Source organism: Papio anubis, unplaced genomic scaffold (assembly GCF_008728515.1).
Source record: "Papio anubis isolate 15944 unplaced genomic scaffold, Panubis1.0 scaffold44, whole genome shotgun sequence".
NCBI lineage: Eukaryota > Metazoa > Chordata > Mammalia > Primates > Cercopithecidae > Papio > Papio anubis.
Window position 1 is genome coordinate 46,538 of NW_022164575.1, and position 144,179 is coordinate 190,716.

At 44.2% G+C, this 144,179-nt stretch overlaps 1 protein-coding gene and 1 long non-coding RNA gene across 4 annotated transcripts; one reads left to right on the forward strand and one right to left on the reverse strand.

Moving 5' to 3' along the window:
- Nucleotides 1-5,393: 5,393 nt before the first annotated feature.
- LOC116273178 lies at nt 5,394-25,107 on the reverse strand. Of its 2 annotated transcripts, none has more exons than XR_004181635.1 (5): nt 24,986-25,107; nt 20,418-20,493; nt 12,104-12,398; nt 7,784-10,007; nt 5,394-6,225 (listed from the first exon to the last, which is right to left on the reverse strand). It is a non-coding gene; the product is annotated as an uncharacterized LOC116273178 (long non-coding RNA). The 2 variants fall into 2 exon arrangements; XR_004181634.1 differs by having other exon boundaries at nt 5,394-6,314.
- A 96-nt stretch (nt 25,108-25,203) lies between these two features.
- On the forward strand, nt 25,204-116,893 carry LOC100997810 (aromatase). Of its 2 annotated transcripts, XM_017960617.2 has the most exons (10): nt 25,204-26,184; nt 83,610-83,792; nt 89,531-89,681; nt 98,973-99,127; nt 104,295-104,471; nt 107,775-107,889; nt 110,612-110,726; nt 111,194-111,356; nt 113,858-114,099; nt 115,342-116,215. In XM_017960617.2, exons 2-10 carry the CDS (start codon nt 83,648-83,650, stop codon nt 115,588-115,590), a joined length of 1,512 nt encoding a protein of 503 aa, XP_017816106.1. In that variant the 5' UTR covers nt 25,204-26,184; nt 83,610-83,647; the 3' UTR covers nt 115,591-116,215. The 2 variants fall into 2 exon arrangements, with proteins under 2 accessions (XP_017816106.1, XP_003900982.1); XM_003900933.4 differs by lacking the exon at nt 25,204-26,184 and having other exon boundaries at nt 115,342-116,893.
- The last annotated feature ends 27,286 nt before the right edge of the window (nt 116,894-144,179 follow it).

Genomic DNA, 144,179 nt, shown 5'->3' on the forward strand with positions numbered 1-144,179 from the left:
CTTTCTCCACTTCTCTGTTCTGCCCACTTGCTGCACCTTAACTTTTTTTTCATAAGTTCATTTCTTATGTTCTCAAAATGACTGTAAACTCCTTGAGGGAGGAAATGGATGTGTTCTGTGTCCTAAGGCATTCATTAAGAATGTCAAATGGGCCGGGCATGGCAGCTCACATCTGTAATCCCAGCACTTTGGGAGGCCTAGGTGGGTGGATCACTTGAGGCAAGGAGTTTGAGACTAGCCTGGCCAACATGGTGAAACACCATCTCTACTAAAAATACAAAAATTAGCTGGGTGTGGTGTGTGCCTCAGGAGGCTGAGGCAGAAGAATCGCTTGAACCCCAGAGGCAGAGGTTGCAGTGAGCTGAGATCATGCCACTGCATGACAGAGCAAGATTCTGTCTCAAAGGGAAAAAAAAAAAGAAAAAAGAAAGAAAGAAAAAAAAGAATGTCAAATGAATTAGTGAATGGATGGATGAATGAATGCATGCATGCATGATTTGGGGGATGAGAACATTAGATGGCACTACTAATTTAATCCCAGTGTCTGTGGAAATCAAACACAGGAAACTGCTCTGTGCTTTCTACCAGCCAGCTCACCAACTGAGCCCCTAATGGTGCCTTAGGCTTTACTCAGGAGTTTAATTAAGCCCTGGCGCTTGATTCTGAAAGAAATGGAGAACAGTGATGAACACAGACAGGAGAGATCTGGGCAGTAACCAGCCTGGCATATGGCGCCGTGGATCACCCACTGGCCTTAGGGCTGGACTAAGTCCTAGGTAACTTTACTTCTAAATGTTACTCGTGTTTATTCTTTCAAGATGCTAGACGATTAAGACCTTTTCTTGACTACCCAAAACCAAAAAATACGGGCTGCATTTGGATCATTACTGGTGTATGCAGAGTCATTGGAGATGTAGTGGGAGTAGGGAAAACAGTTCTGGGTTTGGATGCAAAAGACTGAGCTTGACCCCAGACTTTCCCCACAACTAGAGGTATGGCTATGGGCAAGCTAGTTCATATTTCCAGGTTTAAACCTATGGTTCAATGAAATGCAGTAAACAACGATTCAGAGGAATTACACAGTGATGTGTTTATAGTAGATACAACATGAAGTTAAAAATACTTGTACTTTCAAGGCCTCTCATTGCCCTGGCCCCTTCCAAAGCCCTGTGTCGCATTTTGTTAGACGGTATCACTATCCTAAACCTGGGTCTCATATTAATTTCTTCCAGGTTCAAAATTCTATGTTTCTGGCCAATGAATTTGAAAAAGAACATTTTCTGTTATACAACTGCATTCTATTCCATAACTTGTCATTTTTTATTTTCAAGGACACCGCTGTGTCATATATACATTGTTCCTTTCTTTAGGTACTTAGCATGATTTTGGACAAATCTGATACAGAAAATTGGAAGTCTAGATCCCTGGGATTTACTAGTATAATGCTTAAAGTTGAGCCACATTCTCAACTTTGTCGTAGTTGAAAATTCTACAGCAAGAATTCTTTAACTGTAAGGTCTATGTTGGGTTACTATGAGTTTTGTTCTAGTCTCATTTCCATTGTTCAGGAGTTCTGGACATCTGATGCTGCCCATGCAATTCTCTTCCTTTCTTTTTCTAGAAGAGCTTCGCCTCTGGCCACTTGGAAGCTGGGCCGTGGGAGGTCCAGGGGTAAACTATGCATTGAGCTGACAGTGCTCAGTAAGACAAATCTTTACTCTGTGACAATCTGGTTTGGACACCTACCCTAATCAAACTGGGAACATCTGGGGAGGACTCAGGAGTTATCTTAATTATAGACACCTCTGACTTATAGTGATTCAACTTGTGATTTTTCAATTTTATAATGCTGTGACGTTCACTTTTAGTAGAAACTGTACTTCGAGTACCCATACAACCATTCTGTTTCTCACTTTCCGTACAATATTCAATAAATTATATGAGCTATTCAACACTTTATTATAAAATGGGCTTTGTGTTAAATGATTTTGCCTAATTGTGCACTAATGTAAGTGTTCTGAGCACATTTAAGGTAGGCTGGGCTAAGCTATGATGTTTGGTAGGTTAGGTGGACTCAATGCAACCCCCCCCCCTTTTTTTGAGAGGGAGTCTGGCTCTGTCACTAGGCTGGAGTGCAGTGGCGCCGTCTCGGTTCACTGCAACCTCTGACTCCTGGGTTCAAGCTATCCTCCTGCCTCAGGCTCCCAAGTAGCTGGGATTACAGGCATGCGCCACCACGCCTGGCTAATTTTTGTATTTTTAGTAAAGATGGGGTTTCACCATGTTGGCCAGGATGGTCTTGATCTCCTGACCTCGTGCTCCACCTGCCTCAGCCTCCGAAAGTGCTGAGATTACAGGCATGAGCCATGGCGCCCAGCCTGCACTTTCAATTTACAATATTTCCAACGTACAATGGACACATAGGGATGAGCACAGTGGTAAGTTGAGGGGCACCTGTACTTGTTGGATAACTATGAGGCTCAATCCCCATGGTTAGTGTTGTACTCTGCTAGCCCAAGAGGCTAGAACAGAGAAAGTGGATGGCAGGGGAGGCGAATATCTATGGACTGCAAGTCCTTACAATGGGCTCTTTCTTCCCAGACTTCTCTGTCCTCACCACCCCTACACCCTGCCAGCAAAGAACACTCACAGGACATCTGTCTTCAGCTTGCTGTTCAGATCCACTATAAGGGCTTCACCCTGTAGCAACTTGGCTTGGACACTAACCCTAGGCAAACAGGCAATGTTTTTTGAGATAGGGTCTCTTGCTTGTTGTCCAAGCTGGCCTCAGCCTCCAGGGCTCAAGTAATCCTCTGGCCTCCCAAGCAGCTGGGACTGCAGGCACATAACTGTGTGCCCTAAACTTGTAAATTTTGTCTGGTTCAGGAATTCTCTTAATTATTTTGTTTTTCTTGTAACTGGTATTTTGTTCCCTTTGTGAGGAGGGGAAAGGAAGTGTTTTCTTTATTTATCCTGTTTTGTCATTTTCACCAAAAATGAGGTTACAAATCTACTTCTGACTTTAATTTGTAACAAACCCCAGAATTTTGTTATTGTTTTGCCTCTGACTTTTGTTTTCCCAACGACTTTTGTTTTCCCAACATAAAATCACTTCCACCTCAGATTTATAACCCCTAGGGTCCCTAGAACTCTAAAAATTCCAGATCAGTGGACAGCTTAAAGGGTTTCCTGTTAACATTTACTCTACCTGTCTGAAATTTGCATCTTCCATTGCTCTTTCTCACTTAATTTTAATTTGTATGTGTGTGTTTGTTAGTTGGACTTAAATAGACATTTCATTTTTAACCAGTTTTAAAGTTGCCTTTTATTTTTGGCTCATAATTATGTTTTAGTTTATATTATTTTATTGCCATTTCATTCTCAACCAGCCAGGAGCTGGCCTGGATTAGAAGAACTGGGTTCTAACCTACCCCTCATTGGTCTGTTACATTGTCACACAGGGTGCATTACTTAATTCATCAGACTGGGGCTCAGTCAATGTGATGGCCCCTCTCTTTACGATGTTCTAGTAGCCTATAAATTGGCTTTGTTTTATTCACTCTGATTTCTATGTTAGCATCTTTGGAAAAATTCCTAAACTTATTTGGGAACAAATTTTTACTATGTGAGGCTAATGGTAACTAGAAATAACTATAATAATTCCCAAGAAGTTACGACTTTATAAAATATTCATCTTTGGCAATGACCAGAAATGTCTACCTTTACATAAATAAGTGTGTCCACTCTTTTTGGGGCTGGCGGGGAGTCTTCTGACTGGCCTTCATGTGTGGGAATAGCCCCATTCCAAGTGCTGCTTGATTGTAAAATTGGACCAAGCCTGTCGTCACACTGCCCAGTCTTTGGGTGGGGGGAGCTGAGAGATTCTGTGAATATTGTCAGAAGGGACACGTTTTTGGATAGGGGGAAAAAGAAGCAAGATCCCCAGGTCCCCTGATTTTAGCCGTGACGTAGAAAAGCTCCACACAGACCCTCCTCCCTTCCGCCCTGGCACAGAGTCCCGTTGTCCTTTCATAGGCGGTGTCAGAAACCCTGTGGTGAAATTCAGCTTGTGGATTCCAGAAATTTGGAGTGTTCTTGGGGGGAAAAATCCACACACACAAAGCAACATTTGGAAATCCCTGTGGTGAGTTGGGAGGTGGGGACGGGATGCAGTGTGGGAAGGCTGGAAGGGAAAGCGCCGGTGTACATCCCTCCCTCTTCTCTCCAGGGCTCTGAGTGTCAGGGCTGAGATGAAGATGACACCCTGGCAGAGGAGGAGGCAGGGTACTGGGGGCGGGGCATGGACATTGAGGTCTGTGCTGAGCTTTACAGTTTGCAAGCACTTTCACGTTATCTTGTGGGGGTAGATCAGTGGCTCCATAGCCATTTTATAGGCATAGACATAGAATTTTACGGTGGTTAAATAAATTTCCTAAGACCACATGGTTGAAAAAAGAAAAAGTAGAGACACACCCAAATCCAAAAATTTTGTGCTGGAAGGTTTTCATGCCATAAAACATTTCCATCTCCGTTTATCATTGATCCCACAAGTTCTACTACTTAACTTTAATTTCTTCGGAAGCTTAATTGACTTTTTCCTTCTATAGGACATCTGCAGTTAAATTCTTCAGAAAGTATTATGCCTGAGTGTGGCTACTCCCTACCTGAGAGCAGCTTCCTATAAGGAGGAGCTTCTCAGCAGGCAAGGAGAGAGACAGCTGGAGAAAGGCCAGGCATGGCGAGCAATTGTGGGCCACCCAAGGGCCTGGACTCTCAGGGTGTGATAACATGGTGGTAGGGGTTTGGGAAGAGGCCCAGAGACAGCGGCCCTGGAGGCCACTGCAAGGGAAAACAGGAAGGTCAAGTTCCTTCTTCAAACCAAACCAACTAAGCCCTGTCCAGGGCCCTTCCTCTGGCTCCAGCATTCATTTGGTGCAGAAGAAAACACTGAATTCCTTGGAGCCATTATTGAGGCTTGAAAGTTTGGAAGCTCTATGTTAAGCAGCATTTTAGGGACAGTTCAGCCAGAAGTGGATGTATTCCCTACAGACATAAAATTCTAGAAACTGCATTGTTTCCTAATGGGATCACTGGTTATGGACTCATGGAGCTGAAAAAGTCTCCACAGTGGGAGAGAAACTGAGAGGTGCTGAATCCGGCTGGTGAGACCCAGCACAGTAGGGGCTGGCTCAGCGCCACCAGTGAGTTAGTGTCCCCTAAGGTTGTTACAGTCAAATGCACTTGCAAAGTCATAGTGGGGAAGCGGGGAGTGGGGGTGATGCAAGGATAGAGAGCATTTTGTCAAGCATCAGATTATGACAAGGGCTCTTCCTAAAAATTAAGAATGTGATGACTGAAAGGGGCCTAGGATATATTTGGAGGTGGTACTGGCATTTGAGTATTTCTAGTTTGCTTTTATTATCTGGGTGATGAACAGTAACAGCAGCATCAGCAACAAACTCTTACATAAAATTTATCTCTAAATGCCAAAGCAGTTTGTTTCTCTAAATATAGCATACAAAAAGAGAGAGGCATTTACATAAAGTGACTCACTATTAATTGTCACTTGCGCTTCCCAATCAGGTAAGGGTTGCACGGTTCAAGCGAAAGCCTCCGCTGGCTGCTTGTTCTCTGCTCAGCTCTTGGGCACAGACACCTGCCCTGCCTTGTGATGAGGACGCCTTCCTCTGACAAAGGCAGAAATCTCCATACTCACTGAAAGCTCCTTTCCATGTACAGGGAGGCAGGCAGGGGCGCGCAGGTTTCCACTCAGCCTATTTCAAGCCCAGCCTAAGCAGCCCCTTTGCCTGTGGAACCAGGTCTGACCCCTGGCCCGTGGCGGGAAGGCCACACCAGATGCAGATGTGGGACGGGAGCTGTAGCTCCATCTTTTCATTCTCTTGCAGAAGGGGATGAGTGTGGTGCTCCCTGGCTTAGCAGCTGCTCTCAGGAATTTTATTTATCATGTTTTTTTTTTCCTAAACAGCATTTCTTTCCATTTAGTTCACAGGATGTTGATGGGTTTCTCTTCCTTTTGGGGCCCCTCCCTGTCGATGAGAGTCCAGGCCTCCCCCTTCCCAGCGTAGTCCAGCCTGCCTGGATATTCTTTCATGGGCCTCTGGGGCCAGAGGATGAGTCCCTAGTGCTGTCCATCTGCTCTGTGAATGTCTGTTCAGTTCAGTACACGTTCACTGAAGAGCCGCCCTGGGAGGATCCAGATTAGGCCTGGAGAATATAGCAATGGAAATGTTTGATACCTGACTTCATGGAGCCTGTAGACCAATGAGGGACACAAGTGGGACCTTAAAAATCACCTACAAGACAGAGAGAGATATGATCAAGTTAGAAGGTCTTTTCTTAAAGAACTCAGAGATAATCTACCCCTAGATATGCAGACGAAATTAGAGCCAAAGGGGGTGGATGAACTGGTTTGAGGACTCTAAGGATGGCACAAGTGATTTCAAATCGAAAGATGGGGAAGGAGCTCCTGGAGAAGGTGGCAACTGGGCAGGGCATCATGAGGGAAATTGGATTGTGGCAGAGGGAGAAGAGTGAGCAGAGGCTGGGAAGGAAAGTGTGGTGGGCTCCCTCTGCCAACGGTAGGCAGTCATGGGGGGTCTAGGGGCATGGTGAGTGGATGGGGAAAGGTGCTCACAGGGTCCATCAGTGATGATTGTGAAGAGCCTGAATTCCATGTGCAATGGAGAGGCACTGGTGGGTCACAGATGACTTCTATGGGGATCTTGGCCAGCAGTGTGCAGGGTGGTTGGGAAGAACAGGTCTAGTTCAAAGGCTATAGCTTGGATGTGGGCAAGAGACAGCAAGGTCCTGGAGTAAGCTGGCTGGAGTAGGGAGACAGGAATGGGTTGAAGGCACAGGGAAGAGAGAACGCACCCATTGGGTTCCAGCTGCACTGTACAGGCCACGAGCCGCAGGTGGCTCTCGAGCACTGGAGTGTGGCTGGTCTGAATTGAGATGTGCTCTAAGGATAAGACACACACTAGGTTTTGAAGGCTTGATGTGAAGAATGTACAATTCTCAATCATTTTAAAAATATTGATTACATGATGAAATAATTTCATTAGAATATACTGGGTTGAATTAAATATATTATTAAGATTAATTTCACCTGTTTCTCTTTTTAATCTGTGTGTTACACAATCTAAGATTACTTACATGGCTTACATTCTATCTCCATGGACAGCACTGGGTTAGAGGGGAAGATAATAAGGCAAAGTTTTGGGGACAGGAGGAACAGGGCTGAGAGGAGGACCTGAGAAGTGGGGTTAAGGAAAGAGGAGAGATGATGCAGATTTGGTATCTTCCCAGATTGAGGCAGCTTTTGGGCCTCTTGGGGCCACAGGAGCTTAAGAAGTTGCCGGTGTCTTTACATGGAGCACCTGGAATGTCCCTGTGGCCTCCCCAGTCACCTGGCACCTAACCATGTGCTGTTTTTTTTTTTTTTTTTTGAGACAGAGTCTCACTCTGTTGCCCAGGCTGGAGTGCAGTGGCGCGATCTTGGCTCACTGCAATCTCTGCCTCCCAGGTTCATGCCATTCTACTGCCTCAGTCTCCCAAGCAGCTGGGACTATGGGCACCCGCCACCACGCCTGGCTAATTTTTTGTATTTTTAGTAGAGATGGGGTTTCACCGTGTTAGCCAGGATGGTCTCGATCTCTTGACCTCGGGATTCACCCGCCTCAGCCTCCCAAAGTGCTGGGATTACAGGTGTGAGCCACTGCGCCCAGCCCCATGTGCTGTTTTGTGCTTGACTGTTGCTTACCTGTGTCTCTGAGTCCTTGCCTCAGCCAGATGAAAAGCCTTCTCAGGGCAATGCCATTGTATCCTGTCTGTTCTATCCAGTGCTTACTTCACCCAGGCCTGGGGGTAGCAGGAGCTCCCTGGAACTTGGCAAACATCCTTATATTGGGAGGAGCTTGGCTGGTTTTCCTTGATCTCCCTCTTCCCAGTGTGTGGCTCTTGACAACTGATTGGACCCCAGATTTAAGGTAAGACTGTATGATGTGATGCTCACAGTATGCACATGATGCAGCTGTGAGCAGGGATGGGAGCCAAGGATGGTGCCTGGGCACAGAGGGGAAGAGCATTGGATGGGGAGATCTGAGCTGGAAGGTCAGCTCCTCAAGGGTCTACTCATTGGAGTCTCCACATCTGTGAAAAGAGGGGATGATATCTACCTCCTAGTGTTGTAGGAACTAAGAGTTAATGTACGTTAACAAAGGATGGCTGGCATTCAAGTGTTGCTCTGTAACCCACAAAAGGTGTTCACATCCATGAGCTCATCTGAACTTCACAGTAGGGCAGGCATTATTATAATTTCCACGGACAGACAAGAAACCTGAGGTTCAGAGAATACAAATGACCTGATAGAGATCACCTGACTATTAAGGTAGAGCTGGGTCTGGAGCCCAGCCTGACTTCTGCCACTGTCTTTTGTTGTCCACTTAAAAGAGCAGCTTGCACACGTGCAGGGTTACATAGGGTTCAAAGGCCTGTCATGCCCATTAACTGCTTATTCTTCCTAGAAGGATGCATAAGCCCAAAGTTTTGCTATATATGAAGACATGATTTTCATGAGATTCCTGCAGCCAATGAAGAAGCAAGCCTTCAGTAATCATGTGGATCCAATGGTTTAACTGTCACCTGTGGGTGACGGGTGATGGATTATGAGGATTAGATAAGAGCTATTTGTAAGAATGTCTACAAGGTACAGTGACAGGCTCTGGTCAGATATTTTCATCATGCTACAGTGCATGAAAGTGTTTGTAAGAATTTCATCATGCTACAGTGCATCTGTATCTAACAGGATCTGCTTATATCTTCAGAAAACTTTGTCATAAATTTAAATTACTTAAAGTGTCTGATCTTCAGATACTTTAGTGCATTTGAGAATGGGAATGTTGATTACAGTATGTATAGGGAAATAGATGAATATTCCATTAATAACTATTAAAATCTGCTAAAGCTTAGGTCAAGCTGAATATATTTAGTTATAATAAAATTGGGTGAACACATTCCAACTTCAGCCTGATTTAGGGAAAGGGTGTAGGGGTGAGACACTTAGGCGGAGCCTGAAAAGGAATGGTGAGAGTTTGGCCAATGGGAAGGGAGGCTGTGCCAGACAGGAATCATGTGGGCTGATGGCAACTGAGGGCAAACTGCTTGTCCCCTCATAGTTGTGCAATGAATGCAGAGGGGCTGAGGTTCATCTGTCGCCTTCAGCTCTGCAGGCTACATCTCAGGGTGTTTCCTGTGAAAGTTCCAGAAGAAAGCTGTATGGTCAGCTTGGGGAAATATGTGGTTCATGCTGGAACGCTGGACATACCACATTATTGGAAAGATGCACATTGAATGACTGACAAAATGAAACTCAACTTTCCAAATGCTGGTAATGAGAGAAGATTCTGTTCTAACGACCAGTTGTTTCCTGAAAGAATGTCAGCTCGATTCATAATTAATGCATTCTAACCATGACAGCCACAGTCAGGACACACAAAACAAAGTGTCCTTGATCCCAGGAAACAGCCCTCTGGAATCTGTGAACTCTAGAAACTAGATTGGGAAAACTCTGACACCCCTGCCCCATGACCAACCAAGACTAAGAGTCCCAGGAAGATTGAGGTCACAGAAGGCGGGGGCCTGCCCCCTGTCCAGGAGATCCCTGATCCATGTGGGGTCATGGGCAGGGCATGAGTGATGTGATTGCTGGAGGGGAAACTGGCTCCTGGCTCCAGGTAGAACGTGACCAGCTGGAACCTGACAGGAGGTCCCTGGCACTGGTCAGCCCATCAAATCAGGTAAGTTCTTGGAGTCTGAGTAGGGACAGTTCTATGCTTTGGCAGGGATCAGGAAGATGTTAGAATGTGGTTGATGGAACTTGTCTTTGGAGTTGAACAAACATGGCTTTGCATCTCCACTTTGCTATCAACTGAGTGGCTTTGAGTAGGTGGCTTCATTTCTTAGATATTCAGTTTCTGCATCTTCACCTATAAAATAAATATATTTTTAATTTTTTTAGACTGCTGAGGGCAGTAAATTAGACTATGTACATAAAGCACCCAGCACTGTGCTAGACACATTGATACTTATTCCATAGTGGGATAGCACCACAGCTGTGATAGCCTTGTGAGGGGAGCTACACAGGAGGCCCATGGAGTGGGCTCTGAGTTAAGGATAGGTCCAGATCCTAGACTTGTAGCAACCCCCAAAACCCCCTCTTGAACCTGTTGGGGTGTGATGGGGGTGGGGAGATATAGTTCTGTTCTCTGGCTGTGTCAAAGTGTGACACCTTTATTCCTACTCTGTCTGCCCCAGATTCTCTCAAAGAGCACAAAATTGAAGGATAGCACTGGACCAAGGGTCAGGAGAATTGAGATGGGCTCTGCCACTCCCTGGCTGGGTGACCTTGGACAAGTCCTTCAACCTATTGAGGTCTGGGCTTCTTCATTTGTACATTGGAACAAGATTATCTGCTCTGTCACAGGATGAACTCCAGCCTCATTAGCCTGGCATTCAAGAGCCTTCCATCATACTCCCTCACCACATCTCTTCATGCCCACATTGTTCTGCCATATCAAACTCTTCTGGGCACTTCTTTCACCCCTACACAGAATGTTCTTGCATTCTGTGTAGGGGTGAATGCTCTTGCCCAAGTCTCTGTGTATCTAAAGCCCATATACATTTGCATCCCCTGCAGCATCTAGCACAGGGGCTTGCATAAAGCAGATCATTGTTTTCTCAGTTAGGATTAGGTTTGGGACAGGAAAACAAACACAATAGTTATTTAGCAAGTTAGAAGTGATTTTTCTCTTGCCAGGTGCGGTGGCTTATGCCTGTAATCCCAGCACTTTGGGAGGCTGAGGCGGGCGGATCACGTGGTCAGGAGATCGAGACCATCCTGGCTAACATGGTGAAGCCCCGTCTCTACTAAAAATACAAAAAAAAAAAAAAATTAGCCGGGCGTGGTGGCAGGCACCTGTAGTCCCAGCTACTCGGGAGGCTGAGGCAGGAGAATGTCATGAACCCAGGAGGCAGAGCTTGCAGCGAGCTGAGATCGTGCCACTGCAATCCAGCCTGGGTGACAGAGCGAGACTCTGTCTCAAAAAAAAAAAAAAAAAAGAAAAGAAAAGAAAAAGTGATTATGCCAAAGGATCCTAAAAGGAGGATAGCCCAGGACTGGGAAGGTTGCTCCTTTTGTTGGGGACCCATGCTCCCTCTGTCTTGCCACACCAGCACTCTTGGCACCTTACCCCATAGTCCCATATGGCTGCCTGGGTTTCAGACATCTTATTCTCATTCAGCCAGCAGAAGATGAAGAGGGCAAAGCATGTATTCTCTTCCTTGAGGGAGGCTTCCTAAATGCTGCACATGACACTTCTGCTTATAACTTTTTGGCTACAATTTAGTCACATGGTCATATCTAGCTGCAAGAGAGGCTGGGGAATATAGTTTTTAACTGCACATATTGCCCTTCCTTCCTTCTTTCTCTCTTTTTCTTTTTTTTGAGACAGGGGTCTCCCTATGTTGCCCAGGCTGCTCTCCAACTCCTGGGCTCAGGCAATGTACCCACCTTTGGCCTTCCAAAGAGTTGGGATTACAGGGGTGAGCCACCATGCCTGGCCATATTGCCATTTCTAATAAAATTGATAGGGGTGGCTGGGAGAACAGATATTGGCAACCCATACAGTTGCCTCTGCCGCAGTTACTGAAAGCATAAAAAATATAAAAACTCACTAAGAAGTTTAAAGTCTTATCTAATACATGAGATTATTATTACAAAACACTTCACTCATTTTAGGTAAGTTAATTGTCCTGACTTTTAGGTTGAAAACAGCCCAATTTTTCTTCACCTCTAGTAGAAATATGGTGACATATTTTTTCTTTTTTCTTTTTTGTAGAGGCAGAGTCTCGCTATGTTGCCCAGGCTGGTCTTAAACGCCTGGCTCAAGCAATTCTCCTTAGACTCCCAAAGTGCTGGGATTACAGACATGAGCCACCGTGCTCAGCCAACATACTTTTTTCATAGAATAATAACTCAGAGTTGTAAGTGAAGATAAATTATTGGTTCTTCCCCTTGCCTTACCACATTTTGCTACTGAGGAAACTGAACTCCAGTGAGGCTAAGTGATGTGCCTATGATGGCACAGCTGAATGGCGAAGGAACCAGAACTGGAACTTGAGTTCCTGGACTCCATCAGGGCTGTTTCCTCGATGAGCAGCCCATTCGGGTTCTGCTAACTGTCACTCGGAGGCCTTGAATTCCATGCATCTCCTAACCCTGCATGAGGGCCCTGCTCTGCCAGCACCCCTGGAGGCAGATCCAGGTCACCGTGTTGTCAGCCACATTCCTGCCAGTACGTAGTTCAAAAACTTTCCATCTGAAGAGAGGGAAACATGAAGAAATAGAGGAGCATGCTATTAAAATAACAAGGCTTTTTTGCTAAGAACAAACAATCACTTCCTTTCCTTGGCACCCAGAATCTGCAGGGCCCTGAATTAGGCACTGAAGGGAGATCTAGGGAAGCAAGAGGAATGGTCACTGCTCTTGAGGGCCTGGATGTATAGGTTCATTCTACTTTTCATCCATTTATTCAAGAATTATTTATTGAGCCTCTACTAGCAGCAGACACTGAGCCTGGCACTGGGTTTAGAGCAAGAACCATGTAACTGGGTATACAACAGTAAACTGTGCAGATATGGTTCTTGCTCTAAAATTGCTTGTAGTCTAGTGAGGGATAGAGGCAAGTAAACAGGCAACTACAAAATGGAATGAAGATTGCTGTGATGGGAAGATTGCAGTGATGGAATGAAGATTGCAGTGATGCAATTACAAAATGGAATGAAGATTGCAGTGATTACTTTGGGTGTAGACTGGGATGGCGTGGCAAGTCCGAGTGGGTGAGATATCATTACAGTGGAGACCTGAAGACTGAGTATGTGTAAGCTAAGCATGCGCCGAGAGGGGTGTGGCAAGTGGGAAGGAAGTGTATTCCCCGTGGAGAGAATGTGCAGGAGCACGCATAACCTTCTGACCAGACTGCGGCAGGCCTGGGTGATGGTGGTGGTAAAGGTGGGGAATGTTGAGAAACACCAGAAAGGTAGGCAGGGGCCCGTAAGTGAAGGACTTTGAAAGCCTGTTGGAGAGTTTCTGTGTTATCTCAAGGCCAGTGAGATAAAGGACTTGAAGCAGCAGATTTGTATGTTAGAGTCCTCTGGCCTCAGGATATAGAGTAGATGAAAGCAAGCAGGACTGGATTCAGAGAGGTCAATTAGGAGCTGTTGCTGGGATGGTGGCTTGAACCAGGAAACAGCCCAGAGAGGTGCAGAGAGGTTGAGGAATTTGAGACTACTTTAAGAGCTACAACCAACAGGTTTGGTGACTGGGTTGGAAGTAGGAAATGAGGAAAATGGAGGAAACCAACATTTATGAAGAAACAAAGACAGAGGATAACAAACAAAAACAATAGCCTTACTCCGGGAAGAAAATGGCGGCATGACCATGTATTTTGAGCAAGGAAAAATCGCTGTGGGCTACAGAGGTTTTGAAGGACTTTCTGGAAGAGTTAGAATTGGAGCTGGTCTCAGATATGGGTAGGATTTTGGTGGGTAGAGAGGACATTCCAGGCTAAACAATGATGCAAGTTAGAGTTCTAAGGCAGAACAGTGTGTGATTTGTTTAGCATGACTTGGTCATGGTTTTCTTGGGAGACTCCCAAAGAGCTGATTCTCCAGGGGGTGCTACTAAAACTCTTATTGAAAGGAGGGATTACAGAGACGAATTTCATCACTCTCCCAGAATGGCACAGAGCTCTTCATGGACCCCCGGGCCACCTGTGTAGGAACCTTAAGGGGTCAGTGGATCACTAAACAGCCCAGCCTGCCTGAGACCCTCATAGACAGTGGCTTCCACCACGACAAAGACAAAAAGTCCCTCTTTCTCAAAATCAATACTTTCATTCTCATAGGCCTCCTGCTGTGGTCCAGTCCCCATATTGAGAGCTGCCATCCCAGGGTGTTGCTTCACTACTTCTAGGCTCCGGCAGAGTCCTGCCTCGCAGGCTGCACTGGTGAGTGAGGCCTGCAAACCCATCAGGGAGACTACGTGAATCCAAGGCCATGGAAGACTTAGGTTTGGTACTCCCGCTGCTCCTTCCTGGCTGTGTAACCCTAGAATAATTTATTCAACCTCTCAAAACCGAGACTCAGAGAAGTTGGGTATTCTAGGGTCACACAGCCAGGAAGCAGCAGAGGGAGTACCCAAACCTAAGTCTGTCTGACAGCAAAGCCTGTTCTTTCCATCTGTCCAGGTTCCTAAGCCAGGTGAGGGTTGAACCTCCTTTCTTGAATCAAGGTTCCAATTCCTAGGTAGGAAAGCACAGTGAGTCAGGGAAATATTTATACTGAGACCACACACCACAGCCCTTTCCCAACCTGCTCTTGTGTGATCCTTTTGAGGTTTTTCGTTTGTTTGTTTTGAGATAGAGTCTCACTCTGTCGCCCAGGCTGGAGTGCAGTGGTATGATGTTGGCTCACTGCAACCTCTGCCTCCTGGGTTCAAGTGATTCTCCTGCCTCAGTCTCCTGAGTAACTGGGATTATAGGTACCCGCCACCATGCCTAGCTAATTTTTGTATTTTTAGTAGAGACAGGATTTCACCATGTTGGCCAGGCTGGTCTTGAACTCCTGACCTCAAGTGATCACCCCGCCTCAGCCTCCCAAAGTGCTGGGATTACAGGCGTGAGCCACTGTGCCTGGCCTTGAGTTTTTTATAGACGGGAAAACTGAGGTCCAGACATGAGCAAGGGCTCCACATGCTACCTCTCTATTTTCTCAGCCCCTTCTGCAGGCTCCATGCCATAAGAACATGGCTCCTAAGGTTCAGGCCTATGGCCCCAGTTTAAGTGGTGCCTCCACTCTGCTCCCCCCAACCCCAGCCTCCTATTTGAAGGCCAAGACTACTCAGCTTTGATTCAGGTTAAATGAGTCATCAAGGGTAAAACAAAGAAGAGAAGAAAACAAAGAAGAAAATAAAACAAAGAAGAGAAGGCCTATTCCCTTGCAGATGAAATGAACCCACCCACCTTTTGACATCTTTTTGTTCTGGAATGATGACAGCATGCAATGACTCAGAATCATCACACTCACAGAGACTACTTTGTATTTTTTCTTGAAAATGAAGAGACAATATGCCAAAAAATGAGCTGAAAATGGCTCATGAAGGGAGGGGAGAATGACCTCCAGCACACCAGGGCAGAGTGGGGGCCACATGAAGGTGCAAGAGTGGGAGGGAATCGCAACGCCTTGGCAGAGAGGAGAGCAAGTGGGGGCCAAGCCGCAAAGCTCTTCAAGGCCAATCAATGGTGAAACCTGAAGGAGTCCCATCCATCCCCAAGTCTGCTTGAGTTAAAGCCCTGCACCTTCACAAGCAGCTGGAGGGAGGGGAGGAAAGATATTTTCAAAAGAGCCATCGTATGTGGGGTGTGGGAATGAAAAACTTGCTGTGTCTAACACCAGAGAGCCTCTCCAAGCCAAGCCATCTGCCTCAGGGCAAAGGAGGGAATGGAAGCGGGACAGAAGAGTTTTGGAGCCAGCTCTCAGCACTGTACTTCTGTCTGGAGAAATGAGCTGAGAAGATCTGAATCTTCTCCAGCCTGTTCTGCAAATGTGAGACAATCAGCCCCTGGCCCAATGACTGGTGCTCACAGCATGGCTCGGGCATTACCCAGGACTCTGGTTCTTGGTGATGGGAAAGAGGACAAATTTGGAAGCCAGACAAGCTAGGGCTGGATGGTCTGCAGGAAAACGTCCACTTCTCTCAAACTGTTTCTTCTGAGGAAACAGATGATTGCAACCTCAGAGGCTGGGAGGATGAAATGATGTAAGGCATGGGAGCTGCTCTGTAAACTGTAAAATGCTATGCAAACGGTGCTTGTTAACGTGTTTACACATGTGGGTGAGTTAACAGTCTGACAGACTGGATGCCAAACTCAGAGTCCAAGGCAATAGGGGCATTATATTCTGTGCCTTAGCATCTGGAAAACATGATGAAATTGGAAATGCATTTATTGAAATTGAAAAGTTTTCTACAGAGCTTCCTGTCCTTTCCAATGCATTCCAGGCTTCCCATGGTGCTTGCAGGGCTCCGCCGGAAGCTGCTGGGAAAGCTGACTTCCATTCCGGTTGCTATGAAACTCCATTTTTGGTTCTGTTTTGTAACCATCTTCATTTCAGTCACTTGCACCATTATAAGGATTGAAAGACTCTTGGAAGAAAAGTAGTTTTTTGTTTCATAGCATTAGGGTTTGATACATAATATCATTTTTGAACAGAAAAAGTTCACATAGGAGTTGATAAAGGGTGGTATTTTAGAGCTGAAGGGACTTAGAAGACTGTCTAGTTCAACCCTGAGATTTTTTTCAGGTGAGGAACTGAGGCCCAGGCAGAAGGACTGGTTTTCTCCAGCTCTCACACATGTCAGTGAGCCAGGGTTAAAATCACCAGAGGTCTGACTCCTATTCATGTGCCCCTTCCCTTACCTCAGGGTCAAAAGCTCAGATGCTTTCAGAGTCCAGATAAGTGAGGAGGAGGGCACTGGCGAGTAGGAAGGTAAGGAGTTGTGAGATGTTCAGTTCTGTTTACGTTGATCCTGTTAAAGGTTTAAGGAGCTGCTTGAATCTTAAATTTATGTCAGTTGTCAAATCTGGGAAGTTTTCAGCCATTGTTTTTTCAAACTTTTTTTCTGTAACCATCTCTTTCTCCTTGCCTTTAAGGATTCCAATGACATGAACATTAGACCATCTGGTATTGTCCCACAGATCCCTGAAGCTTTATTCATTATTTTCCAAACACTTTCCTATCTTTCAGATTGGATCATTTCTGTTGATCTACCTTCTAGTCTACTGATACTGCCTCTGTCATTTGCATTCTGCTATTGGGCTCATCTCATCCAGTGAATTTCAGATATTGTGATTCTCAGTTCTAATATTGCCATTTGGTGCTTCTTTTATATAGTTTCTATTGCTTGACTGAGAATTTCTATGTTTCCATTCATTGTAAGAGCATTCACCTTTATGTCACATAGGATGATTATAATAGATGCTTTGGAGTTTTTTTTGTTTTTTTTTTCTCTAATTCCAATATTGTCTTATCTTTTCCCTCGAGAACTGGTCATGTTTTCCTGGTCCTTATCACATTGGGTAGTTTTAAATTGTATCCTGGACATTTCATGTAGTACATTATGAGACTCTGGGTCCTGTTAAAATCATAAAACATGTTGAGTTTTGTTTTGTTTTAGCAGGCAATCAACCCCGTTAAGTTCAACAGCAAGTTCTGTCTCATTACTCCTGTAGGCAGTGGTCTCAATGTCAGCTCACTTTTCAAAGCCTTTGTTAAGCTGTTTGTGTTCCACACGTGCACGTCTTGGGGGTGAGCTCAGGACTTGTGTTGGCTCCTACATGAAGTCCCTTTCTCCCGCTCTTTCCTCTGCAAGATTTCTCTCTTGCAGGAAAAGGACCAGTTCCTTTTCCTGGTCCTCTAGCTAGAAGGATAGATTTCTCTCAGAGCTGGAGCCGCTGATGATACCACAAACTTTCATTCAACTTGGCCAGACCTTAGAGCAAAGTGCAAGAGTAAAAAAGTGAGGACTCTCCCGACACTCTTGATATTAACGGGGACCCCTTTTCTGAATTTCTCTACCCAGAGGGACAGGTTTTCTCTCGAGATTTTAGTGCTCAAGCTGCTGCCAAGGTGGTGGCGGTGCAGTTTGGGGGCTGCATCTGACTGTGGGGCTGAGCTGAGAGAGAAAAAAAGACAAAGATTTTCCCCACGCTTTCTGTCTGGCAGGGGCCCCTTTTCTAGATTATCTATCCAGAAAGATGGGCCATTTCTTGGCATTGTTGCTGTCCATGACTGCTGGGAGGTCTCATGTTTCAGCTCACCCTTGGGTCAAAGCCAGGAGAAAACAAATTCCAGGAAATTCACCATATTGGTCATTCAGCAAATTTTGCCTTCTTTTTGCAATCTTGCTGCTTTTAGAGGACTTTTCAGAGACCTCGGTTCATTTTTTTTTTTGTATTTTGTTAAGAGTGTTTGGTTGTAATCATGAGGGAGATAGTGTGCAATGCATGCCTTCCATTTGGTTGGAACTAGAAGTTGAGCAACACACTTGGAATTCATCTTTTTTGGTTAGTGCATCCCCAGGACTTTCAAGGACGGAATCCGAAAATAGAACCTGTATTTGGGAATCCTATATTCCCTGGCCTGGTGGTGGCAGGTCCCAGGAGTCTATGGCTCCAAGTTTTCTACCTGATTTGGGTAGACACGTGAAACAATGCTCATTCAACAAAGAAGTAGTGGGTGCCCACCATATGCTATATCCTGGAGACACAAAAATCACGAAGACATAGTGCCCACCCTCAATGAGCTCATGGGCCAGTGGAATAAAGGGATTTGCAGTAAAAATTTAGGATCCAAGCTTGAAAGCTTCTTTCCCAAGACATCTTGTGGGTCCCAGAACCACAAAATATTGTCAGAGAGCAATTTCTAGCCTGATTCTGGAGCTTTGCCTTTCTAGAAACTTCTATCATTACTTCTCTCCTCTGAGGGGAACCAATAGCAAAGCACTGTATATTAAAAAACAGTATATAAAAATGCTCCTTTTGTTTTGTGAACTCTACAAATGCCTAGATTACCTGTTTGTAACAGTCTTCTTGCCTACTAAACATAGACTTGGAGAACACAGTCTGGTTTAGGGCTCCAGAACTCAAAAGGGAAGTGAAGACAATAGAGAGTGTTCAGTTAGCACCTTTAGTAGGTTGAATCTGATATTTAAAAATAAAGAGTGGGGGAGATGGGGGCCATCTGCCAAGGAGATAATCCTTCATAAAGCAGATTAACCATATCTTTGTCTTAGTTCAAATCACTATAACAAATTACCATAGACTGGGTAGCTTAACCAACAAACATTTATTTCTCATCGTTCTGGAGGCTAGAAATCTGAGATCAGGGTGCTAGCAGAGACAGGTTCTGGCGAGGGTCTCTGCCAACTTTTGCTGTATTCTCACATAGTGGAAAGAGAGCTAAAAAGTCGTCTGGTACCTCTTCTTATAGAGGCACCAATCCAATTCATGGATTCAAGGTGATTCATGACCTAATCACCTCAAAAGGCCCCACCACCTAATACCATCACACTGGGGATTTGATTTCAATATGTGAACTGTGGGGGAACACACTCAGTCCATAACACTCCCCCAGCCCACCTCTGCTGCCTTTTCTCTTTGAAAGCACTTACCTTCTCTTTCTGCATTGATGTAATGCCAGAGCATTGGATCTGGGAAAGGAGGTAAAGGTGGGAGGGAAGCATCGGGCTTCAGCCATTTAGGTAGCACAAGTAGATGCCATGCACCAACAAGGGTACCCTGTGCATGAGTTATCTTACCACCCTTACAGCAATCCAGCAGGTCTGTGTGATAAGTGTGTTTCCTGTGTGGTATACGAGGAGACCGAGACTCTGAAGTGTTGTGATTTTTCTCAAGCTATTAGCTGGCAAACTGTAGACTAGAATCCAGGTCTCCTGAGTGTGGGTTCTGTTTATCTAGTTTACCTACTGCACCAGCCTCTTTAAGACTTTGGGGTCTGAATATGTACCTCTTCATACCACTAGAGCCCCAGCAGTCTTCTAAGTGACATGTGAGCCATACTGGGAAGGAGTGTGGGGAAAGGAGACCTTACCACCGACAGCAGAGTCTGGGGGCTCACGAGAGAGGAAGATGCCCACTTGGAAGCCAGATCCCAGATTCTTTAGACCTATATCTCCCTGGAGTATAATTCAATCTAGTGCTTTTTCCCTTCTTTAAAAAAAGCTAAAATGGTGCAGAAACTAATTATGAAACAAAGGAAGAAAAAACAAGGGAAGGCAGGGATTATTTCCCAGGACATTTTCCTCTGACCAGGAGGGTAAGTTGGGTACAGAGGACAGACTTGGTGGGGATCAGAGGCAGCCCAGGGGAGAAGAGTCATCCCTTCTACTCTCCCACCTGTCCTCATTGCTGGCTGTGACCCAGACGAGAGCTGGGGGCATTGACATGGGAGGCTTCTCTCCTTCCTGAGTGGTCAGTGAGGGGCAGCTTCTCCTCCTACTCCAGGAGGGTTGGGGGAACCTGCATGTTGCATCTCAGAGCCGCCAGGGCTTCTTCTTGCCAGTCTCCTACCTTCCCTTTCTGGCTCCTTTCCTCCCACCTCCTCATGCCCTCTTTCTCATTTAATAGCATGGAGAAAGGAAATGAAACTTGATGGAGCCCAACTGTGCCAGGCACTGTTCCAAGAACTTTGTGTTCGTTTGTTTCTAGAAAAAAGAGGGCTTGGTATACTGTAGATGCTCAATAAATGTTAGCTCTTACCTTTAGTGTCTCCATGTTCTTCATTTTACTGATCTCCAGGCACAAGGCAGCAGTTGATGGCTCAGTTTCACAACTGCTGCAGAGAGGAGGCAAGAACAATGTCAAGTGGTTGGGTGGGGGAAGATGAGACTGGCATTAGGGCTAATCACACACATTTCTCAGGGTGCTCCTGTTTTGAGGCCCTATTTCTATGAGAAGGAAATTGAGGCAAACCCAGAAGCTGACAGCTTAGCTGGGAACCAAAGATGATGATATATGGAAGCCCATGGAATCTCAGGGCTCGAGCAGCACCTTTTGGCACCCACCTGCACCCAAAGAGCATCTTTAAAAGTTGTCTCATACTTGCTCCAGGCAGCTCTTTCACACCATTACCATGCTCTGTGCCAGACATGACTAATTTTTTAAATCTCTGACACTCTTAATTAGTCATGAGCTAATTCTGTAAGAATGTTAGAGTAAGCACACCAAAATTATATTCTTCTGCAAAGAGAAAGAAGATTGCCTGAGACCACTTATCCCCCCTCAAAGAAGCAAGGTCCCAGCCCAAACCTTTGAAGCTTTGTGACATCAATAGATTTTCTCGAGTGGCATCATGTCCTTTTGATTTTTCTATATATTGTATTTTGAATGCCACCTTCTCCTCTCCTTTCCACTGCCACTGCCCTGGCTGGGTCCTCATCAGTGCCATAAACTCTCACCAGGTTCTCTGCCACCAATCCAAACAAAACCAAACACTACTAACCATGGATCTTCATGGCACATTTGCTTTTGTTGGCTCCAAAAGCCTTCAGTGGTTTCCATTGCAGATTGGAAAGGTCTAGACTCAGCGATCAAAACTTCCACCATTGATTGCTTTTCCAAACATCTCCCCTACTTCCTGTTGCGAATACCACCTGGTTTACTTATTATCTCTGGTTTACTATTATCTGGTTTACTTATTATTGGTGCATCAATATGTCTAGACCCTTCTGATCTTCCCAGCTTTACCCGTGCCTTTTGAGTTCTCTTCTTCTCATTTCTCACCACTGATGGACAGTCATCCTTCCTTCCAAGAAGGGCTTAAGTCTGGTTGCCTTGACTCTAGATAATTTCCCTCCTCCTTAGCAATTCCACTTTTGATTGTCTGGACTCCTCGTGCCAGGTACAATTATCCTGTATTGTTAATTGTCTTTCTATGTCTGTAATTTGCTTCTGTGTTGTAGACATCATCATGGCACACTGCCATGCTTTTCTTACAGAATAGGTACTTAATATTCTATTATTCAATTTGCTAGAACTTTGCAATTTCATAAAGATAACTCTGTCATTAAAAATGTCTCCAGTGGGGATTTAGGGCCCTTGAGATGGTGCAAGAAAAGGAGATAAAGGGTTTTTTTTAAAGCTATTTGTTCTTCCTGTGCAAATTATATAACTTCCAATTATTTCCAACATTAAAGAAATAGTCCCTCTGAACCCTTTTAAATTATTCAAACATTAAAATGATTCACCAGTTTTTTTTTTTTTAAACTGCTGTGACCCTTCCAAAAATGTAAAAAAGAAGAAAGAAAACCCAAATATTGGCTCTTTTGGAGGAAAAATAAACTGTGCTTTTTTTCTCCAATATTCTGAAAGAACTGGGAATGCACAACAAAATGGCAGCGCTTGTGTGCACCTGAGTGTGTACACCTCACCTCTGTCTTGATTCCACTCTCCCTACCAAGCTTTCCTTGGGTAGCAGTCATGGAGCCATAGCCGGAACCAGTCACCTGAGCACTTCTCTCGCAAAGGAGACTTTGGTTTTCATCCCTGCCAGGGGGATTCAAGTGCTGCTCTCCTAAGGAGGAGAGCAGGTTTTCTTCGCTTGACTGTATTTCAACACCTTTGGTGGAATGACTCCAGCCAGCCACGATGCTTTTTTGCTTCCCAGCTTCTCCTAGAACCCTAGATGTAGCATCCTTTCGGTCCTCAACATTTACTTCCCTCTTCACTCACTGTATTAGTTTTCTGTTGCTATGTCATTACCAAAGCTTATTAATTTAAAGCAATACAAGGTGGGGCGCAGTGGCTCATGCTTGTAATCCCAGCACTTTGGGAGGGCAAGGTGGGCAGATCACCTGAGGTCAGGAGTTCGAGACCAGCCTGGCCAACATAGTGAAACCCCATCTCTACTAAAAATACAAAAATTAGCCCAGTGTGGTGATGCATGCCTGTAGTCCCAGCTACTCGGGAGGCTGAGGCAGGAGAATTGCTTGAACACAAGAGGCAGAGTTTGCAGTGAGCCGAGATCTCACCATCATACTTCATCCTGGACGACAAAGCAAGACTCCGTCTCAAAACAAACAAAAACACACACGCAAATTTATTATCTCATGGTACCAGCTGGCTTCTCTGCTCAGGGTCTCACTAGGCCCAAAGCTCTGTGTCTCTGTCTGTCACTGCCATCATCCCACAACCCTGTCTCTGTGGCACCTTGTGCTTCACAGCTCAAGGTCATATTATCTGCATTTGGTTTTGAGACAATCATAACCTTATGAGCACTTTCTCCATTCTTCTCTGCTAGCTGAGTTTCTCCAAGGCCTAAGACATAGGCCATGCCCTCACAATTCTATACTCAGGCACTTTCCAAAATCACACATTCCTTAATGCAGTGAAGAATTGATGCTCATGAGTGACATCCTACATTGAAAGGAAGAGACACGGCCGGGTACAATGGATCATGCCTGTGATCCCAGCACTTTGGGAGGCCGAGGTGGGCGGATCACTTGATGTCAGGAGTTTGAGACTAGCCTGGCCAATATGGTGAAACCCTGTTTCTACTAAAAATACAAAAATTAGCTGGGCGTGGTGGCAGGTGCCTGTAATCCCAGATGCCCAGGAGGCTGAGGCAGGAGAATCGCTTGAACCTGGGAGGCAGAGGTTGCAGTGAGCCGAGATCGCGCCACTGCACTCCAGCCTGGGTGACAAGAGTGAAACCCTGTCTCAAAAAAAAAAAAAAAAAAAAAAAAGGAAGAGACACAGTTACTTGGGGGATGGATGGCAAATGTTCTATTTAGAAATGCATTTCTAAAGCTCACCTTGTGGAGTTTCTTGTCATGCATCTTTTAAAAAACTAAATTAAAAACCTTGCATATTAGACTGAGGATTTTCTCTTGAAAGAGACACAGAGACAGGGTCAAGTCACTGGGAATTTCATGCTTTGGAGGATTTTCTCAGAAGACTTTCTAAGAATAACTTCAATAAACTCCAGTAATCTGCAACCTACTTTTCTTTCTTTAAAACAAAGTTAGCTATGGAATTAATATTTGGAAAATGCAGAAAGCTTAAAGGAAATAAACATTTCCCATGATCTTACCATCCACTGAAAACCATAGTTAACTTGACATGGGAGTGGGCTTGGGTTGGAAAAAAATAGGGAGAGAGCTTTATCTCTGGAAAGCATTGCGGGCTCCCTTATTATATAATAAGTGAGATAATAACACTCACTTATTATCTTAGTGACACTGTAGGGGGAAGCACAAGCTATGTAAAGAGGACTTAATTTGGCAAGATCTACTGACTAGCGAGGGGCTAAAAAGAGATGAGTGGGGTGGAAGCAATGGTTTCCACAACAGCTCCAAGATAAGGGGCACCACTTGTGCAAATTTAGCACCAGGGAGTGGGGCCAGGACAGAACTTCAACTCAATATTTGTCAAGCCCTCAGTACACCTCCCAACCTAGAAAAACGATAAAAATGTTAATTTTTGAAATCACTAGCAAAATACTAAATACAATGTCAATATTTTAAACGAAATTGCCCTGAGAGCACAGTTGTTTCTAATGACTTCCTCCTGCCTGATCCTCCATTTTTCTCTGTGGTCTTATCTTTCTGAACTTTTTTGCTGCAATTGGTGAGCATGGAAAGGCTGAAACCACTATTATCACCACTATTACTGCCCTCCCCTCTGCATTTGAACACCCCGCTGCATCCTGCACCTTGCCTCTTGCTTTATACTTGTTGCTCTGGATGAGGTCCCATGTATCATCCTCAGCCTGGGATTTTCAGGCTCCTAGAAGACATTTCCTCTTACTGACACATGGACACGTGCAATTGCAGCCAAAGGTGAATTGGTTGTCAAGTGTCCCCTCAGCTTGGCTCCTCTCTGCCCTCTCACTGCCTCCTGACATCTCATCAGCTCTTATCCGCCCCTTAGAGGGACCATCATTTCAGTTATTAGCTATTCTTGTGTATACCTGCTGGTTTTCACTTCCTTGTATTTGCTCAGACATTTTTTTCCACCAAGAAGGCAGATGCTTCAAAACCCCGATGGACACTGCCTTTCAGAAGCTCTGCCTAAAAAAAACCCACCTACATCTCCTACTTGGCATCCTCCAAGCACTCGTGTGTTTAGGCTGGGCTATGTATATTTTCACATTTTCTGTTGTTTTCATTCTTTATAGTGATGACAATACTACTTACTACTTATTTAAGGACTAGCACATGCCTGGACATCTCTCTCTCTCTTTTTTTTTATAGGCAGAAGGAGAGGAAAAGCAGCTCAGAGTACTAAGGGGCTATGATTGGAAGGGTGTCAAGAACCAGCTCTCTCACCCTCAAAAGGCCTTCCTGGCCCAGCCGGTCCTGCCTAAATTCTCTCATCAGAGTGCAGGTCACTGGGGAGTAAAGATGCTCACCCTCACCTCTTTCACCCCTCCACACCTGCCCACCCCATCTCCACTGTTCAGTGCAAAGGTTCCTGGGAACAGCAACATTCTAAACTGTTAACAGCTGAAGCCTTCCAAAGGATTCTGTCCCCCAGTGACAGTTGGCTGAGGACCGTGAAAGAGAGAGGTCCTTCAGGGTTGGGAGTGAGACCAAGAGGGAAGGGAAATTACCAGCCTCAGGAAGAAGCAGACTCCCGGGCTGAGCTCCTCACAGCCTACTCCTCCCCAAACCATGCCTGCAAACCTCCTTGAGGGTTTATGGGGCATTGCTCTGCAAGGGACTCAGAGATGAATCAGACATGGATCCTGCCCTTGAGGAGCTTACTGTCTACTGGCAAAAAGTGCCGAGTACAATTTCAACCCAGGGCAATTTCAAGGGTTGTAGGACTTCAGAAGAGAGAAAGATACGGGCTGGACATCAAAGAAGGCCTGCTAGAGGAGGTCGCATTTGAGCTGGACCTCGAAAGATGGCAGGGGACTTTCCACAGGCAGAGCCTGGAGGTGGTGCTAGTTACAGAGCAGACACCTTCAGTCTGAGGCTGTGATCTGTGAGGGCGGTGGAGAGGGGGGAAAGCCAGGGAAGGGTAAAAGGCCAAGGAGACCCTGACCACCTTCCCTAGTAAGAGGACACCAAGGATCACGCTTTGCCTGCTTTAACATCTTGCCTACCATTGCCCTGATGAAAATAGGCCGCTGTTTTGAATTAGCTAAAAGTTGAGAACTCAGACTTGGATTTGACAAGTGCCCTCTGAGGGCAGTTAAACCAACTCTCAGCCCTATGATTCTATGAGTCTGTGATTCCCAGGTGGAGCCAATGACACACCTTTGGAACTAGGCAAGTCCTCTTGGTCAGCGAATTCCCTCAGGGGAATAATGCTCCTTCACAGGAGAATAGCAGATGGAGAAACCCCCAAAAGTGAATATGTCCAGGACTGCTCAGTTGAATTTGCAATAGTTCCAGATTATTGACTAGCTCATGCCTGTCAGCAGAGTGAGAATGGACACATACTTTGAAGAGTATGAGGGCAGGTAGAGGTGAAGAAAAAGACTGAAGGTGGCATTAGATGGCAAGAACATGACAGTGAGGTACTTGATGAGAACCTCCCAAAAATGATCAAGAAGGGGTAACTGGGTGATAAAGGGGTAGGTTAAGAAGCCTATACTTTATTGTACCTGGTTTTTTCCCCCCACTGTTGCTATTTTAGAATTGCAGCTCTACATTTTGTGGAGGTTACAGAGGGAATCTTGTGAATTTTTTTTCTCTGACAGGGAAATAATTACCAAAATCTTAACTTTTATAATATTTGTGCAAATTTCAAAAGTAAGTTTTGTTTTATCTTTGGTGGCACCACATGCTTTGGACTTTTGTTTTTAAATCCCAGCATAACCAGTGTTTTCCCAGGATTCTAATCATTCCCAGTGGGCTGAATTTAGCCAGCAATAAACCTAGCCTTGCAAAGACAAAGCAACCAGTGATATTTGTTAAAATAGAAGCTGACAGATAAATCAGGTCTAGTCAATCAAAGGATGAAGAGCAGAAGACTTAGGCCAGAGAGAGCACTAGCATGTGTTGGATGGCCAGAAAAAGAAGGGAAGGAAGGCATGCAGGGGGTCAGCCCAAATAGGGGTCAGTATGCAGGGCTCTGGCCTCCAATCCTAAGACCCCTTGGGAGGGGAAGAGCATTCATTTTCTACTTCACTTTTTATGTACCTGCCTTGGCGGAAGAAGCCTTGGTCTTGGAGGTGTAGCCCCTGCATCCAAAATGAGATGAAGCCTGCCTCTGTCAAGTCAGGACCAGAAAGGCTAAGTTGATCTAACTTGGAAAGGAAGCTTTGTGCTATCTCAGTTTTATGCTGAGTGTCTGCCTTTGAGGGGCAAGAACAGCCACAGAGAACAAAGAATCTCAGGATATCAGAGAGAGGAGGCAACATAGCCAAGTCCAGTATGAGAAACCTGCCTTCTGGAGATTTCTTCATATAGCTGTTCTTTCAGCTGGTCTCTCCAGCTTCTGTCTGCCCCCAGTAGGTTGCCTCAAAGGCCCTTTTCCTATGATCATTCCAAGCCCCAGCGAAATACCTGTTTAATGCTCAATGTGGCAGTCCCCTTTGGATCTGACTTCCCTTCTGACAGCTTCCCCACCACCCTGTGAACTGGTTCCATTGTCTTCCCTGGAAAGGTAGTTCCCTTTCTTAGCCTCCTATTCACTTCTGTTCACCTCTTTTTCCTTCCTGCTGTTTCTCCAAAAACACTTTGCTGGCCTCCAATAATATTGGTGTCCAAATTCAGTTTGGGGCCTACCACTGTTTTATGCCTCTGTGGGTTACAATTTTCTTTGAGGAATGTCCTCATAACCATATATTTTTAAACTAAATAGTTTGCATGAATAGGGATCCCCAAGCATTTGATACAATAAGAAAGGCATAGAACGGGGGTGTAATTTGGGGGCAAGCGTGTTTGCTGTAGGAGGCAAAGGCAGCAGGAGCTGCTGGTTCCCAGTATAGGGTTGGAGGAGGAGCTGCTGGTGGTACTGCTCACATGCTGCATTCAGGCTGCTGGCACAGGGGGTTCCGGAGCTCCAGGCCTGGCAGGCATGGTGGGAGGAGCAGGCCCTTTGTGGTCTTTTTGAAACTCTAGGCCTTGCCAACTGATTGGGGAACAAGGGGTCAGTTTCACTCAATTCTCCTACAGGTGACTCAAACCTCTATCACACCCAACCATCTGCCCCAGAGATGATCTCTCCTATGAAAGCCGTTGAAATGCACCAAAGTGATTTATTGAGAGTCTTATCTCTCAATGAGAAGCTCATAGGCTACGTGCAGCCCTCTTGTTAGTTGTAGCTTAGGTCATAAGCGTAGAACCCAGTAAAACTGTGTAGAAAAATGTTGAAAGACTCCACAGAGCCTAGACAAGAAATTGAGATCATGGATTTGCCTTCTCTTTTAAAGACTCCTTAGGAGTCACTTCCTCCTCAAAATCCTTTTAATGGATTTCTATGAAGAAAATCATCTAAATAAGAGTTTTACTCAAACTGGGGTCAGTACTCCCTGGTGGCTCAGGACTCTGAGGGGAGCTGATAGACACGCTGCAGAAGCATACTGACAATGGTTTGGTCCTGCCTACCGGTTGCCGTTTCACTCTTCCTGTTGCTCAGATTGGCTGTGCATTCTCTTGCTTTCAAACAAATGTAACTGCATGAATGACAGTACTCCCATCCCCATTTCTGCCCAGCGAAATCCTACCTCTCCTCTTGGCTCAGCTCAAATGTCACCTCCTCTGTAGAACCTTCAATGAGTGTCCAGTGGGAGGTCAATATTCCCTCCTCTGGACTCAACCACCATTTGGTTGGGTGCTCCCCTACACTCTAAAAATGAGGGTGTTAGCAAAGGTCTTATCTCCCCTGCTGGGCTGTCAACAAGTGAGTAGAAGATTGCTGAGCATCGAAGCTAGGATAAGCCAGAAAGGTGGCACTTGTTTTTTCAGATGCCATTAAATTCCTGTAAAGGAACTTCTCGCTGAGGGTGCTCATTCTGTGTGGGGGGAACTGCATGAAAACACTCCTCATGGCCTTTTCTTTGCAAAGGCACAGTTAGGTCTGCAAACGCAGAATTTGAGCAGCTGTGGCAAAGCAGCCCTGATCACATGGCCCATCTTTTCCATTCTCTAGCTGTCCTGACCAAAGGCCACAGTGGAAACAGTTCTAAGAGCCACAAGAGCTGTGGAGGCAGAAGTAGAGGAGGAAAGACAAATGTCAAAATTCTTGGATGATCCTGGGTAGGAACTGGCCAATGGGGGATGAGAATGGGTAACAGAGCCTTTCACCTTTGGGGTCAGCAGCATGTCTGGATTCAGGACCAGAAGGCCAAAACATCTGTCAGCTGGGCAGCAGCTCCTGTGAATGAATCGCCTTTGTCTTGTTGGAGGCAGGATGAGTGTGAGTTTTTTTGCTCAACAGAAAGCCATGTAAACCAGGGATCAGATGGAAGCCCTGGTGGTGGCAAGAAGCCCAGCAGCCCTTCAGACAGAAGATGCCCATCAACAATGGAGAGGAGTACACAGGACCTCCAAAGGAAAGGTCCTCTGTCTTGGCGGAAGGCCCCTCACCTCTTCGTGAAGCCCTCTGGGGCAGAAAAAGGCCTTGCCGGTTCCAGCAAACCTTCGTGGAGCATGGGGGTGGCAGATAGGGTGCCTGGTCCCAGCCACTCCTCTCCCAACTTCCCACTAGCCACGTGGGCAAACTCACATTAGCAATGACCTCAGGCCTCCTTTGCTCATTTAAGGAAAAGCAGTGATCCCATTATCCCAGGGGTGATTCTTTGCCCCAGACGCAGCTTCTTTTCTCTAACTTCCTTCAGCCCTGCTGGCTTCTCCTCAGCAGTAGCTAACGTGGGATGATGATCAGCAGCAGTTGAGCTATTTTTAAGTTAACAAACTACCAATGCTAAGAGTTCCTGAGAAAGCCGGGGAATTTGGAGCCTCAGAAGCAAATGCTAAACGTGATTGATGGGCATGGAAGGGAATGTTCTGGACTGCTGTTCAAAAAAGGAATCCCTTGAATTTAATCTTAAAAATGGCCAAGCTGGAAGAGTCCTTAGAAACCATCTAGTCTGCTTTCTCCCTCCCTAGAAAATTTCTACAGATGAGAAAGTGAAGTGGATGATGGTTTAGGGCTGAGGCACTCAGCTGATGTAGAGCTGGAAGCCAGCTCTTCCTGATTCCTATGTGAATATTCTTTCCATAAAGATCAGTAGAATGTTTTTGGATTTCTTTATTTCAATGAGTTTCAATTATCACACTTTTATTTTTTGTAGCATGGGCTCCATAAAACTAAATTATTGTACAAACTAAGTTAATTAAACAAACCCCAGACACAGAGTAACTTAAATGACATTGGGGTACTAAATCTCAGTTTATAGTCAATGGACAGATAACTCTGAAATATCAGCTGGTGGCATATCCAGATCAGTAAGGAAGGACCACCTGAACAGTGGCGGCATTCCAGCTGGTATGTCTTCCTGGGCTCTTGCTGCAGTACTTCCTTTCAGCTCCTGCTTTGCTCTCTGGGGTTAATTCAATATCCAGGGGCAGGGAGCCACACTCGGAAGGTCCTCTCCCTGCATCTAACTCCTGCTTCAACACCCAGCTCCAATGTCTTCTCTGTGAAGCCTTCCTGCATCTTTCCCCATTCCTCAGAGTAGCCTAAATCCTCTCCTAATGCCCCCTCTCTTTATAATACCCCTACAGTCACATTGTAACGTTACTGTGTTAGGCCCCCACCAGGCCTAGGGTTTTTTTTGTTTTGGTTTGGTTTTTGTCTCTTTGTCATTCCTACAGTGAATCTCTCCAGAAACACCAATGAACAGGTTTGACTGTACAAAGAGACTACAATGAGAATTTTAGTGCCAATATAGGAGATTTGGGACCCACACTAGGTAGAGTTTACTAGAAACAAGATACCCCTAACTGCGGTAGACATTGAACAGGGAGGGAGATACGGGAGGGAGAAGAGCAGTGGGGGTGTCTGCAGGAAAGCCTTGTTAAAATCATGGAGGCTGAGGTAGCTTATGGGAGCCTGGGTCTTAGAACTGACCCCTGGGTCATTGAAAGAGAAGCCCCTCTTGGAGGGGAATGAGAGGCTGCAGCAAGCAGCTCTGAGTCACACAATCAGGAAGACATTGAACGCTTGAGGCAAACAGCCATTATGACAAAGGAGAAAATGCGCTGTACTCCATGGGACTCTGTCTCCCCCCGTGGACCTAGCATGCTGGGCAAAGGCAGCTGTCGCTTGGCTTGAGGCTTATCTGTTAAAGAGGAGGCTGGTGTAAACCTAAACCGGGGGGCATGTGGAGATGAGGGAGAGGGCTGGCCGGGGTGTTTGGAGTCTGGGCCTGTCTCAGCTCTGCCACCAGTTGGTTGCATGGCCTTGAGTCAATCTGCTCCATCAGAATAATGTGGGCAAGATAAATTCTAAAGTTCTTCCAGGTCTAAAGGTCTGGGATCCTAGGGCTGCGTGAACCTGTTCCTACCTCAAACCTGTTCATTGGTGTCTCTGGAGAGAGATGGACACAAAAGTCGTCACTTGGCTCTTTTGGAAACAGTTGAGTCAAAAAAGTCTTGGCCTCCTGGTCATTTTTAACCAGGGCCTCACAGAAAACAGTTTGCAGTCCAACTGGTACACTGGCATGAGGCTGTACATCCTAACTGGGAGAGCAAACCGGAAACTTCTCCCCTTGGCTGTTCAAAAATACTTCATTTTTTAAAAATGGTCTTTTTAAAACTGTAAAGGTGTATAAAAACATTAGTTTTAGAACAATTGCTCCCCAATAATTTATTTTACGAACAGGAATATGAAAAATAAATGGTGGTGGGAGGAAGGATCCACTAAGAACACCTTTTTTAAATTTTGCTAAGTAAGGACGTTGAGGAAAAACACTCAAACTCCAATCTACCATCATTGTTTAATGTCCAGCAAACATGAAGCATTTTAATACCAAAAAGTGAGGAGAATATAATCTCAGCTTAAAGGAACAACCTTTTAAGCTGAATTTAGCACTATGGAAAATGTGCCTCATTGTCCATACTTTTAGCGAGTTTCCCACAGACGTACACCGGCCCCATGGATTGGCGCGCTGAGGATCACCAGTTTAGGGGTGCCAGTGCCTTCTGACAAAGGCCTGTGGATCCCCATGACTGCCTGTCTGTTCTTTTTAGAGACCTGCCCACACTGCAGAGAAGTGATTGTGAAGGTCTCCAACCCTGTCATGCCCCCACGTGCCATCTTGACTTGGGAGAGGGACACTCACAAAACCATGTCAAATCGACATCCATTTCTTTCTCTTTCCCTCAGGTCTCAGGGGAAGAACACACTTTTCCTCTGCTCCTCGGATTCTTTCTCTCAAGGCCTCTTCTACAAAAATCCCTGCCCAGAGGGTTACTGCTAAAATAAAGCGCCCATGTCTGTCCCCTTTCCTGGCTCCCAACTGACTTGCCTGCCTCTCCTTGCTGCTGTCCCCGCCTGTTCCCCTTCATGCTGGTTCTAGAAAGATGTGGTCTTTTTCTCAGACCCCAGCCCCTCTGGCCTCCCTGCCATCCAGCTTCTAGCCTCCCCTCTCTGGAATCTATGGAAGAATCATCAAGTAGATTCTGGAAATCCAGGAGTCTGTCCTTGGTCATGGTCATCCTCAACCTGTGTTCTTGAGAACGTTCGTGTGCTCCCAGAAACATTCTTTCGCCTGCCTTTCCTGGTCTGGCCACATTTGACTGTGTCACTCCTCTTTTCTCACTCTTCTCTGCCCTCCATAGACCTCTGTGCTGCCAGGGCTTCCTAACGGAAGGGTTTGGCTAGCTCCCCAAAGCCATCCAGAACTGGACCCAAAGGACCCAGCTGAACTTGAACGTCCTTTTATCTGCCCAGGAGATGGGAAGATGCCAAGACCATGCTTCAGTGCTGTCCCGCATCTGTCTTTCTGAGTTTGGACTTGGTTTTTCCACTATATTCCATTCAATAGAATTTTCCATTATATTCCACAGTGTCTTACCTAACTCTAGCTTTCTATACTCAACAGCAATGCCTCCTGAGAGGCTTCTGAGTGTTAAGTACTCTGTTGTGTGCTTTTGAGGACCAGGGTGTTAGTAAGGCACAGTCTTTGCCTTTGCAGGGCTCACAGATTCATAGGGAAAATAGATGTTCCAGCTACAGTGACGCAAGGCAATCTGGCAGTAACTCCAGAGAGATGAATGATAGGCTGGGCCTAGGGATGGAGGGGAGCGGGTAATAGAGGATCCTAAGGAAACTGAGAGAAGAGGGGCTGGAGTGGGGCTGGTCTGCGCTCCTGTGTAATGCCTTGGCTAACATTTTACTTGTCCTTCTGAATCACCCTGGCATTGTCAACAAAGAATAATGTATGATCCTTCTTGGAGTAAGGAGACCTCAGCAGTGCTTCACAAAAAATTCTATTGTAAATTTTGTGTCCTACCTCAAATTAATTTAAAAAAATTAAAAAAAAACCATGTTGTTAATTTGCCCCAAGCCTACTCAGCTGCTGAAGAATTTTGAGTATTCAGCTAGAGATCTTTGTAACGAACAAGTAGCTCAATTATTCTGCTTTCATTATACAATGTATCAGACATTCTTTGGCATCAAGGCATTAAAGCACATTTTCTCTGGCAAATGGCAAGAATATCTGATTTGAAGACATACCCTACACAACTGGTTCTTTACTAAATGAAGTTCCATTTAAAAATAAGAGTTTTCATGTGATTTAACCTCTTGTAGTCTGGTCTCAGCTGGCTCATTCCAGGGAGTTCTTAGCTCACACTTGCTAGTATTTTTTTTACAATTGTGCGAATTCTACAGTTGGCAATATTGTTCACCAGGCATTGAACTCTTTTACTTATTATTATTTTAATAGGTTTTTGGGGAACAGGTGGTGTTTGGTTACATGAACAAGTTCTTTAGTGGTGATTTGATATTTTGGCACACCTATCACCCAAGCAGTGTACACCATACCCAATGTGTTTTATTTTGTCCCTCACCCCCTCCCACCCTTTCCCCCAAATCCCCAAAGTCCTTTATAAGGCACTGAACTCTTAAGCCTTGTTCCTTGTTCCCACGGCTCAGCCAGTTGTGTTGGTCCTTTCCTCTGCTTTATTTAGTTGCTTCCTCTGGAGGCTGGCCTTTTCTACCCAAGACACTATGGGCAGTGGAGCACTCCATCCATATTCTCCCAGACATGCTCCTCAATGCCAAGCAGAGAATCAGAGCACCTGGTGTTTGGGGACCAGGCCTGTGTTCACTAAAGGGCCCCAGTCAAAGGAAATGGCTTCTCTTGTTAAAAAAAAAAAAGTACTTTCTGCCCATGAAGAAGGACCCCGACCTTCCCCCAGTGTAAATGCATAGGCAGGACCCCCACTACCGTCTGCTCCTTTGTGCAGTTGAGGAAAAGGTGTCCCATCTGGATGGATACAAAGCTTGGCAGGAAAGAAGGGGCAGGATTTCAGTTCCCTTGCCCCCGTGCAAGTGAAGGAAGCTTTAACCTGAGGTTTATTTAACGCTGTTTTCCCCACACAGCTGCCTTCCCAATTCAAAGGCTCAAGAACATTGAAAGGCGTATGCCAAGGGACAGACTAAACCTGTGACAGAGATGATTGCCAGTTTATGAAAATGCTGAAAGCTTTCCATAAATTTGGGATGCACAAGGCACCTTGCCGTCACATGCTGGGTCAATCCCATTGCAGCAGGGATGACGTTCAGGAGCCTAGCATTTTGTTGAAATACATTATTCTGCAGGCTGGTGGTGGTTATAAACTCACTACCAGCAAGCAGTTGGGGATGAAAGGAGAAACACTATAAAACGGTTGCCACTAAAGTGTAGTCTGTTCAGGGCCAATAATTAACCCTAGTTGGGGATGATTTCTCTCTTTGACCATCACCAGGGTTGAGAGCCGAGGGACTATGCCTGTCCAATTTGATTGTTAGGCTAGTCCAAAGGAGAGTTCCTCCACCTTCATCCATCGTTACTGGGTCTCTCCTCTTTCTTTTACTGCCAAATTTCTTGAAAGAAGGGTCCACACTTGCTGTCTCAATAGCTTCTCTGCCTTGCATCTGACTGACTGAGTGACTGACTGACGAGAGGTCACAATATCTTGGACTGCTGAAGTAGCCAGTCTTTTCTTGTTTTCCCACCCTATTTGTCAGTGTAAAGTGTTCTAAGCTGATGGCTTCTCTTTCCTTTTTTTCTACTTTCTTCCTTGGACTCCAGTTAAATGACCCTCTCCAAGTTACCTCTACCCTCGTGGCTGCTTTTCTGCTTCTTCATTAGTGCCTAAGCCGAGTGTATTGCTCAAGGTTCTAGCCTGAGCTTTTTCCCTGATTATCTTCTGTGTTGGAGGTTTGGCCCACTCGTGGGGTTTCCGTGATAACAACTCTGCGACAGACTCCCAGAGTCATCTCAGCCGGTCTCATCTATGTCCAGTCCTCAATGCCCACAATTCAACATGTTCAAGACTGTCATCTCCCCTCTCTATGTTGGTCCTGCTGCGGCTTCTTTAGAGAAATCATCAAGACTTTGGAGTCATACACCTAGGTTGGAATCCTAGTTGTACACTTTTCTGTGTGGCCTTTGAAATGAAGTCCTTTTTTCTCATGTTCTGTGAATGCTACCAATGCTCATTATACAATAAGCACTTGTCAAATGCTGGTCTCCTTCCCCATTCTTTATTAGCATGAACATTTCCCCTCTATAGTGGGCTTGGAATCATCTAGTTTTTCATTGTAATAATGTACTTTCTCCTCCCCTGCACCTCTGCAAGCCCATTTCTCTGGAAACAACTCTCACGTTGGTCCTCTCCTTTCAATGTTAAGGGACGTCATCTGGGCCCATGCAACCAGTCTCTCTGCCTTTAGGCTCTGCCCACCCAATCCTCTCTGCCCGCCACTACTGCCTGAAGCATGTTTCAGATCACATTCCCACCCAAAAACTGCCAGTGCCCCCACTCTCAGTTCCATACCTTTACTTTCAAGGTTTTTAATGATCTGCCTCAAACCTAGTTTTCTGCCAAACTTAGGATGGCTCAATCACATGGCATGCTGGGACTTCAGTGACAGAATCCAAGGGGGTAGGGTAACCAGGGTAGCCAGTGTTTATCCCAAAGCCTCCAATCTGGAGGTTGGGGCAATGCTTTAGGGCCCTAATGATGCTCAACGTGAAATAGGGCTTCACCTATACCTGGGCGCTGGGCTCTGGTCCTCAGGGCAAAGATCCTAGGCAAGAAGATCAATGACTGGGTCCCAGCCAAGCTGCTTAAAAGCCAGGGCAGCACTAGAGGACCAGTTGGAAGTCCCGAGTCTTGGGAAAAGGAGGCAAAATCTCAACCCCTATGTATAGAGCAACATGACGCTGGGAGGGAAAGAAGAAGGCAATGCAGTGGTCCTGGGCTTCTAGGTTAATTCTGAGGGTCGCCCCGCAACTGTTCATCTTTCTCTTCCCTGGCTTTAGGCATGTATCTTGCAAATAGTGCTTGCTTAATTGGTCTGACACAACTCCCTACACTTACCCCTTCTTTCCATATAAAGTGCCAGGTCCTCTGAAAGCCCCCTATATCACCTGGCCAATTGGAATTTTCACAGCCAGGATAGAAAACAGGCGAGGTTTGGGTTGTAAATCTCCATCTTAGGCATTGAATAGGATGTGTAGCCAGTTCATGGAAGACATTTTTCACTCTTCTGAAGACTTAGGAATAAAAAACGGCCCTTACTGTTATCATTTGGTCAGAAGCCATTCTTTTTCCACTTTAAAGAACCAAAACTTCCTCCAGTTCAGAAACAGTAAATGAATGGTCCACCATGTGCTGAGAACTTTGCTGTTCACCATCATGGCTGCTCCTAGCAGCATCTATGCAAGCACCCCATGGATGCTATCCAGGGTTTCTTCTTTTTATTATTAATAGCTAACATTTACTGAGTGCTTACTATATGCCAGGCACTGTGCAAAGGGAAACACAATGCCTCAGTCCCAGGTAGTTCCTGGGAAACTGAACAGAACCTTAAATAGAAACTGAGGAGTTAGGGGAGTGAGGGCTCACTGGGGCTGTGACCCCAGGGGAGACGATACTCAACAGATGGTTTTGCAACTCAACCTCAGATTCAGGCCTGCTATATCACTTTCACTCACTCAGTAGTAGGCTTGGCATTTAGTGAGGGACAGGGGCATGGTGGGAGGTTTGGGGTGCTGTTCAGGCTTGGCCCTCACCAGCCTCTGCTGGGAATGGTGGCATGACTGTTGTGTAGGGTGTTGGGGAGCTGGAAGAAGACTCTTCCTCAGCCTCTCCCACTCTATCCCAGCCCCCTCTCATCTCCCCACACCCTTCAAGGTTAAATATTAAAAATTCCCTTCACAGGGTGAGCTTTCAGTCCTTGATTCACTCCAAACAGGCTTCAAATGCAAATAGCTCTAGAGAAGGTTAACAAGGTTGCCTCAAATTATTTGGCAAGGGTTGGGGAGAGGATGCCCAGGAACCCTGGCTGGCTGGAGAGTGGGGAGAAAAGGGGGCACAATGGGAAGCTGTAGGCAAACACCTGCCATCATAGCATTGCAGAAGGCCCCAAAGGACCCAGCCAATGTGACACAGGTTGGTGTAAAAGCCTCTCATGGGAAGAAACCCTGAATGATGACAAGCAGAGCCAAGTTCACGTCCCTGTGGATGAGAGTGTGGCTCTGGGAATGTGAAGCCTGGAGCAGGAGTCAGGGGCAGGGGGGCTCTAGGAGAGCTGCTCCGTGCCCAGAATTGTGCTGGGAATGGCATAAGCAGTGGCCCGGTCAACTTGCTCATCCTAGGCCCCCTCTTCCCAAATTTAAGATTTGAAAATGAATTATTTTAAAATGTCTCTGGAATCTTGTGTACAGTCTAACAAGGCATTCGAAATGTAAAGATTTGTGTATTTAGGAAAGCATGAGGTAAATTACCCTTCATTGAAATACATATATATATGCCAGTGCCCCCACTCTCAGTTCCATACATTTACTTTCAAGGTTTTTAATGATCTGCCTCAAACCTAGTTTTCTGCCAAACTTAGGATGGCTCTACATATATATATGTAATACCATAGGGAGTAGAATTGTCTCAAACAATTCAGCATGTCGGCTTGTCAGGGACCTGTACCCACCATCCTGTTCTTCAACAAAGAATATAACTAACCAAAAACGCTGGTTCTGTAGCAATGACCGCATTTGAGAACAACCCCACTTCCTGCACTTAGTTCACTCATCATTTCCCTTGGCACTGCAAGAAGGAGGTCAGAATGCAGTTGTGTGGGGGGGAGGTCACTGCCACATTGCAGATCTTTTGCTCATGATGAAGCTTGGCAAGTTAGGCTGGGAGATGACAGGGCTCTCTCATCGGTGTTGGTTTAGCCGCTACGGGTGGGGCTGGCTGGGAGGGCAAAGGGCACAGCCATCCTTCATGCAATTCCATAATGGACAGTAGGATATGGGGGAAGGGTGTCTCACCAGAGGAGCAAGGCAGAGCCCAGATCACGGCTGTCATGCCTGAGAACAGTCTGCATTTAACAAGGAGCAGGCTTGTGGGGCCAGAAGGTCAGATCTGGGCTCTGATTTTCAGGAAAAAGCAAGGATGGGAGAGTAAGTGGGGACAAGAACAAAGGAGGAGGCTAAGAGGACAGTTTCCCTGTAGTGGGCCGCAGGAGCATGCCAAAGGGTGAGAGGATGGAGCACATACCAGACTGCTTATCTGAAATGAGGAGGCTCCCTTAGATAAAGCAAGAACACGGTGGTGAACCCTGAGGTGCAAGACTTCAGGTTTCAGCAACCCCCAAGGGGTGTGGGATGGTGGAGAAGCTGTGACTCAAGTAGCAGCTGTGGAACACTAGTGGCCAACCCAAGGGTGGACTATGGGGGGTGGGCGGTGAGTTGCTGCCACACTTTGGACAGTGGGCAGAGCAGTGGCAGCTTGAACAAGAATTCCTGTCTCCAGATTGGGCTGGGAGTATGGCAGGATTGAGCACACAGATAACTCAGCTGTCAGGACCTGAGGAGGGCCAGGGATGGTAGGGGCTGGGGACAAAAGCAAAGGGTAAGCAGTTTCATTCATTGAAAAATCACTGCACAACTGCTGAGCGCTCCCAACACCAGCAGGCCGGGGATAGGAAGATGAGTAAGACATGGTCCTTACTCTTGAGAGGTTTGTGATTGCTGTAGGAGAGCTAGACTGGGGAAAATAGAGACTCCAGTGCCTTAAGATACTTAAGTCAAACTCATGGTGCTTTGAAAGTATTATACAAAAGCAGCTCTCTATTACTCATATTTTACTCCACTAATACTCTTTAGCTTATGCATATCAAATTTATTTGCCCATGGATTATTCCACTGAGGCATTGAGCTTTTGAACATTCTACCTTCAACTCAGCTCTAAGATGCACATAGACTTTAGTTGCCAATAAAATTGGCTGGCAACCTGGGACTGCTTCAGGTCAGACACCAAGGTGGTGGCGCTTCTGTTTCATTTTATAGTGTTAGCCCCAGACCATTGAAGAAAACTAGGACTCAGTTGAATAATTACTTTGGGGGTCTTAACTGAACAACTGGTTGGAGGGTATGAAGGAAGGTGAGGGCATCTGAGGGTAGGATGGAGACCTGGCCAGGGCAGAGTGAGGTGGAAAGGTGTTTGGGCCCAGGAGACAAAGCCTGCACGGGAGAGGCTGCCTTCTGTACAGCAGCGATACCAATGTCTGAGCTGTGGCTGCCCAGGAGTGCCGACAAGGCCCACACAGCTTCAGGGAAGTGGGACTTGTAGCATGTGAGACAGCCTGGTGTGAAGAAGCCCCAAATTCAAGTGGGCTCTGTTTCCTGGCCGATTCCAAACAGACCTGCCTGATTTGCCAGAGAACACAGTTACCAAGGTTCGTGTTGTGTTAGCAATGCCTGTGGGAGACGATAGGGTGAACACTGCAGCAATGTTTAGTTTTCTTCTCTCTTGCCTGAGAAGCCTCGGTTGTTTCTTCTTAAAGGATATATTTACCACTATTTTGATTGGATTTGCCCAGGGGTACTGGGAAGAACAAGATAGGCAAGAAGGGAAGGACTAATAAATTTTCTTGCTTGTTCCTAAGTCCTATTTTTAGATTAGATTTTTAGATCTTGAGCTCATCACTATGTGCATTAGTTGTCATTGGATAAGTCATGTCCAGATGGGACACGTGGTGGCAGCTCCACTCTTGCCAACCCTGCCCTCCATTGATGCCACCCACCTCACAGATGAATGTGCTGGGTAGGTTCAGCCAAAAGCTCTTTCTTTTAGAATCAGCCTCAGCAAGACTAGAGTGACCTCCTGTCCCCTCTAGAGGCCATCTAGAGATATGTTCTGAATCTGCCGTGGCTCACTTCTCTCAAGATCTCCTGGGTCAGGGGTCAACTTCTCACCTATCCTTCAGCCAGTGTATCCTCCTATGCATGGGTCCCTGCCTTTTATTTCCTTCTGGGTGATTTTCATCTGATTGCCTTGCTGCACAGGTACAAAGCAACAGGTCTGCAAAATGAAAACAGCTGGGGAACTCTGAGTGTGGTGACAGTGAATGGAGGAGGTGGTGGTATCTTCTTAAGGGGGTACTCACAGTGGGAGGGTCTTCGTTTTTCTTGGGGAGGATTCCCTTTTCGCTGTCCAAGGAGGCTTCCTTACACCATGGGCTTTGGACACGCTTGGTAGTCAGGGCACACTTGGCTTTGAAATGCAACGTGCTAAGTGGAATAAGCACTTTCTACTCTGCTAGCTGACTGGTACACCATCCTGTGGGTCAGATAGGAATTAACCTTCCAGGGGAAAAGAACAAACAAACAAAACAGACAAACAAGTGCCTGAAGACAGAAGTTTAATTGAGTGCTTCCTGGCCTTTATTTTAACCCCCCTTATCTAAAGATGTGCATCTGTCCCAGATTTGAGCTATGATGTGTGGAGAGGTAGAAGAGAGAATATTTATACGCAAATAAGAGGTGTTGACCAGAACTCTGGGGATTTGGGTGAGGAGGGAAGCCAGGTTTTCTGTGGCAGGGGTGAAAGGGAGAGCAAGGCAGAGAAGGGGCGATCCAGCAGGAGAGACGGGTAGAGTTATTATGGATGACTTCTCCTGGAGAGTTGGATCAGGCCCGTTGTGGGTGAGAGGGCAAATCTTTCCCAAGAACCCAAGTGGTAGAATAGGTCTGGCCTTCCCTTTAGGTGGTTATTGGAGAACTGGTGGGTGTGCATGTGGAGATGCGGATGCCTGACAAAGCCGTTGCAGTCTGGATTGGGGCAAGTAAGGTAGTTAGAGGTCTTTCTAAGGAGTGAGACTGTGGTGACAGGTGCCCAGAAAAAAGAATGTTGATCAGACCCAACACCAGATCTTGGGGGTGACAAAGTCTGGCAGAGTCAAAGGAATGAGAAAAGACAGTTTGAGAGAGAAAATGGGTCCAGTGGGCTAACACGAGTATGGAGGCTGTGAAGGCCCTGAGCTCTGGAAGCCCAGACTATATTTATTGGTGATCAAAGAAACAGGTGGTGAGAATGTGGGGGTCAAAAGGGCAAGCGCATGATCTACAGCTGTGATGGTTTAGCATTTCCTTTGAAGCATATGGAACATATTCTGCTACTTGAGATAATGGGGAGCATGTTCTTCCAGTTGAAGCTAGAAGCAAGGAGCCAGCAAGTCTAGACTCATCCCAGAGGCCACGAGGGGTTTTATGCCCTGAGCCCTGGACATTATGTCAGACATGCAAGCCCTGCCTCAGCATTTTTCCCAACACTCAGCTTTTTCCCAACATGTCCCCCTTCTCTTTTTTGTAAAACTGCGACAGCTATCATTATTACTAGCATAAAAGGTGGCCTCTTTTTGTTTTTAAATTAATTGAGCAAGGCAATTGCAGGCTGTGCAGCCCTTAATTGCTGGTTGGTGATCCAACTTCATTTTTCTTAGCCTTTATTCCAAATGGAGTCACTCTGGTTTGAATGCTTCCCACGTATCTCCCCTTTCCCTTTGACAAGAGGACCTTTCATCCTAGGGGTTGCAGGATGAAGGTCCATCTTCTGTAACTTCTTCATGCTGAATAGGGGCGATGATACTCCTGCCTAACTATTAGGGTCTCTTGTATTCAGGGTAGAGAGGCACTCAGTCAGAAAGCATTGGTCCGTTAAGCATCTATAGGTAAAACCCTGGCACTCCAGCAGTTTCTCAGCTTCCTGTGCGGTTTTCTTGATCTGTCCCCACGTTATGGGGATTGCACCCACACGGTTCCGTTCATCTCCATGAGGTAAAATTTTCCACTGATAATGAGAAACAGGCCCCTTCTAACAGAAGGCACAGAGAAAGCAAATCAAGACTTCTCAAACCTTCAATTTGCACTGTACAGGTGGGTCCACTAGATGCTGTGGCTCATGCTAGATTTTCAGATGTTTGGTGAGCACCCACGCAGGCACCTGATTGTCACCTGGAGAGACACAAGCAAATCCTCTTCCCCATATAATTATCTTTGCTTTTTCCCAGTTCTTTGCATGTGCATCCCTCCACCATATATCTTGTCCAGCCTTTTTATTTTCCTTTTATCCTGTCAGGTGTTGTTCCACTGCAGTTATGGGTTGATCTTTTTGTAAATTTAAAAAATTTAATGTTAATAAAGCTAAATGCAATTGCATATGCAGTGTCTTATATTCCTGGTCCTTCTCCCAGGCGATATCCCATATTTCTCATCATTTGTCTACTATTATTACTATATTGATCCATAGGAATAGGTATTTCAGCATCCCACTGTTGCAATAAGTCTCTACCCCATAAATTGACAGGAATAGGTATAATAATAAACTGAATTTTCCCTTCCTGGCCATCCAGTCCTTGACATGGTAAAATCAAGGAACTTTGAAAAACCTCCGAGGCTGTTCCTATTCTCATGATACCCATGGAAGCCTTTTGTTTGGCCCAGTGTCAGGGCCATTGATTTAGAGCAATAATAGAGACATCAGCTCAGCTCCAGTATCTACTAGTCCTTCAAAATCCTTTCCCTGAATAGTCACTGTGCAAATAGGTCTTTTGTTAGACACTGGATTAACCCAATATACAGCCTTTCCTGCAGGATTAGTACTACCAAAGCCTCCTTTCTTTTCACTGTGGTGCTTCCTAGTTTTATGTAGGGTAGCAGCAGCAACTGAGCAATTCTTTCTCCTGGGGAGGCAGACCACAGAGTCGAGCAACTAATAAGTAATTGAATTTCTCTGGTATAATCAGAGTCAGTTATTCCCATATACACAGTGAGACCTTTCAGATTTAGACTAGACCTTCCAAGTAATAGACCAACTGTTCCTGAGGGTAAGGGTCCTCTAACTCCCGTAGGGAATGTTTTTGGCAGCTCCCCTGGAAGTAGGGAGATGGGAATTGTGCTGAAAAGGTCTATGGCAACACTGCCTGCTGTGGTGGGGGACAACTGTTGTATGCTTGTAAGGGCACTGGTTGTGCTGGTATGCCTGTTTGTTGAGGGGCCTGAGGCAGGCCACTCTTCCCATTTCCCGAAAGAGGTTGTCCATCTTTACTAAATTTAGAGTGACACTGATTTGCCCAGTGAGTGCCTTTTTTACAATGGGGGCATACACCAGGGCTTTTCTGTTGATTGATGGTAGTAGTTCTTGCCTTTTGATTTCCTTTTCTACCCTCCTTTATTGTGTGTCCAAATTGCCCACAATTGAAGCAAGAGCCTGAGAAACAGGGCATATTCTTTCCTACTCTTAATCTAGCCATAGCCTGAGCTAAAAGAGCAGCCTTATGTAAGTTACCTCCAATGCCATTGTAAGCCTTAACATATTCAGAGTAATAGCTTTCTTGAATTCCCTTCCTCCTTGCTGGATTATAGTAATGGGAAATTGCCATGCTTCAAGGTCTCCCTCGGCTCTAACTTTTTGAATAGAATTTTGTACAGCACCAATTGCTCCAGGTTTTAATGTTGCAACTACAGGAGCAGTAAGTTTTTCAGCTAATTCCTTTTCTTGCCCATTAAGGGGAGAGAGAGGAGGTGGCCATTCACTTAATTCAGCAGGTGGAGCTGATGAGCTAGTAAAACATACTTTTTTCAATTTCCCTTTCTTTTCTTTAATTTCCTCTGGTTTCTGTTCTTCACATTCAGAATCTGAAGTTAGTTCTTTACACTCGTCCTCTTCTTCATCTGAATCTGCCTCATCATCTGTTTGAAATGGCTCAAGAGCTGCCTTTATTAGCACCCACACTGACCAAACAAAAACTGGAATTTTTGCTCTATCTTTATGTGCCTTTTTAAAATCTCTGCCAATTCTCTCCCATTCATCCAACCCCATAGTCCCTTGTTCGAGGAACCATGGGCAAAACTCCTTCACTGTATTAAAGAGTGACAACAAATTCTGGGTCCTAACTTTCACTCCCCCTTTGTAATAAATGCCTTAAGAAATTTAAATAAGCAGAATGTTTGCTTTCACTTTGTCCCACTGTTACCCTGGTTCTTCAGAGTGCTCAGCTTTCCCACTGAGCTTCCTTTAGTCATCCTCGGGTGTCCTTTGACGATGCATCCTCTGCTTTCACATGCTCTAGCGTTCCTTCACCGGGGTCTTTGTTGCCCCACATTGGGCAGCCAGGAATGTTGGGGTGATCAGACCCAACTCCAGGCATTGGGGGCGACAAAGTCTGGTGGAGTCAGAGGAATGAGAAGACAGTTTGAGAGAGAAAGTGGGTCCAGGGGGACAACACGAGTATGGTGGCTGTGAAGGCCCGAAGCGCTGGAAGCCCAGACTATTTATTGGTGATCAAACAAAGAAACAGGTGGTGAGAATGTGGGGGTGAAAGGGCAAGCACATGATCTACAGCTGTGACGGTTTAGCATTTCCTTTGAAGCATATGGAACATATTCTGCTACTTCTGATAATGAGGAGCATGTTCTTCCAGTTTAAGCTAGGAGCAAGGAGCCAGCAAGTCTAGACTCATCCCAGAGGCCACGAGGGGTTTTATGCCCTGAGCCCTGGACATTGTGTCAGACTTGCAAGCCCTGCCTCAGCTTTCTTCCCAACACTCAGGTTTTTCCCAACAAGAAGATGAAGTGTCATGTCTTAGGAGCTCCATCTACAAGGATGAAGTGAGACCAGAGAAAGGGATGAAATCAGCGAGGGTGGCTATCGCCATGTGTCTTGAGGTCTGCTGCTCCTCGACTCCAGCCTCTCTGTCTCAGTTCTTCTCATTCCAGAGGTCCCTGTGGACTGTGACAAAGATTTTTCAGAATTCAGAGAGGCAACCAACACAGGGGCAAGCTTGGTTTATTTATCCTTATTTGGTTTATTCTCATTATTATTTCTCTTGCCTTTTCCATCTCTAATTCCTTCTTAGCCCTTCCCTTTCTACTTCCATTTCTATCCCAAAATATAAGCCACAAAGAGAAATTTGGGGAATTAGAAGGAAGAGACTTTTAGAGAAAATGTATATGTCATTGGTATATGTGTCAGTTTTCACTCATAACTTGGGGTGGGGGAAGTCAGTGTTTCCTTTCCTTTTGCTGAGGAAATTTCTTCTGAGCCTTAGCCACATCCCACTTGCACAGGGCATCATTCTTCTCTTTTTTCTCTGGCATATATCTCTACTTCAAATTCAAACTTGGCCAGTACCTCCAGCCAGCCAAGCAGCTGTCCCCTGGGAGAGAGGCCAACACTCCTGCCCCTCACCACCTGCTTCCCAAGGCTGCCCTAGGGCTCAGCTGAAGGAGGCGGTTGTGCTTTGCTGCCCTCTGTTGCTCAAGTCCTGCTCTTCCATAGGAGCTGCTGGGCTGGATGTCTGGATGTGACTTCTCCAGGCAGGTCCTCCTCTCCTGCCTGCAGTGCTCTGGCTCCTCAGAGTAGGTTTCTGACCAGCACATGGACCCCGAAAGGGCTTGGAAAAAATCCCCCTGCGTGGTACTGGCTGAGCTTCTCCTTGCTGCCCTAGGAACCTCCAGAGAGTGCCCCAAACACCTGCTATAGCCTTTATTCTTACCTAGTCAGTCATGTTTCTCTTCAGGCCTCTTCTAATAACAGTTTCCTGGAGAAATAGAATAGAGTTGTGGTCACTACACTGGAGTCTTCCTGGGATAGAAGTGGGTCCTTTCTAAAGTAGAAGGGGCTGTGTAGCAAGGGGGCTGTGTGAGCATTTCTAGAAATGGTGTCTGCTGAATTTTCCACTGGTAAAGGGCAAGTCCTGGTGGAGTTAGCAGCAGCTGGGCAGTAAGCAATAGATAGCACCAGGGTCTCTGGATGCTCAGTGGGGGTGGCATCAGGGAACACTTGTTTCCCCAGTAAGAGGCGACTGGGCCTGCAGTGGCAGTCACTTCCACAGAGGATGCCCCGGAGCTTGGCATCTTTTACTGTGCTGTCTTCTTGGTCTGGAGGCAGGCAGCCGCTGTTCTGACTTCCCATTCCTGAGACTGGAAGATGGAGCTCATGTGGGCTGGACAGCTTCCCAGCAATGGTGGGTCAGGATGTGAGAGCACTGTGGTCCAGGTACCTGTGGACAAGTGGCCTGCCACACTGCAAGACCCAAAATGACACTGGACTACATTCCTTGACACAGTTAACAGCTGTACCAAAAATTGTTTTCCAAGCTTCAAGTTGGAACATTTGTAAGCCAAGCTCTCATGGGTCCAAGCCTGTTTTCTTTACCACACCACACTGAGTGAGGGCAATGGCTCATTACAGACCACGGTATCTCCCTACCTCCACCCAGGCAGATGAGAACCTGGAGCCTGCCAAGGACTAGTGTCCAGAATGGTGTCCGAGTCACCTCCTGAGAGGTAGGAAGTGGCCAAAACGAGGTGTAGGACCTCATGTCCTAGAGGTCAAAGTTAAGAGTCCAAGGCAAATGGCCACAAGGCAGAAAGAGCCAAAGCAGAGCCCCCCCAAAATGGCAAGACCAGGATGGATAGATAAGAAGGGCAGGCTTTGGCCAGGCGCGGTGGCTCATGCCTGTAATCCCAGCACTTTGGGAGGATGAGGTGGGCAGATCATGAGGTCAGGAGATCGAGACCATCCTGGCTAAGACTGTGAAACCCTGTCTCTACTAAAAATACAAAAAATTAGCGGGGCGTGGTGGCGGGCGCCTGTAGTCCCAGCTACTCAGGAGGCTGAGGCAGGAGAATGGTGTGAACCCAGGAGGCGGATCTTGCAGTGAGCAGAGATCGCACCACTGCACTCCAGCCTGCGTGACAGAGAGAGACTCCATCTAAAAAAAAAGAAGAAGAAGAAGAAGGGCAGGCTTTTAGTTTTAGATAAGTCCAAAGTACAAATGTGAACAGAGTGGGCCCTTATGGCGGGAGCCGGTCACATGGGGTCTAGGACAAAGTAACAGTTCAACGCCCTTAGACCCATCCTTTCTCTCTCTGTTTCTCCTTTGACTTCAAAGTTAACAAAAATATTTAATCGCATTCTAAATGCAAAAGCCCCGTGCAAACACTTGGAATTGGGAAAAGAGGAGAATATGACAGTTTCTGCCCTCAAGGAATATAAAGTCGAGTTCACAGCCTCTTTCTCTTTCAGCCTCCTCTTCTCTCTCTTATTCCTTCACCTAGCAGGTCCTAGGCAGCAACTGTGTACCCAGACATTATTATTTCTCTTGCCTTTTCCACCTCTAATTCCTTCTTAGCCCTTTCTTCTTCCATTTCTATTCCAAAATATAAGCCACAAAGAGAAATTTGGGGAATTAGAAGGAAGAGACTTCAAGGGAAAAAGTATCTGTCATTGGCCTATGTATCAGTTTTCACTCAGCTTGGTTTGGGGGAAGTCAGTGTTTTTTTCCTCTTGCTGAGGAAATTTCTTCTGGGCCTTAGCCACATCCCACTTGCCCAGGGCATCATTCTTTTCTTTTTTTCTGGCATATATCTCTACTTCACATTCGGGTTGGTTGTAGGTCTTCCACCTACTTTGTAGATGGAGGTGTGGGGGTTGATGCCAATCTGACAGTGACCAGCACTACAGAGGGGAATGGGAACCTTCTCTACCTCCTGCTGGGCTCCCACCCCAGGCCCCAGGCCCCACCTTACCCTCTCCTGTGTGGTAGGGTTCATTCCCGGATGCCCTCCCAATCAAGCTGAGGGCATGAAGGCTTCTAGAATGGCAAGTACTTTGGAGGCTAGGAAGGGAACAAATCTTTAAGACGCTAGGTACTCTTTTTACTTCTTATCTTGCTTTTAATCCAAGTCTTTTGTCTCTTACTTGCTTGGTTTCTTCTCACCCAGGACAGAATCACAGAGACCTTGAAGAATGGGGGAGGTAGAAAAAGGAGAAATGCAGGAAGGAGATGTGTTGTGGAATTATCCAGTGGAGGCTCACATCCCGCTTTATTTTGCCCCCAAAGATCTTGCGTCCTACCTCTTAAGAAGCTTGGAATGCCACTATTCCATTAAATCCTAAAGGAACTCGAGTCCTTCACTTAAAAATATGTTCCTAAAATGTGAATGTCCCTATGTGGGACAGTATTTAGCCGACAGTAAATTTGAGGGGAGGGTCTTAAGGGGCTTAAGGGGCAGTGTCACCAGGAAAAGAGATAGAAGGGCGTCTCCCCCCAAGTCAAACTCAATTGTATTTCCTCCCTCAGATGATGCTATATCTCAGTACAGGAGAGAAAATAAAAGGTAGAGAGATTTTTATCCAAGCACCCCCTGGCCTCCAGGTGTACTCAACTGAACCTGACGCAGTGATAATTGTGTTCACACATAAAACATCTGGCTAAAGGCTAAGATCGCTTCAGATTTCCGACATACATTTTCCTCAGCAGAGCATTTTTCTCTTAATTTTCCTTAAGAAAAGACTGTAAAGTAGTTCCATAATTCCCACGTCTTCATACTCCACCCTGCACTCAAGTTTTCCTGGGACAGGTAGCTATGTGTGTGCATAAATCTATATTTACGGCATATGTCTAGGACCCCCTGTGAGGAGACAAAGTTTCAGAGAGCCCAGCGACAATGTAACTCCATGGAAGGGAGGCACGATATTACTCTCTGTTCACAGGAGTGTACTCACAGATCTTTTCTCCTCCTCCTGGTCAGTTTTCTATTTGTGATTAGTAATTGGCTTCTCTTGGTACGCTACGATCTATTACAAAAGCCAAACATTCAGGGGGCGAGCTGAAATGACAAAATTTGGCTATAATTTATGTTGGCCCCTGACATATATATTTTTTTAATGGTTTGGTCTCTAAGCAACTGATCTCTTAGCAACAAGAAGCACCTTTATAAAAGATGGCACACGAAGAGTGATTGCCAGAAAAGCCACCCGGTTCTTAAACAGCCGTGCATCATTAGCAAAACTCACCATCTTCAAGAGTCCAAAAACTAGAAGTGACCAGCAGACCCAGGTAACCTTGATATTTGCGCATTTTCCTGGAAAAAATAACTCATGCAACTATTGAAGAGAACAAAATTCTTTGAAATATGTTCATTTTTGAGGTCTTATTAGTTGGTCTTGACTAACTTTTAATAATAGTATGTATTCTTTTAAATGACTGCTTTTTGATTAAAAAACAAACAAACAAACATGATATTTGTGATCAGAAAACAGTTTACTTGAAGTATTTCATTGGCATGAGAATGGAAGGAGGGGAACAATCTATCCATTTCAGAGTTTGTTTCTGTAGGGTTTCATTTGATGGGAAAAGACTCACATCGTGGCAAAAATAGGAGTATATAGAATGTTACCCAAGAGGTGTGCACTATTAGGGAAATATGTGTATTTATTTTCTAGTGTATTTTCAAACTGCTTAAATATTTAAAGAGTAGCAAAATAATTTTACTTTCAAACTTTAGCTTTTTAATCCAATGTCTATTCCAGTAGCAAGTGATAGTCTTTTGTTGCAAGTGTTCAAGGACTGGTTTTTTCATTTGCTTTCATTGCCGTAAGAAAAGATTCATTACAAGACTAAAAATAGGAAAAATTACAGGCATCTGTACCTTGTTTGCTTTTTTCAGGTACCCAGGGATTGAAGATTTCAATGTCTTTCCAGAAAATTGGAATTAGAAATGGGAAACAACTGTTATTTCATCTGTACTCCTTCAATTAAGATTGTGTAATTATAAACCCACTTGGGGTACTCAAAGAGCATAAAAAAGGAGATGTTTTATGGGGATGAAATAAAAATCCTCCTAACTGAACTTGGAAACAGTGTTACATAGAGATACTGCAGATCTAAGAAAACAGACTAGAAAATTGCAGTTTCAATAAAGACAAGTTGAGATAGTGACACATCGTTTTATTTTTTATAAGAACTGCTTGTACCACTTTCTCTCTTTTTCTTTCTTTATTTCTTTTTCCTGTCTTTCTCTTTCTCTCTCTCTCTTTTTCTTTTCTTTTTTTTTCTTTCTTTTTCGGTGCCCTTTCTGAGGTGCAAATACCTCTTTAAATTGAACTGTATGCTGACATTCTCTTGGAACCAGAAAATGGGATGCTTTGTCTGAATACAAAGCTTGGTAATGGGTCAGGGCATTCAAAACCAACACAATCCCACAAATTTTGGGACTTACAGTTGCTCCTCTAAGCAAAGGCACCTCAATAGCACATTATGATTACATTTGATTTTAAAAGCTGCTTATGACTTGTATTTCTGTTACTGCTACCGACTTCAGGCAGGAAGAATTCATTTTTGGGGCGGCTTTGCTTGGAAGTTAGAAAGTTGGATGTTTTAGGTTGAATTGCAGAAATGTTTTTAAAGCAATGCACCATGAAATCACAGAGAAGCATATAGGTTTGTCCTTCAGAACTAAAATTGTATGTACTTGCAGTGTGGTAATTATTGTAGAAATGGTTTGTGGCTTTAAAGTTAAGGAACTTGCATAAATAATTACAAGATGTAACTTGTGTTGTCTATGTCTGGATATATTTTCAGTTTTAACTGTACTGTAGTTTCCTAAAATATGAAGGGTAGTTAACATGAAAGCAAAGGTATGGCAACATTTATATTGTAAGTGGCAGCTAAGTTTTTGTAGTGGTTCTTTGGGACTTTGCAAATCTAGTCACTGTGTCTTTTGAGTTCATGTGTTCTGGGTTTTATCTATACATGAGGAAACAAGGGGGTCAATGGGATTGTAGAGCTTGTCATTTTGGCTGGCTTAATGAGCCATCTGACAAAGATAGACAAACTCCTGCAAGACGTGAGATAGACTATGAAATACTCTGATTAGACTGGCTGCTATAGACTAAGCCAAATCATTTTGCTGTGTTAGGATTAGTTATTTCTGAGACACACACGCACATTCACACACACACGCGTGCATATGAATGGTCTCAGTATAAATCTGGAAATCAGAACAAGCCTCTCTATCAGTGAGAGCTTCCCAGGAAAAAGAATAGTTTTAATTCTGTGAATGATAGTTTCCATCATAATCTTTATTTAGTGTCTAGAAATCCTAGACAAACTTGATGGCTCTTTTCCTTCAAACCTCAGGCTGGAATCTGGTGTGGGGCAGGGCAGGGGCCACAGCAGCTGGCAGGCATGCTGTCAAGCAGTCCTGCTGTAGGGGCGATCTATGTTGAGAATGAATCCATTGACTTTGGACACCTTACTACCTGAATGGAAACAATCAGGCAGGAACTTGTTCAATAACTACATGATTGGCCTTTTGGCAGAATTCTTAAACTCTTATAAATAAGCCATACTGGGGATAATTTAGTCTTTCTCTGGTGAGAAGGAAACAAGAAAAAAAAAAATGTGAGCAGCCACTCTTGAGTGAGGTGCTTGACGAGGACTGGGCAATTTACAATGTGCAGTTTTGTTTAACCTTTACAGCAACTGCGCAGAAGTCTCAGTATCCCCATTTCACACGTGCCTAATTCAGACCCAGCAGTTTGCTAAGATGTTACCTAAACAGTGAATGGCAAAGTTGGGATTTCAACCCAGGACAGTCTGACTCCCAAGCCCGTGCATTTTCCTTGTATCACAATGGCACAAGCAGCAATTTAAAACGAACACTAAATAGTCCCTCTGGTCTTAGTAAAGCAAAAGCTCTGAGTAGTTGGGCTGGAGGTGAAGATTCAGGCATCTTTTCACAGAAGAGACTCCTTAGCTACTGGTCCTGTTGGTTGGAGTGACTCAGGTCCTGTGTTTTCAAGGCTGCCATTGGCTATGAACCAGAGGTGGGCGCTCAGTTAGGCTGTGGCCGTGGTGGCCACAGGCCATGGCACCATTTCTTGCCATGATGCACATCCCAAGTGAAGTGGGGTAGGACTCTTTAAGGTTCCCTTTCTATGTGAACAGTTCTGAGAACTGGGTTTGCTGGATGTCCCCTCCCACCCTGACCCAGGCCACAACAGCTAGGGACTGCGCAAGCGGAGCGGAAGCCAAACCACGATCCAGAATGGGCCAAGTGACATACCACCAAGCTAAGGTGAAGGAGACAGAGCCAAAGTGTGGCTGGAGCAGGCCTGAGAGTGGGGGTGAGATAATGATAGCGAAAGCAGAGCTTTCTCTCCGAAGTTTCAGGATTTCGGTATGCTGTCCCCTCTGGCTTATTATGTTGCCCCTTCTCTCTTCTTCAAATACCCCAACAAAGGGATCAATCTTAGAGAGTTCATTTATATATATATATACATTCTCTGAAATAGTATTTGGGCAGGAGATAATGTATACAGAAGCAAGGGCAGGGGTGGCCGTAGCCAGTCCTGGAATAAACCCTCTGTACATCTCTATTTCTTGTGATCCTTCCATTACTCAAACACTTGGAGCATCGTGCCCAAAGCCAGACAGTTCATGTAGGTGGGACTCAAACTCAAGTCTTTTGACTGGAACCACTGTGGCTCTTTCCTACATCTGGGAAATCTGATGGTATTTGTAGGCAGATACAGAGTCTGAGGTGGTCTGCCTTGAACTCGGCATGACCATCAAGTGAATACGGAGAGAGCTCTTCACCTGTTACACTTGAGTCCATTCCCAGAGGAGGGACTAATGCTCCCAAGAGGCATAAGAGGCAACCTCCCATTTCTTTTTCCATTCCTTCCCCACTCAGGGATATCTAGGGGTAATTCCTCCAGTCATGAGTCAGAGGGCTGATGGGCAACTCAGGAAGTCTGAAAAGAATGCCTAGTAACAGGTTCAATTTTTGTACAAAATTCGGTAATAATCCTTGTGCAAGTAATCTTCATGCCTCTACTTCCCTAGGGTTCCTGTCTCCAAGCAGACATGTTCACCCCGCTTGAGTTCCTGCCTGGTGTGTGGTGCTATTGATGTACATGGCTGGCACATTGACACCACACACCTGCTGTGGACGGCACAGGCCCAGTCCCACTCTCTACCTGGTGCAAAGGAAGTCTCCTTTTTTCTGGCAACTCTGGGTAGAAGAATAGGGCCACTTATGTCTTTTTTTTTTTTTTTTTTTTGTGACAAAGTCTCACTCTGTGGCCCAGGCTGGAGTGCAATGGCACGATCTTGGCTTACTGCAACCTCTGTCTCTCAGGTTCAAGCAATTCTCCTGCCTCAGCCTCCCAAATAGCAGGGATTACAGGCGCCTGCCACCATGCCCGGCTAATTTTTTGTATTTTTAATAGAAATGGGGTTTCGCTATGTTGGCCAGGCTAGTCTCAAACTCCTGACCTCAGGTGATCTGCCCACTTCGGCCTCCCAAAGTGTTGGGATATCAGGCGTGAGCCACTGTGGCCAGCTGTAATTTTTTTTTAAAGCTTAGCATTCTTACTCTGGGAACTGACTTAGAGGTTGCTTAGTTTGGACTTCTTGGAGGTGAGGGGCCTGGGTTGAAGTGATTTTCCCAAGGGCTGTGCAGCTAGGCAAAGGTGGGATAGAGCTCAGTTCTCTTGACTCCCATTCCAGTGCTCTTTCCTCTGTACCATAATAGTTGCTATTCCTAAGAAGAGGGTGAGAGTAAACTATTACCCTTATTTTACAGATAGGAAAACTGAGGGCATAGTTAGATTAGGGATAACTGCCACTCCAAAACTATGATAGTTATTAAATCTATGAGAGTGATTTAACTAACTGCTTTCCTGGATTAAAAATTTTCATTCTGCCTGCTGAATATAAATAAGGAACAGTGTTAAAATAAACACATCAGAGTGTCCAAACACTATTCACCCTGTTGATCATATAGTTTCTCTCCTGTATAAAAAGTGAGGAAGGGGGCCAGGTGTGGTGGCTCACGCTTGTAATCCCAGCTCTTTGGGAGGCCAAGGTGGGTGGATCATGAGGTCCAGAGTTTGAGACCAGCCTGGCCAACATGGTGAAACCCTGCCTCTACAAAAATTAGCTGGGTGTGGTAATGTGCACCTGTAGTCCCAGCTACTCAGGAGGCTGAGGCAGGAGAACTGCTTGAAACTGGAAGGGCAGAGGTTGCAGTGAGCCAAGATTGCGCCACTGCACTCCAGCCTGGGCAAAAGAGCAAAACTCCGTCTCAAAAAAAAAAAAAATGAGGAAGTGAATGGAAAAATGGTCTGTCCCATCATGAAGCCTGGTGTCCTAACAGAGTATGCATTTATGGAATCCCTGAAAAAGACAAATCAGTGTATATCTGCATCTCTGTCTATCTCAACTGTCACAGCCAAACTCCACACCAAAAATCATAACCAGAGGCATTGTAAGCAGTCGTCTTTGTGGATTTTTCTCCTGTTGGAACAGGTTTTTCCCCTATAGATAATTACAAACTTCACACCTGAGTTTGGTACTACTCTAGAGGAGGCTCTAGCAAAACTACCCTGCTGTAGAGGAGCAATTATAGGAACTCTGCAATTCTGATGACAGTTCTAAAAATGTAATGTGAGGGTACGAACTCATAAATACACAGTTCTCTGTGCCAGGTTCTGTGCTAAGACCTTCACATAACTTTTCTTAGTGTTCACTACCTATGATGTTGATATTCTGAGCACCATTTTCCAGATGAGGAAGCTCAAACTCTTCTGCCGATGAGGCCAACACCATAGAGTGGTGTTTGTCTATTCAGTGTATATTTTATTGCACTCAAATGCTGTACCTGGCACTGGTCTAGATGCTGGTGCTATAAAGTTAAATAAGACACGATCCTTGTCTTGAAGAAGCACATAGCCTAACGAAGCGCATTTCCAGTTAAATTTGAGAACTTCTGCTCTTCGGGCTAGTCTAATAGCACATAAGAGATTTACTCCGGAACATATATCTTGAAGGTTGGGAAGGGTTGGAGAGGAAATACTAGGATAGGAAGAGATAGGGCTGAGGTTAAAACTGAAGGGAAAAATTGAAGTTGGACAGAAAGTTGGCACTCACGGTGTGTAGAATACAATGGGCACAAGTACGGATGAGAGAGTGCCGGGTTGTGCAAAAGGGTCAGCCAGCCTGGTGTTTCTTTCTTGGCTGAAGGAGTTCCACATTGAGGCATAATATAAACAATGAACTTGGTGATATAGGATGATGGTAGAAAATCCTAAAAACCAAGCAAAAGAGTTTGGATGTAGTGAACAGATAATAAAGAGCTGGTACAAAATCTTCTGCAGATGCAAACACTGCTGGCTTTTTAATGTCACCAGATTGTGAACACCTATGATGTAAAAAGTGCCAAAGGAAAAGATTTTTGTCAAAGTAACATTGACCCTGATGGGGGGATAATACAAACTAGAAGATCAGTCTTTAGAAATCCTTGGACTGATAAAGAGTGGCAGTAGCCACAGAGAATACAGCCTAACCCAAGACTAGTTCAGAGAAAACAATGGGCTAGGCTCAGTGAGTAGATATGGGAGAGGAAGGAAAGAAAACCAAAAGGATGGTGGGATCCCTAGAACTAAAGAGAAGTTTAAGGCTTAGCTACCTGTTTCCGTAGAATTGTGGTGGAGCTAGTTTGTCAACAAGGTTTATTAGATCTTGTAAATTGTCCATCCAAGTGAGAACATTCCTTGGAGATGTTAAATATGTCACCCAAACTATACATCAAGACACATTGGGTCTTAGAAAAGATGTACTCTTTTGAGGGTACAGGAAGACAGGGGAACAATCTGGAAAGCATCATTTAAATGCTAAACTATTAGAAATTTCAAGGTACTATAATGTTTTATGGGTATATTAGGGTTAACTGGGTAGTCAGAACTTTAGGTGACTGGCAGGCTTGGTTAGAAGGGTCTTGCTCCTACAGGTGCTTGAAAGAGCATCTCTAAGAATGAGAGAGGGACAGAACAGAAGATCTGGAGACCACAGACTGCATGACCTGGGTGATTAAGAAGAGGGGGATACAAAAAGAATCAGGACAGAGTATGAATAAGAAGTGACCAGAGTCATGAGAAGAGAACCAGAAACAAACAGCCACATGGTTCCAAGGAGACGTTCTCTGCAAAGGCAGCAGAGAAGTAAAAAAAAAAATGCTTAGACTTGCACATAGTTCATCAGACAGGGTGACAGGGAGGCCACTGATACCCTCAGAAAGCAATTTGGGAGGAACAGGAACCTAGGAAACCAGACTTGGTGGCAGGTGTTGTGGGGGTGGAATGCCAGAGCCTAGTCAGGCCTCCAGACCCACAGTGTCACGTGCTGAATGAACACAAGACAGTCAGTCTAAAGACTTGGGCCTCAGCAGAGACCCATTTTGGAATCTGTCTGCCTGTGTAGCCTGGGGATAGTCAGCTTGCGGTGGGAGGAAAGAGCTTGAACTCTGGAGTCAGACGGATGGATTTTGGTCTTTCCTTAGAAAGAAATCAACTGTTGAGACCCTGTCAAAGAGATTTAATTTCTACTTCTTCATCTTTAAAATGGAGCTACTTCTACTTATCTCACACAGTGGTTTCCTTTTTTAATTTTAAAGACTCAAATGAGATAAGATGCCTATAAAATATGGGGGGAGGTGTTGAATAAATACCAATTTCCCTAGAACAGTGTGCTGGTTATACTGTGTTATTTGGAGTATGAGATTTCTTTGGAAACTTCTAGAAGCTGTTTTTGAGGGTGAAGTGGTTCTTCCAGGCAGGGATAGGGATACTGATTGGAGGAGCTCCAGCTACGCGCACCCTAGTCTTACCAGAGCACTGGTATCCCCCAGAAGCTTTTGTTTAAGAGGGTGGGAGGAGGAAGCAGAGACCAAACTACTGGGACTAGCAATGAATTCAGCAAGGTTTCAGTTCAGGATACAAGGTTAGCATACAAAATCCAATTGTATTCCTATATACTATCAGCAGTCAATTAGAACATTAAAAATTTAAAACAATTTCAATACAGTAGTACCAAAAAAAAAAAAAAAAAGAAAGAATACTTAGGAATAAATCTAACAAAAGATGTCTAAGACCTCTACACCAGAAATTACAAAACATTACTGAGAGAAATTGAAAAGGACCTAAATACATGGTGAGATATATCACGTTCATGGATAATTGGCTCTATTGATCTGTAGAGCCAGTGAACTGCCACTTAAAATTTCAGTAGGCTTTTTGGGGTAGAATTTCAGAAGCTGATTTCTAAAATATATACGGAAATGCAAAATACCTAGAATAACCAATGTGTGTGTTTGTTAGGAACCTTTAAGAAGCAGGTGGCAAGACTGCATTAAACAGGGGCTTACAGCGGCAAATGACTGGGAAAGATAAAAAGGAAGGGAGCAGGAGTAGGCCAAAAAGCTTTCAGTCCCCAGTATAGGTCTGAAATCTGTGAAAGAAGAGAGGGAAGGATGAGTGGTGTGGAAAGGGCTTCAGTTCACAGTGTAGCTCTGAGAGAGTTTCAGCCTGCAGTAGGAAACCCCCAAGCAAAGATTGCCTGTTGGAAGAGTCCTGCCTTGTCTGGAATGGGCTACCACTAGTACCTTTAGCATGCTTGTCATTGTTTAGGAGCTACCCAGAGAAATATGGCCTTTCTGTGAACATGGTGGTGAATCCATAGGGTGGAACTGTCAACTATGCTCCAAATAGTAGTAGTAGTGGTAGTTGTTGTTTTAAGGAGATTCGAGCAGTGCAACCCCATAAAGTAATTTAAAAAAAAAAAAAAAAGAACCAAGCTGGAGAGCTCATCCTCCAATTTACTAATCTTGCTTTTACATTTTAAGACTTACTATAGCTATAGTAGTCAAAACAGCTTTGTGTTGGCAAAAATTAAGCATATAGATTAATGGAACAGAACAGAAAATGCAGAAATAGACCCATATGTATATTGCCAATTTTTAGCAAAAGTACTAAGGCAATTCAATTTGAGGGGGAGAAAAGGGCCTTTTCAACAAATGGTGCTGGATATATCCATAAGAAAGAAAAAATAATAACCCTATTAACGCTTACCTCATACCATATACAAAATTTAACTCAAAATGGATCATAGACCTACATATAAAACCTAAAAGTATTACACTTATAGAAGAAAACAGGAGGTGACCTTGGAGTAGACAAAGGTCTCTCAGAACACAAAAAAAGTAGGAGCCATAAAAACACTTGACAAACTTGATCAAAAATTTAAAACTTTTGATCCTCAATAGACACAAAGAAAATAAAGCAGAGCACAGACTAGGAGAAAGTATTCAAAACACACGTATCAGACAACTCGAATCCAAAACATATATTTTTTAAAAAGCCAATAAGACAATCTCCTTTTTTTTAAATGGGAAAAAAGATTTGGCCAGATGCTTCATAAAAGATATATGAATGGCCAGTAAGTTCATTGGAAAATGCTCAAAATTATTAACAATCAGGAAAATGCAAATTAAGATCACAATCAGATACCTCTAGAATGGCTAAAATTCAAGACTGAGAATGTGAAGCAACTGGAACTCTCATATACTGCTGGTGGGAATGCAGTGGCACCTCAGAAGAGTTTCTTAAAAAGTTAAACATACACCTGCTATACAGCCACTGTTAGATTTTTACACAAGAGAAGTGAAATATATGTCCACACAAAGACTTGCACACTGACATCCATCATAGCCTTGCTTGAAACAGTCAGAACAACAAAAGGGAAACAACCGAAATGTTCCTTAAGAAGTGAATGGATGAACTGTGGCATAGCTATGCAATTGAGTACTACTCAGCAATATTAAGGAACAAACTTGATATGAACAATAAGATGCATTCTTATTGTTCATATCAATATGCTAAGTAAAAGAAGCCAGACGAAAAAGAGTACAGACTGTTTGATTATAAGGACAATAGAATTCCAGAAAGCACAAACTGATCAATAATGACAGGGAGCAAATCAGTGGCTATCGGGGATGGGGGTGGAGGAAGGATGAATGACAAGTGGGTGATGGAAATTAAATGCCACCTTGATTTTGGTAATGGTTTCACAAGTGCGTGTGTATGTGTTAGAGCTCATAAAATAGTACACTTTAAATATTTGAGGTTTATTGCATGTTACTTATGCTTGGTGAAGTCCTTTAAATGGGATGGGGTAGGGTGGGTCTGATGGAAGGAAAGCAACCCCACCTCTACAGTAAAAAGATTTGACACGTGCTCTGGAGGAAACCTAGGGAGAAGTGATATGGTGCTTTGCTTTCATATTTATCTACTTAGTATCTGCTTCTTCCCTAGGGTGGGGAGGGGCGAAGGTGGAGCAATGTCTAGTGCCAACCAGCTGCGGTGTTCAGGCTCCTTCTAGTGCTCTCGCCTGCTAAGCTGGGGTGGGCACAGGGAAGACCCTTCCCCGGGGCATGGGGAGCAGGCAGGGCTGGTTTCAACGGCAATCCGCCATAGGGTCCCGGGCTCACAAGCGGTCCCGCTTGGAATTTAATGCTCTGCAGTCACCATATGAAATTCTTAATCATTTTTTCTTCGAATTAGTGTTTTGTAAGTGAAGCGCAATAACATAGTGGATGCTCGAGAGCATGGACTCTTGTCTCACTCCGGTCGCGTCTCCTGCGTCTTCCTGGGACGCGTTCTGGACCCCCCCCGACCCGGCGAACGCCGCTGCCCTCCGCCCTGGGCAGTGGCCGGCCACGGATGTGGGGGCGGCGCAGGCCTGGGTGCACAGCCAAGGGACCTCGCCGCAGCGCCGGGTCGCCTAAGAGAGTCGGCCTTTGCCCCGCCAGCGTCCCTGTGCCCAAGGCAGCGCAGTATTAACTAGCAAATAAACCCCGTCGAGAAAGGTGGACAGAAAGACCACAGGAGAAAGAGAAAGGCTTTTTCCTGCTTTTTGAACACGGGCCCCCGCGTTTTCATTTTGCACTGGGTTGCGCAGATTCTGTGGGCGGCACCGACCGCAGGCAGCCGGCTGGAGAGCGCTCGCGGCCCCACTGCCTCGCCTAGTGCCGGGGGTGCTACAGCTGTGAATGGAACGCAAGCAGAGGAGCTGGTTTTGCTCCCGAAAGCGTCCAACAAAAATTTGGCTCCATTCGCCCTACTTGGGAGTGACAAAGGCCCAAGCTTTGTCATGAAAAGCCGGAAACGGAGGGCAGCTTTGCTCTCCAGAGCAGGGAATGTGTCTGGGTAGAAGCAAGGAAAGTTCCTGCCCGCCTCAGATTTTCTTCTGGATACAGACTGCCCTGTTCTTTGACTTCTTCTCCAGTGTGGAATAAGGCTGAGGGTCTCATTTTGGTGAAAAAAGTAACCATGACAACAGCCACACCGTGGAGAGCATAGTAAAATGTGTAAAGCTCGCTGGCAATGCCTTCCCTTCCAGATTGAAAGCTCCTAGTCAGACAACGACTCAACTGCGCCAAAAGAGCGGAAGGGAAGACCAGACCAGGGAAAGCTTCCCGTGCCCTGCCCTGGGGCCTTCCACAGATTAGGGGACCTCCGTGATTTGTCAGCTCTTTGCCTCCAGCTTTCTCACAGGGTCCGGGGCTGCTTTCGAGAGCTTATACTAAAAGGGCAAGAGCAGAGATGAGCTGTTTTTAGGAAACATGTGTTACGAATGGAGTAAACTCATGGAATTTCAAAATAAAAATAAACTTGGAAAGTTCCATTAAAAGGCTTAGGGACTGATAGAAATTGTGCACGAATCCTTGACTCCGAGGGTTGAAGAAGGACTGGCAGAAGCTTGTCCACCTTCGTCTAGGTGAGGAGGGAGGGATGTGCTTCTCTTCCTGCCAAGGGGGAGGCTTCCCACTCAGTCCTCCTTCCATAGGCAGGACGAAGCAATCGCATCTTTAGGGGACACTGGTTGGAAAGAGAGACAGGTGGCCTGGGCTCCAAACTCTGTCACTAATTAGCTGTGAGACCTTGGGTACATAGTTTAACTTCTTAGGATGCTCCAGCGCTTGCCCTGCTCTGTCCGTGGAGATGCAAGTGCCTGGCAAGGAGAGGAATGTGTCATGTACATAATGTGATGTGTAGGCACACATCCTCATGTGTTCATTTCTCTTTGCTCTTCTCCCAGCCTGGCAGAGAAGGGTTGATTGGATCTGGAAGCTTTTTGTGAGGTGAGAGCAAAATCTTTCCTCCGCTGGCTCTGGGCTGCACAGCTAGGGAGACTTTGGGAGAGAACTGAAGCTTCCTTTACCTTTGTGCAAAGGAAGCCAGCCATTTCCCTCAAGGTTGGCGGAAGCTAGATTTGCTATGATTCTGGAGCTATCACTAGATTTATCAAGACCAGGCATATCCTCTAGCCTGTAGCCTGACTGGCTCAGTGGGCATCCGGGGATCTGAATGAAGCTCAAACAGCTAAAAAGGGCAGTCAGATAACAACCAGAGTATAATAAACTGTGGGGGAATGGTTGGCACTGAGGAGAGCAGAGAGCCCCTGCCCTGCGGAAAGAGGGCAGTCCTTGCTTGGGGACAGCTGGTTGTTGCTACAAGGTAATGTGATTCCTCTGGAGCCAGATCTGATTTTTTTATTAAAAGAGGCCTGAAATCTGCACTTTTAAAAGTTAAGATATCCAAAATTTTAAATAAAGACAACGAAAGCAAATATAAAACTCAGTATAAGCCAAAAGAAGACAGGTGAGCAGGTTGAGTGGGTGAATGATAGGAAACTGCAGTAGGGACTGGGAAATCTGAGAGCAATGCGCTTTTGCCCGGGTCCCCACAGAGAGCCCTGACAGGAGCACCCTGCCTCCCTCAGCCTCTCTTCCTCCCTCCAGGCTGAGGAGACTTTCTGTCTGTCCCCATCCCTTTTGTTCAAGCCATTGTTGTGGCCAATCCTTGCCTAATCTTTATAGGATCTGGATTTTGAAACTCAAAATATTTATTTTTTTCCATCTGCTTTCTGCTTCCCTTAGGCAATGAAAAATGCTCAGCTGACTTAATGTGGGGAGGGAATAAAGAGTAAACAGGTCAACATCTTAGAGGGAAGGGAGGACATGGAATGCTGTCTGACCTGCCCGCAGCCCAGGGGAGGTGGGATCCAGGATGGGAGGCTATACTGGGTGGATAAATGCCAAATGCCACACACATAGCCTTGGGGGCCCAAATGGGGCAGTGTGCTTGGGAAGTTAGGCCCAGTTTGATAGAGCTGGGCAGAGTGCAGGGCAAGTGGCAGGGGATGAGACTGGAAAGGTGGGTGAAATAGGATTTACGTAACATAAGAAAGTGTGATTGGCTCAAATGTCTGATTACTTATGTGTTATTTTTGTAAAACTGGTGGCCCGACCCTACATTGGTTTCGTATAATTTAACATCTGTGCACTTTGAAGTGACATACATTCAAGAACCTTCAGAGTCTCAGAAACCATGACCTGGAAACCACATCTATCCTAATTTGGGGGTGGTCTTGATCTCTATGAAGTATCCAAACTGATACTGATTGGACTCATTTGAGGATATCAAGTAACATCAGACTTCACTGAGAGGTGTGCCACAGCTGTAACCAAGCGACTGCTACTACTTTCTGCCTGCACCCACCCCAGTTCCTGTTCCCTGTTTCCCCAGCTCCATCCAACTCTTCTTGTTCCCCAGTGATCCTTCCAACTCTATATCTCTTTACTATATTGGGGCTGGCCCCTGAAGACTCCATTTTTTCCTGCTGCCCTTCATTTTCAATAATAAATTCTACAATTTCGTGCTGGGAGCTGGTGTTGGTGTCTTCCAGGCAACTCACTGCTGTCCCTTGACCATTACTCTTTCTTTCTGAAAGACTGAAATCTCCTGTAAGGCTCACACTATCCACCAATTCACCCTGTCTCCCCTACTAACCAAAGGCTTTGGTATCTTTCTCGGGGTCTTACCCTCTCCCCTGACTCCTGCCATCATTCTAAGTAACTGAATGTCCTTGTGGCTGATCCAACCAGTGCCCTGACTGCCCAGTTCCATGATGACTGCACCTTCAGTGATGTTATTTGCCCTTTCACCTCAGCACACTCACATGGCCACAGCAGTGACCCTGTCATCATCAGAAACTGTGCCTCCTCTGAAATCTCATTCTCTTGCCACCACCCTCTCGCTCCCTTGCTCAAGTCCCTTCTCTACAGCAGTTCTCCAGCCCCAATGAGATTTCCAAGCCAATGGTCCCTCCACTTTGCCTATGTCCATAAATTTCCTCCTATCTTCATTTTCTTTTATATCTAGCTCAGAGGCCATGGTTCTTCCTATAGTGTCCTAAAAATACCACTAAATCCTTTATTGACCTCTCAGTTGTTCCCAGATTTACTCATGCCTGTTGCCTGAACAGATCAGAATTACTGGAGAATGTGACACAACTGGGCATTTTGGCTGCTTCATGCTCTCCAAACTCAGCTGGGACCTCCACACTTCCTGGCAGGTTTACTATGCTTTTCTAGAAGCTCCCTCCATGTTCACAATCACAATTTCATTTCTTCCTCTCAGAGTTGGAATGCTTGCAAACCCTTTATTCCCAGAGAAGCAGCCTGGGAGGATTGGATGGGTCCATTGGATTTGCTCCTGTCCTCTCCTCTTATCGCCACCTCCAGCAAAGGACAGTCCCTCCACAAGTGCCTGGATCCCATGCCTTCCTCCCTGGTCAGGGCTCTTGTTCCGTCAGCTATACTCTCTCTTTTCCAAATCTTTGACCTCTTCCTCACTACTGGATTTTTCCCTTCAGCACTCAAACATATGAGAGCATCCACCCTCACAAACAAAGCCAAGCAAGTGAAAACTTCCCTAACTCCACACCTCTCTCAAGCTATCACCAATTCTGTCTATTCTCCTTTTACAGCCATGCTTTTTGACTATTATGCATAGGCACTGCCTCTACTTTATCTCCTCCTCTCCTTTCCATTCTGGTTTCCTGCTTCCTGCTTCATTGCAGAAACTGCTCTTGCCGTGGTCACCAGTCACTCCCTCGCTTTATCCAGTGTCAATGTTCTGCCTGCATCTGACTTGACCACTCAGCAACACTTCATACAGTTAACCATATCTTCCTTCTTGAAACACTCTCTCCTCGACTTCAGTGATAAAACAGGATTTTTGTTTGTTTGTTTGTTTTATTTATACCTTATGACAGTTCTTTCTGAGGATTTTTTGTCTGTTCCTTTTCCTACCAAATTCTAAATTCTTGAGTTCTTTGGGAGCTCATCTCACAACATATTCTCCCTTGCAATTTCAACTTCTCTCAAGACCTTAAATACCATCTCTACAGTGGCCAAAGTTAGGTCCCTGGTTTAATCTTTGCTGAAATCTTAACTTTTCCATCACAGAACTGAAATTAAGTACTTACTTGGGTGATTATCTGTATTTTGCTTGTCTCGCCTCCTAGACTATAAGCTCCAGGAGTGCAAGCAATGTTTTTTTTTTTTTTTATTCACGACTTCCATAATCCATTGAGTCAGCTTCAATGTCAACTTCTATCCAATGGGTTCATGCTCTGTCTGCCACAGGCCAAAGCAAGTATCATGAAATTTTCTAAGAGCTAGGACATGTCATTGAAGCCTTTTCTTCAAATTTAAGTGTGCAGTTATATTTTCTTTATTGCAGAACAGGAAGTCAAGTAGTTTCTTTTGCCAGAAATGGGGAAATCTTATATTAATAACCCTAGCACTAGAAGAGTGAGAAGTCTTCAAGTCTGTGAGTCCAGGCATGACATAGCAAACTCCATAGATTTTGGAAGGCTAACTGTCAGCAGTAGGGAAGAATTGGTAGGAGGAGAGAATAGGGGCAGGGTTATTTGTTGTGATTCTGTTTCAGGGGAGGGCTGATGAAAGCCTTTGTTCATGGATGGCCTTGAGAATAGAGAGGTGCTGAGACCACCTTAGTTGGGGAGACCCTAACCCAGTGGCGCTAGAGGAATTAAAGACACACACACAGAAATATAGCATGTAGAGTGGGAAATCAGGGGTCTCACAGCCTTCAGAGCTGAGAGCCCTGAACAGAGATTTACCCACATATTTATTGACAGCAAGCCAGTGATATTGTTTCTATAGAATATAGATTTACTAAAAGTATTCCTTATGGGAAACAAACAGATGGGCTCCAGCTAGTTATCTGCAGCAGGAACATGTCCTTAAGGCACAGATCACTCATGCTATTGTTTGTAGCTTAGGAACACCTTTAAGTGGTTTTCCACCCTGGGTGGGTCAGGAGTTCCTTGCCCTCATTCTGGTAAACCCACAACCTTCAGCGTGGGCATTATTGCCATCAGGAGCATGTCACAATGCTGCAGAGATGTTGTTTATGGCCAGTTTGGGGGCCAGTTTATGGCCAGATTTGGGGGCCTGTTCCCAACAGAGGGGAAAGGAGAGACTTTCAGAGATGAAATAACAACTGATTGGGGGTGAGATGGTGGGCAGTGAGAGGTGGCCCAGAACCTGAAGACTCTACTGCTTCAACCATCATCCTCTCCAATGGGCCCTCACATGCATGCTGCTCTTACTCCCTGGGAGGACCTGCCCCACCCTTCTCTCCTTGTAATTCTATTTCTCCACCATGACCTCTATGAAACTCACCTTGACTACTCCTGGGAAAGTAACTCTTTCTTTCCTCTTTACCCCAACAGCAGTTGTCAAATGGTCAGTTTTATTTCCAGTTGTATGCAACACGAGTGCCCGTGCAGTTAGCTATATCAAGGCATTGTGCCATCTGTAATGAAATGGCTAAAAAAAACTCATACATTTGAAGAAACACACTTGCTTTCTTTATTTCCTTGACTTGCAATTAGTATTAACTGACCAAAAGCATTATCTTCCTCTTTTTGCTTTTTTGTGAAGTTTTGGTAGGTCGTGTTAATAATACCCATTACTCATTTCTCTGATAAGATTATAGAATTCCAAGGTCTTGGATGATATTGGCCTGCTCCTTCTGTTATGGATGGGTCTTTGTTCTTAGCGATCCCAAGATGGGGTGGGCCACTTCCAAGATGGCAGCAAGGCTTTCATTCTCTGACCTGGGGTTCTTGGCCTCACAGATTCCAAGGAATGGAACCTTGGGCCATGCGGTGAGTGTTATAGCTCTATTAGAAGCCATGGGTCACGGAAGAGAACCGTGGAACCCAGCGACTAGTGTTCAGCTCAATTAGGATGAACCCAGGCACTTAGCCATGCAGGAACAATGGCAAGCCTCTAGACCGATTGGGAGCAGTGATGGGTGCCTCGCTGGATAGGAAGGACAGTGGACACCCTGCCAGATCCGGAGGGGTGGGAGTCAATGGCAGGTCTGTGATGGTGGCATTCAGCAGTGGTGGACTGTGAGTGAAAGCTCAGCTCGAGCCGGAACAAACACAGACCAGAAGAGTGTGCAGCTGCAAGATTTAATAGAGTGAAAACATGGCTCCCATACAAGGGGAGGGGACCCAAAGGGGGTTGCCCATGCCTGGCTCGAATGCCTGGGGTTTATAGCCCGATCATTGTCCCTCCCCCTGTGCTCTCAGATGATATATGATTTGACTATTTCTTTACCTCCTGCTTTTAGCTTAATTTGTATTTTAGTGAGCCCTCTTTACTACCCGATTGGCCCAGTGTGAGCTGAGATACAAGCCCCATGTTTAAAGGTAGGTGCGGTCACCTTCTCCAGCTAGGGTTTAAGAATTCTTAGTCGGCCTAGGAAATCCATCTAGTCCTGTCTCTTGCTTCCTTTGATTTTGAAGTAAACAATCTCTTAACTTTGGGATAGCCTGAGACACCACCTCTGACTAAATGACTCAATATCCTGAAAACCCATAGTAATTGTGCTCCAGCTCAGCTGGTTCCAATTAACCTCTTTCCAAGCTATCTGTGTGGGCCTGCTTTAGCCTTTTAAAAGGAACCAGACGTTGTTAGTCACAATGGATGCATATGATAGCACAGTTTACCTCAGATATGCTGTGGGTTAGCTTCTATAGGCTTCCTTGTATTTAATGCTTTCCCTGACTTCACATTTAATGCTTTTCCAAAAATTTCCCAAACTGAGGCTTCAGCAGCCCTTTAGGACCAGTATTTCTGGGAAAACACTCAAAATACATCTGAATCTGTGTGTAATATCATCACCTACAGCATGCTACCATCTAGTTTTAGCAAAATCCTAGTGATTCCACCAGACAAGAAAGATTGCCTCACTGGGAGACAGCTGCTGATTCCTGTTTCCCTTCACTGTTCTACTTTGATAATTTGCATATGCCTTTCCTGCAGCATTTTATCACATAAAGCTTTGCTGTTTTTATCTGTGTTCATGTCTTTCTCTCTAGTTGTATCACTAAAGGCAAACACAATATTCATTTAGTGTTCTTCTTATCTGTCCTCTTCTCCCCAGTACTGGAATCCTAACACCATGCATTACACTTTTTTGGTGTTCAGGGTTCTAGGAAAGCTGATAAATGGATGAAGCATAAATGTAATTTGGGGCAATTTTTTCGCAAAATGTGTCACCCATCTTTGTCTTTTCTCTGCCCACTCATACTGGCTTTCTGTGGCTTCTCCCCATCTGTCTAGCATTTCTCTCCACCTCTGAAGAATGTCAGTCTGGTGCAGCCCTGGCACCTGCACCATCACTCCCTCTTTGGACTCATTGTTAAAGATGTTGAGGAAGGCTAGTTCCAAGGTTTACCCTTTGCATTTGCAGAACTGTCTTACCATGCCTGGTTTCTTCAGCCCTGATAAGACTATGCCATCTTCACCCTCCCTTCTCCCGACCCTTCCCTGGCCACCTCAACCAACCTATGTCAACTCAACAAGAAAAGCTTACAAAGTCTTCCTTGGCAAAAGAGCTAATTGACTTGGAGCCAAAGGAAGCTAGGTGCAGTGTCCAATTCACTCCCCCAAATCCCCCTTGAAACTGGAGAATTGAACACAATGTGGTCTCTGGGTTCTTTTGTTATACCATGTTTTCTTGCACATAGACAGAATAATGTGGTTGTTACAATTATTTATAAATGTAGTATATGCCAGAAACTGATCACTGTGTGTAACAGATACACCATTATTTTTCAAGGAAAAAAAAATATTTTGGGCTTTGGTGATTACTAGACAGATGTCCTTGGTGATAATAATCACAGTAAGTCTCAACTCTACCCAGTACTTCACAATTCTCTCACTGCTTTCACTACTTGTTGTCTCCTGTGATGACGTATCATGTCCTGAACGGTGGGAGGGCGGGGATCATTAGTCTCATTTTACAGATGCGCAATCTGGGACTGGGAGAGGGATTTCCTGATTTGCCTAAACAGCTACAGTTTGTCAATGACGGTGGGGGGATGGGGGCAACACTGAACCTCCAGCTTCCTAAGACTCTCCCACTTTCTCAAGCTTTTGTCAAATGTGTCATGAGCGGCATTCACTTTGGTCAACTTTGATTCCTTGGATATTTAGTCATCCACTTATGCTGGCTCCCCATTTTTTTGGATTTAAACTCTTCTAATCAAATAAATCAGATTTACATTTTAAAAAGAAAGTCTTATCTAAAAGACTCCTTAGTTTTTGTAAATCTTTTGTAAAATTTGTAAATAATTTCAACAGACCTTACCTTAGAATTTCAGGCAATAGGTACATATCATACACCTCTTAGTTCCTCCAGACTGGTCCAGGGGTTGGAGATGGGAGGGAATAGATGGGGGAAGGAATGTGGGGCAGGGGGCCTGGACTGTAGTCCAAGCTCTGCTGAAAGAGGGCCTTTTCCAAAGTGGACCCTCCTGAAGGCAGAGGCTTGTCTAGAACACATAAATGTGCAGCATTGGCTAGTAGGGGTCCTGCTGGAACAAGGCTGAGGCACATACAGGATAGTTTATAAGAGAGTCAGGTCGCATGCATAAAAATTAAACAAGCACGTGGGCTTTGTTGGAATAAAGATATGCTAGAAATGTCACCAAGGATATATACCAAGTGCCGAATGCAGTCATGTACAATGAAGGAGAGCAGTGGTAGGAGAGGTGTCAGCAGGCTGGGGAGGACGACAAGTGCTGTGGGCTAGGAACTGTGATTTGGAAGTATGCAACCCAAACTAAAAGGAGAGAAAATGGTCCCAGCCACTGGCAGCATCCCAGAGTCCTACCTACTGCCTCCGGTCCTTTGCAAGTAGGTAGGATATAAATATGTTAGCTACCCAGCACAAAAGAGAGGGGAGAAAAGAAAGCAAGAGGCAGTCAAGAGGACAGAGCCTAGTTCTGAGTCCTATTTTACCACTCAATCCCTGGGTGACCTTGAGCAAGTTGCTTCTATTCTGGACTTCTATGGTAACAGCTACCTCACAGAGTCGATATGAGGATTAAATGAGACTATTGGCTAAAAGGTGCTTAGAATAGTGCCTAGCACAGAGTAAGCTCTTAATAACTCTTAGCTATTATTATGATAATACATGCATAGAAATATATGCACACATGTACATTTACCAGTATGTACACATTTGCACACACAAAATGCCCGTTGCGATCTGCAAGTAGTACTAGGATCCATAAATTGAAAGTTATTATATTCCACAGGACACCTTGAAAAGTCAGGGGTAAAAAAAACTTGACCTTCATGTGTTGTTGCTGTTTTTAAGTGGCTCAGCACTTTGAAATAACATTTGGAGGAAAGCATTGCAATGGAAGCAGTGCTGTGTGGGATTGATCTTGGGGACCTGGGCTCAGGCACTGGAGCACAATGTCCAGGAAGCCAAGGCCTGTTTGGATTCCTTACACCATGACATGGAGGCAAAGCTCCTCTTGGCGGCCAACCCAAGAGCCCACAGTCCTGTGAGCTTCACCCCTCCTAGGGGTGTTTGTGGTCTGGGCCCTTGAGGTTGTGGGAGACCAATTTGATTGCTAAGGGAAAATCCCAGAATGGCTCTTCTTGTCCTTACTGAATCACTACCCTTCACCTTGCTGTGTCCTGCCCCAGCCTGGAGGGCCGGCCTAGGCCTGCTATTACTTCCAGCCCAGAAGTGTAGCAAATTGGGGCCATGACCACAAGGTTTACACTTGGTTACCTGGTGAAATATGAACTCTTGGGCAAGTTACCTAATATTGCCAAGCCACATCTGTAAAGTGGATATGAGAATAGAATCTACTTTATGGGTCTGATTGTGAGGTTTAGATGTAATGGGGTGAAGTTTGGCACTCAATAAAAGGTAGCCGTGCTCATTCTTACTAGCAGCAACAAGGACAGTATTGATGCTGCAGGCAGAGAGAAAGGGGGTGGCTGCTGCCTAAAGCACCCTTGCCACTCACATGTAATTAGGTGACGATACAATTTATTATCCAAAAGGGGACACTTAAGATTGAAGGGGGTGCAATTAATAATGGTGCCAGAACAACAGACATAAATTAGGACAGTCTTAGGCAGACTTGCCCATGATTCCTTACCCACTGCCCACCCATCATCTGACTACACCTCTTTCTTGAAAGCATAGTTCTCAGTGGGATATTTTTCTTCTCCCTGATCGCTTTGTTTTTTGAAGGGTATGATTCTGCTATTAACATTAGCTATCACTTACTGAGGAGCAAACATGTGTTAGCCATTGTGTTAGGTGTTTTATGGAAATGAGCTCTAAAATCCTTGCAGCAACCTTGGGAGGCAGGTGCTACCTCCATTACTCGGTTGTAGAATGTGAGGCTCAGGGAGGTTAAGTCACTTGCCCAGCCAAGGTTACAGGTCTATTAAATGGTATATTTGGCATTTACCACTCACCATTTTAACAGCATTTTATTGGCCTTTGCAGGCCAGAATCTTTAGCAGTGACCCCAGAATGACTTACGCAGGACCCCCACTCCCACCCCTCCCCTGCTGCACTCATGGGGTAGGTGTCAGGGTGTATATCTTCCTGTCATACATCCACCAGTTCCCCAACTCTCAGGTCAGAGCAGTGGGCTGAATAACGATTGGCTGACCTCAGATTTCCGCAGAAATGGAAGCTTCTTAAATATAGGTTGTGAAATCTGGTTTGAGTTTCTTTGTAAAAGGAATCTTGTATAGTTTTCATAACTCCTAAAGATTGTATAGCTAAGCCTGCTGAATAATTTATCCTTATTTTTTCCATTTCAGATATTCCCAGGGTTGGGTTGGCGGGGGAGGTGGTGTTGAAGAGCAGGATCTTTAGAGCCCATGCTGCTTATTAATATGCTGTACAGACACGCTTCTTCCAGGAATACCCACTTCTGATTCTGCTGTGGTGATAACGATACATTACCTTGCCCATTAAGTGTTTGTTGGTGGAAAACATTAACTCTAAATGTCTGGTTCCATGTGAGCAAAGCTAGGGCTCCTGTAAAACTGGGCAATGATACTCTGAATTCAACTGAACTGTTTGGGCAACTTTGTCACTTCTGGGGCCATCATTTTCAGGATAGTTTCCACAGTGTGAGAAAAGGACTGCTTCCTGTAGTACTGGCACGAGTGTGAAAAGAGAGCTCTTTAGCAAACACATTGTTTATCCACCCTTAAAAAGCTTGTCATCCCCAGGGTGCTTGTCCAGAAGCAATCTCATTACTTAAATCATATCCTAGCATGTGGAAAAACTCCCCGAGTCCCCCACGTGCCCCACCTACTGATTTCTTAGGACCACTGATAACAGCTTTCATGTGGAATTTGGGATTAATATCAAGCAAGCCACAGATTTTGTCTCCACTGGACTTGGGCCTCAGGGACAGTTTGCATTCCAGGTGTTAAGGGCTTCCTGACTTTCAACAGTGGTGCTGATCCCAGTTCTGAGGAATGGAACGTCAGAGAGCCTCCCCTCCTCAGCCACTTGTAAGCATAACAAACTGAAAATGTAATCTGCTTTCAAATATTCTGTTGAGTAAAGATTCCTTTGAATTACTTTAACTGGGTTTTTGTAGAGACAAGGGACCATTCTCTGTTTCCCATGTCATAAATGACTTTAATGAGGAATGGTGAAAACATCAATTAGGGCAAGCCCACCTGTACTGGGGCTACCCTCCCTTCAACTCCCCATACCCTGTTGGGTAGAAACCATGTGGGAATTTACCGCTCAGCTATTCCAGAGACCCTTAGAACAAATAGCATTTGCTCCCAATTACTGAATCATGCGGACTTCCTACTTGTGGTAAGAACATTGCCTTCCTCACCATCAGGGCCTTTGAACACACTGTTCTCTCTCCCTGGAGTAAGTCACCCCTTTGCCATTTCTTCTCCTGGCAAATACTCACTCACCCTTAAGACTCAGCTTAAGGGAGCACATGACCGTGTTTGGGGTTCTGGAGGGTTTTCTGTTACATCCTCCCATAGGACCCCACAGATCCCTTTGATCCATCTTGTCTCATTTTTCCTGTTAGCCAACTGACTAACAGGAAATTTCAGCCACAAATGAGCACATACTAAGTAATCACTGTGCATTTGAGGAATGCCAGCACCTTGAAAGGAAGCCACAAGTTGTAAACAGAGTTTATACCAGAGGAGACTTACTGATCATTCAAAACATTCAATATATTCAAGTATATATTGAATTGTTAGCATCAGAGACACAAGCAGATATTGCATCCATAAGAATATAAACAGATAATGGACATTACTATTTTGATTTTTGAAATAAAAATATGAATGGACAGCCTGAAAGGACAAACAGATGACAAACTGAATTGAGAGAGTCAATCAAGGAATTATCCCAGAATGTAGCACAAAGAGAAAAGAGATGAAAAATACGAGAAAACAGGCAAGAAATAAGAAGGATGGATCCATGAGACTGAATGTTTGTCTAATAGGTATTCTAAGAAGCCAAAATGGTAAAAATGGAGGGGGGTGGGGACACAGTCAAATATTAAGGAAGAACTGAAGACTGCTTGAAGTCTCAGACGTAAGAAGTCACAGACATCTCACTGGGGCCAATCCTTCAATCAGTTGCTGAAGGTAGACTTAATTTGGAAAGCAGTCAAAGGTCATTTGCAACCAAGTGTGATAGAAGAGATGGATAATCAAACTTAGTTCTTGTCGACAATTAGTTGTAAGTTAAATTAGATGAACATTTTTAAAATTATTTGCAAGGCTCATAATAGACTTCTGAAGATGCCTGCCTCTGCCATCAGCACCCACAGGGAGTTTAGTGAGTTGAGTTTGCTCTGTCTTTCTCAAAACCTCCTCTAGTTTCCTTGTATCACCGAATGGGAGGTCATGAACAAATTAGAAACCTGGGGTCAACTAAGAGAGCACTGCCTCTCCTGTATCCTCCCTCATCAACTGCCTTTCTACTTCTAGTTCCACAATAGATATTATTGCTTCCTAACACAAATCTAGCCTCTTCATTCTTGTTATCCCCCAACTGCTGTATGTACTCCTACCTCCAGAATTGCAAATACCTCTCCTCTACTTGCCATCAAAATCTCAACCACATTTCAAGGCCCAGAACATGTCGCATCATTCACATGAAGCCTCCTTTGGTCTGTATGCTAATATCTCTTTGTACTTGTCAACAGTACCAAGCTTCTTAGTTTTTCTCTCCCAGTAGACTGCAGGCTTCCCTAGAGCTGAGAGTGTGCCAAACATTTTCTTAATGATCATTAGGAACTGCTCCAGGTACATGTTAACATGAAAATATCCCAGGAGGGAGAACAAGTTAAAGGATTAGCCCCTGGATACAAATTATTTTGATAAGGTAATATCCTCTGCCTGGGCAGAGCATAGTAGGTGGATAGAAAATGTGGGGAAATTACACAAAAAAAGAAGTGTGGGTGGGAAGGGGCACTGGAGGCAAATGTTGAGAATCCCACAAGTGTGTTCAGTGACCTCGTGGCTGTCACATGATCCCCCAATATAGCTGTGACAAGAGGGATGTATTGGGAGCTACAAGACTACCCCACTCCCCAACCTGCTGCATGTTCTCAAGACAGATATAGTGAGCTGTTCAAAGGCATACAGCTCTTTAGGGACCCCTGAGGGTACAACTCCAGTCCAAACTGTTCCTTCCAGCTATTCCAGGGACTGTCCATTGTTACTTCTGCTCTTGCTGGAGATGGAATCACAATAAGTTTATCGAGGTTTTACCATATGCTAGACACCTGATAAGGCCCTAACAGGCTTTATCTTGTTTCTTCCTCCTAGTAACCACATCAAGAAATACCGCTGTTTCCTCCATGTTTTTCTAATGAAGAAACTAAGCAGAGATCTAGCAGTGGACACAGTGATAGAGGGTCTCCCTGGACCCAGGAAAGTGAGTGGTGTGGGGAGGGATGCAGAAGCAGCTTTGAGTTTCCCCCTGCCAATTCGTTTCTCATTCCCTCTACCTGCAATGCCCTTCCTCAGCTTGGTGTCTTGCAGAGTAATGCTTCTCCTTCAAATCCTGCTTGTAAAGCCATGCGTGACCTTCCTAGGGTAGTCACTTTCTCCTCTCTTTTCATAGCTGTTTATGCCTCTGGTTGAACACTTGTGCAATCTGACTTATATTATGATGATATGGGTGGCTCTGTCTTCCCCAGATTAACTCCGTAAGAGCAACAACCTCATGTCCCCATGTCCCTAGAGCATAAAACAGTGGCTAGGACGTTGTAGATTTACTCAGTGTTGGAGGTGAAGACAGTGGCCTCCACATGCGTGCACTCCGTGTGCCCTCCATGCACTGGAACCCTCCTTGGCAGAACCCTGGAGATCCCACGAGCCTTGATGCCCTCTTCAGGGCCACAGTGTGGCCATGGACAGTGTCAGTCTGAGGGCCCACAGATGGGATATCAGGGTACCAATTGTGCCCCTCACTCTCTCCTTAAACCTTTCTCACTGGTTCTGTGGACCGAAGAATATAACACCCCATTATCAACTGTAATTTGGGGTCTAGTTAAAATGAAAAATCTTCAAGAGAAATTATATTCACTTATAACCTGGAAACAACTTTCTATTGGTCAGTGAAAGCGGTTTTAATCAGGAAAGAACCTCTGGGACATTGGACAGCTTGAAGCAGAAGGTTGAGAAAGGAACTGGGCCCAGGAGTTGTTCATTTGAGGTCTTTGGATGGGCTTTAGAGGGTCGGGGATCCCAGAATTGTACTGAAAGCTTTGCATGTTGATTCCTGAGTGTGTTTCTCCAGAGCAAGATTCCACCACGTTCCTGGATCCTCAAAATGGGGACTCTAAAAGAAATGAGAAGAGATAGAGAAGGTGACCAAAGTGGGCCACGTGCACCCCAGCCTCCCTGACGTCTCAGTGTTTCTCTGCAAACCTGGGCCTGCGGGCACCACTGGCTGGCCTACGACAACGTGAAAGAAAAGAACCAAGGAAGGCGACAGGGCAAAGGCACAGGGAAGGGCTGGGGGAGGGCAGCTAAGACAAAGGGTAAGCATGCTGGGCAGCAGATACAGAGATAAGAGGGGCCCTGTGACTCAACCCCCTCGTTTTATAGATAAGGAAACGGACGTCCAGAGAGGCTAGGTGGCCCCAGCACTCTAGGGTCAGCCAGGGGCTTCCTTGCCAGAGAGTGTCCCTGCTCTAGGACATCTCTATGGCCTCACAGTCTGTTCATTAAACAACAGATAAGCTCTCAAGGAAAGGCCAGCAGTGCTGCTGCTATCTGACTGTTTGGGTGGTAGCTATGGGCCACTGTGTTGCTGGGAGTTGGCATTTGGAATCACTGCTAAGATGTGCAGAAGGCAAACATCCCTCTGAGGATATGTGAATGCATCATTCTTTGACAACTCCGGGCCTAAAAGGCTTAAGATGCTAACCATTGGTTCACTTCATTTCACAAACGTTTACTGAGCACTCACTGAGTGTGAGGCACTTGTGGCAGCCCCCAGGGGCTAGATAGAAAAGCGAGATGTGAGTCCTTGCTCTGGAGGAACTTATGTTGTGGGAATATTGACAGACATCCCCTATTTCTGCCGTTACAAGAACTTATCATATCCAGGTAGATGAGCGGAAGGAAGCAAGGCCACTTGGGACTGCAGTGCCATAAATCTTGGATGCCAAGACTCAGGCATGGCTCTAGATCTTGCCACAGAAAGAGGTTCAGGGGGCCTCTCTGGCTGGGGGCACCTGGGCTGCCCTAAGGATTGTGTATCCATTTAGGGACCTTCCGTCTTTACTACCAGAGACAAGGAATCCCACAACTCCATGTGCCACAGAGACCTTAAAGCTGGAGGAACGACAAACACCACCACTGGCACTTGGCTCTGGAGGCTTCCCTTTCACCCACCTCAGTGTCCTGAGGCAGCTTCAGTGCACCCCCTCAGCCAGGGCATAGCAGGCCTGGGAAGTAAGCACATTTCTGAGACTCGTACTCAGCTCATCTGGCCCCAAAGCCTGTTCTTGTGATGTGGTCTCTGGGACTTGTACTCAGCTCATCTGATCCTAAAGCCTGCTCTTGTGCTTTTGTCACTTCTGCCTTTTCCCTCTTCCGGTTAAAAGCCCAATTTTGGCTGGAAAATTCCACTACCTTATCTCCTGTGGGGCCAGGTAACCCATTAGGTCTTATGAAATTGAATTGAAAAGTGAAGTCATGGGAAACCTCTTAGAAAAATGACTGCTGTTGCTGGAACAGTCCCCAACTGGCCCTTTCTGCCTCCTCCGTAAGGCGAGGTCGAACTCCTCATTAAAAATACTATGGTTTGGGTGTCAGGTAATCCCAATACAATAGGAACTGGAGGATCAACCCCAATTCAACAGGTTCCCCAAATACTGCCCCCACTTTGTCTCATGGCCTGAAATGCCTTAAATAATCAAGAAGTCTTTTAAGACAGTCATTTCTCACTGTTTAAAAAAAACTTCTCTGGGAGACTCTATCAGATGCAGCCCACTGGGAAGACAATAGATTAGGTATCTGAGGAACCAGAGGCACCATCAGACAGGCAAAGAGGCTAGCTGAGATAAGGGCACTCTTGGACTACTCTTGCTTTTGACTGCCAATGTTCCCAAGTCCCAGGCTTGCTGGTAGTCAGCCACTAAGTCATTGTGAAGAAAGGAGTGATTCCACGAACCCACACAGAGCACCTCCTGGGGCAGGTGTTGTGCTGGAAATCATGGGACCTCACAGGTGAGTGAGAAAGTCACAGTCCTGTTTGATGGATGCCCAGGAGCCTTGGGTCTGCACACACATGTGAAATGTGGGTGTTAGCAGCAGGTACCTTTCATACACCGTCAATAGTCTTCCCTATGTGGGTAGAACCCTAGAGGCTGAGGTCTCCCATTGGTGCCTTCAGGGCTTTTTGCTCATTCCACACAAATGGTCAGTCAGAGACCACAGCAGGGATGGGAACTATAGGGTGGACAAGGCATTTGCCCTGAAGGTAGTCCACACCATGTGTATCTATCTGCATTTTTCCTGTTGGTTCCTATTGTGTCGCTCCTGCTCCAGAACGAGAATGTCCCAGGGAATCACTGGAAGCTTGCTAGGAATAACAACTGGAACCTCAAGTTTCATGACCCCAGTGCCAGGGAATGGAAATCAGATCACTGAATGTGCACATGGGTGAACCTTCCCTGCTTTTAAGTAACCATTGACAAGTGACCTTCCCTGGATGTCATGTAAGTGGTTCATTTTTAAAGGGAGAGAACCATATTATTAGAAGATCACAGCATTTCTTTCCAGTCCTGATACCCTGTGTCTCCTTGATGTAGAAGTTCATGGGCAGCTCTACGTGTCTTTCTAGAGAACTGTGGTTCTCATAAGATGTCCTAGCTAGCAGCACCTTCAGCTCGCTTGTCTTACTGCCTCCCATGTCTAGAAAGAAAACTGAATGTCTGAATGTAGTACCCTGCTCAGATAAGGTTCCTAATAAGTGTTTATTGAATGAAACGCTCCAAGGCTCTGATTTATATAGTGCCTTGGCAGTCAAAATCAATAGTAGTCCAAGACCCATGTCAGAGAGAAAAAGAGGAGGAGTATTTATACCAGGTAAGAGATGGCTCAGGCAAGGAGAAGAAGAAGCAGACTTGTCATGGGAAACCAGTGGGGCAGAACTGGATGAGCAGGGAAACGTGGAGGAGGAAGAACTCAGCAGGTAAGATGTTGTGGTAAAGCAGGAGTCAGACTTTGAGTGGAGAGAACCAAAAAATAAGGCTGGGTCAAGACGAATTTGGGGTGGGGCGTGGTAGCTCATAGGTAGGTAATCCCAGCTCTTTGGGAGGCTGAGGCAGTTGAATCACCTGAGGTCGGGAGTTCAAGACCAGCCTGGCCAACATGGTGATAACCCTGTCTCTGCTAAAAATACAAAAATTAGCCGGACATGGTAGTGGGTGCCTGTAATCCCAGCTACTCAGGAGGCTGAGGCAGGAGAATCCCTTGAACCCAGGAGGCGGAGGTTGCAGTGAGTCAAGATCTCATCACTGCACTCCAACCTGGGTGACAGAGCAAGACTCTGTTTAAAAAAAAAAAAAAAAAAAAAAAAAGAGATGAATTTGAAAGCCTTGCAGACAACTGGAAGCAAAGAAGGGTTTTTGGCAGAAGATTGACGTGATGTAAGCTGAGTTAAAAAGCAAATCTGGCAGCAACGTGCAGAAGAGAGTGAAAGAGAAGGTCTGAGAAGGAAGATCTTGGATAGTTTACAATGGGGAATAAAAGCCGAACAAAGCTGGAGATAGTGCAAACTCAAGCAACGGGTTTGTAGCAAGCATGTACGAAGGCCTGGACACTGTTCTAGAAGTGGAATACAGTTGTGAAGGAGAGAGACACACAGATCCCTGTCCTTTGGGAATTCACCTTCTAGAGGGAGAAGAAACAGACGGAAGAATTTGACTTTTCATGAATGAATGCCTCTTTTTGCTCTGTAAGAGGCGTGAGGAAATTTACAAACATACATCCACTCAGAATAATAAAAATAAGTGATTTTACCTATTGCCTTTGACAACATCCTTTCATTAGATAAAATAGTGAGTTCCCTATGGCTGACCTTACAAAGTCACTCAGAGGTAGCTTATGGCTTGGCACCAAAGCATGGCTAGACAAAGGTAGTTGCACGAAGAACACAAGTGACTAGTTCCCAGTTTGTAGCTCCATGAAGGTTGTGATGGTTGATTCAGATACCGAGTAATGGCAGCAAATGGGCTGGAGTCTCGATTGGGCTCATGGAGAGATGGTTTGTTTGGCATCATGCCTGGTCCTTTGAGAGGAAGGCTGTGCTCTAGAATGTGCTGCAGTCCATCCCCCACCCTCCACATTCATGTCACCTGTGTTGCCCTTGAAGACATTAGAGCTTGGGGCTGCCAAAAGAGGATTGAGGGTCCACCAGGAATCCCCAGTAGATTTTTCACAGCAGAGGCTTTTGAGAGCAATTAATATTAGAGAGTTTGAGGTAGGGGTAAGTTTTGGCAAAGAAGGAAGCCAGGAATTTGCCTTCAACTGACCACTGAGATATCCTTTGTCATGAATGGAGCAGAGGGTAGGGTTAAGGCCCATTATAAAAATTAACATATAAGCCAGAAGATTAAAAAAATACAGGGATGTATCTTGAGACAGGGACACGACATTATTAAGGACTATGCCTAGAACTTTGTGACTGGATATGGTTAGACTGGGATGGGAAGGGATATGTTAGGAAAGTAAAGGGAAAAGGGAAGTACAAAACACCCAAGATTTTGAAGCTGGATGATAGGGTAATGATGTATAAGAAGGTTAGGGCTCTGATCACTTGAGATCAGGAGTTTGAGACTAGCCTGGCCAATGTAGTGAAACCCCATCCCTACTAAAAATACAAAAATTAACTGGGCATGGTGGTGCGTACCTATCATCCTAGCTGCTGGGGAAGCTGAGGCAAGAGAATCGCTGGAACCTGGGAGGCAGAGGTTGTGGTGAGCTGAGATTGTGTCACCACTGCACTCCAGCCTGGGCAACAGAGCAAGACTCTGTCTCAAAAATAAATAAATAAAAATAAAAATAAAAATAAAAAAGTTAGGACAGAGGGAGAAGGTCAGGAGGAGGTTGATGGATTGGGTTTTAGATGTAACTGTGGAGTAATGGTGAAGTATCTGCATAGTGGAGTTCACTAGGCAGTCAGTGCTTCAGAGATGGAGAGGACAGAGGAAAGAAGGTGTCTTCACAGAAGTAAGAGCTTAAGACAGGAAAATAATGAGTTCTGAAAAGGAGAATAAAGCAGAGAGGGCAAACGGTTTAGGCTGGAGAGATGCTCATGGTTTGAGGACTGACGGAGAAATAAGAATAGCTCTAGAGGAATAGAAACAATGAGAGAAACCTGCCACAACCATCACTGGAGAACAGATACAAGAAGGAGGAATGGCCAAATGGGTCCAACACCGCAGAATGAGATCAAGAACAAACATAGATTGGGAAGAGGTACAGATCAGGCAGTAGTCAGGTCATGTGTCAACTTTCAGAGACAGGTTTTAGTGTGATCAGGCAGAAGTCGGGAGATAAGAGGAAATGGGTAGAGAAAAAATGCATTTCTCCAGGAGCTGGGGTGTGAAAGAGGGATGGGCCAGGTTTGCTGGAGAGAATAAGAGGGAGTGCAAGCTTGGCACCCAGCCCTCAGATCCAAGGTGACTGGGCCTGTTTCCCTGCTGGGCCAGTAGCCCCCATGCTAAAAGGTAGGATTTAGCAGGGTCTGAACATGCTAGGCAGAGCTTCTGCAAGGCCAGGGCCTGCCTCCCCTCCCTGTGGCAGGCTAGGGTTAGGGCTTGACCTGTACTAGAGGATCTGGGAGTCCTTCATGGCACTGTAGGACCCTGAATGTGTTCAGACCCCCAGGTCACCAGGACACCTGGGCTCTGCTGTGTCCCCACAGGTTTTTGCCCTGACTCAGGCTGAGGACTTTGGGTGTAGGACCCGCATTTCCTTACACAGAGGTTGGTGGGGCATTGAATGAAGGTGTTAATAGGCTCCATGTAGCACAGGCACACGGGCCTGGTGCACCAAGTGGCCAGAGCCCCTGCTTGGTGCCAGGAAAACGTGGGATGCCTGAGCAGGCAGAGACCACTCAGCAAATAATAATGGGGCGACCCAAGAAAATGACCCTCAGAGGGCAGTGGAGACCCAGGCATTTGAGACAGCCTGGCAAATGCATAGCACCTGAGGGCCGTGTGCGTGTATGTGTATGTTTGGGGGTGAGAGGAGGGTATTACTAGCCAAGGGGACATATGAACAACCTATGTGCAAGTTATAGGACCTTCCTATACTCCTGTACCCCTATTTGAAGACTTCTGTTCAACATACCCACGTGGCCCATTAGAATGTTCCACTGAACAGGAAAACCAATGTGCAATCAGGAGAGAATCTCAAAGGACCTTTCCAGCTGTGGCATGCAGAGATCCATAAAGCTTAATCCTTTAAAAGGAATTATTCTAAATAGCCCAGGAGTGAGCATAAATGAATGAAAAGTCCATGAATGTGGGGACTGAATCCTGTAATAGGTAGCAAAATGGCATGATAAAGAGCATGGGCTCTGGAGACAGACCACCTAGGCTCCAATTCCAGCTCTGTCACATGTGAGCTGGGTGCCCTAGGGCAAGCTGCTTAACCTCCCCAGGCCTCAGTTTCTCCATCTGTAAAATGGGGATAATTAGACTTGGCTCTCAGGCTTGTCATGAAGATGAGCGGCTTAATATTTGTAAAGTGCTTAGAACAATAACTGACACATAGCACATGCTTTCTGGGTGTTAAAAAATATTCTTACCCTGTTGGGTTTTTAAGTGATGCTCTTCTCGGGGATCTTTATGACATACTTTTGAGGAAGATGAGAAACCAGGCTTCTTAGCTCTGTTAAACATTTTAGACACACGAACAGTCCTCACTTTGCATGGCAGTATGGGACTGTAAAAATGACCATGCAAGCTAAAACTGTGCAAAGCAATCCTAAAAATCAAGAGAAAAATTACAACTGTTCTGTGACCTTTAAAATTTTTTGTCAAAGCATTAGAAACCCTTACCATAGGTTGTAAGTGTGTAGGGAGACAAGCAAACAAAAATAGTAAAACAAATATTTTAGTACACAGTAATTTGAAACATTAGAAACAATGCAACATTTTAAGTGTTTTCTTTCTTTGTAAAAATAAACTTATTGAGAGGGTTTTTTTCAAAGTTCTTGCCTTCTTCTCTTTGCATAACTTATGATACTGAGGGAACATCTTTTCTCTGCCAGTGAATTGCCATAGTCCTTTATAAATTTGCATCAGCTTCCAACATCTTATACTCTTTGCTTTCAGTGTTGTGAAATACCTCTGAAAGTTCCTATAATGTGAAGATTTTTGCTCGCATCACTTCCTGTGGGACATCTTCATCCTTTTTGTCGCAACCACTTTCCTCATTTATGCTTTGAACAATGGTTTCAGGTTTCATCAATATAAATAGAAACTTTAAGGGTCCTGGCTGTCAGAAAGTCACATAGAGCTTACTCAGAATGATGTCAAATTCCACTTTAGAAATTTAAAACCTCAGCCTGTTAAAAATAGCTTGTCATCAACAAAGGAACCAGATGATAACAGACACAAGGCTGACTTTTTAGTCTCAACTTATATATATGAAAAAAACAACCCCAAAACTGCTCAACATAAGCGCAGGCATTTTCAGTGCCCTGCATCCAAGCATTAATGATTATTTAAATGGTAGAATAACATAAAATGATGAAGCAACTGGATAAATTCAACTATGTTGTCGAATTTTTGTAGTTGACGGAAATCAGTCTTTGGACTTTAAGATCTCATGTAGATCAGAGGAGAAATACAATTACATACTCCTTAAGAATCTGATGAAAGTTATGGCCTTTCTCCACCAGAATGTGCACATGAGCCGATACAATGTTATGCAGTGTTTCAAGGAATCCACAGAGCCCTGGATATCCAATTAGAAGCCCTGGCTATGAATCTAGAATTTTATTACTTTATTACTAGGTGAAACCCAGCCCAAGTTCATTTGAGAGCCACTGCAAGTTCCAAAAACTGTAGGGCATGTCATCTGCCACTGAAAATGCATTTAATGATGACTCACTCTTTCCTCACTATACAAGTTTGTTCAAACTACACCTCTTCAGCTACAAACTACCTACCATCCCTGAAACTCTGTTCTGAGAGTAAAGGGATTACAAAACCTGGCTGAAAATACAGACTCAATAGAATGTTGAAAAACACAACAGAACCAGCACATCAGACTGTAAATTGATTGTCTTGCACAGGATGTTAGCTGCTCTTCGAATGAGGTTCCTGAGTGGCACCTGAGCCTATTGCTGGTGGCATCCTATTCTGCCGTTCTCTTTCTTCCTCCTTCCCCATTCCTTTCTTTCTCTTCTCCCTTTATTCGTCCTCTGCAATTCTTTTTTTCCACACTACCGTTGGCAGGTCCCTAGGGACACTGTTTAATCTGGCCCATGGTACAAGAGATTTTAGATCTTCATTGAAGTCACTAGAGATGGCCTGAGTGAGTCACTTTGAATTTAATAGGCAAACTGATGGAAGGCTCTGAGAAGACCTCGATGCCCAAGAATTGTGTTCTTATTATAGAAACTATTTTGATCAAAAAAGTCATTTTGGTCAAAAAGGGGAGTTGGGGGAATTGCTTTTTTTGTTTTTAAATTGATTTGGCTTCAAGGGAAGAAGATTGCCTAAACAAAACCTGCTGATGAAGTCACAGAATGACTCCACCTCTGGAATGAGCTTTATTTTCTTATATTTTGACAAGAAATTTGGCTTTCAATTGGGAATGCACGTCACTCTACCCACTCAAGGGCAAGATGATAAGGTTCTATCAGACCAAGCGTCTAAAGGAACCTGAGACTCTACCAAGGTCAGAAATGCTGCAATTCAAGCCAAAAGATCTTTCTTGGGCTTCCTTGTTTTGACTTGTAACCATAAATTAGTCTTGCCTGAATGTCTGATCACATTATAAAACAGTGAGTGAATCTGTACTGTGCAGCACCGTCTGAAGCAACAGGAGCTGTAGATGAACCTTTAAGGGGATTCTGTAATTTTCTGTCCCTTTGATTTCCACAGGACTCTAAATTGCCCCCTCTGAGGTCAAGGAACACAAGATGGTTTTGGAAATGCTGAACCCGATGCATTATAACATCACCAGCATGGTGCCTGAGGCCATGCCTGCTGCCACCATGCCAATCCTGCTCCTCACTGGCCTTTTTCTCTTGGTGTGGAATTATGAGGGTACATCCTCAATACCAGGTAAGTCAGTTGTTTATTTCCATTTCTAAGGAGATTATTTACTTGGGATTTTGGTCCATGATGGTAAAGAAAATTTTGCAAAAGGACAAAAAGCACACCTGGTAAGATCTCTGAAGACTATGGAGGTGTTAGCAAATAAGGACTTGGGTGAACATTTTCAAACCAATTATCTGCACATTTTAAATGAAAGCACTTTAAAAAATCTTAGATAAACCCTTCCAGTCTGCACTGTGCTTTCGTAAAGTGGACTTGGCACAAGTACCTTTAAAACAAGCTCAAGATGGGGTGGAGTAAAGTAAAATTCCAGGGTTTTCTGGTTAACTTTTAAAAATGAGATTGCAAATTTGCTCTGAAGGTGAAAATGTCTCTGGAACGCCTTCTTCACTGCTTTTCTTCTCCCTTTCATTTTGCTTCCTCCATGCCCCCTCTTTGTCTTATATTTATCCCTTCTCTTTATTCCACTCATCATTTTCTCTTATTCTTGGGAAGGTGGTGATAGTGGTCCCCACTTTTCTCCCACTACTTGGCTCCCATAAGGGTCAAATGGGATCCAGGCAGTGGGATAAAAATGCGGACCACTCCAGTACTCTTGGAACATCACACCCCGAGAGAATCTTCAACAAGATCTGTGGGTCAATCAAAAGTGGAGAATAATATAATTATCCAGATAATCCCAATAGAAAACCCCACCCTTCCACCGTTAAAGCTACAGTGATCAGATATCAGATTAATTCAGAATGACCTGAAATTTCAGACTGCTTCTTTAGTTTTCAGTGAAGATGCCTCATTGCAGACACATCTGTTTCCAATTCCATAAGATATCCAATGAGACTCTAAGAGCGTAGTTGTTACACACTGGTAAGTGTGGTGGGCCTCGTCTCAGTGGGATCAGAAGTGGGAGCATGGGGCTGGCACAAAATGCTCTGTCTGGATTCTTTTTAACATTGCAGATAATTGCCTGTCTCTTTGCCTGATTCAGCCTTTTATTTTAGATTACTTTAACGCCCAGGTTAAAGGAACATTTAGTTAACTTTGTTCTCTGCTCCCTGACAGGGTCAGCTCTAGAGAAGGGAGGCTCAGAGCTAAGGGATGACTGTTTCATCGTCTTTAACTTGAACTCTCTTCCCCAGTGTGGCCCTTCCTCACTGGATTTCTCCTCTCCCAAGGGGGCTTCATGGTCAGGGTCAGTGAATGGTCGGGGTGGGGTGAGTACGTAGAGGGGTGGAAAGCCTTCTTTTTCCTCTTCTTCCCTTCATAGGCCCAGGTGCTAAATTCTAATTTGTCTGTATTATCAGAGAATCAGGCCAGGAGAGTCCAGCACTGCCCACACAGCATTGCCCATCCAGTAAGCCACAGGTTCTCAAGCTTTTAAGTCTATGTAAGAATACCCAGCAGGTAGGAGCTTGTTAACATTTCTGTTCCTGGACCCTGCTCCTGACTTTTTGACTCAGGCTCTTCAGGTCTAGAAACATGCATTTTTAAAAAGTTCCCCCGGATGCTTATGCTAATCAGCACTGGTAGAATTTCCTTGGACCCTTGACCAAGGAGGTCAGCCTGTTAGGACAAGCCTGAGAACCAGCAGCCCTGAAGCTCTGGATCAGCAGGAGAGTAGGCAGCATCTCACTCTGTCCACCATTTCTGGGCCAGGGCCATCATGCTGCATCCACTGACAGTCAGATCAAGTAGCACAGTGATTCTCAGCACTGTCTGAGGTAGGGGCTCAGCTGGTTTGGGGCTGCTATTTTTTTAAAAATCTCCACTCCTGATTTTTTATGAGCAGCCAAGGTTGAGAGCCACAGATATGAGCCTAACTCCTTCATTTGACAGAAGGGGAAACTGAGACCCGGGGAGCTGATCTGCCTTGCCCAGGCAAAACGCTATGACAAGCATGAGAAGCCATGGAGTTCAAACTCCTCATTTTACAAGTGGAGGGTTAAAGCCCAGAGAAGGGAAATGGCTTGTCAGCTCCCCAGCTGGACAGGAAGTGGGAATGTAGGAGGGTCACCAGGAAGTCCTAAAGCCCAGGTTGATGATCATTTTGCTAGACAGGTAGTTTCTAGTTTCACACTTTCCCATTGAAAGCAGAAGGTCTAGTTAGAATCCACTAGTAGCACAGACTGTGAGATCCTATGGTTTCTGGTTGGGGGAGGGAAGATAAGAAAATTGGCCTTGTTTGGGGTGGTTTTTGCTGATCAATACTCCTGAGCTCCTGCCAGCTCACTTGAATCAGTGGCTCTCTAGGTTCTTGGTTTTAGAGGTTTGGGGGAAGCGCAGAGTCAGGAAAGCTCAGGACCAGTGAAAGCTGGAGGAACTTACAATGATTTAAAGTCCTTGAGTGAGTTATAATTTACAAAGCAGTTTCATGCCCATTTTCTATGGTGAGGTTGGTGTGTTTGTGTCTGTTTTGTAGGTGGCAAAACTGAGACTCAAAGAGTCACACAACTAGTAAGTGATGAAACTGGGGCTCATATCTAAGCTTCTTCTAGCTGTATTTACTAAGAGGCCCTGTTCTCCTGCTTAGGGGCGGGAGGATGTGTGAAAAGATTAAAGAGATGTGGTTTCTGCCCCGAGGGGATTATATAAATGTAGTAAAGACAGTCAGGGGCACACACATAGGTGGCTGACTTAGTGCCAGGTAGGGGCTATGAAAGTCCTGAGGAAAGGGTCATTCCTGCGGGGGAGGGGGAGGGGCCAGGGTAGTGGGGGGCAGGGTTGGAAGCTTCAGTTCTGAAAAATTGCTCCCAGTCTACTGATCTGGGTCAGGACTCACAGTCACCTGGCACGGGCTGCTCTCCCTTCCCCAAGGACATATAGCCATCCCCAGCTCTGAACAAGGGTCCTCTCCCTCCATATGCCATGCTGTGCCCTGGGTACCACATCCCAGAGCAGAGAACTGGGGGGGAAAAAAGCATGGCAACTGACATTCCACTTTTTCTTATTAAGATAATATTTCACAGAAAAGTGCACAGCACGGTGGTAAATTTGCCATCACAATGCAGCCTGAGAAAGCGGATGTTACCCTTGTTCCAGAAGCTCCTCGCGTGCCTTTGCAATCACTCTCCCTCACTCCAGAGCAAAACACCGTCTTTGATTTTGTGACAGTCACTCCCTTGCTTTTTTTTTCATCATTTTACCACATAATTTCATATCCCAGAGAATACAGGTTAATTTTGCCTTGTTTTAAACGTTTTAGCAGTCAATTCATACATTACGTATTCTCGTATCTTGCTTCTTTTGCTCAATAGTGTGTTTCTAAGATCCATCCACATTGTGGCATGCAGGTGTAGTTCATTTTCATTGCCATAGGGTATTGAGTTATATAAATATCTCATGGTTTAATTGCCAGTTCCACTGTTGAGGGACACTTGAGATGTCTTTAGTTTGGGGCTATTGTGAACAAGGCTGTTCTGAATGTATATGTGCACACAGGTTTCTCTATGGTGTATATGTGTAAGGCGTGGAAAGCAACAGCTTGTTGATTAGGACAGCTGGGGAGAGGTCCCAGCTGTTGGCTCCAAGGAGGCTGTCTCTGTACAAAAATGCAGCAAAGCATTCACTACTCCTTTTAGGGTGTGAAAGAGGCTCCCACAATCACTGCATGCCTAAATAAGCATTCCTAAATCTGAGAAGCAAAGATCAGCTTAATGTGGATACAACCAGAATATTTCCCTAATATTTTACCAAAGTTTCTACCTTCCTCCAGCATTCTTCTCTCCAGCTGGAGGGTGGGTAGAAGCATAAGATATACACATAAATGAAAAGGTCACACTGTGTTAAGATTCTTTTATTTTGTAATTATTTTTCACATACTCTCCTGTCTTGCCCCTAGACTCTGATGGGGACCATTATACTTATAATATCTCCAGTCCCTAATTTGGAGCTAGTGGCTATACCAGTAGTATCTATACCAGTAATTGTTTGTTGGATGAATTAAGCTGATACAGAACTGATCGCTAAAGACTCAAAACTGTGGTTCTCTTCTGGTTAGAACACTAAGGTTCTTAATCTAAGCACAAGGTTCAATCTCCCTTTTTCAGTAGATACGTCTCTCCTGCGTCATAGCTTACATTTGAATGGCAGGTCCCAAATATTAAGATTTTTACATGGCAGGCTGGGTGTGGTGGCACAAGCCTGTAATCCCAAATCCCAGCTACTCAGGAGGCTGAGGCAGAAGAATCGCTTGAACCCGGGAGGCGGAGGTTGCAGTGAGCCAAGATCATGCCACTGCACTCCAGCCTGGACAACAGAGCGAGACTCTGTCTCAAAAAAAAGGATGGCATTTAAAACTTCATCCTTTATATTAGATACACATGCCTAATTAATTTTTAAAATTTATTCAGGAAATATTTATTGAGCATCTACAAAGTGCCAAGCTGTAAATATCCAGTGAGGTAATATTATGCATATATTAATTGATTAAAGGTTAATATATCTAATGACAGTTTAAGGAAATACATATTCAATCAAATCTGCCATGGAAATCTTTTAAAGAGCTTAATGAAATTATTTTAATATGAAGTCAGTCATCTACTGTATAATGTAGTGTTACTAAAATAATCACAAGATTAACAACCTTAGACCATATTTTGGTTCTATAGGTATCAGCAAACATCTTCTATTTAAAGGGAAAAAAGAGCCGACAGTCTTGCTCATATTAACTCAGCTATTGCAAAGTAAAAGACTAAAAACTGTTTGCTGTGTTTGGGACTAAACATCCAATTTAGGTGATTGAAGCAAAAGCTTACACTATGTATATCATTACACAACTCTTGCCCATAAGGTGAGAATGCTGTCTCACGTAGTTAGGAGTGTTTTGGCTTCAGAATGATTTCACTGGCAGAATGGAATTAAAGGAGAAAGATTCAGAAAAACTACTACTTGACAATTTCTAAAAAATTCTAAAACTTTTTAATCTAACTTTTTACCACCACCAGTAAAATCAAAGTACCAAGTTTGTTCTCTGATATAAGCAACATCAAATTCCCCAGTTGTTCCCTGGGTTCATGTTCTTTATAATTCTGCCATCCTCTGCATAAGCAAGGTTGTAAGCAGCCACTACTCTCAGCTAAAACCAGATCATGGGACTCAAACTCCAGTCTAGAGGCTCAAAGACCCATTGCCTGACTCCTCAACTCTTAGCTTTATTTTGCCTAATGAGATTTAGCTTAAGAGCCTTTTCTTAAACAGTCTTTTTTGAGGGGAATAAAATAGATGTTCTTGGATTGGACATTGTCCTTGTAGATCTTGTTTCTTTCAGTTGAAAGATTTCCTACAAAACTACAGACCAGTTTTAACCCACCTATTCTGTCAACTGGGGCACTCAAACCAAAAGTTTCCAGAAAAAAACTACACGCCAAACAGAGCTGCGGCTCGTCAGCGTTTCCATGTTTGCTACCAAACGCACGAATTGACTTGTATTCAAAACTCATTGATACCGGTTAACCTGGGAAGAAATTAGCACACACACCCCAGTTCATTCAGACTGAAATGATTGAGACCAAATAAAACTAGTGTGGCGTGGATACTGAATCCTTTTTACTCACGGAGGGGTGAAGAGCCTCATGTTAAGTGTGAGGCTTTTGTTTTGTTTTGTTTCAAATCACTTTATTCATGATTCACAGATATACATCAAATGTAAAGAACACTTAGCTATAAAAGAACAAAAACAGGAGTAACACAAAGCAGTTGCAATTTTTGGTGTGACTAAGATGTAGCTTACGCTCTGACACCTGTCCTAGGTCCTGGCTACTGCATGGGAATTGGACCCCTCATCTCCCATGGCAGATTCCTGTGGATGGGGATCGGCAGTGCCTGCAACTACTACAACCGGGTGTATGGAGAATTCATGCGAGTCTGGATCTCTGGAGAGGAAACACTCATTATCAGCAAGTAAGTCTGTTCATAATCGGAGACATACTTTTTTTTTTTTTTTTTTTTTTGAGACGGAGTCTCGCTCTATTGCCCAGCCTGGAGTGCAGTGGCGCGATCTCAGCTCACTGCAAGCTCCGCCTCCCGGGTTGACGTCATTCTCCTGCATCGGCCTCCTGAGTAGCTGGGACTACAGGTGCCCGCGCCACGCCCGGCTAATTGTTTGCATTTTTAGTAGAGACGGGGTTTCACCGTGTTAGCCAGGGTGGTCTCGATCTTCTGACCTCGTGATCCACCCACCTTGGCCTCCCAAAGTGCTGGGATTACAGGCGTGAGCCACCGCGCCCAGCGGGAGACATACTTTTTAAATCGAGGCTGGAGTTTTTTCCACTTAAGACAGCTTTATTTTTATTATTGATGTCTTTGTTTCTAATGCTATATTTTTACCACTGAAATGAAGGTGAGCAATCCCCAGAAATCTAACATTGAAACAGAATAATTGGGTTTTGCTTGAAATGAAGTCAGCGGTACATAAATAAATAACTCTAGAAAGTTGGGAAATTATTTACAGTCTCTGTGAGCAGTGAATGTGGAAACTTAGAAGCCAGATAATTTGATTTCAACGAAACATACTTTAGGGAGAGGTGTTATCTTTTCTGCTTTCCTAAGTTTTTTGGTCTTAACCACAAATAAACATTAAAAAGAACCAAGCCAAACAAACAAAGAAAAAACCCATACAAAACAAAAATAAAACCCAAGACACCACTGCACTATAGTCTGGGTGACAGAGCAAGACCCTGTCTTTTAAAAAGTAAAATAAAACCTGAGGCAGAGGTATCTGATCAGCAATTTGCTAATTTATTCTCCTGCCAAGCCACTGAGCACCTCTAAAAGAGCAGATGGTAAACCGACCTTGGCTGAATCTGATTAAAGAAAAAAGAAAATAAAAGAAGAGACAGTAGAAAAAGAAGTCATTCACATGCTGCTCTTTCATTTATGACTTTACACCAGTATCCAGTGGAGGGATCTTACATAAATCAGGAACAATATTACCCATTTAAAAAAATAGTGTCCTCCCTCTCTGCATTATTATATTTTGTGGATAACTAGCAGATTGAATTAGTTCTATGGTTAACTAAATAGGAATTGACTATAAAGAACTAGTTTGGTGAAATACTCGTTTCTTGTTTATTGATCTTAGAAAATGGAGAATTTCAAAGGCAGCATATTTCCCTAGACTTTCAGCCAGTTTTAGTAGATTTTTAGCAAACCTATGTGCAAACACTGTCTCATTAACACATTTTTATATTTGTAATCCCTGACAGAGCTTTACCCACAAACCGAAGCTGACCAGGGTGTTTTATCAATTTGTTCAAATTATTCATTCAGATACAAAGACTATAGCTCAAAAGCAAGTGAAGCTTTTCTAGAAACTACATAATTTTTTCAGGTCAAGATTACATACATCATCTCATAAAATACCACGGTATCCTCAAAGCCCAAATATTTGAAGCAGATACTGAAAGAAGGAAGCAGGAGAGAAATAGGTGTTATTTTAATACTTCCAAATATTTCAAACTATCCAAAACAATTTTTTTTTGGCCTGGGATTTTTTTGTTTGTTTCATTCAGTTTCATGTTGTAGCACTTCTAAGAGTAGCTAAGGCAGACCTCACACAAGTAAACAGAAATGGCTTCAGGTGGAAACAGCATTTCATTGGGTTCATTGTGACGTACATTAATGCAGTAGTTTTCAAAGTGTGGTCCTTCAACAGGCAGCATCAACAAGCCTGGGAACTTGTTAGCAATGCACCTTCTTGGGCCCCACCCTGACCTACTAAATGAGACAGTCTGGGGTGGGACCCGCAATCCGTGTTTTAACAAAGTCTGCAGGTGATTCTGCTGCACACTTGAGTTTGAGAACCACTGCTCTAAGAACTAGATCATAATTACTTTTTAAATTTTAATTCTCCTGGTCTATTAGGCTTTAGTCAGCCAAATTTAAGTGACTATGATATGTTCTTGATATGTTCTCATTTTAAAAATCAGTACTTGAGTCACTTTTACAACTGGCTCCGGTCTCACAAATATCCTGGAAGCGCTGGTGTTTGGGTTTGCGGGTAGGGACATTTGCTGCTGCTCTTACATTTCCCCACACAGCCACCTGCCTTCCAGCTCTCCCCAGCCCAGGGTCTGCCTTCCCCACCACCTCTTTCCCTCAGCAGACAGGTGAAGTGACCCCCAGGATATTTATCTAGAAGGATATCTACCTGCTGCCCAGGATCTAGCACAGTGCCATGCTTCTCACCCTAGCTGTACCTTACAGTCACCCAGGGAGATTTTCAAATCCCCACTGCCTAGGCCACACCCCGACTTTTAGATCAGAACCTCTGAGGGTAGGACCCAGGCATCAGTGGTGTTTAATACTCCCCAGGTGATCCCAGGGTGTGACTGAGTTTGAGAACTTCCATCTGGAGAGGGGGTGGAGGAGGAAGCTCCTGGGGCAGAAGGGCCTCTCCCCAGGGTTAGGGGAAACAGCGATGCAGGTTTGGTTTTGTCTTATGCTGAGGTGGTGGCAGTATAAGACTAGAATTGGTGTAAAGAATGATGGAATTGAGAAAGGACCACAGTACCAGGATAGAAATCATTCTGACATACTAGATATTTCGATGCTAGATTCTTAAGTCTCCAGAAAAACTCCCTGAATTCCCAAAGACAGTTCTTGAAGTGGTTGCTCGTTACAGTGGGGGTGGCATCTGACCACTCTGCTAATCTTAATTAGGAAACTGATTCCAACAACCCCGACCAAGTCAGGCGCTTGTGCACGCAGAGACGCGGCCACAACCCCCCCACCCTACCCCCAGCTCTCCCAGTTCTTTCCTTTTCCTGTCCTCTCAGGCTTTTCACTTGTTGGAGTCTTTGTGTTCTCCTTAATTGCCTCAGAGCAGTTCCATTTTGTTGTTAAAGGCTGAGCTCCCCGCGGGAATAGGACGTGTTTGTCCCCATCTCCTTTCCTTGCCTGCTCTTCAAGTCCCTTCCAGAACTCCCCGTACCTCTTGAAAAGACCCCACTGGACCTCAGAAAGCTTTTTATTTTTATTTGAATAGTTTGCCAGATTTTTTTTTTCTTTTGAAAAGTTTGAGGTCTGTAGTCATTACAACTGTGTAGAAATTATGGTCCAACTTTTCCAACCAGCTTTGTCCCAAAGTAATGGGGGCTGCAGAACTTCAGGGGAGAAGTCAGGCATGTGGGCTGCTGCGATGCCGCCTGCACCACTGGGGGCGTCGAGGCACAGTCCATCTGGTGAGATGTAGATGATGTGTGCACCGTTCTTCCCCCAGGCAGCTACCCAGGCAGCTGTGCTCTAAATTAATGAGGGTCTGTAGGTGCTGCATGACACTATATGTCCATTATATGTCCCTAGATTCGTTTTTGTCATGAATACAAAAGAAAATTTATGTAGCACTCATAAAGGGAAATTAGCAATTAGCATGCTAATTCGGGTTCTGTTTGCATATCTGTTAGCAATTAACATACTAATTAGGGTTATATTTTTACATCTGTCTTAAAGATGTGCAAATTTACACATCATTTGCAGGGGTTTCCTTCATTTATTCTTTGAATGTACATTTACTGAGAATTTATTATATACTAAGCACTGAATGATTCTAAGTTGTAATAGTCATTACTGGCTCTTCATCCATTAAATATTTATTGAAAACTTACTATGTATAGCAGCAGGTATTGTTCTAAGCTCTGGGAATACAGCAGTGAAAAAACCAGCCAAAATTCCTTTACCTCATGGAGCAGTGTGTTGTCACTAGGTCAACAATAAACAAGTAAAATATATAGTGTATCAGCAGAGTGACCAATTGTTTCAGTTTGCCTGGGACCAGGGCCTTTCCCAGGATGTGGGACTTTCAGTGCTGAAACTGGCAAAATCCTGGGCAAACCAGGATAGCTGGTCACACTGTTATGAGGCAGATAGGTATTACATAGAAAAAGAATAGGGAAAGCAGATGGGGGAGGACGAGTTGTAGAGATGCAGGTGTGATTGTAAATAGGTGGTTCAGGCAGCCCTCACTGAGAAGACAGCGTTTAAATAAAAACCTAAAGGAAATGAGCAAGTAGCCCATGCAGAGACCTGGTGGAAAAGCATTCTAGACAGAAGGAACAGCAAGTGCCAATGTCCTAAGGCGAGATCCTGAGTGGAAGAACACAGGAGATGAGATGAGAGAGGCAATAGGGCACCAAATCACGTCAGGCCTTGCAGGCCATTGTAACAACTCCAGCTTTTACCCTCTGTGAGAAAGGAAGCCACTGAAGAATTTGAGCAAAAGAGTGACGCATGTGACTCATTTGTGTTTCAGCAGAATCATTCTGGCTGCTCTGTTGATAATAGGTGCAAGAAGACAAGGGATGGGGACAGAGAGACCAGTTAGGCAAGAGGTGATGGTGGCTGGTCCAGGTGGTAGCAGTAGAGGTGATAAGATATGAGGGAAAATTCCAGACATATTTTGAAGGCAAAGCCAACAGACTTGCTGACAGATTGGATGTAGGATGTAAGAGAAAAAAAAAAAAAAGAGTCAAAGTGCTGTCCAGTTTTGCATTGAATGGGGACATCGTGTCCTAAGATAGGTGGAGCAAGTTGGGAAGGGGAGAGATTAGGGTTCCATTCTAGACATGTTAGATTTGACATGCCCAGTTGACATCTGAGTGGGATGATTGAGTAGAGAGGACTGAACCTGGAGACCCTCTAATGTAAATAGGACAGAAACTAGCAACAGAGACTGAGAAGGAGCAGCTGGACCGAGAAGAGAAAACCAGGAAAGTGTGATGTCTGAAAACCAGGTGAAGAATCCATATCAGGGCGTAGGAAATTTTGAACCATGTCAAATACCACTGATGGGGAAAGGGAATGCATGGAGATTTCAGTACTGCGTTTAGCAACAGGGAAGTCACAGGTGACCTTGACAATAGCAGTTTCATTAGACTAGTCAGGGCAAAAGTCTGACCAGAGAAGAGAATAGGGGGAGAAGAATCAGAGGCATCAAGTGTAGACAAGTCTTCCAAGGAGTTTGCCATAAAGAAGGCAGGAAATGGGACAGTAGCTGAACGAGATGTGCAGGCAAAGAAATTTGATTTTTAAAATAGGAGAAATTACAGTATGTGAGTTGTAGGGGGAATGGTCAGTTATGGAGGAAAATCAAATGATTGTTGATGGAAGAGAAAGAAAGGGTGTGCTAAGTGAGATGTGAAGAGGTCCCTGGGGACAAGTGGATGGGTTGGCCTTGAATGGGGACATGGAATTTCCATCGTAATAGGAGGGAAGGTGGAATATACGGGCACAGGTCCGGGTCGTTGGGGCTTGCGGAGATTCTCTTGTAGTTGTTTCCATTTTCTTGGGAAAATTGGAAATAAAGTCTTCAGCTGGGGCTGAGTGGGGAGAATATGATAGTCATGTAGAAGAGTGAGAGAGTGAACGGGCTGGGGACTTGCAGTAGCATTGCCAGCGACACTAAGAGCCCACTTGAATTTAACCGAGACCTGACAGCAGGCACATGTGTGCTCACGCACACACATGCACACACACGTGTGCACATACATGGTTTTTCTTTTCTTCCCAGCCTCAACTGCCAGATGCAAGCACAGAATAAGCTTAGAGTTGGACTTAGCTGGAGTTGTGGTTTTACCAGGCAACCATGACAAAGTAAGAAGAGGGTCAAGGGAGTTGAGGATTCAGGGAAGGGTATTTTAATTTTAATGATTGACAATAATTTCTTCCCAACTTTCTATTAAGAAAATTATCAAATGAGTAGGAAAATTGAAAGAGCCGTCCCCCAGTCACACTTTTCCCCCTATGACATTGACCTTTTGAAGAGACCAGGTCAGCTATAAGATATCCCACATTCTGAATTTCTCTCACTGTTTCATCAGGATGTCATTTACTATATTCAACTATTCCCTGTATTTCTTGTAAACTGAAATTGGGTCTAAAGGCTCAATTAGATTAAGGTTGCACATTTTTGCAATAACACTTCAGTAGTACTAGGAACTTCATATCACATCACATCAGAAGATGAGTAACGGGTTGTCCCAGTAGCATTGATGTTAAATTTGATCACTTGGTTGGGTGGTTACAGTAAGATTCCTCTGTTATAAAGATTGCTTATCTCTTATAGTCACCTCGAATTTAAGCTGGGTAAGTGAGGATATTAGAGACATGAAGGACAGTGAAAAGGTGACAGGATTGATGGAACAGATCTACACGAGGCAACTGTTTTTAAATGTTTGTCATCAGCTGGGTGCAGTGGCTCACACCTGTAATGCCAGCACTTTGAGAGGTGAAGGTGGGCGTATTACTTGAGGTCAGGAGTTTGAGACCAGCCTGGCCAACATGGTGAAACCCTGTTTCTACTAAAAACACACACAAAAAATTAGCTGGGCCTGGTGGCGGGCGCCTGTAATCCCAACTACTCAGGAGGCTGTGGCACGAGAATTGTTTGAACCTGGGACGTGGAGTTTGCAGTTAGCTGAGATTGTGCCACTGCACTCCAGCCTGGGCGATAGAGTGAGACTCTGTCTCAAAAAAAAAAAAAAAAAAAAAGTCACCAATTATTCCATTAATTGCCTCCTCATCACTGTTGAACCTGCCCACAAGTGTGTGAGTTGTTTAATCCCAGAACTCAGGTGGCTTCCTTCTCATCACCTAAGAGCTTACTCCCTGGCTACTTTTCATTTTGAACAGACAATAGGTCTGCCATCTTTGGAGATGTCTTTTGTCTTCAGTCATGCTTAATGAGGGATAATAACCCTAGTGACCAGACACCCAACACTGTGCCCTGTCCCTGTGAGGTTGGGGACTCATTTGGACTCTCCTCAGTGCTAAGAAATCCTCATTCTCCCAACTAATGAGTATAACGCTTGCCTATGGCAGTGTTGCAGGCTGGCCCACAAGCCAGAGCCAGGCCTGTCTTGACTGCCAGGAGGAGCTCTGGGCTGGGGTCCTTAGTTCGTCACTGACCTTCTGTTCTTCACTTCTCTGATTTACTCTGGCTAGATCAATCCAGCCTACTTTTAGTAAGTGACCTTGTTTTAAATTGCTCATCTGTGGCCAGTCACACATCCCTTGCTTTATCACTTCTGCCTGATTAGCTTTGTCCCTGACAAGCCTGAGGTTTGAATTCAAAATAGCTGAGATGTTGGTGCCCTCTAAAGGACACATGAATTTTAAAGGTTGACTCTTTGTTACTAATAACTAGCAAATATTTAGTTGGGTTTGTTTTATGTTTGGAGTTTCTTACTCTCTTTTGAAAACTGGTTAGCAAGTTCTTAAATGAAATGGACAGGCCAATATAATTAATGCAGTATGCAAAAGCCCTAGGGTCAGAGCAGAAAAATAGGGTTTGTCCGTTAAGTGCTTAAAATTTTTAGATACGAGTTTGTGAACAAAGAGTATATAAATTACTTAATTTCTGCTTTAATTATGGAATGATGGAGGGGAAGGTAAGTAAAGCTAGAGTTTTCAAATATTTTAATTAGTAAGAATTTCATGCCTTCCTATAGCATAATTTTTCTATATATGACAAAATTTGAAGTGTCAGACAAATTAATTCTCTAGAATACAAATGGAAGCATCTGTATTTTTATTTTATTTTTGTTTTTATTATTTTTATTTATTTATTTTTTTGCTAGGGAGAGGCAAACATATCCAAAACTTAGGATTATTTGATGAATATTATCCAGAATCAGATCAAAAGAATCTTTAATGGTGTTTTTATTTGAAAATAGGGGATTTTTCCTGAAATAGATATCAAGTAAATAAGTTATTTATACAATAGCTCTGCGGTTTTTTTGTTTTTTTGTTTTTTGTTTTTTTTGAGATAGGATCTTGGTCTGTCACCCAGGTTGGACAGCTTCAACCTCCAGGACTCAAGCTCTCCTACTGCCTCAGCCCCCCAAGTAGTTGGGACTACAGGCACACACTACCACGCCCAGCTAATTTTTGTATCTTACATAATAATAATCCTGTTCTAATTTCTTGACATTACCATTATTTCAGAGGCTTACTTTTAAAGCTTAAATAGGACTATGGAACATATCACAGATGTGAGAGCTGGATTAATACTTAGCCCACAACCTAATCCGTTGAACCAGAGCAGCGCTTTTTAGGCCTGGAGTCCTCTGGGAAGGTATTTCAGCAGGTAAACTGAACAACCTCACTAAGGCAAAGGTATCCTTTTAGGAGCCAAGTGTCAACTAGGAGATGGAGGAATAAGAGTCTCTCCAACCTGTCTGAGAACCAGTTGCAGATATTATAGTAACCACTTCTAATCTTTTGAGGGTTATGTGTTCTGAAAACCTCCATAGTAGGAGAATTTGCATTGTGAAACGAAATTTTGGGAGACCAGAGGGGAGGGAGGACCAAAGTTGAAATTAATACATGAAATTTTGTATAAATATTAAGTTCACCAAGAAAGTAACAACAACATCTGAAATCAAGATAATACCAATGACATCTTACGCATCTTGAATTTGCATAATTGAGCATCATGCAAATTGTACTATCTCATGACTCATCACATCCTATGTCATGGGAGAACTCTGTGACCCTGGAGACCTTGATGAGTCATGATGGAATGCAGAGCCCCAAAATAGCTTCCTTTACTACCACAGTGAACTTTGCATGCCAGCCCAGCCAGCCCCTGGCCAAGCTCAGGGCTAGAAGAAGTGCCCAAGGAGATGTTTTTCAAGCCCTGACTGATACTCCACTGGAGAGGGCAGGCCTGATCAGAGACTAGAGTTGGGTGGTACCGGGCAAAACTGCTGGTTCCAAAATAGGAAAACAAGACTTTGGTAATTCCACAAACTTCCGATTCTGTGACTCACTCTTGCAGTGGGTGGCACTTTGTGGAGTGAGGCTGGGTGAGACCTGGGAGGCTGGAGGTTCTTCTGGCTCTGGTGGTATGGAGGGTTCAGCTTCTTAACAGCCTTGAAGCTCTGACTCCAGTAGTGGGTAGTATTTTGGGGAGGTTAGAGAAGAAAGAGAAATAAGGAATGGTATGTGGGTATATGTGTGTCTTTTCTATCTTTGGTGATGTTTAAACAGGGAGTCAGTAGGTAGAAATGATTCAACTGGAGAAGGATGTCCTCACGCTAACAGAAGTGCTTATTCAATCTGAATACTAGAAATCATGCACATTGCATTTGGAACGACATGCATTTGCTAAGAGAGCCACCTCCTAGTCCAAATGTACCACCATGAGTTCTGCTGACCCTTAAAAATGCACACCAAGGTTTCCTTTCTTTTCAGGTCCTCAAGTATGTTCCACATAATGAAGCACAATCATTACAGCTCTCGGTTCGGCAGCAAACTTGGGCTGCAGTGCATCGGTATGCATGAGAAAGGCATCATATTTAACAACAATCCAGATCTCTGGAAAACAACTCGACCCTTCTTTATGAAAGGTAAGCAGGTACTTAGCTACAATCTTCGTTTTTGTCTATGAATATGCCTTTTTTGAAATCACATTTGTTAAATATTTTATTTACTTATTTATTTATTTATGGAGACAGAGTCTGACTCTATCACCCAGGCTGGAGTGAAGTGGCACGACCTTGGCTTACTGTAACCTCCGCCTCCCGGGCTCAGGTGATCCTCCCACCTCAGCCTCGCAAGTAGCTGGGACTACAGGTGTGCACCACCATGCCTGGCTAATTTTTGTATTTTTTGTAGAAATAGGGTTTTGCCACATTTGAGACCAGGCTGGGCTCGAACTCACGGAGTCAAACGATTCACCCGCCTCGGCCTCCCAAAGTGCTGGGATTACAGGCATGAGCCATCATGCCCAGTCTGAAATCATATTTTGAATTATACTGCAATAAAGCAGGAAGAGCTAACATTCATTATACCTTTACTCTGTAGTAGCCATTGTTCTAAACACTTGAATGGCAGCCCCATGTGGTAAATGTTGTTATCACCTACAACTGACAGAAAATGAAGGCATAAAGAGGTTAAGTAACTTGCCCAAGGTCCAAACATTAGTAAATGATAGCCTGGAATATATCCCCGAAGCCTATATTTCTTAATCACCACACATTCTTTTCTTCTTATTGATATGCAAAGCAATTTTATAGGTATAAAGAAGAGATGAAGATATATATTTAGAGTAATTTCCGTTAAGAATTTAGCATGTCACCCATATGTTTGATTTAAACATGGCCACACAATGTGTTTGCTGAGTGCTTGACTGACAGCCCAGATGATTCAACAAGAAGCAATTTGTGAATGAAATTAGAGAATTTTAGAACTGAGAGGGACCATATCTGTCATCTAACCTCTGATTTTAACAGTTGAGGAAATAAAGTCCCAATGAAGTTATGATTTTCACCCAGGCAAAACAGGGAGTAATGAATGAGCTGAGACTCGGTTGCAAGCCTCCTTATCCAGTGATTTTTCTCCCTTTACCTCATCATGCTGGAAATGAAACTATTGGGGAATACACATGACTAAGCCTGGACATTACTATCAAGCATCAAGAAAAATAATCGTGCCCTAGAAACCTTGTTAGTGGTGGAATCTGGGGCTAGATGATTTTAGGTCCGGCCCTGTCTATTCACAGCCTTCCCTCCAGCAGCCCGTGCTGTGAACCCAGGTCACCACCTTCCGTGTGCCTGCTAAGATGGGGAGAGCTATGCCAGTACCTGTGCCCACTGGGTGTTGAGTCCAGCCTTCAGAGCTGCCCCTCATCAGGACTCAGCACAACTCTTGCTGTAGACCCCAGTGTATCACTTTCCTATTGCTGCTGTAACAAATTGCCACAAAATAAGTAGCTTACAAGAACACATTTATCTCACAGTTCTGTAGGTCAGAAGTCTGACATGGATCTCAGTGAGCTGAAAATCAAGGCATAGGCAAGGCTATGTGCCTTTCTGGGGGCTCTAGGAAAGACTCTCTTTGTCTTTTCCAGCTCTAGAGGCCAGCCACATTCCTTGGCTTATGGCCCTTTCCTCCAGCTTCAAAGCCAGCAACAGTGGATTGAGTCCTTTGCACGTTACATCTCTGGCCCACCTTCTGTCATCCCATCTCTCTCTGGCTTTGACCTTGGCTTAGAAAGGTCCTTTGCCTTTTTTTTTTCTTCTTCTGAGACAGAGTCTTGCTCTGTCGCCCAGACCAGAGTGCAGTGGCGCCATCTCGGCTCACTGCAAGCTCCACCTCCTGGGTTCACACCATTCTCCTGCCTCAGCCTCACAAGTAGCTAGGACTACAGGCACCCCCCACCACGCCCGGCTAATTTTTTGTATTTTTAGTAGAGATGGAGTTTCACCGTGTTAGCCAGGATGGTCTCGATCTCCTGACCTTGTGATCCACCCGCCTCGGCCTCCTGAAGTGTTGGGATTACAGGCATGAGCCTGTAATCTTTGCTTTTAAGAACTCATGATGAGGTTTGTCCCACCCCATTTCAAAGTCCTTAACCTTAGTTATATCTGCTACTTTTCATGTAAAGTAACGTATTAGTTGGTTCTGGGGATTATGACCCAGACAAATTTAGGGTGCTATTATTCTGCCTATCACTCATGTTGGGGGAGATAAATCTCCTTATACCTTATAAAACTATGGAACGAATTAATGGAAAAAGTATAGGACTTGGTATTACAGGTTGTGAGTTTGAGTCCCAGCACTGCCACTTGCTACCTATCTGACCTTAGGCAAGTCGCTTCACCTTTCTGAGCTTCAGTTTCCCTATTCACAAAAGGTGATAAATGTTATAAAACTTGCACTCTAGGGCTATTGTGAAGAGCAAATGAAATAATGCTATAAGATCCCACGTTTGACTTTTTCATTTGGCTCAGGCATATTAGGAATATGTGAACTAGTATTTAGGAGTAGTTAACTTTCACATACCAATATCCTCTACCCTGACATGCAAGAGCTAATTAAAAGAATCTCTAAGTTCATCCATTTGTTTGACAAACCACTGTTGTCATCACTGAACTAGGTACCAAGATACAATGACAAACCAGATGTGGTTCCTGCCCTCGAGGAACTTATAATGGGGGAGGGGGGTTTGAATTAGGAAGGGGCAGCCCAGCACATCACCAAACACTACCCTAGGTGATAGTAATGCTGGCGGTTGCACGGAGTGATGCCAAGTACAGATGAACAGGCCATCTAAAGCACACTGAGGGGCAGGGGAGACTTTTCAGAGGACTGGATGCTCATAATGAGTAAGGTAGAAGCTAATTAAGAAAACAAAAGACAAACATTCTAGGAGTAAAGAACAGGATAGCCAAAGGCACAGATGAATAGTTAGACATGACGCATCCAGGGCCCTGTCAGTAAGTCCTTGTGCCTGGTGCAGATACATTCAGGGACGTGGCCAAGGGGAGGGCAGGGCCATATCACCAAAAATCTCTCGGTTAAGGCAAGGAATTGAGCTTATCTCAAAAACTATGGAGAATCACTAAAGATTTTAAGCAGAATGATATGAACATATTTGTATTTTATAAAAATCCCTCTGGTAGCAGAGAGAATGACTAATTGGAAGGAAGCAGGACCGTGAGCAGTGAGAACATTTAGGAGCTACTGCAGTGATGCAGGAAAGGTGGAGGGGAGGCTGTGGGTTCAAGATAGTCAAAAGGATAGACCCTACGGTAGTAGACCCTATAGTACTTGGAAATTAAGCCAAACATCTTTGTGACTTTTTTTTAGATAGCCTTCTATAGGGAAGATCAGGGTTTCTACAAAAAAGTGCTACACAATTGGACCCAAATTCATAATCCCAAGAAATAGGAGGCTAATTGCTTATTGGAAAGTTCACTGTGGTGTCTGACATTTCTATAATCAATAAGAGTCCTAAGCATTTTTCAGTGAATTTCCTTTTAGAGTTAGACTCCCTGTTGGTTTTCCTGATATAGCAGAAAGTTTGGCACAAGTTTCAGTAACGTTAATGAAAGTATTGACTTACTAGGTGAGTCTGTAGAGAAATAGTTAAGTGCAACTTAGGCAATGGCCCATCTTGGGAGGTGGGGAAGGGTGGGAGCGAGGGGTGAAGAAATAGCATATGTTTCCCAAAACTGCCGAGAAATGTGTCCATATTGATGGTATTTGCTGTTTGCTTGCCCAATTTTCTTTTGACTGGACAGATTCAATACGTTTTGGCACATTTTAAAAATTAAATCATATCTACATCATACCACTGCCTATAAGCAATGTTATTACATTTTTGCCCATAAGTTTGGCATGTGGCTTCAAGCTCTTTAAACACAGAGGCAAATCATGCATGAGCCTGGGAGAAAACCACCAGTGACATTCTAAGCCAACCCTTCCACACAAAGGGTTGAGTCATTTGTCCTGCTTGCTGAAGTGGCAGTCACCCAGAGAACAACATCCTGGTCTTTCACATCTGCCAAGTCCTTCCTATGGTCAGAAAGCCTGCTCCTACCTCAACCTTCCTTCCAAGATGTATGGAAATCTCAAAAGTCTAGGACCAGTCCTCAGGCCTCCTTTCTTGTTTGCAAAGTATACCTTCAGGCATGGGGGTTCTGCAGCTTAACCCAGTGTGTGTGTGTGTGTGTGTGTGTGTGTGTGTGTGTGTGTGTGTGTGTTTAAGAGAGAGAGAGAGAGACAGAGGATAATCTTCTTCTGGAGTTACATCTACAAAGTTTCCCAATATTTTTTATCTCATTTCAAAGACTCTGACGTTAACAACAAACATGAATAATAAAAGATTTAAAAAGAAAGATTACTCCTAAAAGAAGCTTAAAGAAACTTAACACAAAGAGAGAAAGGGGCACTTTAAGGGTTAAACCCTCCTGTGTAGGCCACCCACCATCAGGACTGCTCAGATAGTCAGGAACAGGGGAAGAGTGAGATCAGAGCCAGTTTACTCTGTTTTCATTCATTCATTCTTTCCTCTGTTGAAAAAATATGTATGAAGGCCCCCATGGACCATCAGCTTGAAGGGCAATGCTAGTGAGCGACTGTCACTGTCCTTAAAGAGCTCTCAGTTCAGTGAGGGAAGACTGGTAAGCAAGCAAGGAATTGCTTAGCTGTCATGCCGTTGGTTGAGTAAAATAAACCTGGAAGTAGTTTGAAGAGAAATCAAAATTAAGAGAAGGGCACTTTGGGGGATTTTTACAACTAGCCTTTTACACTTTAACAGGAAGCACCTTAGATCAAATAGGATCCAATTTGACCAGTTTTCCAGTAATATCCTGCCACCTGTTGAAACACAAAATAAATATGATCCTAGGCAAATCCAAATCAGCTTTGGAGGGAAATGTATACAATAAATATGAAAAAATCACTGATTTGTGAGTTATGACCACAAGTACTAAATGTTTCCTTTGCAGTCTCATAAATGGCTGGCTAGAGCATGAAAAAAGTTGAATTTTTAACAGTTTGTTTAAAATAATATTTGTCCCTATCTTCCTTCCATTCATTCATTCTTAACTATAGGATAGTACGTGCTTATGGAAAATCACAGAAAAGCATAAGATGATGAAAACTTCCACCCAATTATTAAATAAAAAATTGTGGACAATTAAGCTCCAACATAAAAAGCCAGAATGGCCTGATTTTGTGTGTGCCCTGGAGTTCATGATGGCTGATTCTCTGATGTGTACCCTGCAGCTCTGTCGGGCCCCGGCCTTGTTCGCATGGTCACAGTCTGTGCTGAATCCCTCAAAACACATCTGGACAGGTTGGAGGAAGTGACCAATGAATCAGGCTACGTGGACGTGTTGACCCTCCTGCGGCGTGTCATGCTGGACACCTCTAACATGCTCTTCTTGAGGATCCCTTTGGATGGTACTGACATTTTCACTCTCGCATCTTGACCATCTGTCCTTTATTGAACAAGGAGCTAGGAGGGTTAGCAGACCAAAGGAATCACATGCCGTTTTCTACATTGCTCTTGTTCAAACATTTCTAAGTACTCCTTGTTTTTTTCCCTAGTGTTTCTGCTTTATTCACTTATAAAATATAAATTTCCATAAAGTAGGGGCCAGCATCTATTTCTTTTGTATCTTTCCTCATTACTCTAGGAAATAGAATTCTACCCACAGTTGAAACTTAACAACTGTGATTAGTTCATTTGGTTATTAGCATATCCTACCACCAATCAACTTTATATATTTAATCATTTCCAACTGTTCTTTTGGGCATGATATATACATACATATATACACACGTATATACACACACTCCTCCCTCAAAGCTACTAAACATGAAAATATCATGCCTATATGATAAAAATGTCAATATTGCTGGTGATACTGATGCTGACGGAAATGATGATATTAGCTGCCATTAACGTAGTATCTAATGTGTGCCAAACAGTATTAAAAATTGCTATATATACATGTTTGCCATTTATTGTTTATAGTCTTAACAAGATGTCTCACTCAAAAGGCTAGTTTCCTCACTATGATACAGAAATGAATATGAAAACGTGTGCATGCTCACGTCAAACTCATAGAACTTGGTTTTATTTTGGCAGGATTAAACCAATTTGCAACCTGAGTACAACTGCCAATATTTCGGCTAGTTCTTGAAAAGTTGTGCCATTGTGCAAAAGTCCTTGACTTTTTGATAACTTTTTAACCTAATGATCAAACACCTGACAGGAATGGAATTCACTGGACTTGTACCTAATTGTTTTACACTGTTTTCTACGGGTTACATTTTTTATTGCCATTGCGACCTTTATCCACACACTAACCTGGAAAGTATAGGAATTAAAAAATTGGTATTCTTTCTGATATACCTTTTTCGTTTTCTTCTTAAAGTCATTTAAATTATATATTACTCTTAAAGAATGTTTTGGTCTCCATTTTAGTAGTCTGTGCATAAGGTACTAATACATGTACACAAAGAAAAATTCACAAGCCCATTCAGATGTCTTTTAGAACATTACCTACCACTAAATATTTATACAGTTGACATAATGCTTATTATGCCCTTGAATAATAGAATTTGTTTTTTATTACTTCTTATCCATAAGCATTGGCCTTATATTATCTCAAGAGGAACAGAATTTATTATTAAACAAGATTCTTAAATCCATTATTCATATCGTGACCTCATACATTTTGTAACCCTAGTAGTGAATATACCCTAAAAACCTATAAATCCCCCAAATCACTCTACTGATCAAAAAAAAAAAATGTACATGCAACTCTACCACCACACCAAAAAGCATAAATCACTTGAGTAGTTTGGTGGTTACCAGAGGAAGGGAAGCGTAGTTGGGTAATGAGGAGAGAAGAGATGAAGAGAAGTTGATTAATGGGTACAAAAATACAGGTAGATAGAAGAAACAAGACCTAGTGTTCAATAAATCAGTGTAGTGAAGAAAATAAATAATAATCTATGTACAACCAAGTAGCTAGTAGAGAATAATTTGAATGTTCTCAGCATAAAGAAAAGATAAATGTTTAAAGTGATAAATATCCTCATTACCCTGATTTGGTTATCACACATTATACAAATCTATCAAAATATTACATGTACCCCTAAATATGTGTATCTATTATGTATCAATAGAAAATTAATCATTTGGATTAATTCCATTCTGCTGTTGGCATTAAGTATGTACAACTCAGTGTGACTTTTCCTGAATTAACACCAGTGTTCATTGATTCAAACATTCATTCATCAAACATTTATTGATTGCCTATTTTATGCCAGGCACTGTTTTAGGTTCTGGGGACATAACAGTGACCCAGACGGATAAAGTTCTTGCCTTCAAGGGACTTACATTCCAGTGGGTGATATGGACAGGAAAAGAAATAAATATCTAATAAAATATTAGGCAATAGTAAGTGCCTTGAAGGAAAAATGAAGCAGGGTAAGAGGACAGGAAGTGAAGGAGGGCAACAGTGGGTGTGGGCACTCCCTATTGCCACACTGGCTGTATGGTTTTGGGCAAGCTTCCGAATTTCTATGAATTGCAATTTCTTCAACTGCAAAAGGATGACATCACAAAACCCATGGCAAGAATATGAAAATGAAATTAAAAATCTCTTTCACGGCCGGGCGCGGTGGCTCAAGCCTGTAATCCCAGCACTTTGGGAGGCCGAGACGGGCGGATCACGAGGTCAGGAGATCGAGACCATCCTGGCTAACAAGGTGAAACCCCGTCTCTACTAAAAAATACAAAAAACTAGCCGGGCGAAGTGGCGGGCGCCTGTGGTCCCAGCTACTCGGGAGGCTGAGGCAGGAGAATGGCGTAAACCCGGGAGGCGGAGCTTGCAGTGAGCTGAGATCCGGCCACCGCACTCCAGCCTGGGGGACAGAGCCAGACTCAGTCTCAAAAAAAAAAAAAAAAAAAAAAAAAATCTCTTTCACAAAGCGCCTAGCATGGTGACTGGTATTTAGCAGTTGGAAATAAATGTCTATTCTCTTCCCTTTTGTATATTATCTGGTATAATTTGAAAAAGTAAGGGTTTTATTTCCTCTAGTATTCAATTTAATTAAAGAACATTTGTTAAGAGCTGATTGTGTGTGAGGCTTAGGACAAGGCATTGAAGAACACAAGATGAATTCTACACTCTGGATTGAATATAAATAACTATGAAAGCTACGTGATGAGTGCTATGGGGGAAAAATGAACAAAGCACCATGAGAACATGATTAGAAGCTATTAAGTGTATAATCCATATAAACTGTCCACTTCATGGCTCTGCTTACCCAACACCAAATGAAGTTAAAATGTGCTTGTTAGCCACCTAACAGGCTCCACTTTTTGCACTCCCAGGTACCAGAGTGAAGGCCATAACAGCCGTAATTACTAGTTCCATTTGTCCAGAGAAACAGGAGCAAGTTGGAAGCTCAGCCCGAGGAGAATATGTGAAATTACAGGTTGAAAACTTGAAAACTAGCAACTCATTGGTTAACTAGTCCAATTTGGGTGGTAAGGAGAACAAATCAGTGCTTGATTTCTCTAGTGGTATTCACATGGCTAAGACTCCTGCTGAAGATGGAACCTCGCTTAGCTTAGAACCCCGCACTATTAGGAGAATCTACAGGAATGTTTTCTGCCCAGACCACCCTTCTTAGGCTCACATTTTGCTCAACTGCTCTTCCTTGTGCGTTTTTTTTTTCCTACAGAAAGTGCTATCGTGGTTAAAATCCAAGGTTATTTTGATGCATGGCAAGCTCTCCTCATCAAACCAGACATCTTCTTTAAGATTTCTTGGCTATACAAAAAGTATGAGAAGTCTGTGTAAGTAATACAACTTTGGAAGATTTATGAGTACAATTGGATTGGTTTTTTCCCCTTGTGTCTTTGCTGTTTTTGTTGGCCTCTCCGGTAACTTTTCTGCTCTCTAGAGCCCACAGGGAGCTGTTGATTAGGTTGCTGATGAAACACTTTTTACAGCAATCTGGCTGCATTTGGCCAGACCAGAGAGTAAATGAAGCCTTTGGCTGGGCGGCTTCTCGGCAAGGGGTCTGAGTGTGTGGTCTTGGAGCTTCAACTCGGGAACTAGGACATTGGTGTGTTTTGAGTTGAAGAGAAGGGTTGACTGATCCTGTCATTAAAATCTGTCAAAATTATCTTTGCACAACGGAAAATCTGGAACCATAGAATCAATTTATAGTTGTGTTGTTTTTGAATGAATTTAACATAATTTAACTTGTAAGAACTGACATTAGTCTCAATACAATTTTTTCTTAATGAGTATAACTAACTTCAATAAAATGTGTGTGGGTTTTTTAAATTAGGTATCTTGTGCTTTGGGGGTCCTGAAATTGTCATTAAATGGCTTTGTTTTGATCTTAGAATTGTCCATCAGAAAACCGGACAAATGCCCAGTGGCCTACAGGCTAATCAATGGGTTTGTAGAGTACAAGTAGCCAGTCACTAAACACTGCTACCTCTAACCACCAGTGGAAAGCCTATGGAATCTAGAAGCCTATGCTTTGTGTCCTGTTTCTAATGGCCTTGGGAAGTTATTTAAAGTAAGATATAACCTATCTTCTAGAGTAGGGGCATAGGTTAATGACATCATATAAGTAAGGCAATTAGCATAGAGCATGGCACATAGAGGGTACTAAATATGTTAGTTTCTCCCTTTCCTGTGTTCATATCTTCCTCAGATGTTCCTAACCATCTCAAGTTCTCCATCTCTAAACGTCCCCAAGCTTGTCTGAAGACCTGACCTTATTCTACTTGTGGATTTTGAAATTCAATAATATTAGTTTCTAGAGAAGAAGCCAACTTGATGTTGTTTTGTTTATTCTCTCATGGTTGATGAGTACTAGGTGAATGTTTTAGACACTTGGTTCTTTATACATTTCATTCCCACCAGAGCTTATTGTGACTTGAAAACAAATAGATAAAAGATTCATCTCTTCCCTGTGATCAGAGCTGGTGGCAGTGGTAGTGGTCTGAAGAGTTCATTACATAGTTCTTAGTCATTAGTTTAGCCTTGGTCTTGGCCATTGGACCTATAGAAATTTATTGTACAAGTCTGTGTAAAGGTTTCTCTTAGGTTTCTGCAGTTCCATCAAGGAACTCTCTATGAATTTACAGGCTAGGGGCACTCCAACACCTCCCAGACCATTTGGGGCTAGTGCTCAGATGGGAATGCTATGAGCATTCTCGGCCTACTAGGAAGAGGGCACCACAGCCCAACTGAGTGAATATCTGTTAATTGTATGTAGGAGTTGCTCAGCAAACATTTGATGAATGCATGGATCAGTAGGGTATTTAAGTGTATCAGTGAACATGTCAATTAGAATTTGAAAGATGGATTTATTATACATTTAACGTAATACAGAACATTGTTCCCTGGGATAAGGGAACAATACACTTACAAAGAACACATACACTTAAGGACAGAGATAGGAAAAATTGAATTTAGATTCAAGGTGACTTTATTTTTCATCTAGTGTGATCCCTTCACTTTAAAAGGATGTAGGGCCCAGAGACTCAAAGTATCTTACATAGAAAGAGAACAACCTGAACTAGGACCTGACCCCACCCCGTCCAAGTGTTCTTTCAACCACACTGCCAAAATACCTATACATATTTATGCAACTGTTTATTCATTCAACACATATTAGTGTTTACAATGTGGCAGAAACTAACAAGGCATGAGAATAAACATCAAGAATGATACCTAGTCACTGGAGTTTACTGTTTATAACAGGAATCTCAAACTCAACAGTCTTCAGGACTAGGCAAAGAAAAGCAGGCTATGGGGGCCGGGTGCAGTGGCTCATGCCTGTAATCCCAGCATTTTGGGAGGCCGGGGCGGGCGGATCACCTGAGGTCAGGAGTTTGAGACCAACCTGACCAACGTGGTGAAACCCTGTCTTTACTAATAATACAAAAAATTAACTGGGCATGGTGGTGGGTGCCTGTAATCCCAACTACTCAGGAGGCTGAGGCAGGAGAATGGCTTGAACCTAGGAGGTGGAGGTTGCAGTGAGCTGAGATCATGCCACTGCACTCCAGCCTGGGCTACAGACTGAGACTTTGTCTCAATTAAAAGAAAAAGAAAAAAAAAAAAGCAGGCTGTGGAAACATAAGACAAGGAAATGGAGGTGCCTGTGGCAAACTGAAGAGCACCTGACAGCACTCACAGGTTTTTTTTTGTTTTTGTTTTAATTTAAACATTGTGCCTGCCAAATCAGAAATTGGAAAATATTGCTAGATTTAGCCTTTTGCTATCAATTTTTAACCCTTAACTAGAAGTCACAGCCTTGATTTTGCTACCAGAATCCAGAAACCTTAGCTAACTCTGGCACCTTAACATGAAGTATAAGGTCTATGTAATTTAAGAGTATTTATGAAGAAATAAAACAGTAATTCACTGACTCATAAGCACCAAGGGTTTCAATTAAAGCAGATCATTTTACCTAAATACATGGCAAATAAATCTGTTTCACTAGATGTCTAAACTGAGTACAAATAGACTATATTTTGACTTTTTTTCCAGCAAGGATTTGAAAGATGCCATAGAAGTTCTGATAGCAGAAAAAAGACGCAGGATTTCCACGGAAGAGAAACTGGAAGAATGCATGGACTTTGCCACTGAGTTGATTTTAGCCGAGGTACTGACCTGAACTAACCGTAACTCCCATGCCACATATGTTATGACTGTGTAGAGGTGTGTAAAGATCCCCTTTTGTAACTGTTGTGTATTTCTGCTTTTAAATACTTTCTCTAGCAGTTCTATAATCCCAATTCAAATAGCCAACACATTAGGTATTTCAGTAAGGCCTTTAAGATTGGAACATTCTAGTAAGACTGACTGCTAAGATTGTGACTCTTCTGTGTAACAATATAAAATATGAAAACAAGTTGGGGGAGGCCAAAGACACTACATACATAGACAACCGGCCTAATTGTTCATCTTTCAGCTAAAGATGGTCATGTAAAATGTCCACAGTCAATCACAGAGACATGTGGTTTCTATTATTTCATTTTGTTGAAGTTGTTGATCCTTGAGTATCACCTCCCCTCATTTTTTGAAACTTTGATTCACTTTCCAAATTTTTCCTGTCTTCCAATTGTTCAGAAACGAGGTGACCTGACGAGAGAGAACGTGAACCAGTGCATATTGGAAATGCTGATCGCAGCTCCTGACACCATGTCTGTCTCTTTGTTCTTCATGTTATTTCTCATTGCAAAGCACCCTAATGTTGAAGAGGCAATAATGAAGGAAATCCAGACTGTTGTTGGTAAGAATTTATCAAATAAATAACACAGCTTAAAAACAATTTCTTCTGAATGTCCATTTCTTATGTCCTAAAAATCTGATATCAAACATAAAATTTTTTATAATTCACTCCAAACAATAAAGCAAGACATTCTGTCACATTTGATTATACCAGATAGACTGAAAAGATGGTTCTTTCTGTTGTCTTAATCATAAAAGTAATACATGCTCATTGGGAGGAATTTAAATCACAGTGATGTGTAAAGCAGTAAGTGACATCCCCCAATCTTTTCCACTCTCCTCTCCAGCCTCATCCCCACTCTCCAGTGGCAACCATTGTGAATAGTTTGCTGTGCATTTGCTAAAATCTTTTTCTGTTTGCCCACAAACACATATTTACGGTTGGATTTGTCCATTTTACAAAAATATGGGATCACGTACAGTGTTCTGTCTCCCTTGTCAGTTACAAAAGACTTTTGTGGAATCTCCCAGGGAAATGATCGTCTCTCATTTATAGCAGTGTTTCTGGGCTTCAAGCGACCCGTTCACAAATGAACTTCCAGTTTGTGGCAGAATGAAGAGGAGAAGATGACAGCAAAGACAGGGGAGTGATACATATCCCTCTCCACTCCAATCCAGTGATGCCAGCCCCTTCCTCTCCCCTGCCCTCTGCTCCTCTGCAGCGGAGCTTCCAGGTCCACACTCAGGTCTTCCCCAACTCTACTGCTTCATTGCTCTGTCTCCGCTTCAGTTTCATCCTGCTCCACTCTTCTACAGCAACAACCATGCCAACTTTGAAAGAAATCAAATTTGCTTTCTGGGAGAAAGCATAATTCCTCATTTGACACTTCCTTCACATGAGTAACCTTTTAGGATTACTCATTTCTTACAAATGTGAAGAGATATCACAGAATGTAGACTTCCCTCTCTTGACTTTACACAGACCCTGCAAAACAAGTTATTTGGTTGTAGAAGGGCATCATCTTTTTCAAACCATGGGAGTGCTGCTTGAAATAGTTAAACATAAGGAGAAATGTCACTGAAGGGTTAAATATGGGAGAGAAGGGATCTGCAGATGCCTCACACAGGTGGGAAGTTTCCTGGCAAGGTAGATAGCAAGGAGTCGGAATAACATCTAGACTTCAAATTCCAGAATGTTTTCTTGACTGCCTCCTCTCAGGTTCTCAGGTTCTGTGCCAGGTGCAGGGCTACAGCCCTGAACAAGCCAGCACCATCCCTGCGCTCGCGGGGCTCACGGTCTGGTGGGAAAAAGAAAACAAGCTCAATACAGTAAAAAGAGACCGAAGGAGGGCGTTCAAGGAAACCATAAGCCTTTAATGCATATTGAATACAATTTATTTGAGAGGTGAAATGTGCGCGTACATGTTGATGTTCCCTGACACTTCAAAAGGCCTCTGCAAAGATGGAAAAGCAGCAGAGCCATTTGCAATTGTCCATGCTCCCTCCTGTGTGCCACACACAGACTGGGTAACTACTTCCTAGTGAACACCTTTGGTCACCATCTCCGTCATCTTCCTTTCTACTTCCCAACCCCAGCTATACAGGCCCCATTAGACCCTTGAGTGTGCCAACAGCAGTATGTAAGGGGAAGGGCCATGAGAGGACTCTGACCAAACTAGACCTTTCCTCAGTAGCTTGGTTGTATATGAGACAGGGCTGCCTCAGGACCCTGGGCTATTTTTTATTCTGCAAAAGTGGCATCTCTGAAGCTTTACCATGTCTGGGAATAATCTGAGCCTCTTTGACCAGTGTCAGGCCAATCTGAGACAGTGAGGGTGTCCATCAATCCCCAGCTCACCCGGGGCTGATCTGAGGCACCTATTTTGTCATGGTGGGGAGAACGTCCTTGTCACTCTACTGCAGGTCTTTCTTGATGAGATGCCGAGGGACTATCAGTGATATGTAAGGGCAGATGACTGCACAGGTAACCAGAGGAGAAAATTTCGTTGAAATGAATCAAATCTGCCATCTCACTTTGACTCTGCAGCAGCCTGTGCATCATCTCTGGGATGGTTGTGGTGCCAGTTTGCTCACAAGTGAAGAGAGGAAATGAATGTCCCCTACAATTTAGAGCAGGGAACAAAAACTCAAAGATTTCAGAAAGCAGGCAGATAAGATGAATGTTTGAAGCAGATTGGGCACGGTCTAGATGGAACTGTATGACTTATGCCCCCTCTAAAAGGGTAATTGGCCACTCAGCGTCAGCCCATTATTGCTATGTGGGAATGTAAGTTCAGCATCACCAAGTTTTCTGGATATTCAGGCTTTTCTATAAAATCCTCCAGTTTTTAAGGTAATTGGCTTCATATCTGAATTTTTATAAAACACTTTGTGGACTGAGCGTAACATATTTGGCCCTGGTTGCTGGTGTGCATTAGAATTAGAGCCACAGTTTTTTTTCAACCAAGAGCAAACTGTTTTGTGGAAAAAACAGGAGCTTTGATGCCAATCACAGATGGAAACTAACATTACCTTATTTGTCCCTTTTATCTGTTTCCACAGGTGAGAGAGATGTAAAGATTGATGATATGCAAAAATTAAAAGTGATGGAAAACTTCATTTATGAGAGCATGCGGTACCAGCCTGTCGTGGACTTGGTCATGCGCAAAGCCTTAGAAGATGATGTAATTGATGGCTACCCAGTGAAAAAGGGGACGAACATTATCCTGAATATTGGAAGGATGCACAGACTCGAGTTTTTCCCCAAACCCAATGAATTTACTCTTGAAAATTTTGCAAAGAATGTAAGAGCCCTTCCTTAAAGTTGAGCATGCCATTCTTGAAAATGTCAACTGTTAAATCCTTGCACCATAAACGTTTCATTTTTCTTACTCATTCCCTCTGCCACCTCACCAGGAGCACACATGTACCCTAGCTTGGAGCAGGGCTCCCGTATTCATCCTCAAGCCTTCAAGGATGCTGGGTCTCCAGCTCTAAGAAGTATCTACATGGTGGCCACAAAATAGGTCAAAATGTGAAAAAGCTGGGCCCTTAATTTGGCTAAAATGAGGTGATTTTTGTTTAACCCAACCAACCTACTTTTCCATTTAAACTTTGTCATCATGTCATCAGATTCAGCTATAGCACCATCTAAGCAAAGGAAAGTCCACTACTGCTTCAGATGAAAATCAAATGAGACCAGAAGATTTGGTTTTAGCAAAGTGCCTTTGGCTCATCAAATGGCCCCATGAGCAGTAGGTCCCATTCTAAATAGGACTTACTAATTAGAAGAGAGACAGTTTTTCTTTTTTTTATAATTGATGTGTACTAGAGATTCCACCTTCATTAGGTCAAATTTTAGGCAATATGTTTTTCAATCTGAATTACATAAGCAGTTCCCTAAGTGCCCTTTTTTCAATTTGCATATGGTGTAGAAACATGATGCTAAAATTAATTAAGTACTCCAATTCATCTTGTTTCTACATGGGCAATCCAGATAATGCCATGTAAATCAGTAAACTGATCAACAAAAATTTGTTGAACATCTACTATATGCCAGGCACTAAGTCCAGATGTGGACAAGACAGATGTGGTCCTCATTAATTTTCTGCATAACTAAAATTAGTTAGATGCTTGGCACTGAATAGGCCAGTAATCTACATCTTTGCTTGCCTTTGTCTCTTATTTGGTATCACAAAAAATAATCTGTGCCTTAGTGACTTATAAAACAGTAGTAAATCTGTGGCTATTCCACAGAGCTACCTGATTATACTAACACTTGCTGTAATAAGATGGTTTGCATTACTCTACCCCAGAACATGAAAGACAAAACTGGGGACTCTCTGCAGTTGGGTCGGATCACAAGGGGTGAATCAAACAGGACACAGAAAGAGCTTGAGTTCCAGTTGTTCATCTGAGGGGCTGGAGGGCATTGTGGCTGATAACCACAACACAGTGTTCTGACTGACCCATGTTTTCAGAATGAATCAAACAGAGACTGAGTGACTCTAGCCTTTAATATTCTGGCTGTCTGATCATTTTCACAGGTTCCTTATAGGTACTTTCAACCATTTGGCTTTGGGCCCCGTGGCTGTGCAGGAAAGTACATCGCCATGGTGATGATGAAAGCCATCCTCGTTACACTTCTGAGACGATTCCATGTGAAGACATTGCAAGGACAGTGTGTTGAGAGAATACAGAAGATACACGACTTGTCCTCGCACCCAGATGAGACTAAAAACATGCTGGAAATGATCTTTACCCCCAGAAACTCAGACAGGTGTCTGGAACACTAGAGAAGGCTGGTCAGTACCCACTCTGGAGCATTTCTCATCAGTAGTTCACATACAAATCATCTATCCTTGCCAATACTGTCATCCTCACAGTGAACACTCAGTGGCCCACTGCATTTTATAGGCATATTTCATATGGGTTGTCACCAAGCTGAGTGCTATTGGTCATCTGCTCCTGTTCACACCAGAGAACCAGACTGCAAGAGAAAAAGCAAAGGCCAAGAGTTTGAGGGAGAAATAGTCAGTGAAGAAACTATCCGTAAAGGCCCGATTCCACCAAATGTGCTCTGAGAAAGATAGGCCTTCATTAACAAAATGTATGTCTGGTTCCCCACTAGAGCTCTACTGCCTCAACCCAAGGTGATTTTTATGTCTGGGGCAGAAATACTCAAGTTGATTAGAAAGACCAGCCCAATGTCAGGGTACCTGGGGCCAAACACAACTGCTAGTGTGAATTAAAATACTTTAATTTTGTTTTCTGTGGGGGTGGAACAGTAACATTCATAGTCTTTGGAGAAATGCTTAGAAATTCAGCATTTGACCCTTCCTGTGAATTAAGCCCAATTAATTCCTGTTTGTCCACATATGATCTGCCTGTGGCAAAAGTTAAATCAGAGGAAATTCTTTCCCAGTCTGTCAATTTATGCCTCAGCCACTTGCCTATACTACAATTCGTTGTATTACCTGTAGATTCAAGTAATACAAACTAATTTAGTAATAGCCTGGGTTAAGTATTATTAGGACCCTGTGTCTGCTGTAGAAAAAAAATTCGCATACTGCACTTCAAATAAAAATCCTTTTGGCATGTTTCCATTTTTGCTTAGCTCAATTAGTGTGGCTAACCAAGAGATAACTGTAAATGTGACATTGATTTGCTCTTACTACAGCTTCAGTGACTGGGGGAGGAAAAGTCCCAACCCAATGGGCTCAAACTTCTAAGGGGTGCTCCTCTCATCCCCTTATCCTTCTCCCTCGACATTTTCTCCCTCTCTTTCTTCCCATGACCCCAAAAGCCAAGGGCAATAGATCAGAAAAGAACATGGTCAGAGTAGAACCCCTGAAGTATTTTTTAATCCTACCTCAAAATTTAAGTTACCTGAGAGATTTAACGTTATCTAGTTCATTGAATCATTGTATGTGGTCATGGATAAAATGCATACCTTGGAATTCGCTTTCTAAAGGAAATCAAATATGAATGGAGGAACTTTTCAAACACCACTTTACTTGTGTTATATAGCCAATATAACTATCTCTACTGAATGTCATTGAAAAACTGAAAAATTAAACTTATTTACAAATAGGTAAATATTTGTCATTGAATCCATTGCCATCCCATTTGACTATTCTTTTCATCCTACTGTATAGTAATAAGGCAACAGCTGAGTATAAGATGAAAGTGTAATCTCCCTGAAAGCAGGAGCTATTTTCTTTCTTCTGTAATCCATCTGCATCCCCATCTCCCCATCCTGTCTCCCTGTATTCTCTCCCAAGCTCAGTTCCGAATAGGCACTCCTGCTCAGAGATACTCCCAACTGATGCAGAAACCAAATAAAGAGGTAGGTATTCCAAGAATTCAAGAATGGATATGAGTAAAAAATAAAACATTTAGTTGAGCTTGGAATTATTTGGATCATCTATATGGCCTAAAAATATATGGACTATGCCTGTGTACCTGAATATGTCTATAGTCAGCTCGAGACAATCATCCAAATAATTTAGACCCCTGAAAGCAAGGCCAGGATTTGCGATTTAATGTGTCCAAATTAATTCACTTGAAAATTAGTAACACTCTGTTTACATTGCCTCTGGGTGGAGCTGCATGGTGGAGGAAGTCCAACTTTGGATCCATGTACTTCACCTATCCAATACACTTGGGACATTTATGTATATTTTATCTGTATATATGAAGCCAAGGTCTGTGTCTACACAGTCAAAGTGAAATGAAAGTTTGATATAGTTGTACATAGATAACTATTTTGCAGATACAAAAATATCCTAGGGAAAAACTGGGAGTGGAGGGGTAGGGGGTGGAAATCAGGGATATGGGGGAGGGACAGGAAGAGGGGAAGTGTTGGTTTAAATGATCCAAGCAAACTCTCCCAGAATCAAATACCTGGGTAGTTGTTCAACTTTTCATTCTGCTTAGCCTGTATAGACAAACCCCATATGTTTGTAAGGCTTGGCCTAGGAATTTTGGAATACCATTGGCTTTTCAGTAGGCTGATGAACATGTATTTGAAAATTCTATTATTTCTTCATAATTTTGCCTCACTGTTAAGTGCTTAACTGTCACTCTTGAATGTGCAATGTGCTGTGGATTCCATTTTCATCAGTTCTCAAAGAACTGGAATGTGTAAATTATCAGTGAAATGCATGCATATAAGGGCTCTATCATTATCAAATTGTAAGGACAATTGTCCCCTTCTATATCTCTGGGCATACTAGACCCCCCTATGCCTTCATTGAGATCCCATTTTCCCTCTCTCAAGTGGAAAATAATCACATCCAGCAAGCTCTCTCATTATTGAGAAATACCACTTGGAAATTGCCACTTTTTATTCCTAAGCAGCACCTTTCACTGCTAATGGTGCTAATATTCCACAAAAGCATGTGCCATTGGCCCACTGAAGGATGGAGGGACACTTTTCAATCTGTATCAGCTGGGCTCTGGGACTGAATCTCTCACCTATTCTTGCAGAAGGACATACTAATTAAACCTTATCAAAGTAGTAAGTCAAATGGAGCATATGATGCTTTCAGTTGCTCTTAGCTCAAAGAACAAAGTCAAGGGCTTAACCCTTCACGGCTCAATTCTGTCAGGGCTTACCTGTTTCAAATTCTTCATTTCCTTTCTGCAGCTTTTAGCAGGTATTGGCCTATTCTAGGAAGTCAATGACCATAACCCTGTTTCTACCAGGTCAACAAGACAATGGAATGTATTTAGACAGGGCAACCCCCATTCATCAAGTCCAGCCCATTAAGTATACTCTACCCCTCTCTCTCCCATCAAGAAAACATTTCAAAGTGCAAAACAAATAAGAGTCATAAGAAAACAACGATAATTATCATAAGAATAACCTCGAATCCACTGTGATTTATAACAAAAAGCAAATGTTTCACAAACCTCAGTATTTTAGTTTGTTAGCAAAACATTTCTTGCAAAGAAGGTCTTAATTAGAAGGTATGGCAGCTGAGTGCCTGTGGTCCAGGTAATTTTTAAAGTTCCTTTCAGCACTGCGACTCCATGAATAGGGAGGCAGTGGAGCCCTGAATCTGGGCTCAGCCTTTTTGTAAGAATATGCTTTGGGCAAACTGTTTCATTTCTCCATATCACAGTTTTCTCATCAATCCAATGTGGATAATAATTATCTTATAAGCATTGCTATGAGGATTGCAAGAAATAATTTCTGTGAAGGCCTTTAGCACAGTGCTGGTACACAGCAGCCTCTCACTGAGCATAGGGCATGATAATGACAAGCTGAGTAATTAGGCTGAATCATGATCTCCTCAAACCTCTTCTTGTGCAGTAGAGGGCGGCAGGAGATGATGTGCCAGATGCTTCTATTATCTCACATTAGGCTTCATGACAACCTTCCCATCAGTATGAATGCCTCAGTAATCCCTGCAGCCTATTGATAAGACAGAGTCCCAGGGAGTTTGGGGACTTGCACCCAAGCACTCAGCTAGTAAAGGAGCAACCTAGATTCAAGTCCACCTCTCATTCCATAGCCCTTGTCCCCTCTCTCGTGCCATCTTTTTGCAGCAGGACTAACCTGCTGAGAGGCTGGGGAGTCTCATTCCACTTGCCCAGCTCTCTCACCATGTGATGCTGGGTAAACCCCTTTTAAGGGCTGCTCATTCCCTATCTCATTGCCCGAGGAATATGAAGCAAGGAATATCTCAGTTTCTTCATCTATGAAATATGAATGATTTTACCTGCCTTCCCTACTTCCCAAATGTGTTTCAAGGTACCTTCTCAAAAGAGATCGAGGAAAGTGCTGTAAAAGTTTAGTTAGTATAAAATGGTAGTAGTATTAATGAGTGTATTCCAACAGCTGCCTCAATAAGAAATTATCAGATTCCATTTGGCCATTACCTGACCATCAGGGACATTTCTAGCTTCGCACAATTTCAATTCATTTCAGATTTGTCACTGCATTAAAAAATAAGGAGTGGATTTTATAGTCATTCTCTATAAACACACAGTGTGCAAGGCAGACTGCATGATGGCCATAAAATTGCCTACATTTTGGCCAAATTGGCAAATGCTAATAAGTCTATTATGATTAACAGCTATTATGCAATTTCTTCTTCTGGCAAAGATTTCATATATGAATGAAATATTCAGTCCCTTACATAGTTATTTCCAGTGGGGATAAGCTAGGGGTTTGGTGTGGAGGAGGCAAAACCAGACACATGGGCACAAAGCTTTCCTCTTCTAGCCTAGTTAAGCCTGGATAGATGAAGAACGAAGAGTTGTGAAAGTACCTTCATTCTTTCAGGCCAGGAAAACAGTAACTGTAGGTACTTTCTTACTACATTAAGCCCTTTTAACAATCATGTCATTTACTTCTCTCAACATTACTGTGAGGTAGTTATTACTCTCCCCCATCCATCCATCCATTTTTATTCCTTTGCTACCTGCTTGGTAGGGTTTCCCTCCCTACCCACATATACCCTAACACATATGGCCAGTGTCTCAGCTTCTATTATCAAAAACTGCTCCCGAAACATTGTTTAAAAACTCCTTGGGAGGCTGAGGTGGGAGGATTGGTTGAGCTCAGAAGTTCGAGATCAAAGTGAGCTATGATAGTACCACTGCACTCCAGCTAGGATGACAAAGCGACACGCTATCTCAAAATAAATAAATAAATAAATAAATAAATTGCTAAATGTGTCTACCTAAGTTATAAAGCATAGCTAAGTTTCAAAATGTCATCCTCCCTTACAGTAGAAGTTTTTGGTTTTCTAGGGAATTGCACAAAAGCTTGATAGGCAAGCTGGGCTTGTGGGAGGAGAGGAGGAGAGAAAGGAGATGGTACCTTCCAGATACCCCTAATTGGTCAACAATTTAGGTATTGATATTGGAGGAATTTAAGTATTGGGAAACTAGGGAATTCTGTCTCCTATCGTAACACACCAGCCACTCCACCATGGGAATAAGTCCAAGAACAGTGACTTGAGATTTTGCCCTGTCTCTCCAACCAACAGCTAGGGGTGAGTCAAACCGATTCTACTGATTCAGCTATGTTATGCAACCAAAGTAAACTGATACATATGTGTTCTCTAGTCATCCACGTTTTACTCATCTCCATGTCTGGCACACAGCATGCTCTCAGTACATTTCTGTTAAATGAATGAAAGAGTGAATCTTTAAACCAGTAAGAGAAGTTAGTACTATCAAATTCCTAAGACTAGGCACCACATGTACACATTCTAAAATGCAGCCTTTGCAGTCTACTAAGTGCCACTGGAAGACAGTGAATGATCAATCCACACACTTAAGCAAGAAAAACATCGCCAAGTCGGGGAAACCGGATAATCTTGGTCAGGGGTACTGGCAGTTGGGGGTAGATATTCCTGCTTGTTGGGAAATTGGAGGAGATGAACTTTGGACTCCTGCAACTGAAGATTCCACAAGCCAATGGGTTTGTTCCCCTCTCTACAACCATTGGTGAGGATTTAGACATTTTCTAAGTTAAACCAAAAAGCTGGCTTTGGGGAACACATAGCCTCAAAGGGACCATCTTTCAGAAGAATCTCTTTTAGCTTAATAATCAGCCCATACTCATAAGGGTCGCAAATATATGGTATTTTGTGTTTAATAATCACATTTGATGCCCATTGGTTGCCAGGATAGGTAACACTATGCCTATTTACAAGGCTAATTCATTTCCAAATGAATTTAAAAAGCACATTTCAATCTATTTTAATGCAATTATTCCTGGTTCTCCTTCTTGGGTCTCATTCTAACCTCTCCCAACAGCCTGTATTTCTACTTCTCGCAGGTCTTTTGTGGCTCCTTCCATAATGAATCCTCTCAGTAGTTCTTCCCTTCTGCAGTTCCCCTCGGCCTGTCTCAGGACCAGCTCTGAGGACTGTGCTCTGAGGAAACTCCAGCCTGTCTCCCAGCCCCAGGCTTGCCATCTTGCCCCTATTGTTGAATGCCATCCCAGCAAACCTGGGCTGTGTTTGCTTTGTGTCCTTCTCTTTCTTCTACCTCTGCAGCTCCATCTTCCGTATTTCCCTCATTCCCTCCTGAGCCTCCTGTTTTCTACTTCCGCTTTCTCTTACCATCTGCACTCACCATCCTGAATTGCTCTGGCTGAGGTCAACCTTTTATTCTGAGCTGGTGAAGTGGAGGCGGCCACCCTCCTTTCATCATGACAAGCTCTTGTGTAGATGAGATGTAGCCCTTCCTCCTTATATTTGTTTCCTAAAACTGCTGCAACAAATTACCACAAACTGGGTGACTTCAAACAGCACAAATGTATTCTCTTTTAATTCTGAAAGCCAGAAGCCTGAAATCAAGGTGTCGGCAGGGCCATACTCCCTTGGAGAGGGATTCTCTGGGAGAATCCTTCCTTGCTTCTTTGAGCTTCTGGTGGCTGTAGGCCATCCTTGGTTTCCTTGGCTTGTGGCTGCATCACTCTAATCTCTGCCTCTGTGGTCACATTGCCTCCTCCTCTTCTGTCTGTATCTTTCCCTCTTTTGTCTCAAATTTCCCTCTGCCTTCTCTCCTAAGGACACAGCATTTGATATAGGGCCCACCCAATATTCCAGGATGATTTTATCTCAAGGTTTTTAGTTTACATCTGCAAAGATCCTTTTGTCCAAATCAGGTCACATTCACGGGTTCAAGGATTTGGATGTGAACTTATCTTTTGGGGGCCCCCATTCGACCCACTGCACCCCCAGAACAGACTGGCACTTCTTGATTTTTAGAGCAGTAATTCCTAAGCTTTAATGTGTGAATCACCTAGTGATTTTGATACAATTCAAGTTCTGACTCCATGGGTGTGGATAGGGCCTGAGGTTCTGCATTTCTAACAAGCTCCCAGGTCACACTGATGCTGACATTTTGAGGAGCAAGGTGAGCCAAAATGTGTAGCTGTGTGATCCCCAGAGCAGTCACAGCAGCACTGCCTGGCAGCTTGTTGTAATAGGAATGCCCAGGCCCCACCTGGACCTACTGAGTCCAAATCTGCACTACAACAGGATCCTCACACACTCTAGTTGCATGTTAAAGGCTGAGAAGCACTCATCTAGTCTAGAAGGTTTTTTTTAACCCTCATGCTTTATACCTAAGACCCCACTTGATTACACTCTGACCTCTATCTTCGTGGAATCTTCAGCCTCGTTGGGGCAGGTCTTCTACAACCCTGCACACATTATAACTCCTCTGTGCCCCTAAGTGGAAGCCCTTGGAAGGCAATTAACAACGTCTTCCCTTGAACACTGTTCTATTGCATAAATGTCCCCAACCTGCACCCCAAACCAAGTAGCCATGTGTCCCAAGACTGCTAATTCCATCAAGCCACAACAGTTGTGACACATATGGAAGCTACCAAACAGGATTTTATCCTGCTCAAATGAGTCACTAGAAAATTATCCCTGTAATCCTGGTTTGTTTGTTTGTTTTCAATACAGTGATCAATTAAAAGTGCTTTTTCCAGCCAGGTGTGGTGGCTCACGCCTGTAATCCCAGCACTTTTAGAGGCCAAGGCGGGCAGATCACCTGAGGTCAGGAGTTCAAGACCAGCCTGGCCAACACAGTGAAACCCCATCTCTACTAAAAACACAAAAATTAGCTGGATGTAGTGGCAGGTGCCTGTAATCCTTGCTACTTGGGAGGCTGAGGCAGGAGAATTACTTGAACCCAGGAGGCAGAGGTTGCAGTGAGCCGAGATCGCACCACTGCAACCCAGCCTGGGTGACAGTGAGACTCTGTCTCAAAAAAAAAAAAGTGCTTTTTCCACTCTTCTGAAGTTCCCATCAAACTCTTTACTCGTAAGGATTCAAACTATGAAAATGTGTCTCTCTTCTTTCATCCCAGTGAACTAAGAATGGATGTTCCCACAATTAAAAGCTTCTGTTAGGTATCTGCCATCATTACTTATGTGGTTTCTTTATTCATAGAATTTCCTCTGGAGGGGACCCTCCTGCCACCCTACCTCCTATTATGTAGGAGATACATAATTAGGCAAAGCCTGAACTTGGTCAACTAAGAATTAAATTCTACTATTTACCAGCTGTGTGTCTTGGGGCAAGTTGCTTAACCTCCTACAGCCTAGTTTTCCTCAGCTGTGAAACACACGCCCCACAGGATTCTTCCATTAGGTAGATCTTGAGTATTCGCACCCAGCATGTAAGGGGCAGCAACGAGGTTCAGAGAGTGTCTGTTTCCTTTCTTTGATCTTCCTTTGGTCCTCTTCTCTTCACATGGCTCTTAGGAAAATGAAGACGCCAATTACATATTTTTGTTTTCTTCCTCCTCCTTCTTCTCCCTGGCCTAGAGATCTTTCAAATTATTCATTCGAAGAGAAAACTGTCCCTGATCTTGTCTTAAAAAGTGCATGTATACTTTTCTCTACATCAAAAGAAAATTATGTCAACTGAAAAAAAGAAAAAACTTGGAAACCAGTTTTATAAGCTGTCAGAATGAATTTGGGAATTTTCTACTGCTTAAATAACTCCATCTTATAACAGAAATAATTTATTTTTGACCTATTAATCATTTATTTCTTCAACAAACATTTATTGCCACATACTATGTGCTGGACCTGGTTCTTAGTGCCTATACCTTTGCACCCTATGTGTCAAAACAGAAAACAAATAAAGTAACAAATAATGAAACAGATCATTTCAGATAGTGGCAAGGGCTATGAAGCAAATAAACTGGGTAATGAGATAGTAATGGGGGAGGTGGCTCTATTTTGGAATTAGGTGCTCAGGTAAGGCCTCCCTGACATACTGAAGTTAAGATCAAATTGACAAAGAATAGCCAGTCAAGATCTAGAGAAGAAAGTTCCAGGTAGCGGGAGCAGCACGTGAGAAGACCCTCACGTGAGATCAAGCTTGGAATATTTGAGGGTGTATGTATGAGGTGGAATATTTGACACAGGCAGGGTGGCTGCAGTGTCATGATCAGAGGGAACATGAAATGAGGTGAAGCTGGCAAGATGGACAAACCACACTGGGTCATGAAAGTCTCAGAAGCTGGATTTTAAATAGAAAAATTTGCTGGATCTGGCTCATTCTAGTTCATGAGAACCACTTGTTAAGTTTTCAGGGTTTTAAGAGCTGATTAATGTCAAATTGATAGCTTGAAATTGGCCATAGTGGGAGTATTTACACCATGATAATTGGCAAATACAACAAACCCAGGTTCTTCTCCCAGATCTCTCCTCCAAGAGAGCCAGTTGTTAAACACTTAACAGAATACCACTGGTGTATGTGCAATTTAAGTGCAGTCAGAACTCACTAGAGGGTTTAAGCCGGAGGATGTTATAACATAATTTATGTTTTAAAATAATCCCTCTAGCTGCTGTGTAGAGAATGGCTCCTGAAGGATAAGAGGGAAGCTGGGGTGGGTGTGGGAGGGGCAATAAGAGAGACTTGAACCCAGTTCTTCTGACTTGAAATCCTGTGTTCATTTTACTATCACACAAGACAGACAGAACTGATGCCTGCACTTAGTATTCTTTTTCTCTTTAAACTTTTGCTCTATAACCAGCTTTCTTCCTCATTTAAAATTACCATCAGACCAGACTTCACATCTGAATGTCTCAAATGAGTCAGACCCTCATATAGATTCTGGAAATAAAAATGACTAAGGTTCATTAGGATGAAAGAACAGCACCTTTGCTTGCCAGAAATTAATCATATCTCAGGGTTTCAGGGAAATTCTTTATATGATTTTACTACGTTCATAGCTTAATGGAACTTTCTGGCTAGAGTGGGCACAATCCACCATCTACAAACCCTGAGGTCTTAGAAGTTAAGAATGTTTTGCGTATGGCCACACAGCTCTTTGGGGCAACACGAGGACTGGAAGCTCGGCCTCGCTCTTCTCAGTCCAGGCTGTGCTCAGAAAGCTCTAGCTTTCCCTGCCAGCAAGCTCAGGCCACTGGCTGCCAGCTGTAGGGTTGTTTGCTGCCTCTGCAATGGTGCCACCACCCCAGGGATGGGGTTAAAATCCCAGTTCAGCCCCGGAGGCCGCCTCCCAGCACAGGGCCCTGCCAGCCTGGTTCTGGCCCTCTCTCCTGAACCATAAAGCAAGACCACATCTCAGCCTGCCTGTGCAAGGCAAGGCAGAAATGGCAAAAGACGCCTTGCGCATTGATGAAGGCAGCTGATTGCTTCGGCATTTCCCTCCTCCGTGGTCTGGACGCGGGCCAGCCTTGGTCTAGTTGGCCTATATTCAAGTTACTTTTCTTTTCCTGATGAACTATGGTTCTATTCATTTTGGGGGAAATTGGAGGAAATGAATTGGTACATAAGTTTTCAAGTCATCTTTGTGTTTCTAAGGGACTGGCATCGAGCTCTCAGTAATAACACAGTCGTGAGATGCACAGATGGGAAGACGTAACCCTCTCTTTTTTTCCCTTTTTAAAAACTTTTTAATTGTGATAAAATATACATAACATAAAATGTACCATCTTAACCGTTTTTAATACAGGTCAGTGGTACTTGTACGTTCACCTTGCTGTATACCACTCACGCCAGAACTTTTTCATCTTGCAAAACTAAAATTCTGTAACCACCAAACATTTCCATTTTTCCTCCCTCCCAAAACCCTGACGACCACCATTCTATTTTCTGTCTCTGTGAATTTGATGACTCTAGATACCTCATGTAAGTATAATCACATAGGATTTGTCCTTATTGGCTTATTTCACTTAGCACAATGTCCTCAAGTTTCATCCATGTTGTGACATGTGTCCAGATAGCCTTTCTTTTTAAGGCTGAATAATGGTTCATTGTATACATATACTACATTTCGTTATCCATTAATCTGTCTATAGGCACTTGGGCTATTGTGAATAATGCTGCTACAAACATTCATGTACAAACATCTCTTCAAGTCTCTGCTTTCAATTATTTTAGATATATAGCCAGAAGTGGAATTGCTAGATCATACACTAACTCTATTTTTCATTTTTTTGAGGAACTACCATACTGTTTTCCATAATGGCTATACCAATTTATATTCCCACCAACAGTGCAATTTTCTGTTTGTTTTTGTTTCCTTAAATAGTAGCCAGCCTGATGGGTGTGAAGTGGTTGAAAATTGACTTTTTTCTCTTCTTTTGAGAGACGAGGTCTCGCTCTGACACCCAGGCTGGACTGCAGTGGTGCAGTCATAGTTCACTGCAGCCACAAACTCCTGGGTTCAAGCTATTCTCCCACCTCAGCCTCCCAAGTAGCTAGAAATACAGGTAGGAGTCATCATGTCCAGCTAATTAAAAAAAAATCATATAGACAGCGTCTCCGGTTGCCCAGGCTGATCTAGATAGAGGTAGCTACGCCCAGCAGCCAGACTAGGCAAGAAGCTGGTGAGATGTCACTGTTATAGCCAAACCCCTGCCTTCCTTAGCTGGACTCCTCAGACCTGGCTACACAGCCTGGCTTCCATCTCTCTTGTTCAAACAACCGATCCTGTAGCCTCTACTTGGACTTGAAAAGCTACTTCCCACAGCCACCGTTAGGACTCCGTCTTTTACCTCACATCCTTTAAATGCTGAGGATTAACCACAGCTCTAAATAGTTTGTATGTATATCCCAGAAGCCAAGTTCATTTACATTTATTTTGAGGAAGAAATTCTTTATGAGTGATGTACATATATTGTGTGGTTTCTTGGAAAATGATACACGTCTGCAAAGTAATTATTTTATCATCTGGCTAAAACCGTTTATTTGCTAATCCATGGTCTTAAATAACCTGTTTCAGTTCATATTACTGAGGTACAATTTATAGAGACAAAGTGGAGCCAAGAGTTTAGGGTGTTTTGCTGTGATGGAGGGATAGATTAGGAAAGGTGCCCTGAACCTGGCCACAAATGCAGGTGCAGGTGCAAATGCATAGACCCTAGAAAGCACAGGGAAGATTATAAAGTGAGAGGAAGACCCTGTTCCAAGTGCCCAGCTCACACTCTTGCCCATTCCTGTCTCTGACCCCTCTTCCACTGGCTCTCCCCTCTCTACCCCCAGTTCCTAGACCTGTGGTCTGTGCCTCCATCATCCCTTACCTCTCCTCCAAATTTGTCTCATCCCATGATTTAGACAGGGTAGCAGATGTGGAATGACCACGGTGGGGAAAACGGCTGGATGAAGCTGGAGGATGTGGACTGAAGAACCTGGAGGGCATGTCACATAGGGAAAGCAGGTGGGAGGAAGAGAGTGGGTTATGTGATGGGACAGAGGAGGGACAAGAAAGCTAGATTCACACCAGGACCCTCTGAAGCATGTGTGCCAGAGACTTGGCATATTGGCCAGAACTTCTAGACCACTGGATCGTCTGCATGACACAGACAAACCCATGGAAGCCAGATCGTAAACCACAGGGCTGCCCCAACATCAAGCGGCAAATGGCATTATTTAGGAGCCCCGTTACCCTTGGAGGTCTCAGCTAGATTTTGAAACATGTATATAAAGTTTTCCAATTAGTTGCTTCACATAATTTTTCACTGGCTCTCTTACCTACACCTGAATTGACATAGGATAATCCTAAAATTATGTTGTTAGTTTACACATATCTAAAAGATTCCATTACAATTCTTTTCATAAGTCTCAAATGATTAAACGTAATCATTTAATGTAATATAATCATTACATATCACTGTAATGATAAAGTTTATTAATGTATATCAAGGGTTCTCACCAGCTACCAGGCCTCATATTCTTTCAGGAGGGTTGATTATTGTCTTCCCAGGGTGCTGGACATGGTACCTGGATTATATCTCTGTTGTAATTAATCCTCTAATGCTTGGCTGGTATCTATAATTTTAGTGCTTTACAATAAAGAAACGTGTGTCCCTATTCACTATGCTGAGGAAGACTCCTATCTAAGGCTGTGTCTCCAGTTACCCGGGACTAGTGCTGCTCAGTTCCTATGCTGCAGCTACTGGTACTGCAAATCCCTCACTGTGGTACAATCACACTTGATCCACATGTGACCCACATGTGAAATGCATTTTATTACATATGATTTTGGAGTTGAGCTAAGTGCGAGGTGTGATGTGGTGTAGCGTTTAGGGGTTGTAACTCCTAAGAGGAAGGGGCAGAACACAGGGCAACTATGCCAAGGACACCCAGGGGACATGCAGGAACTTCGTCTTTGATTTAAAAAAAAAAAAAACAGCAAGCCTGATCAGGACAACAAGGACTCTTTTCAAATTGTGACCCAAGTGACTGATTAGAACCACAACTATGTGTGCCTTCAAAAACCCTGTGAGACAATCTCATCATGTAGTTGTAACTACACTGTGACTACACTTTAATTTCATCATAACTTTCACTGTCTCTAGCGGTGTCTGGGGTCCTTGATTACTTTAATATAGGCACTAGTAGCATGAAGTGCTCCGTGAACACAGGAAGTTAGGAAATCATTGGCTCACATGGAGCCTTTTAGGCCAGTGGCCTCTGTCATGCACAGCCCAACACTATTTCTTATTCATCTCTCTTCAAAACTGTCCACTGAAGGCAATTTCCAAAAAAAAAAAAAAAAAAAAAAAAAAGCCATTCTGAAATTGTTCCAAGCAGTGGCAGCATCATTAGAATAACAGTACGATCCCTAAATTTAATGTAGAAGTTCTGGTATGTCTACTGAAAACCAATATCATTGCATTAAAATCACACTTCATTCAGGGGGTTAGGACTGTCTTTTCCTTCACATTTTCAGGGTGTTTCCAAACAAGAGGATCATTTTGAAGCCAGATTGCTAATGTACCTAAAACATTACACATAATGTGAAATCCTTATTTTCTAATTTAAAAAATGTAATTCACCTTGTAGCTGAAATCAAAACAGAAACAGATGAAATGCAGTTATTAAAATTCAAAGCTGAAAATAAGTGGAAAATAGGAAAGATAGGTGATGAGCTGACTACTGTCCCATAAGAGCCGGCGCCTGTTTGTGGCCATTTCTGGACATGTTTTTCTCAATAAAGTAACATGGATGTGGGCTTTTAGGGTGAGTATAGCAGAGTTTTATAAAAGTGTTGTAATGTGCTATTGTTCCTGTACCTTTTACTGTCTGGTATCCTGAGCATGTTCAAGTTTAAAGTAAGAAAACAATAGTCCTAGTGATGCCGAGAAACTCAATTATTCCTCAGAGTGCCATGGTCATCTGCACACAAAATGTATCTTTAATATGACTGTGTCATTTGTAAAGTTGACAAATAAAGTGCTATGAATACTCCTCTCCTCTTTGTGGAAACTGTCTATTTGTTAAAAATTATGATCCCCACTGATGTCCTTCATCTCCAGAGAATATAGAAGTAAGAGTGGCTTAGACCAGGTCTTCTCAAAGTGTACCCATAGGCTGGGGCCAGTCTGCAAACTGTTTGAGGGTTCCTGGTGAGATAAACATAGATATGAGTCGGAGTCTAGAAAGTTTATAGCAATTTGACAACAGCCACATCATTAAGCACACCACCAGAGGACTTGTCTCATGGAAAAGAGTAGAGGCCAGGCATGGTGGCTCACACCTCTAATCCCAGCACTTTGGGAAGCCAAGCTGGGGGTGGATCACATGAGGTCAGGAGATCGAGACCATCCTGGCCAACATGGTGAAGCCCCATCTCTACTAAAAATACAAAAATTAGCTGGGCTGGTGGCGTGTGCCTGTAATCCCAGCTACTTGGGAGGCTGAGGCAAGAGAATCGCTTGCACCTGGGAGGCGAAGGTTGTAGTGAGCTGAGATCACACCACTGCACTCTAGCCTGGGTGACAGAATAAGACTGTTGAAAAGAAATAAAAAAAGAAAAGAAGAGTAGAGAAGGGAAGGGAAGGGAAGGGAAGGGAAGGGGAAGGAAGGGGAAGGAAGGAAGGAAGGAAGGAAGGAAGGAAGGAAGGAAGGAAGGAAGGAAGGAGGAAGGAAGGAAGGAAAGAAAGAAAGAGAAAGGAGTAGAGACTACTTTCGGTGGTCTTCATTTCATTTTCTAATAATTTATTTTTATTGCATTTTTTTAAAGTGTCAGTCCCTATGGGTTGAAAACTAAGAAAAATAATTTGTCCTTCACCCCAGGAACCCTGCCTTAGGCTCTGCTGAGACTGAATATATGTGTATATGTGGGTGCTCCAAAGTAAATACAAAAATTATCTGGAAAGTCTTGTTTCTTTAGAAAACACCAGGGTTGAACATGAGGTCACATTAATAGCAATAGCCATGTACGGCTGGTTCTACCTCCCACCCCTGCTGGCACAGGAACTCCAGCCCCCACAACATTTCCCTTGGGAATTTCTGGGCTCCTCAGGCATCCACTCCTGGACCACAACAATTTTATGTGCCTCCCCAGAGTTCCTTGGCTCCAGTTTTTCTGTGAACTTCAGCCATTTGCTCAATGGAAAGTGCCGGCAGCTCCCTTCCCCTCACTTCTTGATAGCTCTCCCTGTCTCCGCTGTCCTGTGTTTGGACTTGTCAGGAAGTGACAGGCAAGCTGGCCTCAACACCAAGAAGCACAGCCTAGTTTCTTTCTGAACCCTAAGATTCCCATTCTCAGTGAACAGGGCCTGGGGACCTCATACAACGGTGGCTCAGGTGGGCAGCTGGAGTTAGCAAGTTGTCTGGCCGCGGGGGGATGCAGGTGAGCAGGGCTGGAGATGTAATATGGGGACTGGGGAGGAGCCCTGGGGAGAGAATGTGAGATCCAGCGAGGAGACCTGCTTAGAGGAATCTTTAAAGAGCTTACATTTAAAGAGCTTACGGGTAGAGATTTCAGATCGAAGGACCATTAGACGTCGTGTAGTCTAATGCCTTCTTTGACAAATTAGGACACAGGTTCAGCGAGGACACCTGCCGCTGGAGTAGGTGACCCTTGGACAAGAACCCAGAGTCCCCTGAATGGTGTTCCAATGTTTTTAAAGATGATCTTTAATTTCCCACCGTCCTCCTCCAAGCCCCACTGTTTCCACCCCACATCCAGTGACTACACAAACTAGCTTTGCCAGGACAGCAACCAATTTTAACCAGCCCATCCTAAGATATTCCTATCTGTCAGAGCCCAGGTCCCAGTTTGGGGTTACGGCACTTCACCACTCCCCTACAATTACGGAAGCCCAAGCAGCAGCCGGGGCTTCACTCAGCCTCACTCTGTCCTCCAGGGTGCTCTTGCAAGGAGTCGGGAGAGAGCCCTGCTATGCTCACATTCGCCAGCAGGGGGCAGATAGGGAAAAGGTTTACCGGCTTTGAAGCCAGGCAGCTCCCTGTGAAGAGGAGTGTGCCTGCTGCCTCGGTTTCTAGCAGTGCTGCTCACTGAACTGGGCTGCCTGCCAGGGGCCAGCAGTAAAAAGCCAGTCAGGTTGGTATTACTGTCTGGTAAAATAAAAATACCCCTAAATGCTCATTTGCTCCATCATTTCAGATTCCCTAATGGCTGGCTCCAATCAGGGCACTTCAGTTTACATCATAACCTGGTCGCTGAAGAGCTGTGACCTTGGGGAAGTTACTCTGTGGCTTCCACGTTTGAAAACGGGGAGAACCATAGGGCCCACCTACTGGGGTTGTTAGGTCAAACAAATTAGAAATTTCTTGCTATGTAGTTGAGTACTCAATACACATAAGCCAGCAATAATACGTGATTTTACTTTATTAACTCATCCTTTAAATAAGCATTTACTGAGCATCTACTATGCTTAAGGCCCTGACCCACGTGTTTAGGAGACCGAAAAATTAATAAGATGCTCCTTCAAAAATGTTACAATTATTTTCTATCATTTATCTATTATCAACACTGTAATCTCTTATTTCTTTCTTTTTTTTCTTTCTTTCTTTCTTTTTTTTTTTTTTTTTTTTTTTTTTTTTTTTGAGACAGAGTCTCCCTCTGTCGCCCAGGCTGGAGTGCAGTGGCGCGATCTCGGCTCACTGCAAGCTCCGCCTCCCAGATTCACGCCATTCTACTGCCTCAGCCTCCCAAGTAGCTGGGACGACAGGCGCCCACCAACACGCCCGGCTAGTTTTTTGTATTTTTTAGTAGAGACGGGGTTTCACCGTGTTAGCCAGGATGGTCTCGATCTCCTGACCTCGTGATCCGCCCGTCTCGGCCTCCCAAACTGCTGGGATTACAGGCGTGAGCCTCCGCGCCCGGCCTCTCTTATTTCTTTGATTGCCCTTGTTATGAGGAAGCTCAGCACCAAAGCTGAAGGCCAATCTTTGCTGCTGTTTTGATCCTCAGGACCATCGGCTCTGCATGCTTTTTTTCTGTTGGTTCTCGTATTCCATTCTATTTTATTTATTAAGTCACAGCATACACTTCTTGCCTGACCTGCTCCATGCCGGGGTCTGGGCTTGCTGCCTTACTGATGGGAAGTCAGAGCGGAGCACTTTAGGGAATGGAAGGCCACTAACCTCCACCCCCACCCCCGCCCCACTCCCCAGCCCCCCCGCAAAAAAAAAAAAAAAAAAAAAAAATTACGGGTAAGGAAGTGACTCATGAGGCCTGAGGGGATGAGAGATGGAGGAGAAACAGCAACAATGAAAGCACCTCTGAGAAAGACAGGATGAGAGACTCTGGGGAAAGAAAGAAAACACAGTGAAAGTAAAGACCTTGCCAAGGGCCAGCCCATCATGTGGGCAGAGAAGAAAAGAAAGGGACGATGTGGAGGTGTGAGCTGAAAAGCACAGGTTCAGAGATAAGTTGCTTTTTGTATCCATTTCAGGAGCAGAGCAAGGGGCAGCGAGGCCAACTAGCGATGTTTCCCATCAAGAGACAGAGAAGGGCAGGGAGCAGAAATCACTGTTTCCGGAGTGGAAAAACACAACTGAGTGTCTGAACCGCGAAAGTCACAGCGTCAGCTGGCTGGATAGCTGAGCGTCCAGGTTTGCCGGCCAGCTCGGGCAGCTGATGCTCATGTCCCCTCACCCCTGAGCCAGTCTGGAGCCAGGATGTAAATAAGTCACCTGCGTATGTTAAAAATATAACAGGACAGCCATTGGCCTTGCTCAGCAACCTTGAAGAGTCCTGCAGATGGAATGGTGCACTTCAAGGAAGAAAAAGTACAAAAGAAAAATTGCTGATTATGGCAAAGGAGAAAACAGGGTGAATCATCTGTTAAGCCTGGGTCAAGAAAATGTCTTGCCCGAACAACTCACCACTTTTCTTTTAAAGACTAAGCAGACCCCACAAAAATGTGCAGGTCTGTGGGCCAAAGGGTATGGGCTGGAACCATACATTGGAAACTGCCCCCACTGTCTGCCAATTGCAGAATGGGTGCATACATTGTATTTTGAGACAGCAATGAGAATGAACAAACTTCAACTACATACAACAATGTGGCTGAATCTCACAGCAGAACGTTCTGGTTTCTGTGCCCCCCCCCGCCCCCAGTAATAAAGCAAGTTTCAAGTGTATATGTAAAGTTGTTTTAACATTTCTTTATGTCATATAAACCTGTAGTTGTTTTGACTTCTTTGAACCAGTTATAACATCTTACCAGTTCCCTCGTTCAACTAGGGAGTTAAATAAAATCTTTGATACACGTTCATTGTACATTTCCATGAGAACCATTATTTTACTTATTTAAAAAGACTATCCTCTATCACATGGGAAGAGGTCAGGTTCAGATGCATGGTCCCTGGGTTTCCTGAGGAAGGCCCCCTCTTCATTGTACCATGGTCTGCTGGCAGGAGGCCCAGTAGACCTCATAGGGCAGGCGTGAGGCCAGGACCCAGGTTGGCCTTGTCTTCTGCTTCCTGGCCAGGGTTGGCATGGACAGCGGAAGGCAGGGTGGATTTTGGAAGGAACTCTGCCTGGCCCAAAGGCAATAAACAGTGAGCAGGGAAGGATCCTGGCAAGGCCAGAGCTGCGGGCCCCATCATGGGCTGCCTAGGGCCTGAGGGACCAAACTGGAACGCTGGAATTGGGTGGTGCAAAAAAAGAAAACAATGCTGCTAACTGGGTAAGCGCAAACACAGGATCCTGAAGGACACAGTTTTAGGTTCTTCTTTGCCCCCTTCCTAGTTCTATGATCTGGGCAAATTAACAAATTCCCCAAGTTTCATTTCTTCCTCTTTAAAAAAATGTTGATGATACCACAGTACCTATTTCCTGGGTGGGGGAAGGGCAGTGTGAAAATTAAGTAAGGTGATACACGTGAGGCTCTTGGTACCACCTCTGCCCTGAACATGTGATAAATGGCAGTTATTTTCATTGTTATTGTCAGCAAGAGACTGCAGCTTCTGGTGGAGGATGCATTGAGTAAGTGCTTGTGGCTCTTGGGTTTTTTGAACTATAGACCACTCTTCGTCACTATTATTTTCCCATGACCTAAAAAAACATTGTAACCCTCCCAAGGTGAAGTAAAAAATAGAATGAATCTAAAAAGAAGTCAAGTTATCATTAATTTATCAAAGCAAGAAGTACTTTACAATTCTTAACCACAGGAACAAAGATGCATAAGGAATTTCTTTCTTTCTTTCTTTTCTTTTTTTTTTTTTTTTTTTTTTTTTTGAGACAGGGTCTCTCTCTGTCACCCAGGCTGGAATACAGTGGCATGATCTTGGCTCACTGCAACCTCCACCTCCTGGGCTGAAACAATTCTCCCACCTCAGCCTCCACAGTAGCTGGGACCACCAGGCCCAGCTAATTTTTATATTTTTTGTAGAGGCAGGGTTTCTGTATGTTGACCAGGCTGGTCTTGAACTCCTGGGCTAAAGCAATCCGCCCACCTTGGCCTCCCAAAGTGCTGAGATTACAGGTGTAAGCCACCATGCCTGGACAGGAATTTCTTTTAAGAGAAGAAGTAGCTAGTGATGGCAGTAGTAATGGTTGGCATTTATTAAGCATTTGTTCTCTGCCAGGCAGGATGCCCACGAAGCAGCGTGTCCTGTCGTTTCATTCCTCATTTATCACATGCTAAAGGCAACCTCATGAGGGGGTGCATGTTACTGCCTGTTTCTAGTTGGGAAGTGACAAAGAGCTGGGATTTAAAGCCAGACTAAGCCAACCAGCCCTGCTGTGTGTGGAGGAGGCTGAGAAGCCTGATCCTAGATGCTAGGGTGTGAGGGTAGATCTGAGGTGCTGGCAGGACCTCCAGGCAGCACTTTTCAGCCAGAAGTTGAAATGTAGGACTGATGCTAAGGAGAGGTCAGATATGTTATTCATTTAGCATATATTAATGGAGGGCCTATTATGTGCCAGGCACTGTTCTAGACTGAATAAAAGAGGCAAAAATCACTGCTTCCATCGAGCTATAATTCCAGTGGAGGATTTAGATAACAAACATAGTAAATAAGTAAAACACATAGTATGCTAGCTAGGGATAAGGTCCATAGAGAAAATTAAAGAGAGAAAGGATTCAGAGAGCCGGGGTGGGGGTGGAGGGTGCAAGTGTACTTAGGGTGGTCAGGGAAGGCTTATTTAGGGGCATTTGTGTAAAGCCTACAGGAGGTGAGGGAATAAGCCATGCAGCTTTTTGGGAGGAGAACATTCTGGATGGTGGGAACAGCAGTGCAAAGGCCCCAAGGTGAGAGAACACTTGGCATGTTTGAGGAGCAGCAGGAGGCCATTGTGGCTGGACCAAAGTGGACAAGGGCACACATGTCAGAGACAGGCAGGAGGTGCAGACCCAGAGGGGCCTTCTATGCTGAGTGACTCGAGGGTGGTCCTGAGCAGACCAAACACACCGGCTGGCTTAGGCCAAAGAACTACTCTGGCCACTTCACGGACAGTGAAGTCTAGTGGGGAAGGGGTGACACAGGAAATCACTCAGAAGCCACTTACAGTAGCTCAGACAGGAGACGGTGGTAGCTGGAGCAGCGTGGCAAGCGACTCCGGGGAGCAGTAATGAGATTCTGGGATTTGGGAGTCTTCAGAAACCTTTGAGACTGTCCTTTGAGGGGTGTTCCCATGTGGGGCCTGATCCCAATAACCTTTCTTGGAAAGCCCTCTCCTGGTGTCTCCAGGATAATAGAACACATCACCCATGAAAAGGAGCCTTTCTGGCCCCTGCCAAGTATCCGGGCACAGGGCCAGCTTTTTCTCTATCCCCCAGGGATTCTGGGCCCCTCTCTAAGACATGAACAGTGACAGGTAATGAGCACTGAAAGCCCCTTAACTTCCCTCAGATTTTCCTCAGAAACGAAGCAAATGCCACCAGGAGCAATGTTCCAGTTTCTACTGTTGCGTTAAAAACACTCTAAAACTTTACGACATAAAGCACTATGTTCTTATGCTCTCGGATTCTGTGGGTCAGTAACTCTAAGAGGGTACCACGGGGTGGCTTGTCTCTGCCCCATTATGTCTGGACCCTCAGCTGGGAAAGTTCAATGGCTGGGGGTGATGGATGACAGAGTCTGGCATCACCTGGAGGTGTCCACGCTCACGTTCTGGCTGTCGGCTGGCATCTCAGCTGGCTACTGGGCAGAACATCTACACTTGGCCTCTCCCTATGGTCTCCTTGTGTAGTGTGGTGTGGGTGTCCTCCATGCCACAGTGGCTGGGTCTGGAAGGCCTGTGTTATGTGCATGAGAACTGACCCTGCAGCAGGCACCTGGCAAGCAACAGAGATAACAGAAAACAAAATTGCCACACTGCAGATAGCAAGACAAAGAGGTGGAAAGTACTGGGGGCCCGAATTAACCTGGGGCACTCTACCTCAAATTTCCTGTTTGGTGAAATCAAATACATTTTCTGTATTGCTTAAACCAGTTCAAGTTGGGGTTTTCTGTTATTGTCACTAAAGGCAGCATAACTGATAAAGCGATCTTGATCTGCCAGCTCTCTGGTGGGCTGCATACAGGGCTAGAGTATCACCACCCACGACAACCGACATCCTGCTGCCAGCAGACAGCTGCTGCCTCCTGGGGCAGCTGGGGTCGGGGTCCCTATGGTTGTTCATGCATGAGCTGTCAAGACGTGATTCTCGGTATCTTCTCCCCATAAAGGCAAATAATCGATTCTTTGCAATTCTCAAGAACTCACACCCCGGGGATGGAGGCGGGGGTATGTGGGGAGTAGTTCTGATGTGTGGTAACTTGACGGTGATGAAACAAAAAAATGGAAAACACTAGGGGGAGAAAACCCTTCAGACATGGCCCCAACACTCCCAGGGAGTTGCTCACCTGAAGTCGTGCGTATGGTGAAAAAAGAGGTTGTTAGTGTCCCAGACACATCCCTTAGACCTTTCAGTGGACTTCAGCCAACTTCAAACTGTGTGTCTCTATGCCTGTGCCTGGGACTTTTTCCAAAACTGTGGAAATCCCCTCAACTCACATGCAAAGAAAGCCAGAAGTGGGGGAGAATTAACACCCCTAGGGAGCAGCCTTCCACCAATGCACCTAGAAGCTGCTGTATAAACACCCTGTCCTCTCCCTTGGGTGGTGATATTCTGAGGCGTATGTTTGATATTGGTTTCCAGAGCTTCCTCACGGAACTAAGCTCCATCTGCCTGCTATGAGAGCTGGTGGAACTGCATCCTTTGTTGGCTGCTTTCCTTCCTGAATCACTTCCCCATTTCCCCCTCCCCTACTGGCATTCTCTGCCCCTCCCAGATGAATTGCCTATGCTCAAATCTGTCTCAGCATCTACTTGTAGGGGGGCCCAAACTAAGGTAGTGATCATAAGGGAGTGGTTGGTTGAAGAACATGAGAAAATAAATTGACAGGAAAATCTCTGCAGGATGAAGTGACAATCGAGCCATAGGATTCTCTTAACTAGGAGACTCCAGAAGTCATGAAACCAGGGCTTTTTTGACTTGCCAACTGGGAGACGAGCCTCCTAAATTTTCAAGGCCCAGTGGTAGCTCATGGGTGCCCAGTTGTTGAGCCTTCTGTGTGTCCAGGAGCCAGGGCACCATTAATGCCATTCTGATTGGATCTAATCCCAACAGCACCCGTGAGCAGCATTTCACACTGACGACCGCTCATCCACTCATCTCCTGTCTCCCTGCAGCTGAGGAAACCTCTCAGCAGTGATCAGCATAGAGAATGGAGCCTCTTTTGTTCTTGTCCATTCAGTGTGTTTATTTTCAAGATTGCATTTGTGGAAAGCATTTAAACAGCACCGTTTATAAGAAAACAAAAGTCACCAGATGGAAAAATAGAATAAGAAACACACACACACACACGAACTCCCCAAGCAATATAGCCAGGGCAGCGGGAGTTATTGTTGTCCTGCTGTTGTGGATAATGCAGCTGTGTTGGAAAAGCTGTCTGCTTTTGACAGCCTAGAATTTTCCAGAGGGAACTGAACACAGGTCAACAGAATTCTGTGCTGCAATTCACTTCTTGAGAAAGTTTGACAAACCTTCCTCTTCCTCCTAGGACAGAACAACAGCTACTAGAATTACCATATATATTGAATTATAAAGCACAGGCAAGTTTTTCTTGCAATAATGCCTCACAGTTGGCCCATATCTTATTTGGACAGATAATGTTCTTTCTTAGGTCCTCAAGAGCCTAAGAAAACCCTTAGCCACTGGCTGGCTGCAAAGCCAGGCTGATACGAAAACAAGAAAGATGGCGGCTGTTTCTGAGGCTGAGACAAACATCACCTCCTGCCCTTGAGGAAATCAAGAAAACCAAACTGCTTTCCCCTCTCCCCGACTCCACCACCAAACACATTATGATTTTGCCTATACTGGGGGTTGAAAACCTTCAGCAATATGCCAACCTTTAGTCACAAGTAACTCCTGGCCAGGACTTCCCCCCTGACATTCCTTCTCCTAATAGCCAACATGGGAGAAAAAAGATGGCAGTGTGAAAAGATGCTCAAGTCAGGACTGGTGTTCTGGATCCTGTGAGGAGGAGTCTTAACATTAATTTTCCCTGGACTGATCTTAGCTGGACCCCCAGCCTCCACCCACAGCCACTCTGGGTGTGGCACACTCAGAAGAGGGCATCAGGTCACAGCTGCAGGAGAGGGATGTTATGTTAAGCAGCATGGCCGCCCCGGCAGTGGTTGGGGAGTATTGAGCCCCACACTCAGACAGACACTTAATTGTGACACTCAGGAGTGTACTTAACCTCCCTGACCTTCAGTCTCTCCAACTGTAAATAGTAGTTCCTACTTCATAGGGTTATCTCGAAGTTTAAAAGCATATAAAATACTAGTGCCGGACACATCATCAGCTCTCTATAAACGGCAGCTCTTATTACCACTGTGGGCATTCAGCTGTGGTTTATAACACTGTAAGCAAGTGTGGACTAATAACAGCTGTTTCCACAGTTGTCAGTTTTAGGAGCTGTTAACACGATTGCAACTGCGGGTCTGAGAACCCGGGATGACTGTTAGAGAACCCAACTGAGATTTCACATTAGAGAACTAATGATATTAAGGAAAAGAGTCATGTGCAGGCCGTGGAGTGGATGGTGAGGACAGCCAGAGAGCGTGGGGAAAGTTACCAGAAGGCCCAGCTGCCATCAGGAGGACTTTCCAGGGGAGTAGCCCACTCGGCATGATGCGGATGCAGGAGCCAGAGGAAAAACTCTGTGAGCCTTGGAGCAGAGCTGGCACGTGCGGGTTTATTGACCACAAAGCATGAGGAAGAGATTTTACATAGGTCGAGGCTATCTGAGGAGAAAGGAGGTTAAGACCACAGCAAAGCTGTCTCTGTTTCACACCGAGTGTCCTCACCAGGCTGGGCCTTCCCACTTAGCTGGGAGGAGGTGCAGGGGCTGGGCAGCGAGGTGTGCACACACCTGGATGTGCCAACGTCGGGGCCGAAACTCAGAGGCCAAGGAAGCTTCTGAAAGAGCAAGGTAAGTGCCCCCAGGGATGGGTACTAGAGCATCCACTGTTGGAATTCACGTTTCTGAAGCATCGATCTGAATGTTGTTCAAGAATACCATGCCCTTTCCCCTCCACACTTTTCAGACGACAGGATGACCACGCACAGCTGGGAAACAACACTTTGTAAGCAAACTCCAGAGTGGGTGACTTCTTTGAGGAAAGAGTGAAAATAGACAAAGATGTTGCAGGGGGACAGTATTGGAAGAGCTCCCGTCCAAGGATATGCTGATGTACACCTCCCTGGGGCTGAGAAGCACTCAGAGAGGAGCTTGGGCCACCACTGAGCACTCAGGGGATGGGAGAGATGCCACCATGAGCTCCTTGAGGCCAGGAATCATTTCCAATCCAAGTATCAACTAATTTATCTTGGTTTAAAAAAATCATTAATTTTTCATGTGTTTATTCCAGAAATACAACTTCTCTTCTTTTCCTCCATCCTCCATGCACACAACACACAGAGCAAACCCCACATCTTGATGGATGACTGACTGATAAATAATATAGTACTCCTTCTGCCCTGAAGCCCCGACAAGAACAAGGCTACCTCTGGAATCCACTCTCACACTGATCATGACTGTGTCATCAGGGTTTGATCTCAGTCTATCACGTGAATCTCTATCTTGTTCTATGGGCCTGCGACACAATCAGGGCAAACCGATGGATTTCCCTTAAAGAAGGAGCAAGGGAAATCTGTGCAACAGCCTAGTATAAATATATTACATCCTGGAAAAATAGACTATCATAAAAGTCTACTTAACTGATGTACTCCACTCTGAACAAGCAAACCACACCCTTTATCAACAGCTTCTTATGGCCCTTTTATTACTGCCATTACCCCACCTGAAATAGACCCCCCAGTCCATGGGAAGTGCTGTCGTGGAAACAGCACTTATTCTGGAGCCAGACAGGACCACGTTCAAACCCTGGTTTACACTTACCAGTTGTGGATCTCTTTCCTAATTTGGAGAATGAGGATAATGCTACCTGCCTTATGGAGATGTCATGAGGATTAAATGATGTAACTTCTAACCCCCAGGTTTTACAGCTTAGAAGCCAAACCATAGATGATTCTAGAAGGCAACCTCCTTGCCAGGTCACAACCAAACCATAGCCAGATGAATGAACGTAGGGAGCTGAGTGAGCATTTTTGAGCTCCAAGTCTGTAGCAGGGACCCTAAGGGTGGGAGGGATGTCAGTGGGAGGGGACTCATGATGTCTTAAGACCTAGATAAGGGATGGGAGCAGAATGGGAGCCTTCCCCAAATCCATTTTCCCTTTCTTCCTCACCAACAAAAGCCTGGTACTCAGGGTTTCAATGTGCCCAAAAGAAAAACTGTATTCTGCAGCCTACCCTGTAGATAAGGATGGCGACAGAACTAAATTCTGGCCAATAATACATAGGCATAAGATATTGAATGAGGCATTTGGGAAAGCTCCTTAAGAAACAGTGGATTCATCTGGGAAGCCCTTTTGCATTTCCTCCTTCCTTTGCTAATTGGAACTCAGACATGAGGACAGGAGCCGCCGAGGCCATCTTGGAAGCATGAGGCAACCCTAAGGATGAGAGTACAGAAAGATACAAGGTGCTTGTGATGGCGCTCTCCACCTCCAGACTTACTTTATGTAGGAGAAAAATAAAGCCTTATCACTTGTCATTTCAGGCCTGTTATTAGGAGAGTTTGGTAGCTAGCCTCCAAGGTGGCTCCCAGTGATCCTCACTGGGACCACTGGGAGGATTTGTGCTCTTGTATAGCCCTTCCACACGTTGAATACAACTGATCTGTGTAACCAATGGGATATTAAGAAAATGACAATATGTGATTTCTAGGTCATAAAAGACATGGTGGGTTCTGCCTTGCTTTCTCCTGGATCACTCACTCTAGAGGAAGCCAACTGCCAGGTCTTGAGGACATGCAAGCAGCCCTACAGAAAAGTCCACATGGCCAAGAATCAAGGCCTCCTGCCAATAGCCAGCATCGACTTGCCAGCCCTGTGAATGAACACTTGGAAGCAGAGCCCCTGGCTCATGAAGCCCTCAGACAAATGAAACCCTAGTAACATCTTGAGTGCAATCCCAGTGGAGACCTCGAGTCAGAACCACCAGATAAGCTGCTCCCAAATTTTTGATTCATAATAACTGTGTGAGATAATAAATGTGCATTGTTGTTTTAAGGCCCTAAATTTATTATACAGCCATAAATAACTAATACATAGACATAATTCCCAACTGATACAGAACCTAAAGAGGCAACTTGGAATGACAATACATGACACCCAGACGACCTGCACTCTCCAACATGCTGAAATCCCATCCAGAGAGGCACAGCTTCCCTCCTCCTCTCACTACCTCCCTCTGAACATGTGGGAGACATGCAGCACCCTTCCTGTAGACCGCAGATACTGGTGCTAGCTATAATCAAAGAAGTCAGTCCATCCCATTCCACTTGAGGAGTGATCTCAGCCGGCTCTTTTTTCTCCCAACTTGCCCAGGTGCAGGAGTTCTCAGCCCCGCACCATCTCACCCTCACCAGCTCAGCCCATCATCTGTTACATAGGGGGCCTCCAGAGTTCTGAGCCATTGAAAGTGGGTTGTCCATGGGTGTCAGCTGGATGCTGAGCCAAGTTTGGGGGAACGGAGTTCCTGCAGCCAACTGCCTCTTGGCAGCAGTCCTCACTGGCCTCCTCAGTAGACAACTGGACATGTTAATTGAAACTGATTCCCTTGGGATTTCTGGAACTAGAGAATTGAGCTGGAAATTCAAGTTATTTTCCCCAAAGTCATAAAAATTCTTTCCAATCTGAGGGGCTGGGAAATGTGCTCATGTAATCCTTGAAAACTCTTCTGTGTAAGAGACCTTTTGAAGGTGAAACCAGAAATGTACTGCTGCTTGTTTTCTGATTCTTTCCCCTTAAAGAAGATGCTAACTCTTCCCTAATTGCCATTAGGAAAGAGAAGAATTGTTCTCATTCCCTCCCTTCCAGTGGCAGAGAGAAATGTCCACAAGATAGAAGGAAAAAAAAAAAAAGAGCACATGATACAGGTAGAGGAGAACATCAATTAAGAATACGAGTTGTATTAGTTGGAGTTCTCCAAAGAAACAGAACCAATAGGAGGGAGGATAGATAGCTAGATTCTCAAATGAGGTTTATTATAAGGAGTTGGTTCACATGATGATGAAGACTAAGAAGTTCCATGGTCTGCCATCTGCAAGCTTCCCTCCTTACCCAGGAAAGCCAAGGGTGTAAACTTTAGTCAAAGACCTGAGAACCAGCCACTCTGATGGTGTAAGTCCCAGCCTAAGGGTAGGAGAAGGCCCATGTGTCAGCTCAGCAGTTAGGCGAAGAGAAAGAACGCGACCTTCCTCTGCCGTCTGTTCTACTTAGACCCTCCAGGGGTTGGATGAGGCCCACCCACCTTGGGAAGTGTGATCTGCTTTATTCAGCCCACCAATTCAGATGTTACTCTCATCTGAAAACACCCTCACAACACACCCAGAAATAATGTTTAACTGGCTATCTGGGCGTTCCAGGCCCTGTCAAGTTGACACCTAAAGTTAACCATATATAAAAGCCTATTTATAGAGCACATGCCATTCCTTGATCACATCTGATGCTCTGGGGACAAGGACCTCTGTACACATCT

Excerpts from the sequence above, each read along its gene's own strand:
- LOC100997810 (XM_017960617.2), top strand. The coding sequence starts at position 83,648 with ATGGTTTTGGAAATGCTGAACCCGATGCATTATAACATCACCAGCATG. Across the intron at positions 110,727-111,193 it reads CTGAGTTGATTTTAGCCGAG|AAACGAGGTGACCTGACGAG; the intron begins GTACTGACCTGA and ends CCAATTGTTCAG. Across the intron at positions 114,100-115,341 it reads TTGAAAATTTTGCAAAGAAT|GTTCCTTATAGGTACTTTCA; the intron begins GTAAGAGCCCTT and ends TCATTTTCACAG.